At 43.8% G+C, this 144,179-nt stretch overlaps 1 pseudogene; it reads right to left on the reverse strand.

The window, feature by feature from the left end:
• Positions 1–17,042: 17,042 nt before the first annotated feature.
• Positions 17,043–115,314, reverse strand: LOC119970650 (annotated as a pseudogene).
• Positions 115,315–144,179: the final 28,865 nt, after the last annotated feature.

Genomic DNA, 144,179 nt, shown 5'->3' on the forward strand with positions numbered 1-144,179 from the left:
TTAACAGGGAGATTGGCCTATACGGGCCACAGCTCTCCGGATCCTTATCCCTCTTCAATATAAGGGAAATCGATGCCTGCGATAACGTTGGGGGGAGCACTCCCAGCTCCTTTGACTCATTAAAAGCCTTTAATAGGAGCGGTCCCAACAGCCCGGAACACTTTTTATAAAACTCAACTGGGTATCCGTCTGGTCTTCGGGCTTTACCCGATTGCATCGCCCCCCAACCCCTCTATGAACTTCCCAAGCCCAATTGGGGCTCCCAAATCCTCCACCAACTCCTCGTCTATCCTCGGGAACTCCAGCCCTCCCAGAAATCATTTAATGCGCTTCTCCCCGGCTGGGTGTTCCGATTTATACAATTTACTGTAAAACTCCCAAAACACATCATTCACCTCTGTTGGATCCAGAATCACCTCCCCCCCCCCCCCCCCCCCCCGTATCCCTCACTTTCTCTATCTCTCTTGCCATCTCCTGTTACCTCAGCTAGCATCCTGCTCGCTTTTTCCCCATATTTATAAACCCCCCCCTTTACCCTCCTCAGCTGTCCCACTGCCTTACCTGTGGACAGGAGCCCAAATTCAAGCTACAATCCCTGATGCTCCTTCAAAAGCCCATCATCCGATCATCCGGAGACTCCGCGTACCCCCTGTCCACCTGTAAAATTTTGTCTACCAGTCTGTCCAACTCTGTCTGCTCAGCCTTTTCCTTATGGGTCCGAATTGAGATGAATTCCCCCCCGATAACCACATTCAGTGGGCACGATTCTCCGCACCCGCGAAAAATCGCGAAGTTGGCCGTTAAAACGGGCGCGTTTTACGACGGTTGGGAAGGGTCCATTTCCCGACGTATTCACGTCCGGGAAATGGGCTAGGAACGCGGCCGCGTCAATCACGTGCGCGATGATGACGGAACGCGACGACGATACGACCACGCCCACGTGACACCGCCCGACGCCGTAAAAAGGCGCGGGCGAGCACAGAATCTGTCGGCCATGATGTCGGAGCTCAGGAGAGCTGCCCCTCGATTTGTTGAGGCCGATGTCGAGACGCTCCTCGATGCCGTCGAGCAGAGGAGGGGCATCCTCCGCCCGCGGAGAGGGCATCGCCAACCTGCCAGCGCGGTACGCCAGGCCTGGCGTGAGGTGGCTGCTGCCGTCAGGGCTGTGGGGCAGACCCCTCGCTCTGCAGAGCAATGCAGAAAAAAGATGCATGACCTCACCAGGGCTGCCAGGGTAAGTGCCAAGAGGGTGCCCCCTGGTCACAACCATCCCTCCCCCCTTAACTTAATCACCCACCTCTTCCCCTGGCACGGGGGGGTGGAGGGGGATTGGGGCAGAGTTAGTTGAGGGTGGTTCACAATGTTGTCACAGACCCAGCGCTCTGGCCCCGTGGAGAGATGCAATGGTCTCATGACAACTTGACCCCCAAACTGTGCCAGTATCTGAACGGACTGCTGAGACCTGCCGTATTGTAATGATCTACCTATGTACCCTCCCCCAACAGGCCAAGACCGCTCACAACACCCGTGAGCGGCACCAGACTGGAGGGGGTTCGCCCAACCTGCACCCCGTCACCACGTTTGAGCAGCGGGCACTGGACCTTGTTGGGGGGTCTGGCACCCGGGAGATCGTGCTATGCGAGGTTGGCGGAGCTGCAACAAGTGAGACAACCCTCCTTGACAAACACCCCCCCTCCCACATCCTCTGTCCCTTCACACACCCTGCCCACTTGGACACCTCCCCCATCCTCTGTCCCTTCACACACCCTGCCCACTTGGACACCTCCCCCATCCTCTGTCCCTTCACACACCCTGCCCACTTGGACACCTCCCCCATCCTCTGTCCCTTCACACCCTGCCCACTGGGACCGTCCAGCGCCCGGCCGAGCGAATCTAAATAAGCCGTTTCATTCTCTTCCCAAGGACGTGATGCCGAACGACCAGGGCCGTCTGCCTCCAGGCGGAGACACGCATCTGGCCCCACCTCACCCAGGGCTGCACAACATTCGGTGCCCGATCAGCGGGGAGTCCCATCCTCCCCAACAGAATCTGTGGAGCAGGACACCCAGAGGGCAGCGACACAGCAGGAAACAGAAATGGCCCGCCAACGCCCTGCGGCCTCTCACCTGGACGATGACACAGAGGAGGCGTCAACCCAAGACGACCTCGAGCTTGCGGCACTGCTATCTCCCACACCATCCACCATCCCAGAAACACTCACCCCGGCTGGCCTATTTAGTGATGAGGCTCCTGGGTCACAGTCTGGTTCGCACATCACAGCTGAGCAGGTACAGCAGGTGGAGGTCAGAGCAGACAAGGGCCCGGACTGGCGGAGGCCAGGCCAGGCCCAGCATGCAGCTGGCTCCCAGACGTTTTCTGAGTTCCTGGAGTTTCTCAACCCACCCGCACAGCCGATGCCTCAAGAAATGCCCCTGTCCAAGTGGGCAGGGTGTGTGAAGGGACAGAGGATGTGGGAGGGGGGGGTGTTTGTCATGGAAGGTTGTCTCACTTGTTGCAGCTCCGCCAACCTCGCATAGCGCGATCTCCCGGGTGCCAGACCCCCCAACAAGGTCCAGTGCCCGCTGCTGAAACGTGGTGACGGGGTGCAGGTTGGGCGAACCCCCTCCAGTCTGGGGCAGCACGATAGCATTGTGGTTAGCACAATCGCTTCACAGCTCCAGGGTCCCAGGTTCGATTCCGGCTTGGGTCACTGTCTGTGCGGAGTCTGCACATCCTCCCCGTGTTTGCGTGGGTTTCCTCCGGGTGCTCCGGTTTCCTCCCACAGTCCAAAGATGTGCCGGTTAGGTGGATTGGCCGTGATAAATTGCCCTTAGTGTTCCAAATTGCCCTTAGTGTTGGGTGGGGTTGCTGGGTGATGGGGATAGGGTGGAGTTGATAACCTTGGGTAGGGTGCTCTTTCCAGGAGCCGGTGCAGACTCGATGGGCCGAATGGCCTCCTTCTGCACTGTAAATTCTATATGTAATCTATGAAACACAGGGAAACAATGACGGGATGAGGGCTGTCTTCCTAGCTCTGCAGACGCTGTTAGAGGAGTCAAACCGCATCCACGAGCAGGGAGTGGTGCCGCTCATGGCAGCGACCCAGTCCGACACCGCACGGATGGCATCCGCGGTGGTGGCAATGGGTCAGGTTATGCAAGACGTTGGGGTTAATGTGCATGCGTCATCCTCGGCCCTGGACAGGGTTGCCCTCTCACAGGCAGCAATGTGCCAGAGCCAAAACGACATTGCCGGCGCCCTGCGGGCCTTGGCCCAGTCTCACCAGGTCATGGCCCAGTCGCAGCAGTCAGTCGCCGAGAGCATCAACCGCCTGACACATGTGCTGGATGGCGTTGTGCACTCACAGGTTGAGGTCGCACAGTCCCTGGCGGGAATGTCTAACTCCCTGGACTCCGTGTCTGCAAACGTTCGGATCCTGGTGGATACCGTCGCAGGCCTCCAGGACTGGCAGCGCCAGGTGTCGGTGGGGCGACGGGGCACCTCCCCGCTCGCACCTCTGTTCCAAAGTGAGGCCCGGGGGCCACCGGGCTCCCCGAGGGAGGAGGAGGTTTCGGGGCCCGTCCCATTAAGTCCATCGCGGGACGTCCCGGAATTCTCGGCCTCCCCCCGTCCCATCCCTGGTGCATCGGGTGGGCAGCAGGCAGAGCAGGGTGGCACAACGTCACCCGAGACGCCCGCAGAGCAGCCTGGCCCATCAAGGCCGGGTCGCCCCAGGAAACGCTTGGCCAAGGAGAAACGAGTTGAAGGGGGCGATTCGCAGCAGTCCTCCTCCACTCCTGCTGTATCATCTGGGGACTCATGTAGACGTAGTGGTAGGGCCCGTAAGGCAACTAAGATAGACACTGAGCAAGTTGGCATGGGTGAAGGGCACAGTTTAGTTGTAGGGGCTAGGGCACCTGTAAATTATTGTTAATATTAAACGCACTGTTCACCTTACTTGTAAAACCGTGTGATTGTTCCACAGCCACAGGAATTGTGATGGTGACCGAGTGTCGCTGGAGTTGACGAGCGGTGAAACTTCGGTGCCGGGTGTGCAGTCCCTGCCCCTCCCCCCCCCCAACCCCAACCCCTCCCACAGCTAGCCCACGCGGGCACGTGATGGAGTGTCAGTGACGATCTCAGCGGCCACCAAGGTGGATGGTTCAGCTATTGCCATGGGTCAGACTCTCTCTAACGATTCTGAGCTCACAGCTCTTCGCAGAGCGGGCTGTCATCATTCCACATGGCACTGATCACACCCGCTGACACAGCCATCAATGTTTTGCCATACCATCTGGACCCAGTGGTAAGGGTGATGTCGAAGTGGAGCAGGGTACACTGAGAGGGGGGGGGGGGGGGGGGGGGGGGGGGGGGTTGTGGTGGTGGCAGTTGTGTGTTGACCCTATGCACGACTAGCGATGCAGGTGGTGGTTTGCTGTTCAGTGGGGACGTCACATGCGACGCATGAACCGTGCTGCCACCAAGGCATCGCGTGCCCACCGTCCTCGCCGGGTCCGTCGTGCCACCTCCTGGACAACATCACCAGCACCTGGGCCTCCTGGATAACATCACCAGCCTCCTCCTCCTCCCTCTCCTCCCTCTCCTCCTCCTCCTCCTCCTCTGTGCTGGCACCACTGGCACTTGCTTCTCCCTCCGCCTCCTGCAGCAGGTCATCTCCCCTCTGCATCGCGATGTTGTGCAGCGCACAGCCGACCACAACAATGCGAGCGACCCTGTCGGCCTGTTACTGCAGGGCCCCTCCGGAGCGGTCCAGGCACCTGAATCACATCTTCAGGAGGCCGAGGCAGCGCTCCACCACACCCCTGGTTGCTGCATGGGCCTCGTTGTATCGGGTTTCCGCATTGGTCTGAGGCCTCCGTATAGGCATCATCAGCCAAGACCTCAGCGGATAACCCCTGTCGCCTAGCAACCAGCCCCTCAGCCGGGGGGGGGACGTCCCTCAAACATCGCAGGGATGAACGACTGCGCCAGTATGTAGGAGTCATGCACACTCCCTGGGAACCTTGCACAGACATTCATGATCCTCATGTGGGGGTCGCATACCACCTGGATATTCATGGAGTATGTCCCCCTCTTGTTTGTGAACACGTCCCTGTCCCCTGCAGGCGGGCGCATGGGGACGTGAACATAATCGATTGCCCCCTGCACCATCGGTATCCCGGCCACGCTGGCAAATCCACGGGCTCGTGAGTCTTGACTTGCTTGGTCCTTGGGAAAGGTGATGTAGAGGTCCACGATGGCATAGAGGGTGTCGGTCACATCCCGGATGCACCTGTGCACCGATGACTGGGAGATCCCGGAGAGGTCCCCGCTCGGAGACTGGAAGGAGCCGGTAGCATAGAAGTTAAGAGCGACCGGCACCTTGATGGCAACTGGGATCGCGTGTCCTCCCCCCGTTCCACGTGGGGCGAGGTGCGCCACAAGGTGACAGATATGTATCACCGTCCGCCTACTCAGCCGGAGTCTCCTCCTGCAGGTGATGTCAGTCATTGTTAGGAAAGAGACCCGGACACGGTATACCCTCGGCTTTGGTCGTCGCCTCTGGTGCCGTGGCTGCACCCTCACTCTCTCCTCTTCCTCTTCCTCCTCCTCCCCATGCTGCTCGACTACTGGCAACTCCTCGGCCCTTCCCTCTGCTGCTGCAGCTGTCCCTGCATCCACTGCGGGTTGTGGGTGTGGAAGCTGCTGCATCGCCAAATGCAGTGCAGCGGCCCCAACCACTGCGCAGAACATAGGCGTTCTGTTCACAGACATTGTGCTAACCTACAGAAGGGTGGTGGGGGCAGAGAAACGGGACATGTTAGACGGAGGTTAGTCGACAACTCGGCAGCCGCCTGCCACGGGATACCAGTGTGTCCCGGTGGCCTGGACGCGCTGCTGACACGCGGGCAGCCTAACCCCTGGTCACTTTCTGCATCCAACGGCCAGTAAACTATGTCTTCCTCACGGGTGCGTCAGTGGCCTGTGGCCGTAAGCCACAGGGCAACCAGCGGCCGTGTCCTCGTGACCGGCACACCATGGCATGGTGGCAGACATTTTGTTACGGGGTTGGACGGCTCACTCGCTCACTCTCTCCCTAACACCCCCCCCCCACTCCCCCCCTCCATCTCCCCCCTCCGTCTCCCCCACTCCCCCCCTCCGTCTCCCCCACCTCCCCCCTCCGTCTCCCCCACTCCCCCCTCCGTCTCCCCCACTCCCCCCCTCCGTCTCCCCCACTTCCCCCCTCCGTCTCCCCCACTCCCCCCCTCCCCCCCACTCTGGACCCCCCTCCCGTTCTCAGGGATGCCTTCCCCGTTGTGGCCAGACTCCAGCAGTGCACTGAGCGGTGCGCTCACCTACTCGAAGCTCTCGTCAGCCAGCACGACTGGTTGACGAACTTGAAAAGCAGGTGTGTTGGACGCCGTGTAAACAGTGCGTGATGACGTTGGGACTTCGGCCCATCCAGGCCGGAGAATAGCGGGGGGCCAAAAACTAGCGATTCTGGTCGTGTCGGGGGCGCGTTCGAGGCGTTTGACGGGAATGGCGACTTGGAGTTTGTGCGAGGTTCGGAGAATAGCGGGAGGGCGTCGGACCAGCGTCGCCGTGAAAATTTGCGCCGCCCGCTATTCTCTGACCCGTCGTGAGTGTGGAGAATCGCGCCCAGTGCCTCTCAAACACCCCAGCCGAAAATTCACCCGTGTCATTGATCTTTATATATCCCCGAATGGGCTTTCTGTTGCTAACTTGCAAGTCCACCCAGTACGGGGCGTTGTCTGACTCCATTATTGCTGAAAATTCAGCATCTACCACCTCAGCCAGCAGCGTATTGTCCATCACAAAGAAGTCTATCCAGGAATCCACCTTATGCACATGGGAGTAGAATGTAAACTCCGTACTCCTCGGCCTCCCAAATCTCCACGGACCGACCCTCCCCATGCGCTCCATGATTCCCTGAGCTCCCTCGCCATAGTTGATAAATTACCAGACCGAGAACACGACCGGTCCAACATTGGATCAAGGACCGTATTGAAATCTCCCCCCATAAGCTGTCGATGTGAATCTAGGTCCGGGATCTTCCCCCGTACCCGTCTCACAAACTCAATGCCATCCCAGTTCAGGGCATATATATTTACCAATACCATGGCCATTCCCTCCAGTTTCCCACTAACCATCACATATCTACCCCCCCGGGTCCACTTCTATATTCCCCACTTTGAATGTCACCCGTTTGTTAACCAAGATCGCCACCCCCCCTTGTTTTAAAGTCTAACCCTGAATAGAACACCTGTCCTACCCATCCATTCCTTAACCTAATCTGATCTCCCAACTTCAGATGTGTCTCCTGCAACATGACCACGTCCACCTTCAGTTGCCTCAAATGCACGAACACACGAGCCCTTTTGACTGGCCCATTCAGTCCCCGAACATTCCACGTGACCAGTCTGGTCGGGGGGGAGGGGGGGGGGGCACCCCCGGCCCCCTCCCCTGCCGATCAACCATAACCTCTCCTAGGCCAGTCTGCGACCTATGCCACGCACCTCCCCTGGCTCGCCCTCGGGCAACTACCATCATCCACCCTCCTCCTCTTCCACTTTGAAAGTCCCCTCCCCGTCCGCAGCACAATCCCTCCCACGCCCAACATCCCCCCCACTCCCCTTCCGTTGAAGGTGGGTCGGGCACACAATTCACTAATGCGCAAGCCCCAGGGGGGTGAGCCGCCGAGGGCGATGGTGGTACGATTACATTGGTGCCTGGACAAGGAACACATCATGAAGTGGGCCAGGCAGACGAGGCGATGCACTTGAGGAAGACGTTGAGATTCGGGACCCAGAATGGTCCCAGAGGCCTAGAAAGTAGCTAATGTAACACCGCTGTTTAAGGGAGGGCGACAGAAGATGGGAAATTGTTAGGGCAGCATGGTAGCACAGTGGGTAGCACTGTTGCATGGTGGTTAGCATAAATGCTTCACAGCTCCAGGGTCCCAGGTTCGATTCCTGGCTGGGTCACTGTCTGTGCGGAGTCTGCACATCCTCCCAGTGTGTGCTGGGTTTCCTCCAGGTGCTCCGGTTTCCTCCCACAGTCCAAAGATGTGCGGGTTAGGTGGATTGGCCATGCGAAATTGCCCTTAGTGTCCTAAAAAATAAGGTTAATGGGGGGGGTTGTTGGGTTACTGGTATAGGGTTGATACGTTGGCTTGAGTAGGGTGATCATTGCTCGGCACAACATCGAGGGCCGAAGGGCCTGTTCTGTGCTGTACTGTTCTATGTTCTATGTTCTATGTTGCTTCACAGCTCCAGGGTCCCAGGTTAGATTCCCGGCTTGGGTCACTGTCCGTGTGGTGTCTGCACGTTCTCGCCATGTCTGCATGGGTTTCCTCCGGGTGCTCCAGTTTCCTCCCACAAGTCGCCAATGACGTGCTGTTAGGTGAATTGGACATTCTGAATTCTCGCTCTGTTTGTACTCCCTCACAGTGTCTGTGTGGGTTTCCTCCGGGTGCTCCGGTTTCCTCCCACAAGTCACCAAAGATGTGCTGTTAGGTGGATTGGCCTTGCTAAATTGCCCTTAAGTTAAGTTGATAACCTGAAAGAATGGTTATTAGAAAGTTTACTTATTCTACTTAAAAAGCCTGACCCATGAGTAGAGCTATTGAGTGATGGGTAAATTAAATCTTCTAGCAAGATATGGGGCGCAATTCTTCGCTCCCCACGTCGGGTGGGAGAATCGCGGGAGGGCCGGGCGACTCACGACACGCCCCCCTGGCGCCCCTGCGATTCTCCCACCCCCAGCTCGGAAGAATCGCCGCTCACCGTTTTTCACGGCGACCGGCGATTCTCCGACCCGGATGGGCCGAGCGGCCTGCCGTTCACGACCGGTTCACGACGGCGCCAAAAGCTGGTTTGAAACTGTGGGGGGCGGAGAGGGGAGTGAGCACCACGGCCGTGCTCGGGAGAGGTCAGGCCCGCAATCGGTGCCCACCGATCGTCGGGCTGGCGTCTCAAAGGGACGCACTCTTTCCCCTCCGCCGCCTCGCAAGATCAAGCCGCCACGTCTTGCGGGGCAGCGGAGGGGAAGGCGGCAACCGTGCATGCGCGGGTTTGAGCAGTCAAGCGTCAAGCCCCGGCGGCCGAGAGTTATGGTGGGCCTCTCCTAGCCCCCCGGGTGGGGGTGAATAAGGTGAGAGGAGTGGCCTCCGAGGCCGTCGTGAAACTCGGCCGAGTTCACGACGGCCTTCCCGATTTTTCGTGGGAGCGGAGAATTCTGCCCACGGTTTATACTGGTGATTAACTTGAGAAATTAGTTTGATCTGAATAGCACCCACCCAAGTCTGTCTAGGAGTCAGGGAAACAAGGGAATCCTTGTTCACCACTTAGAATTTCTTGACCCATTTTGGTTTATGGGGAGATTTCTTGACCCGTTTTGGTTTTGGGAGAGATTTCTTGGTGACCTCTTGACCCTTTTTGGTTTAGGGGGAGATTTCTTGATCCTTTTCGATTTAGGGGGAGATTTCTTGGTGATTATAACTTGAAATCCTAACCGCCTTGGTCTCGCCTCATATGACAGTCCCACCTTCCCAAGTATCAGCCTGGTAAACCTTCGCTACACACCCTCCACAGCAAGAATGTCCTTCCTCAGGTAAGGACACCAAAACTGCACACAATTCGCCAGGTGTCGTCTCACCAATGCCTCAGACATTTAGCAGGTCTGTTTGAATACACTTGGGCGGCAAGGCTCCGAGCGGAGCGCCAGAACATTAGCAAACAGCTTGACATCGGTATTCAAAAGCAGGATAGGAGGGTATGAACCACACTCTTAAGGAACAAGGAAATGGAGGCTTGAGTGAGGGTTGGAGGCAGAGACCCCTGGGATAGGGAATCATTGAACATGTCCAATAATAAATGTACAAGCTGCTCCGAGAACACCTTGTAAAATTCAATCGGAAAGCCAGGGTCCTTGACAAACGTCATCAGCTCAATACATTTAAAATGTTGTCGGGGAGTAATGGGGAGTCCAACTCACTGCTTTTATCCACCTCGACAGTCGGAATGGGTAGACTGCCCAGAAAGTCTGACATGACTGATTTATCTGCAGTGAGGGATCTCGCGAGAGGCTGCATGACGTTTGAGTTGGTGAGCCAGGAGATGACTGCCCTTTTCCCCGTACTCATAAAAGGTGCCACTGGAACATTGCAGCTGACATGCAACCCTGCTAGTAGATAGTGGCTCGAACTGGGTCTGTAATCGTTTGCTACTTGCCAATAGCTCCGGAGTAGGGTCAAGCAAGTACTGGTGAGCCACCTCCAGAATGGAATCCACTCTGCTGATCCAACTTCATTGTCTCCAATACATATATGCTCTGTAAGTGATAACTTCCCCCCACCTAAGGACTGCCTAAGAATATCCCACAGCGTGGAAGTTGAGATTGAGTCGAACCCGTTATCTGTGGAGGTGGACAAACGCTCACAAAATGTTTTATCCACCAATGTAATCTCCAGGGTGAACGTTGGGTGGGGGAGACTCCAGCAACAAATCAATAAAGGGTGGAGCATGGTGAGAAATAACAATTATTGAGTACTCAGCTGCCACCATTGAAGGGCGGAGAAGCCTAACCAAAAGAAAAATCAATACATGAATACACATGGTGGATCCTGGCCACCCCAGATGGAACACGAGATTTAGGTTTGGAATGGCTCAATCTAGGATCCAAAACGCAGTTCAGGTCACCACCTAAAATAAGCTGATGTGAGTGGAGGTTGGGGAGGAAGGCTAACAGGGAGTTGATAAAATTCATATTGTCCCATTTGGGGGCATAAACATTGACCATAACCACCAGGGCATTCAACAGGGAGCCACAAATAATGACATATGGACCATTGGGGTCAGCAATAATCAGACAGGAGGAAAACTGAACTCTTTTATTAATTAAAATCGCTGTAACCCTGGCCCTGCCATCAAAACTGGAATGAAAAATCTGCCTAACCCACCCTCCACGCAACCTGGTTTGACCCTCAAGTGGGTCTCCAATAAGAAAACAACATCAGAGTTTAAACTAAGATGGTAAATGCCCTTGACTGTTTTACTGGGCACTCAATCCTCAAGCATTCCATGTAACCAAACGAATTGGAGATCTCCCATATACCCTTACTCCAGAGTCAGCCATTCTCACCAAGAGAAATCATCCAAGGGACACTGAAAAGTAACACAATAAAATCCACCCAAGATGGTCACCAAGCCAAGTCAGAAGACTGGGCAAAGCAAAACCCTCAGACACCACCGGCAGACTACTCCCAATCTGCAAACAATTCCTAATTTCTTGATTCAGGGTCATTATTTCAGAAAAAAAAGCCATTGGCCTAAATCAGATACTTAGGGAACACCATTCATCACATCTTGTCCAGGAATGCAGGAATACTTCACCCCAATTCACGGTCTCGTACGTGTATCAGACATAACCTACCCTCCACAAATCTATGCATGCTCTCTGTGATCAACTAATACCTGTCTAAGAGCTCACTCACTATTTGATGATAGATTCCAGTAAGTTCCTGATGATTGGTGTTTAATTACTGATCTATAATGCTTGGTTTCCCTTTCTCTTCCTTCTTAAATAATATTTAATTTATTAAATTCAGATCATCATTCTGGCAATGTTAATCCACTCCATTCAAATTTCAGCAGAATAGGACATGAAAATTCAGCATTCCTAGCGAGGCCAAATACTTTGTGATTGGTTAAAGGTTTCCAAGGGGGGGGGGGGGGGGGGGGGGATCTACATTGCAATGATGATTTCCCAAGAATGTTGTGATTCGGTGCCAATGGTTAATACCAATTGTAGAATTGATTACGCACAGGTTAGGCTTTTGTGCCGATAGATAGTTACTATAATGGGCGTTAGTAAGTTGCTGCTGCATTAAATATTCCTTTGTTATCTCAAATATTGTTAGAGCCCTTTTCATAAATACATAATACATTATACAAACTGCCCATGAACATGTATACATGTTTTAATAGATCCATCCATTGTTGGTTAAAAGGCTCCAAATAGTTTATTGATATAAAAATAAAAGTAGATTGAAAGATAGGGGTGAAGTAACATAGGAGTTACGGCACTGGACGAGCAATACAGATGCTTTGACTAGTGATCTGGAGACACGAGTTCAAATCGCATTACTGCAGTTGTAGAAATTAATTTCAGTTAATTAAATGAGGAAGAATCTAGAATTAAAAGCTAGAATCAGTAATGATGACCATGAAGCTTTAGGATTGTCGTTAAAAACCCATCTGATTCAGTAGTGTCTTTTAGGGAACAAAATCTACTATACTTCCCTGGTCTAGCCTACACGTAACTCCTTCCCTGCAGCAATACGTTTGACTTTTATTTGTCTGCTGAATTGGCCTCGCAAGACGTTCAGTTGTACCAAACTGTTACAAGAAGCAATACAAAATAAAACTGGACGGATCATCCATAGAGTCCAAGTGCAGGAGACCGATAATGGGCCCATTGAGTCTGCACCGACCCTCTAAAGGAGCACCCTACCTAGTTCTAGGCATTGCCTCAGGCACCAGACATAGCAAAACCTAGTCAAGTAACATAGTTACATTTGTCGTTCCAAACAGCACGGTAGCATTATGGATAGCACAATGGCTTCACAGCTCCAGGGTCCCAGGTTCGATTCCGGCTTGGGTCACTGTCTGTGCGGAGTCTGCACATCCTCCCCGTGTGTGCGTGGGTTTCCTCCGGGTGCTCCGGTTTCCTCCCACAGTCCAAAGATGTGCAGGTTAGGTAGATTGGCCATGATAAATTGCCCTTCGTGTCCAAAATTGTCCTTAGTGTTGGGTGGGGTTACTGGGTTATTGGGATAGGGTGGAGGTGTTGAACTTGGGTAGGGTGCTCTTTCCAAGAGCTGGTGCAGACTCGATGGGCCGAATGGCCTCCTTCTGCACTGTAAATTCTATAAATCACTCCACCACCATGCCTATATCTGTCCTGCACCACCAGCAGCACAGTGGTCGTCAGGAGAGAGTGTGAAATCTCATGGCATCAGGTCAAACTGGGCAGAAAAGCTGATCATCTACTGCACTCCGTTAGCTGCTAAGTCACCACTCTTCCATGACAAACACCAACTGCAAGAAGCAGAAGTTAGAAAGGGTAAAGTGTACGGTGGCTGAGAAATAGCAGCTCATTAAAGATTCTTCGCAGCACCACTAGTGGCTGAGCCCTGAAGGACTTTGCTGTCAAACTGGGTTTGTGGCAGTTGGCAAGAAGACATTAGGGAAAACCTACCTTTGTCCTCAGCAATCTATCCCTTGCAAATGAGTATCGGTAAGAGGGACCAGCACACAGTCCTTATGGGATGAAGTTCTGCCTTTACATGGAAGCCACCCACCTTCATTAGCACCTTGTTAAAAGGGGTAGTTTCAGAACAGATCTAGCAGTTCAAAACAGGGCATATTTGGGGTGGTGTAGGCCATCACCTGTAGCAGAATTGTATTTTGCCACAATCTGATGGAATGTACCACCTAATGGCCTGGCATTTCCCTCACTCTACCATTGCATCAAGCCAGGGACAACCTTTGATTCAATTAGGAGTGTAGAAGAGCATGCCAGGACCAACAGCCGGCATCCTTGAAAATGGGGTGTCAACCTGATGAAGCTACACCACATGTCCACATGCATGGTAAATAGTGGGAAGTCCCATGTCATAGATAAGAGCAAGTGATTCCACACTCAATAGATCAGATCAAAGCGTGAAGTCCTGCCACATCCAGTCATGAAAAGTGATGGCTAATTAAATAATAGGAGGATGCTCCATTAATATCTCCATACTCAAGTTGGCAAGAGTGCCCTTTTAAAAAAAAAAAATAATTTTACGGGATGTGGGCATCACTGGTTAGGCGAGCATTTATTGCCCATCCCTAGCTACCTTCTTGAACTGCTCCAGTCTGAGGTGTAGGTACGCCTATAGTGCAGTTAGGAAGAGAGTTCCAGGATTTTGCTCCAGCGACAGTGAAGGAACGGCGATATTTCCAAGTCAGGGCGATGAGTGAATTGGTAGGGAACCTGCAGATGGTGGTTCCCAGGTCTCTGCTACTCTTGTCCTTCAAGATAGCAGTGGTCGTGGGTTTGGAAGGTGCTGTCTAAGGAACCTTGGTGAGTTACTGCAGTACACCTTGTAGATGGTACACATGGCTGCCACTGTTTGTTGGTGATGGAGGGTTTGAATGTTTGTGGAATGGGGAGAAATCCAGTGGGCTACTTTGTCCCGGATGGTACTGAGCTCGAGTGTTGTTGGAGCTGCACTCATCCAGGCAAGTGGCGAGCACTCAATTACACTCCTGACTTATGCCTTGTAGCTGGTTCACAGGTTTTTTTTTGGGGGGGGGGGGGGGGGGGGGGGGGTCAGAAGGTGAATTACTCGCCATAAGATTCTTAGCCTTTGACCGGTCCTGGTAGCCACAGTATTAATATGGGTAGTCCAGTTCAGTTTGATCATTGATAGCCCTCAAGATGTTGATTGTACATATTACATCCTAGCCTAATCAACATCCATGTCATCATAGAAGCCAGTCATTACACACGATAGTGACACTGGAATTGGCAGTGGCTGGGTCTGGACATTCAGGCAAAAGTGCTGAAAACTTATGCCTCTAGTCAAGCAGTTCCAATAGGGCTACAACACTGGCATCTACCCAACAATGTGGAAAATTGCTCGGGAATGTAAAAAGGACAAATCCAACCTAGTCAATTACCTCCCCATCAGCCTACACTGAATCAAAAAGTGACATAATGTGCCACTGAGCATTATTAAGTGGCACCTACTCACCAATAACCTGCTTACTGCTGCTCTGATTGGAGTCGGTCTGCATCACTTGACTCCAAGTTGAAACATGGGCAAATGAGCTGAATTTCAGAGGTGAAGTCATCATCCTTTGACCAAGCATGAAATCAATGAACCCTTATACAAATGAAGCAATTGAAAATCAAGGGGGAAATACTCCATTGGCTAGAATCATATCCAGCACAAGAGATGCTTGCAGTTGTTGAAAGGTCAATAATTTCAGTCGCAGGACATCTGGAGGAGTTCCTCAGGGTATTAGCCAAGGCACGATCATCTGCAGCTGCTATATTAATGACCTTCAGAAGAAAGAATGTTTGCCGATGATTGGAAAGTGTTGTTTATTTTAGTACCCAATTCTTTTTCCAATTAAGGGGTATTCAATGTCCCCACCACCCTCCTTTCCCCCCACCACTCCCTTCCTTTCCTTTCTGTTGGTACAGAGACGAGGGTATCTGGTCTCTCCAGCGCAAAATTGAGTGCTTGTACCTTTTTTTTTGTAGAAATGTGTTGTGAACTGTTTTAATAAGCAGAGTATCCAACCCCCTCCCCGTACGTTGGTACTGAGGAGAGGGTACCCTGTTTCTCCAACACAAAATTAGTGTTATGTACCGTTAGGCCTTGTATTTTTTTTTTACTGTTTTAATAAAAAGATATGGACTCCCTCCCTCCCTACCACCTCCCCCCTTCCTTTCCCTTCTGTTGGTAGAGGCGAGGGTTTCTCAAGTCAAAGTTTAGTGCTTGGACCATTAGTTTTTTTTGTAGAAATGTGTTGGGATCTGTTTTAATAATCAGAGTTGTCCCCCCCCCCCCACACAATAGTTATGAGGGGGGGTTACCCTGTTTCTCAAACACAAAATTAGTGTTTGTACCGTTTGGCCTTGTATATATATTTTTTACTGTTTTAATAAAGAGATATGGCCAGTTCAGCTAGCCTGCCCATCTTTGGGTTGGGGGGGGGGGGGGGGGGGCATGCAGACACGGAGAATGTGTAAACTCCACACGGACAGTGACCCGGGGCTGGGATCGAACCCGGATCCTTGGTGTCATGAGGCAACAGTGCCAACCACTACACCACCGTGCTGCCCCAAGATGGTGTTGGTGCATTTGTAATTTCTGGTGCCCATGTACAGCATTTTGGCACAGGTTTATTATTGGCAAATAACATTCATGCCACACAAGGTGCTAGACAATGACTATCTCCAACAGTCCAACCACATCTCCTTGCAATGGTATTGTCACTGCCAAATCTCCAACATTCTGGGGCCCACCAGTGACTGGAAGGTCAACTGGACCAGCCAAGTAGATACTGTGGCTACTCGAGGTTGGGTATTCTGCTGCGTGCCTCATCACCTAAATCTAAAATGACCTTGCACCATCTACAAGGAGCTAGTCAGGAGTTCGATGGATGATTTATATACCTGGATGAGTGCAGCTCCACACACTTGAGCAGCTCAACACCATCCATGACAAAGCAGCCCACATTCACTCTTGCCACCACTAGGATACTTCTCAGTTCATGCCACATACAAGATGCATTGCAGTAACTCATTATGGCTTCTTCAACAGCACCTTTCAAACTCAGTCTCTACTAGCGCATAGAAAACACCATCACCTGCAAGTTCCTCTCCAAATCACTCAGTTGCCTGAACAGGAAATATAACATTGTTTCTTAATTATTGCTGGGCCAAAATCCTGCAACTCCCTAATAGCACTCTGGAAATACCTTCACCACAGAGATTGCAGCGGTTTGAGGTGGGTTCTTTAGGGATAATCAAGGATGGGAAATAAATGCTGGCCTTGTCAGCAATACTGACAACCCATGAACAAATAAAAGAATTGGGAAAGCGGCTGTTAGCTAAATTTCAAACATGGTCTAAAATGAAAGAAAAGATAATCATAAAACTATGCAGTCCCCGAACAATAGGGCCTTAAAAAAAATTGGACATTTTAGTTCCAATGACATTTGTGTGTTCATGCGTGTGCACTATTACCAAGGATTTTTGCACCCAACAGATTCTGCATGTCAATATCCATGGCAACTCTACACTTCCCTCATTCATGGCAGCTTAAAATAACTATGCAGCTCATTACTAAATTCTGTAAGAATTATGTGCTGTAGTTACATGAAAACCAGCAGCAGTTCAGTGACTGTGTTAGAAATTTCAGATAACTTTGTTTTCACATTTTTCGTCCTCAGTTCCACACATTTTGTTTTCCAAATAAAACTTTATTCCTTATGATAGCCAAATACATGGATTATAGCAACTTCAAACAAGACAACTATATCAAGCCTAGAGCTTAAGCATAGTTTTAAGAGGCTGTACTCAACAGTAATAGCGGTCTTCTCAGACAAGCTATATATCTTTCCTGCTGACCTCTCAATATTAAAAGAAAATAAGCAATAGGCTTTTTAAACAAAGCAATCTTGACTACTTTACAAACATTATTCAACTAATGGAGTTTTTGAATTTCTAAGGATTGAAAAATAGCAGCATATTGGGCAGCAACTGCAGTCTCATGGTGATGAATCATACAATATGAATGACTTTACCAGTGAATGTGCACATCAGGGCTAATTTGTTTAAGTTGGATCTGTGTCTTTTGAAACCAGCAGGCCAAATAGAAGAAAACTGAACAGAATGTTGTCTCACGTGAGAACAACCAAGAGTTTCAGCCAGCACACCCCTTTCCCCTTAGTGAATTTAGCCCAACCAGCACTCAAGGTACAGTCACTCTGGTGAATGTCAAGCTCAGCAACCTGTAGAATGGAGATTTGGTATAGGTTGGTGGAGTTTTTAAAACACCCAACAGCAGCACAAATTCTGCAACTACATTTATTACTTCAAGAAATGAAATGGCTCATGAATAATTACAAGATTAATATCCTATCAGATCAGTCTTGTTAAGATATGCATCTCCACGTGAAAACCCATACGAATAGCCCACAAAAAAGGAACTTCCATAGAAATGCAACACTGAACAAAAATGGCACACAATGCATTTTCTTTTTTAAAAAAAAGCACAACAGCAGTAGTACCATTAAAACAAAGAAGCATTACACACATTTAAAGGAGCAAAGCTTCTTCAAAAACACAGCTACAGCAAAATAGAGAGAACATACACAAGAGACATAGAAACAAATAAATTTCAATACAGAAGAAAATTTCTGTGCGCATAACCAGTTCTCAACATCCAAACATTTAACAGTTGAATTAAATTTATAACGCTCATGGTACCTTTGGAAGAGCTTAAATAAGCGTGCTAGTGGAACCATAATTATCCTGCTGCGGCTTCCTGTATTGCAATTGTTTCACACTACCAAATGCAAAGCATCTGAAGTTAGAAGTGTATGCAAAAAATGCAATAGGGACGGTGGTGTGCACAATAGGACAGTAAAATGAATTATCCGAAACTCTACCTCATCTTTGATTGAAAGTCTAATACATTACATTTAATAGCTTCATTATACTTAAGTATCATGTACTTAAGTAAACAATGATATTTTTCCAAGCATGCTGACAATAGGTGGAATAACATTTTTTTTTTGCATAGAGGATGCATGATACTTAAAACTTGAACTAAAAATGTGCACGTTGTAAGTAAATCCTCATTATTTATGAGTCATCTTAGACCAGCATTAGCATAATTGTTTGATCCGCAGAACAATTAGACAAATATTAAATTTTACTTGATTGTCTTTAGGCAGGGTTGGGTTCATGTCCTCTGTAACAACTCGAGTTGCATAGTTATGGATGCCCATATTTTTAATTAATGTGCAGATGTCATTAGAAGATATATACTTCAAGGTACAGTACTCTATTTTAGCCTCATGAAAGATTAGCTGCAAGATAATTGATTTGAAACTTTTTTTTTTCCTGTGATCATCATTAATTAATTCCTTCTACGCTCCTCCCTCTCCCGAAAAGGTTCTTGCATAAACCACCAAATTCCATTCAATCTCTTTCAGTGGGTTGGCAGTAACGTTATCATGACCTAATTTCATGACAGCAGCCAATATTACCCTGCGGCTAGGTGGTCCAAAGTGTGCTTGTAGGTGGCATGTGGCTTACAGGTACTTACATTTTTGCTGTGGAGGTGAAGTGAAATGAGGTACCCTCTAGCTCATCAGACAAGAATAGCAATAAGTACAAGTAAATAGTAGCTCAACAATATTGACAGTCTAGGGTTTTGAATCCATGGCCATCTGATCCAGAAGGCTGGTATTTTATCCACCTTGTGTTACTGGACCAAATTTTCCAGCTGAAAATTTTGCATGGGTATTTTGACTTATTTTCAGGAGTCTCAAAATGAGCACAAAGTTACAAAACACTTCAGCTTTTGCTTGTGTGAAACAATAAACAGAATTAAAGCAATGCAATGAGCTTTGTAGGATGAAGGATTTTGATATTAAGTATGCATTTTTTTCCACTAGCATGGCCACTAGATGGTTACATCCATTACAAGCCTAATTTTTTTCTTTGTTTACAACTGAGGTACTAAGGGTCCATCAGTACAGGTCAATGGTAAAGTTGAAAATAAAGGTGAGGAAAATTAGAAAACAGCAATTAAATTATACAAAGCTTGGGTTTTAAAAACCTGAGAAGTTTAGGAAGGATGAAATCTGAGGGAGATGAGGAGCTCCAGTTTTCAAGCTTTTGCAAGAAAGTGTAACATACATTAAAATGTTAACTTATGGGAGCCTGACATTTTTAAAAAATATTTTCTTTAGTGTTTTCTGGATACATCATGATAAAAATTGTTGCAATGACTAAAAGCAACATGGATAAAACATATTTTTGAACTAGATGAAAAAAACCATCGGCATTTCATGAAGAATATTTGAAACAAGTTTGAAGTTTAACAAAAAGTCTTTGGCTTAATATAGCCAAATATGCTACTCAAGGTGACATTAAATAAAGCTTCAGATGCACCAGTATCTTCCCCCTCCCAACTTTAGAAGTTGCATTCACAGGCACACTGAGTTTTGAAAACACTTAACAGAAGATTATTATAACAACTGACAACACTTTTAGGCAACAAAACAAAGCTTATATTGTGGGTATTTCTTTCTGAAAATATGCAATATGATATGCAATATGCAGCCCTGCATAGCAATGTCTGAAAAAACACATTAGCTGTAAAATAGGAAAACACAGACCTGCAAAATCTGGTATGGTTAGGTTGATACCATTTTACTGATCGACTCTCCCAGAGTGACATAATCCATACACATATTATTTACAATGCTTTCATATACTGTGTGCCACTTTTTGTTGAAGTCTTTTCCTTCAGGTTTTGAAGGTTATAAAGGCCTGAATGGCCTGAACTCTCCAAATCTGGCACTTTATTGCGAGCGTCCGATTCCTCCCCCTACCAAACAAAGCATTCCCTTCCTCATCTTAATTCTGGTAGATTTTCAAAGTGCCAGTTTGCTACACATGATAAAGTCCCCATTTGTTTCTCAAACATGTCGTTCCATCTTGACATATTTCCTCAGTCAGGATCAAAGAAACACACATCACCACTGGATATAATTAACATTTCAATGTTCGTTCTTCAGTTTTTTTTATATCCTTGGATTTGCAGTATCCGACATTCCAGCTGGTAAATCATTTTGAAGAATGTAACAAGCACCAATAAAATAGGCCCCGACATCCCCAAAAAGGAGATAGCTTAGCAGTCCTCAATAAACTTGTTGCTTTCTTAAAAAAGCACTTTAGGAATTTACATTCACAGCTCCACATGGTTGCCTCTCCCAGTAATTTGTGGAGATCTGAAGTCAACTTTGCACTCTGCCTTCTGAACAGGAGTCAAGCTGAATCAGAGCAAAGGAGTAAGAGCATTTCAATGACCTTGTGTCCAGCAGTCAAAATCAAGTGTTTAGCTTTCATCTTCTCTGATTAGCATATACTGGATGGGATAGTGTGACATTGAGGGAGTCATTATGCTGTACAAGTGATGTGTGCTGATAATGTAGCACCAGTTCTCTAAGTGAGTTGTACAAATTGTATGGCTCTGCAAATCCATATCCTGTGGGGGTTTTATTTATGACACAGTGTTTCACATCACCATCGACCCTACAAAGAAGAAAACAGACATTACCATCATTGAAATGCATTAGAAATAATAACAAGCAAACTTTAAGAGCGTTCTTTGGAAAAATCTACTTCCAATTTTGTTTTTGATAGAAATATCACACTATACCTTTTAGCTTTAGCAACACTGCAGATCATTAACAGTATTTTGCTTTAATATTGGTGTGTACTAAGGGATAAAAAATATTTCCCTCCCCAACAAGGACAAGTGATACTGCTATGAGAAGACTGCAAGTTTGGACCTAAACATTTGACCTTGGTTGGAAAGACTGCCTGAAAGTCAGTTTATGGGTTCACATACATACTTTGGGGAACGTATGATAGAGAGGGGACATATTGATAGGGAAGGAGAGGAGAAAATCGGGGCAGAGATGACAATGGCAAAAGGAAAGAAAGATATGGGGATATTAAAGACAGTGTCAAAACTGTCACAATGGATCTGTTTACATTGTTGGTTGAAAATTGTCATCTTATTTCAGTTGGTAGCTTTCCTCTGAATCACAAAATTGTTGGTTCAGCCGCACTCCAGGCCACAACATAGGCTGACTGTCCAATGTAGCACCAAAAGAGTGCTACAATATCAGATGTTAAATTGAGGTTCCATGTCATCCAACGTCATAATCGCATTGATGTTTAGATAATCTTGCTGTTTAAAAATTGGGAGCATGTTCTTTTACAAAGCGACAGTTTTGAAGGGCCCGAAGAAGTTTATAACTGCTCCTAATTCATTTGTTGATGTAAAAAAATATTATTTGCACGAGAGAAGCACTTTGTTAGAGACCAAATTGGTTTATATATGCACTTCTTTGCTTTCAATTTCTAGTATATCTGCTGCAAAGGATGAATATACATACACAACAGAACAAGCATAACAGCCTGGCTTGCTGCTCTCACGGACTAGGAACTGTTCCATCCCGTTTTCCTCTCAGCAGACTCTCAGCCCGAGTCCTGTTAATATTTCCCTACATTCCAAGTTCGGTCATCGTGATGAGGTAGATCTTCATCATCGTCTACCATAGAGTATTGGCTAAAAAAAAATGGAATGCTTTCAATTAAAAGCAACAAAATGGAACAATATGCGTACGCTTTCAGAAATATGAAAATGAAGTGACTTACTCTTCAGCATTTTCGTTTTTTAATACCAAGCCATTCATTGATCTTCTTTGGTCGAACAACCTTCTGTGTCAACCACCTTGAAAAAAACAAAAGAAGTTACATTACTGAGGGGTTGAGTCTTATTGAACTTAAAGGGATTTTTCTGGTATTAGAATGCTACTCTGAATCTCCTTTCCGACTTTCCATGCCATGTTCCTTTACCCAAATTAGCCATGATTGCAGATATCTCATTAACATATCCCAAAATAATCCCTGTACTAGACACCAAGGATTAAGTAGAGTTAACTTCTTGTTATTTTTCCCTTTCCAGTAAAAGAAAATGCTGTAGTGATACATTCTATTACCAAGTCAATGCAAATGATGCAATTGAGCATAAAGAGTTTGAAAGTTGATGCCAAGTTTTTGACCTAAGCATTATGAATAAGAATCAGATTCTCAACTGTTCTATATAAAACTACCGCACCTTTGTCACCATCATTGATACTGGTTTAAAAGAAGAAAGCCAAAATTTTGCAATTCTGAAATCAAAACAAAAAATGCTAGAAATAGTTAGCGGGTCAGGCAGCATCAGTGGAGAAAGAAGCAAAATTAATGTTTCTGTTAACTGTTTTTTCCCTCACCAGATGCTGCCTGACCTGCTGAGCATTTTCAGGTTTAAACACTTTTTAACCAAGTACTTTGCTTACGTAAGATACTGGTCTCTTGTCTTTCTTAATTGAATCAGGTCAGGTTTAATGCTGTTCATCCTTTTGTCAATTTCCCTATAATCAGTGCTTGTTTCTTCAAGTCTTCTTCTAATCTCGCTTGCTTGTCAACAATTTCACTGATGCGGGACTTCAGCTTTTCATAATTTACCATAATTCTGGAGAGAAATAGGAAAACATGAGCAATGCTGAATTTGAATAAATCAGATACGTTGATATTAAATGGAAAAGACAAATCTGAAGACCATTCAACGTGATAATCACAAAGAAACTGCCCTTTCATCGTACCTTCAAAAACATATTCCACAGAAACGTGAAGAGATGTGTTAAAAAAAATTGAATCCAAAATAAGGCATACCAAAGTACAATAAGTAAAGAAAGGATATCAAGGGAATGTGCTCAGTACACTGGGGCTGCGGCGCTGAGGACCCGGGTTAGAATCCCGGCCCTGCGTCACTGTCATGTGGAGTTTGCACATGTCCCTGCGTTTGTGTGGATTTTCACCCCCACAACCCACCAGATGTGCAGGTTAGCTGGATTGGCTATGCTATATTGCCCTTAATTGGAAAAAATAATTGGGTTAGTTTTTAAAAAAAAAGGATGTGCTTAGAGAAAATACAATTAGGAAAGCAAAACAGAAGTATGAAATTACAGTATTATATCTTAATAGTATTTTAATGCCTGCAAGAACAAAAACACAAAGAGACCAATTAGATCAGTGGTGGGCAGCCTGTAATGCAAGGGCCACATGCGACCTGATCTGGGTTCAGAGTGGGTCCACAAGACATTTTGTTGACTGTTGCCCAATGCTGCACGGTTTCCCATATTCCGCTGATTTACGCCCATGTAGTTTTCCCCTCTCCAGTATGACTGCAGTAATCATACATAAAACAAGGGCATGTGAATTACATGCTGATGCACACAAACCCTGACTGTTTAGAGCCATGTGCTCCCTCCGTGTCCAAAGTATAATTTATTTTGTTTATGCCATTTGAAGTCGATGATAGTTCTATTAATGTATAAATGATTAAGCATTTTCTACAGCTAGTTATGAAATATTCAGCATGTATTAAATGTATTTAATCTTATTCATGGGGGTCACGATTAGTGAACAAGCCTAATTTCAATCTTGCGGACCACTGAGATGAAGGAGGGCACACATGCAGCTCACTCACTAGCCGAGGTAGTCCATTAGTGAGTTGATAAGTACAGAAGCTCATACCGAAATGGGTAAGGATATGAAAAAACACTTTGGCTCAGTTTTCATTTTAAAAAGTAATAAAGAAAGATGATAACTGTAGGAGGAATATTACACAGCGAGAGATTTAAGATAAATTAGCAAAACTGGAGGACATCCAGAAAAACTGTACCCGTGGCTACTCCAAAACTTGGGAATAAATGGAAAGACTTTCTTTGGAAGTCAGGAAACATAAAAGGACAAGAGAAACAAAGATACAGGAAAAATACTGTTTGCAGTTCTGGTCTCCACGATACAGCAAAGACAATGAAGCACTGCAGAAAAAGATTTATAAGGGTATTAACAGAATTCTGACAATGTAATAATCAATAAATATTGCAATGGTTGGGGTTAGTTCTCTTCTGTGGGAGATATGATTTAGGAAATAATGAACAGGTTTCATTAGGTTGAATTATGGGCAAGTCTAGCACAAGGAGGCATAAATATAATAGCTACCAATGGATCAAAGGGAGAATTTAGGAGGAATCTATTTTACCCATATGATCAAGAATGTGCAATTCCCTGTCACATGGGGTGGGTAAATCAGATGTAACTATTTGAGGAGAAGTTTGATGAGCGTATGGGAGAGGATAATGAAGAAGAAATTAAATTAAGAGGCTTGTTTGGCGTACAAATGGTGGCTTTTCACAGTAACTTCATTTGAAGCCTACTTGTGACAATAAGCGATTTTCATTTTTTCAAATGCTGGCATAGATCAAATGGACTGTTTCTGTTGATTGTTACATCAAATCACACAGGACATACAAATAAACACTTTCATTTATAGAGTGTTTTTCACAATCACCAGGCATTTCAAAGTGCATTACAGCAATGAAGTACTTTTGAAATGTAGTCATTGTTGGAGGAAACAGCACAGAAATGGTCCAACTTCCTATCCTAGCATTTATGATTCATTTGAGCCTTCTCCCATCATTCTTCATCTAACTCGATCAGCATATCTTTCTATTCCCCTCTCTATCTTATACTATCTAGCCTTCTCTTTCTTAATCAGTGAGTGGTTATGGTTGAGTCCTAAATTCTATTACTCTCTTAAGAAGTTTTGTTTAAATCCCCTTTTTGATTTATGCAAGTACATTATTTGTCATTTAATTTGCAGTCAGAAATATCCTAAATATTTTACAAGATTTTGGAAATTAACTGAATAACATTAACAGTTTACAATCACTTATCAAATAGAGAATTTTTGATCCATCTACAAAACCAACTATGATTAAACTCAACAAAATACAAACCTTTGGATCTCTTTTTCATTCTTCTCGCCCTGAATTTTTCGATATACTCCTTGCTGTACCTTTCCTGTGTTTGACACTGCTCCTCAAATATTTTGATTGTTTCATTAAATGCTTCAATAGCTGTCCTTTCATCTGAATTTCATAATTGAAATAAAACCCAAGTTAGCATATGATAATTTTGGCAAAGAGCAAAATCTAGTTTGTAATTATGAATTCAACAAAAACACAACCATCCATTCCAATATTTCACACGAGATGCCTTACAGAATTCGCTTGTAGGAAAAAATGCTAAATTTTAAGAGAGGTGGCAAAAAAAAAAACTCACTTGAGATGTTCTCGTACATTCTTCATAAAGCCTGTCATACTCTCTACTCTTTTCCTGGTACTGAGTGTGATACTCGTGCAATTTCTTGCCCACTGCATCAATGTTGTCCTCTTTTACCACCTGATCCTGAAAAGAAATTGCAGGAAATGATGTGATGAAAAATTGTTGGCATTGTGCAACAGTTAAAATCAGGTTGATCCTTAAAGTTATCTGATCTCAAATAGTATTATATCTACCATTTAATATTATACATTTAAGTTTCCGTTATAACTTAAATTTAGGGCGCAATTATCTTGCCACATTGCACTCAAGCGAGAGCACATTGCGGCTGGAGAGGACTCCAGCAGACCTCCCGACAGCCTCCGCGCCTCCCAAGATTCACCAAAGTCCCGTGAGATGGAACTCCGCATAAAATGGGGGGGACCAAATGACGCTCGCGGAAGTAGGTCGTAAACCTACTTACGACTTACCTGCCCAGGATCCACCGGCCTCTCTTGATTCTCTGGCTCCCCAGGGAGGCTGCAGACAGGCGCCAGTAACTGCTGGCCCACACAAATGTGGATCAGGGGGAACAGCACCTGGGGGTCCCCGGGTCATCAGAGACCCCTGGGTGGTTAGGGCAAGTGCAAGGTGGATCCTTGGCCTTCACCCTGGAGCGTGGGCACCTTGGCACTGCCCAGCTGGCAACATGGCACTGCCAAGTTGCCCGGGTAGCACTGCCAAGCTGGCAGGAGCGTGCCTGTGTGTCAGGGAGGCAGTGCACAGGTGCCCAAGTGTCAGGATGGCACTATTGGACCAAGGGGGACCATGCGCATGAAATGAGGGTTGGGGGGGGGGGGTTGGGTTTGAAGGGTGGAGTACAGAGCGAGTGTGCTGTAAGGGGGGTTGAAGGCAGCACGTTGGCACAGTGGGTTAGCCCTGCAGCCTCACGGCGCCGAGGTCCCAGGTTCGATCCCGGCTCTGGGTCACTGTCAGTGTAGAGTTTACACATTCCCCCCGTGTTTGCGTGGGTTTCGCCCCCACAACCCAAAGATGTGCAGGGTAGGTGGATTGGCCATGCTAAATTGTCCCTTAATTGGAAATAATGAATTGGGTACTCTAAATTTATTTTAAAAATAAATAAATAAAAAAGGGTGCTGAAGAGGGGGGACCCCGAGAGACCCCATAGCAGGGTGTCCTCATTTGGGGGAGGGAGGTAGTGTCCATGTGTGCGGGGTGTAACATTGCCTATGGGTGGGTGGGGGGGGAAATGTGGGGGACCCACAAGCTCACATAAGAGATCAGGGCACCTTTTGAAAATGGCGGCCCTATCTCGGTGAGTTCAGCTCTCCACTGCTTAAAAAAAAATTCTAAGTATGGGCTAAACCCGTGAGTCCAAAAAAGCAACCAAGTGTCATTGAATAGCAGTGGGGAACTCGTCAGCAGACCAGACGGGAAATTCCCTGAAAAACCCGCCACAAAGTATTTTCGAAATTTTTGGGGAGAATCAAGGACACAGTAAATGTAGGCAACAAGTTGATTACAAATTTAAAAGAACAGTCTTTTAGAGTACTATTATGTTCAGGACTTTTCAAAAATACACAAGGCTAATGGGCACATTTGCCTTTGACAAAATTGATTCTTCAATTATTTAGATCAAAAAATGGCAAAACATACCTGCTGGAACTTGGAGACGGGGTACAGCAGTTTAACATCTAGCTTTGGGTTGTACTGTGCCAACGATTCATGACGATAGTGATTTATAAGCTCTACAACTGAATTGAAAGTCAGTGGATCTGAAAAGCCGTATTTGCCATCTCGATGAAAAATTTTGATTAATTTATTGTTGCCTCCTTTCCTGAAAACAAGCACATTTTATAGTTTTAGGTGATAAATATCAGCATAATATTTATCAAGATTCTGCAAAAGAATGATTACTTCATAGCAAACGTTTAGGAAATTTACCTCAGGGTAAGAGTATAGTCACCATGCATTTTTGTAGAAGCATCACGGACTAAAAAGGTACCATCAGCAGTGTCTCGCAGTTTTTCATTGACCTCTCTGGAGAAAAGATAGGAAGGTGGTTCAATTAGACTACCATTCTGCACAGTTCACAATTCTGCATGAAGTGGTACCCAGCAAGATTGTTATTTTCTTCTGGGGTTCTCTGCCTGAAGGCAGGTCCTTGGCCATTATTTGTCGCATTTCGGCATAATGCCATTTTTGAAAAAACTACAGATAGGGTGAGGAGCCATGCTGAGCCTATCTCAGCTGGAACAGGGATCAAACCCAGTGTTCTTGCCGTTAATCTGATCCACATGCTTGCCTTCTAGCCAATTGAATCTAGCAAGATACTGGCTATGAATTTAGCTAACAGGGAAATTCCATTTAGCAACATTTACATAAATCCTTTTAGAGAAAAATAAACCAAATGCAAAGTTGCTATTTTGGGAATTCTGCTCGAACTTCCACTCATCTTTCCTCATTTAAATTATCATCGTTGTATCCTCTATTGCCTTCTCCTTCATCTGCATGCCTAGGTGCTCTTTAAAACTACTTGCTTCAACCATCATATGTGGTACTGAGTTCCACATTTTACCACCTTTTTTGAAAGGCATTTCCTCTGAATTCTCTTTTGGATTTCTTAGTGGCCATCTTATACTAATGGCCTCTAGTTATGCTCTTCTCACAAATGGAAACAACTCCTCTGTATCTGCTTGTAAAAAACTTTATATTTTCAAGAGAAAAGAGAATACAGCACAGTAAGTTATTTCCTGACATGTATATCCATGCATCAGTCCAGTACTTTCTTGTTTGCTGTTAGCAGACTTTGTGTTAAATAAATTTCTGCCCTGCAATTCTCTGGAAAACCCAAGGTAATTTTAAGGTATTTATATTTTTATTGATAGACATTAGAATTAAGGTATAGTTCTAAGTGTGTTTATTTAATATTCGTGAGCCTGGAAGTGTAAAACCTATAGTTAGATTCATGTTGGACAGAGGTCTTTGTCTGGGTGGGGGTTAGTCAGGTTCCAACTATGTTCCTAATGGGGGTTAGTCAGGCTCCAACTGTGTTCCTATCGTGCTTAGAGAGGGTGATGGTGTGAAGAATAATTAAAAGGCGTAAGCATGTGAGCATTGCTTAGCAACTGGAACCTGGTAAGGCAGAGAAGCTTTTAAGTTTTAGTTTAGCTAATTTGATTGCAGTTGAAGATTTGCAGTGAGAGAGAAGGCAACTCTCACAGCTCTGCTAAAAGCAGTTGGTTTAGAAGGCTAAAGAGGGAACGTCTCTCTGAGCCTTGTTAGAGGTAAAGCCACACTATGGAGTAATGGTTAGGAAAACAGATGCTGGTAATCTAAAGTTCAGCTAGTTAAGAAAACTAGAGAAATGAAGACAAGTGTCTAAGAAGTCTGGAGTTAAGTGAACAGAGATCAAGGCATGGTTCAGAAAAAAATCAAGAGTAAACAGTGTCCTGAGTTGAAGAGACAATTGCAGTAACCTGATTTAAAGTGGGACAGCGGCCTTCAAAAGTAAATCAAACATCTGATGCCACTTTAATAGTCTGGAAATCGATAGTTAAAGTAATTGTGAGCAGTTTGCACAGCAGTCAAGACAAAGAAATCCTATAGGGGTTGGCGCAAGATCCTGGACTGGATTCACTGTTAAAAGTGGAGGATTATTTAAAAATATCATTTAGAAAACCTGGTCTGGATTATGGTATGCCAGCCCCCAACAGAAGATTTCAAAATGCATTTTTTATGACGGAATTTGGAAATTCTCACGCGACAAATCTGGGGTGGGATTCTGAGAAGACATCCACATTCATTTGGGGTTCAGTGTGGAGCGTGTATTTGCCCACAGTCATCTCATGTGCTTAAAAGGGAATGTATGTTAATGAGACCATTGTAGAGTAAGATGTATTTTATAAACCATGTTGACCTTCAAATCTGTGTGTATTTGTTAGGAGGGGGGGTGGAAGTAAATGAGTTTTGTATTATAATCCAATTTTTCCATGTTCAATAAATTATTTTTTCTTGTTGATAAAATTAATTAGCAGTCCTGTGACTCCGGTTTTTCCATGTTTTATTAAAAAAAAGTAAAAAAGTTAGTCTTTTGAGCCAGGGTTCCATTCTGGGATCTTCCCAACCAGCTGCACAAACTGGGATCGTAACAACAGATGCAAACCATTAACTAGGTATAACTACAAACTATCATGCTTACTGTATTCCCAATACAACAAAATAAGAATGAAACGATCAAATTTACAGACTTACCTTGAAATATCTCCCCAGTACCATTCAGCATCCTGCAGAGACATATTACTGTTTATCCCGTTATTAGTTACAGGTGTAGGTTTTGGTGGCTTTGGAGGCAAAGCTGCATAAATTAAAAATAAAGAACAATTTCAGAAAATATCCAACGTTTTCATGTTTTCTCATGTACAAATCTGCTTTATAATGCTCCAATGACATTGTGTCAAAATGTTCTAAATGAAACATCACGGAATCAAAAGTTTCATCATCCACCTGGGAGCCACAAAGAACACACATACCTTCAACTCATTGCACTCAAATGTCTAATTGCACATGCAGTAGTTAAAATACTTCAGTGCATTACAGTTAGCCCTATTAAAAATCAGATTCTGTTCAACTTATTTCTCATGAAATGTTATATTAACAGTACAAAACTACATATTTTAGCAGCCAGCTAAAAATCTGGTATTCTGGATTCAGTTGGTTAACCTAAGGTACAACATGAATGCAGTAATGGAACGCATTCTTTCTACAAGCATTCAATCTTAAGGAAATGCATCTTCACACAATATGGAGAAATAATCCATCTGCAATGAGGTCAACCATTCCGCTCCTGCTCCCCCTCCCCCACCCTGCTTCCTCAAGTCCTTCAGATCAGAAGAATGCTTTTGCTATCCAAAAACCCTGGACATTGATGAGAGAAAACTGAAACAGTGCAACCCCCAACACAAATATACTTTAAAATGTATGATGCTGTTGGTTGGTAATCAGCAATGCACACCTGGTCGCAATCCAAGCACCAATCTAGCATAATATTGAAATATCCTGGATGAATTTCTATGTGACAAAGTATGACATTACCAATCTAAAGACATTTTCAAGTGATGCACAAACTGTGTCAAACCACAAGCATCTTATTTTTTTTAAAAATTAAGTATTAATAAAGTACAGAGACACCTAGATTGAAGGACCTTGCTCAAGCAAAAAAGCTTACTTTAACATCACCACCTTAACTGGTATTGGAACATCAGCATGATATAACGTCAATCTAAAAAATTGTCAATTAGGTATTCAATTTACTGTTTTCATCAAAAGCAATGAAGCCAGAACACGTTTGACAGATATATATGGATATTTTAAAACCAGAAATTTTCAAAATTTTTCAAATATTCTCATTTATATCTTCAAAAGTCTGCTTCATAATTTAAAATTTACGAAGATAATTTCCAAAAAGCTACTTCAAAATATATTCAGGATCCATTTAAATGCTTTAGTTGTAGGGGAGAAAATGACAATGCAAGGGTTAAGCCACTGCACTGAAACCTTGCTCAAAAAGCTGTTTAAATGAACCATACAGAAACAGATCCTACAGCCAATAAAAACAATACCGCAGGATTTTTTCAGCTTCAGTGGACATTAAACCTTCAAAGATTAGTCATTAATGTAGACACATTACTAAGCATAGCCCAGTTCTTTATAGGATTTTATCTGAAGCTTAAGTATGGTCACTGGGATGTATTTCACACCAACCACAATACCGGTCATTGAGAAAGTGATGGTGATTTCAGCTAATTTTGCTGAATGTGTCGACAAAAATCATCTGCAAGTTTCCATAGATCAACTATTTCCATTCATTTCAACAATTTTATATTATTTAACTAAGATTTGTTTTATAATTTGTATTAGAACAAGAACTTGTACAAGAACAAGTAAAACTAAACACAGAAATATTCGTGCTTAAGTGTTACAATATTTCATCAATGTAGCTTCAGAAATATGCAGACATACTTCCTTGAAATGCACAAGTAATCCTGGATTTAACAACTTTCCTCTTAAAATTCACTTCTACAAACAAACCACAATTTCATAGCACAGGTGAACAGCAGATGCATATTGTTTTAATAGCGTCAATCAAAACCTCCACTTGTATCGATAAAATATCTTTATGATGCTTTATCTACTAAAGTATAATTTTTCTGTGCAATCCCAAGGGTGCCATTAGACTCAATACGAGGGATTAATAAATGTTGACTCATTATACAAATTCTTGAAAAACGCACAATTTTTATGTTGCCATTAGGAAAATGCACTGTGATATATGCCTTCCTGAATACAAGCCGCTTACTGCTAACCCCATAGCAAGATAAAAATATAAAATATTTAAAGGAGCATTTCACTATAAGATTTTGACTTTGTTGCAGATTTCCTTCATCATCCAGCATTGTTTGACAAGGATAAAAAAAGGCTAGTCCCATTTACTGTTAAATGGAGTTACAAGCAATGACTGAAGTACCCCCTACAGCTCTGAAGTTATCGCATCCAGTACAAAGAGGGGAGATGGGGGGGGGGGCATTCCACATCAACAACAAATGTGCTTTGTCTAGTCTGAAAATGTAAACATTTAACAACTCTAACCTTCAGTAATCACTTTAAAAAAAGACAGTTCCGCTATTATCAGATTGCACACACAAATACCTACATTAAAACCAGTGCTGTTTTGGCTTTACTGTAGAATTACCTGGTGGATCCATTTCTATGTAAAACATCAAATCTGTGGCACAGTGAATTTCTGTTCTACGATAGTCTAATTCTAGTTCTTCCATATTCCAAACTGTGATGCACATCAGGATTCAAACATTGCTGTTCAGGGTCAATCATAAGAAGAAATGCAGTCTTTTTATAATGGTGTCTTGGAATTCATTTTAAAACCTATGAAGGGCTGCACTATAACCTCTTACATCATACACTACAGCCAATCCAATCAAGATAATGTCACCAGACCACTCCTGCTCATTTCCTACATCCAGTGGCTTTCAGTATCAATTTATGTATCAGTTCCAAAATTCAGTAAGTGGAATAAAAATTAAATTAAAACAAAAACAGATAAGAGACTAAAATCCTGCAGAATAAGTTAACACTGATAATTTTCTATCTCATATCTCGTGCTTTCAGCTTGGTACTTCCCACTTCTGGCAGCCTGACAAAAGCTCAACTGCAGCACGTAGGCTCCTCAATGCATCTGGCACTACACACGGCTAGTCCATTACAAGAAGTTTTAACATTAGTAAAATTTGCACTATTTTAGGCTTATTTGAATCCTTGTCTATTATGAACAAAATTATAGCACATGTAAACGCATCCACACATTGTTTTAAAGAGAGTTGAAATACAAATTCCTATAAACAAATAAAGATTTAGTCAAACAACGTTTTTAAGTGCATATCCACAATACTTTAAAGCTGCCAATCTATCAGCAATACAGGTGAAACACGTGTCTAAATAGTGTAATGCCCAGCTAGAGTACATTTTTCCAATCAGTAGAAAGTTCTGTACAAAAGTGCTTGGAATAACCAAATATTAGCACTGAATGGGTTGAAACATCATATTTTTCCTAATGTTAAAGAACTTTACACGATCATAGAAAGTTCCAAACTAACGTGAAGCTTAAACAATAATGCACACATTCCTTCATCTAACTCAACTCAGAAATTAGATCATATTTTCACTTCAATACTACTATTTTGTATCTCGTGGATTAAGAGGCAATACACAACAGCCCAATATACTTATAAAGAACTTCAATGCAAAGCCCAAATCATAACTAACCACACAAAATTGTGGACAAGTCCTTTATAGCAATTAACAATAATTCAAATGCTTTTCTCAAAGAATCTTTTATAGATTATTTTCAAATTTGAAAAATTCTGTCACTAACCATATGTCTATTCGCAAAAGAAAACTGAACACCACCTATATACCACAGGGTGTACCTACACCACACAGACTGCAGTGGTTCAAAGTGGCTTCACCACCACTTTCTCAAAGGCAATTAGGAATGCCTTGCAGCGACACCCACATCTCTTGAACAAATAAAAAATTAAATTGGAAAATATTCCAATGGGAGGGAAAGGAGGGCAATCTACTACTGCTCGCACAATATGCAAAACTTAAACAGCCTTTTCACTAAATGCATAACTGAAGCATTTGCTGCTTTCATACAAACATTACTTATTTAAAAAAGTATTTATTTTAGTATTTTAAGTTAAAAAAGCCTATGTGTAACGTGAACTGTTATAAGCTAATTTGAAACGCACATTGAGATAAAATACATATACAAAATAACGTTTCTTTACTTTTTACTGGGCAAATGAAAAAAAGTTTTGAAAACTTGATAACAAAACTAGAGTTCCATAACTAGGGATGCAATGTTATTGTCTTTCGTATTTACCAAAGGACCCCAAACCCTGGATCCAATCACTTGTACAATCAGGTTAACACTCAACTCAAACCAGTCTAGCTTGCTGCAACACCATATGCTAAGCTAGCATAGACAGAACAAGTGACGGACGGGTGATTTTCCACTGCCTCTGCATGATCGGGCCAAATGCCAGATATATGCTAAGCTAGGCACTGGGGAGACAGGATCCGTGGGACAAAGAAAAATCAAAATCAAAACTCATCTAAAAATCATACTATAATTCTAGAGGATAAGTTTAAAAAAGTTTTTTAAAGTACATATACATAGGCAAGCTTACATCTTGTAGCACGCATCACCAATGTGGCTTTTCTGCTTCATTAGGTAGCTTGATCATCTGTTCTTAAGCCGATACCTCACGCTAGCTTGTGTAACTACGTAGCCCTGAACAGCTTGATAAAACTGCAAGTTGATGGCCTTTTTTCCTTCCCCAAGTGGCTTCAAGGTACGGTTTAGCGCAGAAGTACCATACTTTCAAACACAAAGGCCTGTACTCTGAACATCGGGTTCATGAGATTAGCTAGTCACGAAATGCATGTGATTAATAATGAACTCTTTGAAAGGAGTGTGCAGATACCTTTGCAGAGCACAAAGTTAATAATTAAAATTGAACCCAAGTTCTGTACTCGCAGCAGTCAGTGGTCTGCATTTAACTAATGATAAAGATCTCTCTTTAAACATTACCCGGGCAAGCTCAATATTTGCTGAGTTAGGGATTTCTACATGGTGGTGGTGGGGTGGGTTGCTGGAAGAAGAGAAAAAATGGAGAAGAGGAAGAGAAGAGGCTACATTAGAAATGTGGCTAACTCTCATTTATAAAAATCCAGCTTTTATTTAAGGGGGAATTTCTAATACAGAAAATGTCTATGCCTATTTGAGACCACTATAAATTTTCTTACAACAATCGCTGTATTGAACATAACATTATCGACAGCAAACTATTTCAAGTTGCCACATGTAGGAAGCAGCTAAGCTGGTTCAGCGAAAATAGAATCAAAGCTTTCCTTGAGCTGCTTTCCTCCACTAGCAATCCAACTCAGAACCCTGACTCCCATCTGTCCCCTCAGGTCCAGACTACAGGTGCAGAACAAAGGCGACTCTGCATTACATTAGACAGCTCATATTTCAGCCTGTGTATTTCAATAATAAAAATGCCCACGTGGCAGGCAACCTAAAATGCACAGACTGAAGAATACTTGCCAATCATAAAATGAACGGGTCTAAGCACTTTAACCTGCCACCACCAGGAAGGTTTTTTTTAAAAATTGCAGTCTTTAGTACAAATCTTCTTAATCTATTTTACAGACAAAACAAATAGCCTGAGCATTTTACTTCCAAACAACAACACAAGTTTCAATTCAGGTCTCAGAAAAGTTTAGTTGGGAAGATGGAGAATTAAATTGAATTTCTTAGGCCGGCTGACAGTGAACTCATCAGCTTTAGCAAAGTTTAGGATAAGTAACAGACCAGTGTTCATGATTAATTTTTTACATTAAAATGTAACTATTGGAAACCAGTGTAAAAGGTTTATAGGTTCATACTCAATATGCACCGTTATAATTTAATTGGATTCCCACAACTGAATTAATGGAATATTCATCTTCATTTACTAGCAAAAGGTATGTCCTTTTATTCCACACAACACCACAACTAAATGATTTTTTTTAACTCAAAAAGCACTACACTGTTTTTCACACACAATCGAGGCTCATTCACACAGGCAACCTCAAATTCAACCTGAGTTTGTTGGGGTTCTTTATGTAGCGAGTTCATGACTTCACAAAGCACGGAAATAAAAGTTTGCTCATTTAAAAAAACAAATGTACACTAATTATTCGAAGTACCAGTAATCAATTAAGTAGCCAGTTAAGTAACCAGCTCATGAAGAAAAATAAATTGGACTTTTTCTCTTTAGGAAAGCAGAAATGTTGAAGTGACATACTTAGCGATTTAAGAAAATGGCAAATTTTACTGAAAGGAACGGTCAACTCCAATGAATGGCTTAAACAGAGCTTTCAGGAGTCAAGTTCAAGGAGTCCAAAGATGTGCGGGTTAGGTGGATTGGCCATGCTAAATTGCCCGTAGTGTAAGGTTAATGGGGGGATTGTTGGGTTACGGGTATACGGGTTACGTGGGTTTAAGTAGGGTGATCATTGCTCGGCACAACATCGAGGGCCGAAGGGCCTGTTCTGTGCTGTACTGTTCTATGTTCTAAGTTAAAAGGTTTGGAAGAAGGGGCCTTCAAGCATCATATTGCAGCAAAAATCAGTCTGCTTTTTCCTCATCTTTATTCTAAGACACCAAAGTAAATTCTAGCATTCTATTTCAATTAAAAAAAAAAAAAATTTATGGGATTGTGGGGACTGTTTTGGCCAGCATTTAATGCCTATCCCTAGTTGCTCTTCAGAAGGTGGTGGTGAGCTGCTGCCTTGAACCGCTGCACTCCCCGAGGTGTAGGGTCACAACCAAGTCAGGGTTATGAGTAATTTGGGAGGGGAACTACCAGGTAGTGAGGTCCTAGCTATCTGCTACTCTTGTCCTTCTAGATGGTAGTGGTCAAGGGTTAGGAAGGTGCTGTCTAAGAAAACCTTGGTGAGTTACTGCAGTGCACCTTGTAGATGGTACACATGGCTGCCACAGTTCGTCAGTGGTGGAGGGTTTGAATGTTTTGTGGAAGGGGGAACAATGAAACTGGCTTCTTGTCCTGGATGGTGGTCGAGCTTCTCGAGTGTTGTTGGAGCTGCACTCATCCAGGCAAGTGGAGGGATTCATTACACTCCTGACTTGTGCCTTGGAGGGCAGGATTTGGGGGGGGGGGGGGGGTCAGGTGGTGAGTAATCGCTGTAAGATACCTAGCCTTTGACCTGCCCTGGTAGCCACAGTATTAATATGGCTAGTCCAGTTCAGTTTCTGATCAATGGCAATGCCATTGAATGTCAAGGGGAGGTGGTTAGATCCTCTCTTGTAGGAGATATTCATTGCCTGGCATTTGTGTGGCACAAATGTAACTTGTCACTTATCAGCCCAAGCTTGGAGATTTGCCCAGGTCTTGCTGCATTTGGACATGGACTGCTTCATTATCTGAGGAGTCATGAATGGTGAATTCTGAACATTGTGCAGTCATCTGCAAACATCACCACTTCTGACCTTATGTTGGAAAGAAGATCATTGATGAAGCAGCTGAAGATGAAATGAAATGAAATGAAAATCGCTTATTGTCACGAGTAGGCTTCAATGAAGTTACTGTGAAAAGCCCCTAGTCGCCACATTCCGGCGCCTGTCCGGGGAGGCTGGTACGGGAATCGAACCGTGCTGCTGGCCTGCTTTAAAGGCCAGTGATTTAGCCCAGTGAGCTAAACCAGCCCCTAATGGTTGAGCCTAGGACACTACCCTGAGGAATACCTGCAGTGATATCCTGCAATTGAAATGATCGTCTCCAACCACACAACCATCTTCCTTTGTGCCAAGCATGACTTCCTCCCGATTTCCATCCGATTCCTGTTTAGCTAGGACTCCTTGACGCCATACTCGGTCAAATGCTGCCTTGATGTCAAGGGCAATCATTCTCGCCTTACCTCTGGCATTCAGCTCTTTTATCCCTGTTTAAACCAGCTATACAGCTACTTTGGTAGGCGAGGGATCAAACCAGGAATAATTAGAGAGCTAGGGCACGTTCTAATGGCCGCAATTCACATGACTCGAGTCATGACCGGTAAAGATTTACCCAGCTCGTTACACCTCTGGAGATCTCGCCACAATAAGGAGGGAGGGGTCTCCCATGTGACCGAAGGCCAGCAGGTAGTTGGCCTCGAGCAGGTTGATGCCCTGGCACTGCCGATGTCACCTGGGCATTGCCAGCCTGGGTGTCACCTTGGCACTGCCATAGTGCCCAGGTGGCACCTTGCCCATAACAGGGATCAGGCCCGGGGATGTCCTTCCCTTGTGAGGGGGGGGGGGGGGGGGGGGGGGGGGGGGGGGGGGGCGGCTCGATGACCCAAATTGGTAAGTTGTGGGGGGGGGGGGGTCTGGGAGATGAGGCGCCCCTAATCACTTCCTGCACTGACGAACGGAGCCTCGTGCTGGTCTCTGTGGGAATGAAGTTAAGTCTGGCCCTTCCTCGCCCGAGGCCGAAAAAAAGGAGTCCTGATTAATAGGGGTTTGCTCTCGCGCTGCAAGGAGGCCGGGAAACACACCACTAAATGCGCTCAACACGGGATTCTTTTTTTCCCCCCCGTTGAATCATGGCCCTAATTATGATTATGTTTATTTAGAAACATATGCGTTTAACTGGAGTACATCCATAACTCTTTATATCACTTCCATTTCACTTTAGTATTACCACTAGAAGCTTTAGAAAATAATTTTATATGACTTATAAATGCCTTAAAGATAAATTAGTCCCCTCAGTATTCAAGAACTTAGGTATGATGACGCACAAATAACAGTAGAAATATAAATATCGTATCTGGGGAAGAGGTTAGAAAAATAGGCCATTCGGCCTTTCGCGCCTGCTCTGCGGTTGAAGAAATAGAATTAGAATCCAAGATAGTGAAAAAAATAAACATGATAGAGACAATTGCGTTCAAAGCGCTAAGAGCAACATTGCAGTTATGCAGTTCAGAAATTATTTATTCAGTATAAATGGCCCTTAGAATGTTTCAATGTGATAATTTAACAATTCTCTGTATCCCCACCCCAAGTTTGTGGGGCTCAGACCGAACCCTACTCAGAGCTATATAAAAGTCCTGAAGACATCGCGCAGTCACTTGAACAACATAGCAAGGGGCATATACATCTAGACACCATAACAAAAGTTCCTGATCATTTTCCCACCATAAAACAAATGCATATGTCTGGTGAGAAATTTAATGTGCGAGCGTGATGCCCTTTAAAGTTGAATAGCTGTTGAAAGGCCACTTCTAGGATCAGACATGAAAACGTCTGGACGGGCAAGATTTTTCGATAGGCTGTTCACGGAGGCTGTTTGCGGAATTGCAGCCATTACAAATCAGCACTTCATGAGTGACGAGAAAAATCCGAAGAGCAAAAAAACTACATGCACATATTACTTTCAAAGTCAGCACATTTTCCTGCTTTAATATTCGGAGGCCCTCTTCAGGATAAATATAAAACTTCATGTAAAATACAACACGGTTAAAGCTCGTGTTTGTGCCCATAGATGTTGCTCTGACTAGCGTTTCCCATTTTCATTTCTGGTTGCTGCATCAAGGTTATTAATTTTGCTCTAGATTTGTCTAGAAGTTTTGGTTTTAAAGTTAAAGCTACAGGCCATTCTTGAACTTCTTTTGCATTTGCATCCGACTATCTCAGCCACTTCTACAATAATCAGTTGTAGGCACCATGATAGCCATGCGTTTATTTTATCATTCCTTCCCCAAGATTTTAACTGTATCTTAGAATACAATACTAGTTAACCAGGGGCACAGTTGCAGTCACTGTACTATCACAATACTTTCAAATAGATTCAACAGTTACTGCGCCAAGCTCTGCACACATCGGAAACTACATTAGCATTACATGTAAAGAGCATGATATTTCCTCTCAGTGTTTTTTTGCTGATACATATTAAATAGGACATAGAAGTTCACGCTTAGAAATCTAAAGACAACCTTTGCAAGAACCCAACCTTGTTATATATCCTTTGGAATTCACTCAAATACACGTTACAAGCTAAGATGTAAGTGTTTAAGAGACGGCACACTAAAATCCTACAATATTGAATATACTTGGACGGGTTTGTAGTAGTTGACCAAGATGATTTTCTATATTCCACAAATAACATTTGATGTACAAATGATCCCATTTCCTTAGTACTCCCGCAAGTGCTTTACAGCCAATAGATTATTTTTTGAAGTATATTATTGTTACAAAGCAGCCAAGTTAAATACAACAGTCATGCAGTGAATGAAACTAAAAAAAGGTCAAATTTGAATACTAATGATAAAATATGTTACTAATACCGAACACGTCGCTGGATAAATAAGATTAATACATGAAATTGCTTGAAAGCCTAGGTCTTATTGAGCCCAACTATATGATCTTCAGAGCAGTGAAGGCGGGCACAGAAAATCGTTTCACCGTTTTAAAAACTCCATATCTGCTTGGGCATCATTCTGACCAACCAATTTAGTACTGATACTTACTCTAGAAAATCTTCCTTTTTCTCCACTTAGCGAAGGAGATTTCCCATGCAACACATAAAATCAAACTGTCAAAATGAATGAGCTCCAATTATTTAGCTAAATAATGTACCATTGTTTAATGTACTGTATTAGATATCATCTCAGGAGCATGACATATCATTAAATGTTATGACTTAGCATTAAATTGACCATTGCATATCCTCATCCTACAGAACCGATTAATAGGGATTCCTGCTGTTCTATTCAAGAAATCGATTAAGATCTTAAAGCATCTATAATACAAACAATGGAAGAAGAAACATATGTTGGAACCTAAACTGAGTATATCTGATGGCTCGGATCCTGGGAAGGAATCTGACCACAATTTGTACTCTTAAAATCAGCAAGTATTACCTGTGTAGGACTCTACAGTTACTAATTTAGTAATTAGGAATTTCAAACAATTATTAACGAGGGCTTTAAGGAGCCACAGTTACTACAAATCAACTTTCAAGCACTATACTGACACAAACATTTATTTTTTAATGTGCTCTTTATTGCGATGACTTTAGAAGAAGACTGGGTAAATTGTAGGTTAGCACACTAGTACTGTACACCATTTTTATTTTGGATGAGAGCGTCACTTACACGGCAATCATTTGTCACTATCCTTAATTTGTCTCAAGAGGACAGTGGTGAACAACCTTCTGAACCGCTGAAGTCCATATGCTGCAGGTACACCCACGGTGCTAGGGAGTTCAGCATGTTGACCCAGCAACAGTGAAGGAATTATGGCTCCAAATGAGGATGGAGAATGGCTTGGAGGGGAGCCTGCATGTGGTTGTGTTTCCATGCAATGGCTGCCCTTGTTATTCTAAGTGGGAGTGGTTTGGAAGACGTTGTTGAAAGGAACCTCGGTGAGTTGCTAAAATGTATCCTGTAGATAGTACACATTGCTAACACTGTGCGTCAGTGGTGGAGGGAGTGGAGAGAGTGAATATATTAAGGTGGTGGATGGAATGCCAATCAAGCAGGTGGTTTGTCCTGGTTGGTGTCGAGCTTTGAGTGTTGTTGGAGCTGCAATCTTCCAGGCAAGTGCAGTATATTTCTATCACATCCCTAACTTGTGCCTTGTAGATGGTGGACAAGTTTTGGGGAATCAGAAAGTGAGTAACTCGCCTCGAATTCACAGCCACTAATCTGCTGTTGTAGCCACAGCATTTGGATGTGGCAGAAGGACCTTAAATTAAATTACTTAAGACGTATTGCCTAGTTCAGCATCTCAGGCCTAAAGGATAACTAATATGGGAAACATGAAAGGGAACAAAATACATCAATGTAGTGGCAAATGTTTTCCTGAGTGCTAAGAACCTAAGACATAAGAAATAGGAGCAGCAGCAGCAGCACAGTGTTGGCCTCTCGAGCCTGTTTCAACTATTCAATAGGATCATGGCCATAGCTCCACTCCCCTGCCATCTCCCACATAATCCTGGACTCCCTTATAGATCAGTTATCGGAGTGATTTCTTAGCATATCCTCACCATCTGTGGCCCTGGCCTCAACAAGAAAAATATCAAATTCATAGGTACCTTCCCACCCAGGTCAAAGATCAATATAAACAGTTGAACCTGGAACTCTCATGACTCCATGTGTTTGAATTCGGATCATGATGCACAAACTTTATTCCTCATCCAAAATTTAAAACTTAAGAGGTCAAAGACTTCTCCTCTTACATGCCTCCAACAAAAAAGGGTGGAGAAAAATAAGGAATGGTAAAGTCCTGTAACGATTGTCTATCAGAGACAAGTTGAAAAGGATTAAGCTGCATGACTGAGATTAGAATTCAACACACCAGTTAATTAAAACATCCTGATGGGAGTCTCCTCACCGAAGTAATAATTTTTCCCTCACTGTCCAAGTTAACAATGTTGATTAATTGATAATAAAAGTACAAAAAGAATGTGGCATTGATATTTAGGGACTTTTGGATCTTCAAGAATTAAAACAAAGATTAAGAATGCAATATCCCATATTTTGTGCATAGGAAACTGAGTTTTTTTTTAAAAAGCTACATGTTGTACTGCATTTTTTACTTTATTAACATCCCATAACTGAAGAACCAGAAGGCAAAAAATGGCAGTGAGCAAATAAGTTCTGCCGGACTTGCTACTTACAAGACTGAATCTAAATAGGAAAGCAAGGGAGAGATCTAATCTTGGCGAGTCATACTGATCAATTTCACATTCAAGCCTTTATTCAAGAATACATATAAAAGTTACCTAAAACTTAATCTTACATTTAGCTTTTCGACAAAGGCATGAATAGAATGTTAGACAGCACATGGGCATTAGGGTGCTGCTGCAAGACTGACTGAATCCAGTACAGCAACGCTAAATTTGTCCAGTATCAGTTCAATGTTACTGCATATGCTTGAATATAAAACTTTTATTTTACAAAATACACCTAAACTTCCATCAGTTATCTCTCATTTAAATGATAGTTTCGAACTAAATAATTGCTTACTTTAAAATTAAAAACATCTCGCTAGTACAAATAAAAGATAATTGTTCAACGTAAAAACAATACAAGGAGGGAAACCATTTTAGCTTGCATAAACAGTCTATTTTCTATCAGAACTGAATGGTTTACGTTTTCTACCTCCGTTTGCTCTTATACAAAAGGGGAGAGTAATCCTGTCTAGAGTTTGAACACCGCTCAATCCTACATAAGCTGCAAGTTATTTTTAATATTCAGCCAAGATACATAGTTAGATCTGATCTTACCTGGTGCTGGTGCTTGTGTGGGTTGCGTTTCCTGGCATTCACTGGCTACAAGTACTTCTATAATTTTAATGTGGTATTCGGGATTTGTATCCGAGCTAGATAACCAAAAGGTAAAAATTAACCCAAAATCGAAATTATAAAGTTCAACAATGCAAATCCGAACCAAAAACAAACATCTATTTTAAAATGTGAATTTTTTTATTTATGCTACGATATTTAAAGCACATTTTCCAATGTTTTACAAGGTACTTGAGAAAACTGGTTGCATACATACCTTGCTGCTGGTTGTCTGAAAAACAAAGGACTGAAAATTTCTGCCAATGTTCTTGCACTCAGGTTGTTCTTTCCAGAGTTTTGGCAAAGTTTGCAGAAATGCTTGATCAAATAATGAAGTGTAAGCCAATACTGGTGAGGCACATTATGGGACCGTATAGCTCTCCTCAGCAACTGTGCACACTCTTCTGTATTGAGTACCTCTGCATTTGAAGAAATTAAAAATCATGGCTCAAGAGCGTGGCATTAGAAATACCAACATTCAGTACTCCATCAAAATCCAGTGCAGCTCAACATGTTATTTTTAAAGAAACATTTAGACTACTGACAGTTAGCGATCGGTGTCCAACACAAGAAAACCCTTAAAAACCTATTATGGGCAGCTAGTGGAAAACTGTATGCATTGTGATGTAGACCACAAATACTGAGCATTTACTATACTATAGGTCTGCTATTCTTCTGATGCAGATGATTGGGCAATTTATTGCTGAAGCAGATAAGAAAAACCACATCCTCTGTCTGCATAATACATTCATATAAAAGGTTAATACTTTGTGCAGGTTAATAGCCCTGTAGACTGTGCAACAAGAAGTTGCCTGCGTTTTGCAAGTTAATCACACCCAAAATTTAAAAACCACATAGTATAAATGATGGTTATGTCTCAGGACTCTGTGTGCCACATCAAGATCATGTCAGAGGTTTATACTGTTAACTGAGGATTGTTGCTGGTTATCAAATGCAATTGTGACAGCTGCAGACAACCTATTGCCATCATAGAATACAGCTTTTATTCCAATTTGCACGCTTAATGATTTTAACTTGAAATTTTTGCATACACGGGCTATAAGTACTTCTATCATTTTAATGTGCGGAGTTCAAAACATAAAGCAAAAATCACAAATTCTAGCCTTAACGTGTGATGTCACTTGGACTATCTCAATATTTAAACAAAAATATTTAGTCAGAGAATAAACAAACATTAAAAGCAGATATGAAACAAACTATTTGAGTTGATGGACTGAGTGGGTGTGGTGGTGTGCGAGAGAATGGAATACAAAAAAACTATCAGAACTTTTCAAAATATCCATCAATCAATCCTAGCATTAAATAAGACACTGGCACTTCCTTCACATCATATCCATCAAGTTTGAGGTCACGCACCGACCGACTCAAGAACAGCTTCTTCCCTACTGCCATCAGACTTTTGAATGGACCTACCTCGTATCAAGTTGATCTTTTCTCTACACCTTGCTATAACTGTCACATTATATTCTGCAGTCTCTCCTTCCTTCCATGTATGGTATGCACAGTTTGTACAGCATGCAAGAAACAATACTTTTCACTGTATACTAATACATTGACAATAATAAATCAAATCAAATCTTTTGCTTGAACGTTCTGGTGGGTATATTCTAAGATCATAAGAAATAGGAACAGGAGTAGGCCGTTTGGCCCCTCGAGGCAGCTCTGCCCTTTCGACAGAATAAAGGCTCATCCTACATTCTCCACTTTCCTGCCCCTTCTCTATAATGCTGGATTCCCTTACTGATCAGGAATCTACCTCAGCCTTAAATATACACAAGGACTCTGCTCCACAGCTCTCTGTGGCAAGGAGTTCCAAAGATACTCAATCGTCTGAGAGAAGAAATCCTCCTCATCTCAGTCTTAAAATTGGCACCCCTTTATTCTGAGACTATGCCCTCTGGTCCTACACTCTCCCACGAGAGGAAACATCCATTCAACAGTTACCCTGTCAAGCCCCTTGAGAATCCTATAAGTTTCAATGAGATCATCTCTCATTCTTCGAAATTCCAATCAGTAGAGTCTCAACCTGTTTAACCTTTGCTCATAAGACAATCCTTTCATACTGGGGACTATCCTAATGAACCTCCTCAGAATTGCCACCAATTAAATAATGGGCGTGATTTAATGGCCTTGTTATGCCCGACTTGGTGATGCGACGATGCCGATGAATCCCGTGAGAAGCCTCTCTCAAGATTCGCAGCAATTGAAACTCCTCACGAATTTGATGAAATCTCACGAGACGTTGCAATCTGGATCTCGCCCCTTAGGCCCATTTAAATGTGTCTGAGTCGTATTCCTCTGGATTGTGGGGACTAATGCACACATCTGGGAGACCTCGCCATGGCACCATTGAGCACTGGCTTCCACAAACATGAACTAGGTGTAACGGAAATGGGAGGAGGGAGGGGGTGTGTGGTGATCTCTCAGGTCATTAGAGACCCCTGCGCAGTCGGGTTCTGGGCAGGGTGGTATCCTCACTGCTACTGATACCCAGGCACCTTGGCATGGGCAGACTGGCACCTTGAAAGAACATAGAACATAGAACATAGAACAGTACAGCACAGAACAGGCCCTGCGGCCCTCGGTGTTGTGCCGAGCAATGATCACCCTACTTAAACCCACGTAACCCGTATACCCGTAACCCAACAATCCCCCCATTAACCTTACACTACGGGCAATTTAGCATGGCCAATCCACCTAACCCGCACATCTTTGGACTGTGGGAGGAAACCGGAGCACCCGGAGGAAACCCACGCACACACAGGGAGGACGTGCAGACTCCACACAGACAGTGACCCAGCCGGGAATCGAACCTGGGACCCTGGAGCTGTGAAGCATTGATGCTAACCACCATGCTACAGTGAGGCCCCTAGAATAAAAGACATTCCTATTATTGTTTGTGGGACCTTGAGACACACAAATTGGCTTTGTGGGCTCCCTACGTTACAATAAATTATACTACCAAAGTATTTTATTAGCTTCATGAGGTTGTGAAAAGTGCTATGTAAATGAAAATTCTCTTTCTTACCTTGAGCTATATAACCAGATCACTGTGGATTGATGCTGGAATGACAGGATTCGGTAGTTCCTGGAGGTATTGCCTTAACACGTCAGCCAATGACTGCAGGTCCAATTGCTCAATGTCCATTGGAGTTGCATCTAGTAAATTGAAAAATGCACCTGACTACAGAAATATTTTCAAAACAATCTGTTGTGAGTTTGACTGCATTCTGATCTTTATAAAGAAGGCACAGAGTTACAAGAATGCAGAATTTTGTTTACAAAAGCAGCGGCATTGTTATGGGATATACTTTCAGAAGAGCGATAGACAGAATTTCAAAACATCTCAAGAAGCACATCTCAACAATAAAAAACACTTCAGGGCACCCCACGGTTTGGAGCCAGGTTCAATCTCTCACCCATTCTGAGATTACCAATCTCAACTCCGGTTTCCTCCCACAGTCCAAAGATGTGCAGGTTAGGTGGATTGGCCATGATAAATTGCCCTTAGTGTCCAAAATTGCCCTTAGTGTTGGGTGGGGTTACTGGGTTATGGGGATAGGGTGGAAGTGTTGATCTTGGGTAGGATGCTCTTTCCAAGAGCCGGTGCAGACTCGATGGGCCGAATGGCCTCCTTCTGCACTGTAATTCTGATATCTATATAATAGGGCTATTAATAATACTGCCCTGCCTATAAGCTGGGAAGGGAAACAGCCAGTGATCCTATTTCCCTGGATGTTCACTTCTGTGTTTTTTTTAATGAAGAAAGGCAAAATTGCGGTAGCCATACTGGTTTACCAATGTCTAGATCAGTAGAGATGGGTCATTTCAACTCAAAACTAGAAAGCACCTGTGATACCAAAGCCAAGATAAGCAGCTCCAGAAAAGGGGAGAAATTTGCAGTGGAAAGCGAGCTGCATAGGAATTTCTTCTATCAAACTTTGAATATGAGCTGAATTTTATTAAAAATCATAGGGGCAGCACGGTGGCACAGTGGTAGCACTGCAGTCTCACGCCGCTGAGGTCCCAGGTTCGATCCCGGCTCTGGGTCACTGTGTGTGGAGTTTGCACATTCTCCCAGTGTTTGCGTGGGTTTCGCCCCCACAACCCAAAGATGTGCAAGGTAGTGGATTGAACATGCTAAATTTCCCCTTAATTGGAAAAAATGAATCAGGTACTCTAAATTTATTTTTAAAAAGATCATTGATATAATGACTTATAAGGACTACCTTTGCCTTGTAGCAAAATGTACAAATTTACACTATACAGTGCACATGTACAGTTCATACTAATTTACAAAGTACTGAGCAGAACTAAAATTGGGTGCAAAAAATATTAGAGCAGAACAGGTATTTTGATAGTGTTTCCTAGCGGGTATATTAGCTGTGAAAAAGATCAGGTGATTCTACTTAGTTGCCTATGCCAATTTTTGTAATACTATCAACACAATATGCAGCACTAAGAAGCCCCCTAGTGGTAATGTAGCATTCATACAAAGAATTCCTGCACTGAAAACAAACCGGATGGTACCTCGATCAATGTTTCAGAAACTATACACTGAGACTGTGCAAAAGTCAGGAATTTACAACCTGAAAATGACCAAACCACTCACCCCCCCCCCCCCACCCAAAAAATAAAAATATTGTAATGAGGGGAGATGTGTAAACAGGGAAAGGAGTAAAAGTTAATTGAAGTAGCAATGCACTTCAACCACAAATAGAAAAGAACTGTATACATTGTACCAAGCAACTTGGAAAGTATCCAAATGCAGTTTATATTTACCATAATCCAACAGCTGTTTTAATTCAGTACTACCATATGAACCAGACGTTCGGTATAAATTGGTATTCTCGATGCCTGTAAAATAGAAATCAAAATTCTTACATAAGGTGAACTACAATTTCCACATACAAAAAACAAAGTTAGAAACTATGAAGATGCAGTCTCCATAAGTTGATCAGCTAGATCATTTAGAGAACTAGAAAATGTCAAACACCACCCTTCTTTGTATTCGGTAAATGCAGTTAAGATCAAAGGTACAGTAACTTCATGAGACATGATATTTTGATTATAATATAATGAAGATTAACTCGCATTACAAACGAATCAGCATTATCAAAGGAATGCAGCTAAAAGATGGACATCGTAGAATTAAACCTGATGTACAGTTTCAAAGTCACTGTGGCTTAATGTTTAAATTTGAAAACCTGTTTTAAAGTGCGCTATCTTGCCTGATAAAAGGGGGTAGAGACAGAAACATAAAACTGTTGTTGTTTTCTTGTTGCCAGTAACTCTTGCATTGAAAATTGTAATCCAGAAATACAAATATTTGAAAGAGTAAAAAAGTAGAACCAGAAAAATAATCAGAAACATTTGCCATTTGAGACAATGATCTCCAAATCGGTTGCATAATGGCTAACCATTGAGTGCTTGCAATAAGAGCATCTATTTGACCAAATGCCATACATTTATTTCAGTACAAATTAACATTTACCAGTTTCCAGACCCGAATTATATCATTACTTGCAACTAAACAAAATTAACACTGTTACAAAAACTGTAGTCAGAAGATAAGCAATTTTAGCCATACTATGGTTATGATTGCTTTGGCAATCTTTTAAAGACAAACTCAAATGCCAACACATATCAGGACCACAAGTACCATTTCGAAACTCATGTTATAAATTCATATGATTCACCTCACCTGTTTTTCAATCGCCTCTACTAACTTCACTAGGAGTGTTGGCGCAATGTCCGGGGGTGAGAATTGCTCTGTTAAATCTGGTAGAACAGAAGCTGCAGAAGCAAAATGAAAATGAATTAAGTTAATGTGCTAACAGTCTAAAATAAAAGCATGACTGCTTAAACTTTAAATCCTAAATAAATGTTCTTATTGACTCTGTCAATATTGCAGACACATCCCGTTTACAGGTTTGTACTCACAAGCTACCTTTATTTTGATTACCAAAACATCACGAGAAACTTTCTGGCTTAATGTTTGACTTAGTTGTAAAAGATATGGGGCTTGAAGTAATTTATTACCATATATATCGAAGACCTTCAAAGGCTATTCTGATTTGTTGAACTGGTTATTCCTCCCAATTTCTACTTTAAATAACTTGCAACTTGTAGTTTAACAAGTTTAAAAAATGTTCTTGGTATCCGTTTTCTTTGAGCCCAAAATATTATTGCAAAATTAATAGTTGAACGTAGTTCTAGAGAGTTCTTTGCTGCCCAATTAGCAACACCAGAATCTCCAAGTGATAGATTACAATTATCGCAGATTACAATTAGATACTGATTTTCAGACCCAATCCACCTTATACACATTTGAAAATATTAAAGGAATTGCAAATACTAACTTGGATTAGGTCTGCAATTGTGTGGCAGGGTGAAAACCCACTCACAAATTAAAATGTTTTACTTGATTTCTCCTTTGCATTTCAATCCAATTTGCTAAAATTCCATGATTTTTTAAAAACTGTGCTGGTCTATTGTCACCAAACGAGGGTGCTGCTGGCATACTCCTGCTCTCAGAGCAGCGGGCAATGCTGTAGCACAGCACGGAGCAAAACTGACACTTTGCAGGTCCTCCAACTTCCGCTTAAACTGACATTTTGAACCGAGTTAAAATGAAGCCAAATTTCAGTGCATCATGTTCAGGAGGTTACAGAATTCATACCTTTAGACCTGCATATAATAATAAAATTTAGGAACATTGGAAAATACAGGACAAGAGGTGATGTACTCCATCTGGTAGATCCCAAAATGTAATGCTGTAGTTGCTCAATTCTTCACATAACTAGGCTATGTTCCTTAAAGTTTTTTCACCCATTCTCAAGCAGTTTATTCCACATGTTCACTACTTTCAGTATAAAGTAATTAAATCAAAACTGCATGCACCAGATAAATACGGGATACAATTTAGTGGACTACAATTTTAATATTGCAGTTAGGCCTTTAACTCTTCGGAGTAAATTAGCCCAAGAAAACTTCTCCATTACTGCAAGCCCTAGAACAGAGTCTGAAATTGATGCGTTGCTCTACACCTACTTCTTGTAAAAGATTTCCCTCCCAAAAATAACCAAAGAATGTGAAGGTGACATGCCCCATATTTTATAGGATTGCACTTTGCATATCTGCTGACTAAAGTTTACAAGTAATAAACTTTAAAAATACAAACATTTCCAAAGTTAAATCAGAAATGCCAGTGGGAAACAAGGGATGGGATTCTCTGGTTCCGACGCCAAATCGCGTTTGGCGATCGGCTGGAAAATCCATGTTGGCACCAAAATCTGGGGCAGCACCACTTTTGCGATGCTCCACCCCTCCAAAATGACATACTCGCAGAGTACGCCACACGGCATATGAACGGCCTCGGGACGTTACCCGAGGTCCTCCCCCGCAATGGTCCGCCCCCGATGGGCTGAGTTCCCGACAGCGTCGGTCGCGTGTGGTATTTATTTTCAGGAACTCGGCATGGCGGCTGCAGACTTAGTCCAGTGCAGTCAGTCAGGGGAGAGCCTGGTCAAAGGGGGGGCAGTTTTTGGCAGACCCGGTCCGTGCACGGCAGAAACCACGTTGCACGGCGCAACCACGGACTCGGCAATTCTCCGGCCATATCTGCAGCTGGAGCCGGGGGCTCTACGGCGCGCACCTGCTAGCTCCCCACCAGACTAACGGTCGGTAGCCATTTTGCACCATTTTTTGGTTGTAAAATGTCACTGTTCCCACGCCGGCGTCAGCACTTAGTTTCAGAATCAGAGAATCCAGCCCAAGAAATGTCAAATATCTCGCCCAAAAAAAGGAAACTCTCCACCATTGCAATTATTTTCACTCAGTCCTCAATATAGCAGGGGGAGGGGTAAAAGATGGGAAAAGCACAACGGATGGTAGTCTTTCAGTAAGTTTCCTTTCCAGTTCTGAAAGTGCAAAGTTTCCTGTATATACAAGTCATTCAAATCTGAACCCTAACATAATGGCAGTAGCTCTACATTGTTAAGTAAGCTAGCTATGCACTTTAGTTTCAGGAAGAAAACTCCACTCTTTGGAGGTGATGCACTCTGAAGGCTGTGGGATGAAGCCCTAGTCCGAGACCTGAACATAACATGTCAGTGCTGTACTGAGGGCATGTTGAAATGTCAGAGTTGTTGCTCTTTAGATGAGATATTGAACCAAGGTGCTGCCATCCCCCTTCAATTGAACATAAAAGGATACCATTACACTACTTGAATAAGAAGAGCAGAGATTCTCCCGCTTCCTAGTTCTTCTCAAACATAATTGAACCATGATGTGCAGATGCCAGCGCTGGACTGGGGTGGGCACAGTAAAAAGTTTCACAACACAGGTTAAAGTCCAACATGGTAGCAGGGCAGCAGGGTAGCATGGTGGTTAGCATAAATGCTTCACAGCTCCAGGGTCCCAGGTTCGATTCCCGGCTGGGTCACTGTCTGTGTGGAGTCTGCACGTCCTCCCCCTGTGTGCGTGGGTTTCCTCCGGGTGCTCCGGTTTCCTCCCACAGTCCAAAGATGTGCGGGTTAGGTAGATTGGCCATGCTAAATTGCCCGTAGTGTCCTAATAAAAGTAGGGTTAAGGGGGAGGTTTGTTGGGTTACGGGTATAGGGTGGATACGTGGGTTTGAGTAGGGTGATCATGGCTCGGCACAACATTGAGGGCCGAAGGGCCTGTTCTGTGCTGTACCGTTCTATGTTTATTTGAAATCACAAGCTTCTGGAGCACTGCTCCTTCAACAGGTGAAGTGACCATTGATGAAGGAGCAGTGCTCCCAAAGCTAGTGATTTAAAATAATCTTGGACTTGAACCTGGTGTTTTGAGACTTCTTACTATAATTGAATCAGATTGGTCTAATTGCTACTTATGGGACATTACTGCATGCAAACTGGTTGCTGCATTTTCTTGCATTACAACAGTAACTACAATGCAAAACACTCCTAATTGGCTATGACACATACTGGGATGTCACATTCATTAATTTTTTTTGCTTCAAATGTCTTAATTATAACACTCTTGTCCTCGTGCTAACAGGATATTTACAGAGCCTGCAGAGGGAAGGAAAGCGGTACGGAAAAGGTCAACTTTATTAGGCCATCTCTCAATGCAGCTTCACCTTGCTGAGAGATCAAGATCATGTGGCATTGCATCATTTCCTGTGATATATACATGCCTCATCAGCATCACAGTTAGAATTAACCCCTTTATACCATACTATTAACTTTTAGTATTCAACTGTTCTCAGAAACTAAACTTTGTTTCTATATTAAACATTCAACATTTTTTGTTGTATGAGAATGGTGGAGCACAACCATTTTTCATTCTTTTAAAACTTATATAAGCTTGCAGTATTCAAATTCCATGTACTTTTCCAGCAAATACCAGATTGAAGGCTTGTACCACGAAACATTTAAATTCAAATCATTCAGAAAGATTGCCTAGATAGAGAGTGTTGTCCATACAGATGACACTAAAATCATAATAAAAATAAATATAGATTTGAACTTTATTCGATCTCTTGAATGCACCACTAGTACAACTATCCCGATTTTAACAGTTAAATGTGGACACCATATTTTGTTCCAGACTTGGATTGACATTTACGCCCACCATTCAAAAACAGCTTCTTCCCCACTGTTACCAGACTCTCTTATGGACTCTTAAGCACAGATGCACTATAGAAAGCATCCTATCGGGCTGCATCACAGCCTGGTATGGCAACTGCTCGGCCCAGGACCGCAAGGAACTTTAGAGAGTCGGGAATACCGCCCAGTCCATCACACAAACCTGCCTCCCATCCATGGACTCCATCTACACCTCCCGCTGCCGGGGGAAAGCGGGCAGCATAATCAAGGATCCCTCCCACCCGGCCTACTCACTTTTCCAACTTCTTCCATCGGGCAAGAGATACAGATGTCTGAGAACACGCACGAACAGACTCAAAAACAGCTTCTTCCCCACTGTCACCAGATTCCTAAATGACCCTCTTATTGACTGACCTCATTTACACTACACCCTATATGCTTCATCCGATGCCAATGCTTATGTAGTTAAATTGTATATCTTGTGTTGTCCTATTCTGTATTCTCATGTATTTTCTTGAATTTTGTTTAATTCCCTTTTCTTCCATGTATGGAATGATCTGTTGAGCTGCTTGCAGAAAAATACTTTTCACTGTACCTCGGTACACGTGACAATAAACAAATCCAATCCAATCCAATCTCTTCACACATCTTCTCTACTGAGTAGTACGATTCTCCTGTATGCTTCACCCGCGCCCGTGTCTTTTATGTTTGCCCAATGTATTTTCTTTTCATGTGAATGGATCTCTGAACTGTACGCAGAACAATACTTTTCACTATATTTGGTACACGTGATAATAAACAAATCCAATCTCTCCACCTACCCAGGTCCATTAATCATTTTCTGTATCTAATGAAAACACTTTCAAAACAGACTATGGCAAGAGAGGGCACTTAATGCAAAACTGCAGATTGGTGAAAACTTGGTTTCACTTTACGTCAACATTGCAGTATTTGCTTCTGGCTGAAAATGATTGCAAATGCTTCAGCCTTGTCTTTTGCACTGTCCCCCATCATTGAGGATTGGGATATTTGTGGAGCCTTTCCTCCAGTTTGGTGTTTAATTGACCACTGCCATTCACAATTGGATATGGAAGGACTGCAGAGCTTAGATCTGATTCATTGGCTGTGGGATCACTTACCTCTGTCTATTGTTGACTGCTTCTGATGTTTAGCATGCAAGTAGTCCTGCACCGTAGCTTCATTGGTTGACAGCGTTAGATAAGTCTGGTGCTGCTCCAGGTATTTCCTCCTCCATTCTTCATTGAACCAGGGTTGATCCTCCAGCTTGATGGCAATGGTGAAGGGGGAAGCAGGCGGATATGCTTGGCCACGAAGTTACTGATTGTGGCCGAGAAGATTTCTACCTCATCTATGCCCAGTTTTAAGGTGCTAGCTCCATTCAAAATCAATCCCATTTAGCACTGTGGAAGTGCCACACACCATGATGGTGGGTATCCTCAATGTGAAGACGGGACTTTGTCTCTGCAAGACTGTGTGGTGGTCACTTCTACCGATCCGGTCATGGACAGATGCACCTGTGACTGGTAGATTGGTGAGAATACAGTCAAGTAGGTTTATTCCTCTTCTTGGTTCTCTCACCACCTGCCAAAGACCCAGTCTAACAGGCATGCTTTTTAGGACTTGGTCCGTAGAGGTGATACCAAGACACTCTTGGTTATGGATGTTAAAGGCCTCAACCTACCGTACTTTGTGTATTTGCCATTCTCAATGTTTGCTTTCAAATGTCAGTTGAAAGGAATTCAGGACCGGCATGTTCCTGTGAGGAAGAAGGATAAATATGGCAAATTTTGCGATCCTTGGATAACAAGGGATATTGTCGGCCTCCTCAAAAAGACAAAGGAGGCATTTGTCAGGGCTAGAAGGCTGGGAACAGACAACGCCTGTGTCGAATATAAGGAAAGTAGGAAGGAACTTAAGCAAGGAGTCAGGAGGGCTAAAAGGGGTCACGAAAAGTAATTGGCAAATAAGGTTAAGGAAAATCCCACGGCTTTTTACACGTACATAAAAAGCAAGAGGGAAGCCAGGGAAAGGGTTGGCCCACTGAAGGACAGGGGAGGGAATCTGTGTGTGGAGCCAGAGGAAATGGGTGAGGTACTAAATGAATACTTTGCATCAGTATTCACCAAAGAGAAGGAATTGGTGGATGTTGAGTCTGGAGAAGGGGGTGTAGATAACCTGGGTCATATTGAGATCCAAAAAGACGAGGTGTTGGGCATCTTGAAAAATATTAAAGTGGATGAGTCCCCAGGGCCTGATGGGATCAACCCCAGAATACTGAAGGAGGCAAGAGAGGAAATTGCTGAGGCCTTAACAGAAATCTTTGGATCCTCTTCAGGTGAGGCCCCAGAGGACTGGAGAATAGCCAATGCTGTTCCTTTGTTTAAGAAGAGTAGCAAGGATAATCCAGAGAACTACAGGCCGGTGAGCCATACGTCAGTGGTAGGGAAATTACTGGAGAGAATTCTTCGAGGCAGGATCTACTCCCATTTGGAAGCAAGTGGATGTATTAGCGAGAGGCAGCATGGTTTTGTGAAGGGAAGGTCGTGTCTCACTAACTTGACAGAGTTTTTCGATGGGTTGATGCAGGTAGGGCAGTCGATATGGACTTCGGCCTTTGACAAGGTCCCTCATGGTAGACTGGTACAAAAAGGTGAAATCACATGTAATCAGAGGTGAGCTGGCAAGATGGATACAGAACTGGCTAGGTCATAGAAGGCACAGAGTAGCAATGGAAGGATGCTTTTTTGATTGAAGGGCTGTGACTAGTGGTGTTCCGCAGGGATCACTGCTGGGACCTTTGCTGTTCGTAGTATATATAAAAATGATTTGGAGGAGAATGTAACTGGTGTGATTAGTAAGTTTGCGGACGACACAAAGGTTGGTGGAATTGCGGATTGCGATGAGGACTGTCAGAGGATACAGCAGAATTTAGATTGTTTGGAGACTTGGGCGGAGAGATGGCAGATGGATTTAATCTGGACAAATATGAGGTAATGCATTTTGGAAGGTCGAAACAGGTGCTGAAATTTACAGTGAATGGTAGGACCCTGAAGAGTATTGACAGGCAGAGGGATCTGGGTGTAGAGGTCCACAGGTCACTGAAAGGGGCAACACAGGTGGAGAAGGTAGTCAAGAAGGCATATGCTTGCCTTCATTGGCCGGGGCACTGAGTATAAAATTGGCAAGTCATGTTGCAGCTGTATAGAATCTTAGTTAGGCCACACTTGGAGTATAGTGTTCAATTCTGGTCGCCAGACTACCAGATGGATGTGGAGGCTTTAGAGAGGGTGCAAAAGAGATTTACCAGGATGTTGCCTGGTATGGAGGAATTAGCTATGAGGAGCGGTTGAATAAACTCGGTTTGTTCTCACTGGAACGACGGGGGTTGAGGGGCGACCTGATAGAGGCCTACAAAATTATGAGGGGAATAGACAGAGTGGATAGTCAGAGACTTAATCCAAGGGTAATGGGGTCAATTATTAGGGGGCATAGGTTTAAGGTGCGAGGCGCAAGGTTTAGAGGAGATGTACGAGGCAAGTTTTTATTTTTTACACAGAGGGTAGTGGGTGCCTGGAACTCACTGCCGGAGATGGTGGAAGCAGGGATGAGTGACATTTAAGGGGCATCTTGACAAATACATGAATAGGATGGGAATAGAGGGATACGGACCCCGGAAGTGTAGAAGATTTTAGTTTAGATGAGCAACATGGTCGGTGCAGGCTTGGAGGGCCGAAGGGCCTGTTCCTTTGCTGTACTTTTCTTTGTTCTTTGCTCCAAGTGGCGTTCAACACAGAGGAGTACTGATTCAACAACTGGATCCCAGAAGCAGTAGGTGGTAATCAGATTATTTCCTTGCCCATGGTTGACCTGATACCCTGAGATTTCACAATGCCTGGAGTCAGGACAATCCCCTTTGCACCGCTGTTTGTCATTGAAACAATCTTTGGGAAATGAAGTTGAATTTTGCTCCCCATATCAGTTTTTACATACAATTTATGGCAATGCAGAGAAAATAGGAACCTTTTTTCCCCAACTACATTTCAATCACAAATGAATCAATGATACAAAATTATTTTCTGTTTATTTTTGGTAACCAACTTAAAATCAATGATGCAATGGTATCATGATGCAAATGTGTAGAAATGGTTTCATGCATCAATGTTCATCTAAGCACACCAGACGCAGATTGTTTGTCACAGGTGCTGCTTCTAATAAATTTAACTACAACAATACCAGGATATCCTAGTTAATGCAACTGGTGCACAGTATGCAATACTTCCTTTCGAACATTCAAGTTTTTTTTTATAAAAAGTACCACAGTGAAACAAAATTCAATTACAAAAGTTTAACCCCTTGCTTCAAATATGAAAAGTTAAAATAGTTTTAACACACCTGGATATTTTAATTTGTATTCATTAGCACAAGACTACGCAAACTTGAAAACCAATTATTCTAAACTAGTCAAGCTCTGTACATGTCCAGCTAAATTTTCAAGATTAAAAAAATAATATTAATTGCATTTGATGACGATTTGATGCAGATAATGCTTTTAAAGTTATACACGAATCTACGTAACAAACTAAGTGCACAATTCCTACAAGTGTTATATTTTGCCACCATTCTCTTTTATGATGTATAGCTAACTTTTTAAGTATATATAACCCCAAAAAGGCTTTCCCTGTTCTCGTTACACAGCTGGTGCATGTCAGTCAGTCTCAAGAAGATTGAAGTTAAGGCAGAAATCCACCAAGCTAACCTTACTTCATGTCTCCTCTTCTAGTGTGTGGCCCTTCCTGCTCCCTGCCTCAACACCATTCACAGAATTGTTACGGGGCACAAGGCGGTAATTTGGCCTGTTGTGCCTGCACTGGCTTTCCAAACGAGTATCATTTTCAACATAACAATGCGAAAGCCATATTCTTACATGAGAGAGAACAGGCCTCAAACATTTGCATTTTCCTCACAGTTAAAGCACAGACAATACTTCCACAACTTAAAACCTGTCCTAACTTGTTTACTTATGGTGACTGACTTCCCGAAAGGCTTTGCCACCATTGCAGTGAAAAAACCTATACAAACAGTGCTTTTGCTGTAATCTACTGAAACAGAAGGCCGTGGGTCCATTCCACAACTCGAGTATACATTCTCTGGACACTTCAGTGAAGTATTAAGGAAGTGTCTTTTGGGCAAAACATTAAATCTGCCTGTCCAGGTGGATGTAAAAGATCTCATGGTTTTCTATCAAAGAAAAGCATATGTTTAACATACCGTGCCCAACATTGATCTCAAATGCAGCAGTCTGGCATTCCTAAATTACCACAGTAGCCATCATAATTGCTTAAATGTAAATAATTCAATGCTGTATACTAATGTTTACTAGGAACCATGCTGACACTGGCAGAATGTCTTTCACTTTTTGATCTTAATAACCACTGGAAGCTAAAGGATCTACATAACCATCAGTCTGTTCTGGACCATAACCACCATTTTTAAATTCAAAACTCTCCAATAACACAGCTTTGAATAGATCTAAATAAACTAGCGTGGTTGCTTGTAGTTTTTATTACTGTATCACACAGATTGTGCATACTGCAGCTGCATACTGCAGTTCATTAACTATTTGACTGTGACAGTGCAAACCAACTGCCCTGAACTAATTTTTGTGCACAATTAGTTCAGGCCATCATCTATTGCAGTAGAGAAAATGTTTCCATTTATTAAATAGTTTAAGTATTTCACATTTCAATTTCTTTTCAATGAATGCTTAGTTTCTAACCTTATAATATAGAACTCAATTATTATAGGGATTTTCTCATCCAATCACGGGTCAACAGACCTTTTAATGACGGCACAGACAAGCCAGGTCAATAAGTTCCCTCTTTCAACTAATGATACTGAGCATACAGGATAAATATGATTGCTTTCAAATCTGTCAGTATCCAATTATTTATCGCCAAAAGATTGCAACTAACTGATGAAAAGGTCCACTTATGTTATCAAATTCTCCTCATGGCTTCATCCTATTTCTATTATCTTTTCTCATTTACAACCTCTATCTTGATTCAGACAAATCTTTTCTCTCTGCTCCATCATTAGCTAGCTTTTGCTCTTACAGCCTCCTAACCATGCAACTTAAAACACACACACTTGGAAGACAAACATGAAAAGGGTGAAAGAGACAAAGAAAGCCACTAAATAGGTAGAGTTCCAGGTAGAGAGCAAAAGCATGCAAGAACTGCCTGCAAAAGCTTTGTCCATAAGCACTACAATGGAAAAATCAACCAGTGCTATAATACAAAAAAACCTGTAAAATCTTTCAGCAGTACTTCTCCAACTAAATAATTGTGGGATGTTGCAGTTTGAAAATGTATTTCCCAACTTTGTAAACTGTCAACATCTACAAGGAATAAAATTGCAACTGATCACGGTGACTTTTCATTCAAATTATTAACAAATTAGTAACAGAATTAGAATAATCACATTCACAGCTTTTATGACCCACACACTATTACAAGGAAGTCATTCACAACTATTTTCAGCCAAGGATGATTTTAAAAGACATCAATTCCCAAACTTTTCCCCAATTCCACAGACATCTTTTATGTTATTAGCTTGTAACTTCAGTAATACAAGCAGGAAATTATTTAGACAATGAGGCTTGCAGGCGACATAAACTAGATGGTAATTTTAAACTTTTTCAGCCCAGTTGGAAAATGCACAAGTATTTTGTTGCAACATTCTCCGTTTTCACGCTTTTGACAAATAATCAAAACCACTTGACAGCATAACTCAGACAAGTATTTCAATTATGAACAATTTAAGCAGTCAAATCTAAATAACTACTGTATACCATATCTTGCTTACAATTAAGACGTTGCTTTCGTGAATATAGCAATGATGCACAAGAATAATGCGAAACAAATATGTCCTTCAAGATTCGTGTAACTTTGTAGTTTTCTTTACTGCTGTTTTCAACCAACTTCTCACTTAAAGTCATCATCTTTGTTGAATGCAGACAGAACTCACCAACTACAGGATGTCAAAACACTTGTACTTATCGTGCAAAGAAATTGGTAGCCCAACTAAACGTAGTGCACATATTTATAAAACTATTCAGCTGCCTGCACTCTGGATCATGAAGTTTGCTTTGGATTTAAGTGTCAGTCACATCAGTGCTAGACTTCTGATGACACACTACAGTCAGATTCCATGTGTTCTATTTTTTACTAGGCTGAGCAACAACCAATCATATAAATCCATCCCAAGAAAACCTTCCTATCCACAGTTCTTGGCAACAAACTTTAATCTAAGCAGAAACATGCAATACTGCCTTGCGTGACAACACACTCAGATAGAGTAATAGTTTCCAAATCATCTAGAGTTTCAAAGGGCATTCTCAGATGGCAGCTTTTAGTAATTCCCATAATAATCCACAATACACATAATTCTGAGTCGGCTGAAGAAAATTGTATGATGTACGGTTAATTTTGAAGTCAGATTTAGATTACAATTGATATATATCAGCTGTACTTAACATAGCACCCGTGCACAGGTCCAGCATTATTCCATCAACCATATTTCATATAGTTCTTCTAAATTATTTAAATTATCCTGCCAAATAATCAGTTTAAGCATATTATAGAAAGGCTACTTTCCAGCAAAGTTTTGAAAGACTAACCTATAGAGAGCTTTTCATGGGGCTAATTATTGTTATGGTGCTGGAAAACACAAGTAAAAATAAAATGGTCATTAATCGTAGTTACTTAGGTCAGACGCAAGACAAATAAGTTAGTTTTCTTCATAAATTCTGCAACTCTGTGGCAAGTCCACAAGAGCACAAACGGTCCTTTATTTGACCATCTCCATTACACATCCAACTATTCTATCTATGGAGTCGGGCAGGAGATACAACTATTAAAGCCGTATATTTGACAGTAATGCTCAGCAGACTGCAGCATATCTGCACATACCCCGAGAGACCAACATCCACACTACACAGAATTCTTTTGTCCATAACTGTAATTTTATATTTCTTCAGTGATGCTATAACTTGAATAGCCCTCAAATGTAAATTCCCACGTAGAATTCTAGGCTTCTTTCATTACTCACAAGTTAGTTTTTTTGAGAACAAAAAGAGCAAATCAAACAATGAGAGAGAAACTGAAAGAAACTGACCCCTTGTTCTCAGATTTCAGAAGCAGAATTGGAAATGGCACCCAACATAAACCACTTCTAAATAATAAATCTTATTAAATAGAACTATTTTCCCAGACTTCTCATGTGAGGCAATCTTCAAAAGAGCCACAGATGCGGACACAAAAACATGCAAGAAACTAATTAAAGTGCAGACAACCTATTCCAATTGTTCAACTTACCTTTTATATTGGAATAGTTAAGTCAAAACCTGGAAGAAAAAAAATCACTCATCACCCATCCTAAAGAAGGACGAACTAATTGGCTACAAAATAAAGACAACACTTGCAGGTATATACGAATGCACATTGTTCAAATAGATTTACCTCCTTGACTAAAGTCCAATATCAGTTGAAGGAATTGCTTTAAGAAACAAAACTTAAACTAGTGAGGGTACAATTCTCAAAATCAGCAAAACCACATCTTGCAAGTTCATCCAAATGGGATTTTTAAAAAGTGAAATGGAGATTCTGGGGTTTTATGGGTTAATGAACCGTGAATCACACTGTGAATTTATTTTGAGCTCCCAGTAATCCATCCAATTCCTACAGCATATATTCTAAGAAACGTATGCTATAAATAATGACAGATGGTTTTTGTGTCTATTAGTACTTACTGCAACTCTCTATTGCAAGCCAAAGGTTCATCAGTATGAAAGAATTAGGCTTCCACAACAGCCAGTTCATTTTGTAGCTCCTTGATAATAATAATATATTCTTTATTATCGTCACAAGTAGGCATACATTAACACTGCAATGAAGTTACTGTGCAAATCCCTGAGTTGCCACACTCCGGCTCCTGTTCCGTACACTAAGGGAGAATTCAAAATGCCCATTTTACCTCACAAGCACATCTTTTGGGACTTGTGGGAGAAAGAACGGAGCACCCGGAGGAAACCCATGCAGACACGGGGAGAACGTGCAGACTCCGTCAGACAGTGTCCCAAGCTGGAATTGAACCTGGGACCCTGGCACAGTGCTAACCACTGTGCTACCGTGCCACCCTTGAACCATACATTATTCACAAGTAACCTGGCTTTTGATAATTTCACAGCATTAATGACATAGGAACATAGGAATTAGGAGAAGTAGGCAATACAGCCTTTCGAGCCTGCTCCGCCATTCAGTCAGATCATGGCTGATTTTTCCTGGTCTCAAAACCACCTGTTCCCCATATCCCTTTGACCCATTTTTAAAATCAGAAATATATATATCAGCAGCATGGTGGCGCAGTGGTTAGCATTGCTGTCTCACAGCGCTGAGGTCCCAGGTTCGATCCTGGCTCAAGGTTACTGTCCGTGTGGTGTTTGCACATTCTCCCTGTGTTTGCGTCGATATCGCCTCCACAACCCAAAGATGTGCAGGCTAGGTGAATTGGCCACGCTAAATTGCCCCTTAATTGTAAAAAATAAATTGGGTACTCTAAATTTATTTTTAAAAATATATCTATCTCCCTCTTGAAACCATTTGATGACTCAGACTCCCCCGCACTATGGGGCAGCGAGTTCCACAAATTCACCACCATCTGCGAGAAGTGGTGCCTCCTCATCTCAGTTTTAAATCTACCGCCTCTCATCTTATATCTGTGACCTCTTGTTCTGGATTGCCCCACAAGGGGGAGCATTTGGTCTACATTTGCTTTATCAATCCCTTTTAGTATTTTATATTCCTCTATCAGTTCCCCCCTCATCTTTCCAAACTCCAGCGAGCACAAACCCAAACTGTTTAATCTCTCCTCATGTCAACCCCTTCATCCCCAGAATCAATCTGGTGAACCTCCTCTGAACAACTTTCAATGCCACCAAATCCTTCCTCAAATAAGGAGACCAAAACTGGACACAATACTACAGATGTGGTCTCACCAATACCCTATACAATTACAATAATACTTCTCTACTTTTATACTCCAGTCCTTTTGCAATAAACACTAACATTCCATTTGCCTTTCTTATTATATTTTGTACCTGTATACAGACATTCTGCGATTCAGGAAACAAAGACCACCAGATCCCTCTGCCCAGATGCATTTTGAATCTGCATTTCCATTTAGATACTAATTTGCCTGACTATTTTTTTTTTGCAAAATTGGACAACTCATAAATTATCCACATAAACTCCATCTGCCAAATTTTGGCCCAATTCCTAGCCTATGAAAATGAAATGAAATGAAAATCGCTTTTGTCACGAGTAGTGCTTAATGAACGTTACTGTGAAAAGCCCCTAGTCGCCACATTCACGGCGCCTGTCCGGGGAGGCTGGTACGGGAATTGAACCGTGCTGCTGGCCTGCTTTAAAAAGCCAGCGATTTTAGCCCAGTGAGCTAAACCAGCCCCTATACTGTCTATATCTATATTGGTCTGTAAAATCTGTATCTCCTCTTCACTGCCTGCTTTCCCACCTATTCAAGTATCATCCGCAAATTTTACGATGTTACACTCTGCCCTGCTTGCAGATCATTTTGTGTTTCTGATAGCTGCAGAATTCTTTGACTGTTAGACAATTTGTACCAGCACCTAATCCATTAATAGTAATAAACAAGTGCTTTGTGGAGGTAATTCTTAAGTATAAACATGACATTAGATTCTACATGTGCCCTTAGCACTGTGATGTGTCTACATGCTGTAAAATGCCCCAAGAGCATTTCTCTAATGGCAGTGAAGATTAACTGGTCCATAATTACCCAATTCATATCTTCCTTTGAATAGTTAGGAATAACATTCACCTTTGTATTCTACTCCTATTGAAGCTTCCATAAAAGTAATTACAAGCCTGCCCATTTAGCTCTATGCTGAGCTGTAGGAGACAGAAGGTGATGACAGATTGTGTGACTGGAAGCTAGGGTCCAGTGGAGTACATAGGGATCTGTGCTGGGTCCCTTATATTATCATTCACATAAGCGACATAGATGACTGTGTGGGGTGTAGGACCACTATGTTTGCGGATGACACAAAGATCGGCTGGGTGGTTAACAGTGAGGTTGATTGTCTTGGGTTACAGGAAGATATGGATGGGATGGTCAAATGGGCAGAAGTGGCAGATGGACTTTAACCCTGAAATGTGTGAGGTGATACACTTTGGAAGGAGTAAAGTGACAAGGAAGTATTCAATGAATGGCCTGACACCTGGGAAGTTCTGAGGAACAAAGGGACCTTGGGAGTGTTTGTCTATAGATCTCTGAAGACTGGAGAGCAGGCATATGGGATACTTGCCTTTATCAATCGAGGTATAGATTACAAAAGCAGGGAGGTAATGTTGGAACTGTATGGAGCTTTGTTGAGGCTACAGCTGGAGTACTGCATGCAATTCTGGTCATATTATAGGATTGTACTGGAGGGGATTGTACTGGAGAGATTCACCAGGATGTTGCCTGGGATGGAAGTTCTGAAGTGAGGTTGGATAGGCCTGGTTTGTTTTCGCTGGGGCAGAGGACACTGAGGGACGACCTGATTGAGGTGTACAAGATTGAGGGGCATGGACCGGGTGGATAGGGAGCAGCTGTTCCCCTTAGTTGAAGGGTTAGTTATGAAGGGACACAAGTTCAAGGTGAGTGGTAATTTGAGAAAAACCTTTATCCTGAGGGTCATGGCAGTCTGGAATGCATCTCCTGGGGACTGGTCGAGGCAGGTTGCCTCACATCCTTTAAAAAGTACCTGGACCATCAGGCGCCTGTTGAACGTGATAATGACCCCCTCCGGGGAGAGAACACCAGAGGTGATTGTCTCCCTGGACGCAGAAAAGGCCTTCGACAGAGTCGAATGGAAATACCTCAGAGGTACTGGAGCGGTTCAGTCTTGGAACAGAGTTCACCTCCTGGGTAAAGTTCCTATACAATGCTCCCATGGCGAGCATTCGACAACACACACCAACTCCCGATACTTCCAGCTACACAAGGACACCGGACAAGGGTGCCACTGTTCCCGCTGCTGGTTCGCTCTAGTGATCGAACCACTAGCAATCGTGCTCAGAGCAGCACAAAGCTGGAGGGGGATCCAAAGGGGCGGCAGAGAGCACAGAGTCTCACTCTATGCAGATGACCTGCTCTCTACCTTTCGGACTCACAAAGCAGCATGGACGGAATCATCGCGGCTCCTGAAAAGAGTTTGGCACCTTCTCGGCTACAAACTCAACATGAGCAAAAGTGAGATCTTCCCGGTACAACCACAAGGGGTGGGGGGGTGGGGGGGCGGTGGGGCTCTCATCTGCAACAACCATAGGTTCACACCAGCACTGACTGACGCCACTTTCAAAAGGTTGGGGACAGGACGGAGGGACACTGACATCAGGGACCTATACACGGACGGCAGGATTGCAACACTGGACGAACTGACAGAGAAATTCCAGCTAGCCAGGGGAAACGAGCTAGGGTATCGACAAGCTCAAAAACATCCTACGAAAAGGAGACAAGGACGTACCTCACAACCCCATTACAGACATTACTGGAAGTTACTGGACACGAGCATACTACAAGGAAACGTAGCGACATGCATGACCGACTGAGAGAGAGGGCTGACACCGTACTGGGCCCAACAGAAAGAAATGGGAGGACCACCTGGGATTGAAATAGGGTGGGACTCTGGAGTGAAGCACTGGACAGGGTCCAACACCACCTCCAGGGACAGGGAACAAGAGAGGAGAACCAGGGAGGTGGGAGGGGAAGGGGGTTGGGACGGGGAAGGAGGCAGGGAAATGACAGTCGGAAGTAGGGCACGGGATACGATAACAAAATTGGCATCTCCAGGAACAGAGAACAAGGAAAATACAGGCGAAAGACGGGAGAAACGGCCTGAAGCGGAGGTGAGCACGAGAACGAAACGGCAGCGAGAGCCCGTCCAGGAGAAGCAAGTGACAACACCAAACCCATTCGAGTACTGCCCACTGTAATTGTTTCTCCGGCACCCAAATGTATATTCATCTCCCCAGTCTCCACCCCACCCCACCCCTCCCTCCCCTCCCACCCCCTGCAAAACAGTCGCCTACTTGTGCGTTGTAAATAATTTTGCCAGTTGTACAAAAGTTGCTGCTGTTGAGCTGGTGCACAATACCCTACCAGTTATTTATTTTATTTTTTATTATAACTTTTTTGGGGTATGTTTGGGTATGCCCTGCGCTTAAAATTATACATATTTCTTATTCTATGTACATAACAGTAAAATATACTTTGTTCAAAAATCCAATAAAAACATTTATTAAAAAAAGTTGCTGGACAAGCACTTGGCCCGTCATAACATTCAGGTTATTGGCTGTGCTACCAATGTGATTAGGTAGGCATGCCAGGTGTTGGTACAGACCCGATGGGCTGAAGAGCCACTTCTGCATTATACTTATTCAGTGATTTTCTCAAAGATTATTCAACACAAGTCATCTGGTCACAAGGCCTCGGGTGCACGTAACTGGCAGATATTAAATGGTGTAATGCATTTTACATGTTTTTCCACTCGAGCGTTCATGAATTTTGATACAGGATTTGCTCCGAGCTTTCATTAAGAGAAGTAACATGAAGAAGCATTTAATGCATTGACCATTTCCTGATTCCTCCAATGTTTCAACCTATCTCTTAAAGAATCCTGATATTCCATCTACTTTGAACAGTTACATAAACACTTTTTGGATCACTCTTGGTACTTCCTCGAATCTGCTTTTCATTTCCTCATTCCTTCCAATATTTACACAAGCCAAATACTCCTTCAAGTATTTAATTTTTTTTTAACCTTCAATTGACTTAAACATCTCCAAACATGTAAAAACATTGTTTCCTACAGAATAAAAACAAATGCCGGAAATACTCAGCAGGTCAGGCGATTTCTGTGGAGAGAAACAGTTAAGTATCAGGTCAAGGACCTTGCACCAGTACTGAGATAGAAAGAAATGAAGGAGTTCTTAAGTCAGGAGAAGGATGCAGGGAGTGGGGTGGTGGGAACAAAATGGAAGGTTTGTGATAGGGGAGATTAACTAACAATATATTTCATATGAAAAGCCAAAAGTAATAATTTGCATAGCAAAGGGAAAGAGTTTTTTGTCCAGATGAGCAGACAATGTCTATATAGCAGCTATCTGAATTCAACATGAACAACTAAAGAATCAAGCCAGCAAAAAAAAAAGAATAATTTGGAGGCAGGGATTATGATCTCAAGTTTGTTCACATCAATATTTAGTTGGAAATGCAAAGATGAACGATGCTGTTCCTGAGTTTGCGTTGACCTTCTTTGGAACTAACAAGTCATGGACAAAAAGGTCAGGGTGGAAGACCAAATGACAAGCAAACAGGAGTTTCTAGATAATACTTGTAGACTGAACAGAGGTGTCCGTAAAACAGTCACACAATCTATGTTTCTCGACAAGGTAGAGGAAATCAAATCATGAACATCAAATACAGTAAATTTTAGGATGTACAAGCAATCCACTTCACTTGTACAGAGCATTTGATCTTTTGGATGGTGAGAAGGGAGGAGGTGAAAGGACAGGTGTTGCATCTCCAGTGCTGGCACAGAAAGGTGCCGTAGGGAATGTAGGCGGTGTTAGGGGCGACTGAGGAGTGGACCAGCGTGTCATGGAGAAAACAGTCCTTTCGGAAAGTTTGAAGGGGAAGGCAGGAGAAGATATGTTTGGCAGTGGCATCACACTGGAGCGGGCAAAATGGCAAGAAGACAATCCGTTGAATACAGAGGCCGGTGGGATGGAAGACAAGTACGAGGGGGATCGTATCATGATTCTGGGAGGGAGAGAAAGGGGTGAAAGCGTAAGTGTGTTAAATGGATCTGACTTGGTGGATGCCCCTGTTAACCACATTGGGCAACAGTCTTTGAGGAAAAAGGAGACAAAACAGAAGTTCTGGTGTGGGAGGTTGCATCGTCAGAACAGATGCAACAGAGATGGAGAAACTAGGAGAATGGGATGGAATCCTTACAAGGAGGAGGGTGTAAGGAAGTGTAGTGGAGATCGCTATGGGAGTCGGAGGGGATGATAGCTACGGGAGTCAGAGGGGTTGGTAGCCTATCTACAGCAGTTTTTATTGCAGATTTCCAGTACTCGTACTGTACTGTACTCGTTGGAATTTAGAAGGATGAGGGGGGGATCTTATAGAAACATTTAAAATTATGAAGGGAATAGATAGGATAGATGCGTAAGTGTGTTAAATGGATCTAACTTGGTGGATGCCCCTGTTAACCACATTGGGCAACAGTCGTTGAGGAAAAAGGAGACAAAACAGAAGTTCTGGTGTGGGAGGTTGCATCGTCAGAAACAGATGCAACAGAGATGGAGAAACTAGGAGAATGGGATGGAATCCTTACAAGGAGGAGGGTGTAAGGAAGTGTAGTGGAGATCGCTATGGGAGTCGGAGGGGTTGATAGCTACGGGAGTCAGAGGGGTTGGTAGCCTATCTACAGCAGTTTTTATTGCAGATTTCCAGTACTCGTACTGTACTGTACTCGTTGGAATTTAGAAGGATGAGGGGGGGATCTTATAGAAACATTTAAAATTATGAAGGGAATAGATAGGATAGATGCGGGCAGGTTGTTTCCACTGGCGGGTGAAAGCAGAACTAGGGGACATAGCTTCAAAATAAGGGGAAGTAGATTTAGGACTGAGTTTAGGAGGAACTTCTTCACCCAAAGGGTTGTGCATCTATGGAATTCCTTGCCCAGTGAAGCAGTTGAGGCTCCTTCATTACATGTTTTTAAGGTAAAGATAGAAAGTTTTTTGAAGAATAAAGGGATTAAGGGTTATGGTGTTCGGGCCGGAAAGTGGAGCCGAGTCCACAAAAGATCAGCCAGGATCTCATTGAATGGCAGAGCAGGCTCGAGGGGCCAGATGGCCTACTCCTGCTCCTAGTTCTTATGTCCTCGGTTTTGTTTTTGCATTATTGTTTCCTATGTCTAAGTCTTCAACTTTCTTCTTTATTCTGCCATGTGATCTTGGCTCTTTTATTGTTCCACAAAGATTTATATCGGTCTCTGAAAGATAGCCTTAAGGATTACTATTTACAGCTTGTGTAACTTGTACAGATGCAATAACAAGTTTAAAGAAGTATAAAAATATACATGCAGTAATTTTTGCTGTTTTTCTCTTACCTGGAGCAAGAAATTTAAGCAGCTGCCAATGTACAATATTTCTTCAACAATGGACTATCTACAGTAATTAGAGTTTGTAGCCTTCAAAAAAAGACTACTTAAACATATCTCCATAAAACTGAGCACCAATTGTATGCCATGTTGCAGAATGCATCAATCAAATTACCACGAGCAACAAATGTCATCAGAGATAAAGGAAAACAGCACATAAATACTGTCAATCATCTGAATTTTGCATTCTGCATGTTGCAGCATTTACCCCCCCCCCCCCTTTCAAATTAATTAGGTACAAATATTCAAAGACAATAACTCTTCTTGAGCTGAACAATTCCACTGGAATTGTTATGGGAACAAAGACTTTAATTATATTTTTGCAGTATTATTTTCTTACTACTAGGTGGCACTGTGTAGAAACCAAGAGCTTGATGCAACAGTCAGCTTCCACACAGCACCATCTGGCCAGAGTAGAAAAAAACCCACAGCAAATACACATCTTTAATTAATGCTAGAAATACACAAAAAGATTTGTCAGCATCCAAAAAGGAAACAAGTCCACATAAATGGCTGGTATGGGGCTGGTTTAGCTCACTGGGCTAAATCGCTGGCTTTTAAAGCAGACCAAGCAGGCTAGCAGCATGGTTCGATTCCCGTACCAGCCTCCCCGGACAGGCGCCGGAATGTGGCGACTAGGGGCTTTTCACAGTAACTTCATTGAAGCCTACTCGTGACAATAAGCGATTTTCATTTCATTTCATAAATGTTAACCTATCCTTTCTCATTTCAGATTCTGGCACAATTCGGCTTTTTCCAGTTTTTAAAAAAGTAATGCCCGGCAAGAATCAACTCCTGCAGCAATTATCAGCCTGTTAATCATTAAACAGGAAGAACTGATCAAAAGCAGCAAAACAAAATGGGACTTAAATACAAAAGTGGAATAGAAATAAAAGTTATACATTTATGGAGTTAACTCGTTTTTGTACCAATAGCCATAGATGGATCACAAGCAGAGGAGGAAAACAGCCTTTTTGCTGTAATTTAGCATCAAAAGTTCACAATTTTCTCAAAACAATACCAATCAACCCCCCCAAAAAGTTTAAAATATTAACGTTGCATTGCTTTAGGCTAAATTGCTTAACCCATTAAATTTGAAAGTAAAATCTTTGAGGTTACTCTAAAAGTCCTCGTTAAAAGGTTGTAGTATTGCATTGATTTATCTCTGTGAGCACGCTTAAACTAATTGTCTGCACTAGGGAACAAGCCAAACTTTTTGGCACTGAGAATTTGACTTAATACAAGTTTAAAGGCTGACTAAGTGACAGTCAGACTGAGGCTATGTCAAACACCAACATTCTGCAAAGTGAAATTACTGGTTATAATGCTACTTTTGCCAGGTCGAATATTCCAAATACTTGGTAATTTGCAGGAAAATTTAATCATATGTCCATTTTCAACCGCAAATGAACAATTCTGATGTTAGAAGACTTTTTAATAATCACTTCTGTAGTCACTGAAATTCAAAGAATGACTGATGACAGGTTACAGGTTGAACCAACTACACCCACCTCTGCAGCCTACACCAAGCAGCTTTTTTGGACCTGTTCGACAAGTGTTCACCACAGGATCAATAGTACTGAAGGTAATTCAAGAAGACAGGTCAAAGTGTTGAAATTGATTTTTTTCTAAACTAGCAAGATTAATTAAAAAAAGGTTTCTGGGGCCAAACGTATTTTTCCATTTAAAAAAAACCACTTTCCTGTGGACATTATAATTACTGAAATTGTTAATAAATGAAAACCAACATACTTAGGAATGGGGTTTCCAGACCAATTTAATACTTTTATCTTTTTAACAAGCATGAAGTTTCCTCCATAATGGAAACTCAAATACACAAAGGAGGAAACAAAAATGCTCGCAATACCATATTTTAAAAGAAAGGAAGTCATATTGCCAGGCTCACAAATATCATACCCCAGGTTTCCTGAAGCTCCCTGACAACATCAAGCCTTCACTTCACAAACTTCAATGGTTCAAGGTGGTTCACAATCAAGTGTAGGTCTGCATGGACCAAGTATGATGGAAAGAAAAAGATTCTGCTGCTGGTGGAATTTTCTGAAATAAAAATGTCTAAACTTGACTGCAAGTATTTCATTTTAAAATCCTGGCATGTTTGCAGCTTGTCACTTCCTGCGCTAATTTCCACAGTAACTGATGCCGTTGAGATGGAGGTATTAGAGATCAAGTCCAGTAGTTCCTCAAACAAACTCAGACCAAAATAAAAATAAAAACATGCACATTGATCTTCTGGCCCTTCTAGTTTATTTGACTTGGCGCTCACCACTTGCATAAATGAAATGAAAAAAATGAAAAAATGAAATACAATTTCTTTACAATTGCACAAGGGATCTATAAGTACCCACTCACATCATAAGTTTTTGTATAATAAAGTTTATTTGCTTACTTCAATGGTAATTGCTTCAGTCAAGAATATCAAAATATTTTTGTAGTCTCAAGTGAATTATTGCAAAATTAAAATCAGCTTTGCACTATTTTTAATTGACTGCATCCATCATTTACTTTCCCAAAATTGTATAACAATTGGAACTAATTGAAGACACTTTTATCGGAAATTCTGTAGACATTGATATTTCAACTAACCACTCGAAGCAGTGTCTTCTCAATTAGATTTCACCCTACCTGCTACTGCAATTAAATCCTTAGGACATGTTCCAAGCTATTTTTAGCAGATCAGCTGCAATCATAGATCAAGCTAACATCAAAACAGGACAACGTGAAACCTCATGCTTTAGCGTGTTGCCTGGCACCCCATTCCATTTTATGAGGGATGGGGGGGAACTGGATAAAGCCAGACATAAGTTTTCACTGCAAGCTACAACTGGAGGCTTACCATTTACAAACCTGAGAATTCTATCCTTCTCCTCTCCTTTTCCGTCTCCCTGGGCCATGTAACAAGCCTTCCAAATATGCTGCTGTGAACCAATTTTTAGGTTGTGTGCACGGACAATCTAGGCTGACTCACTCTCTAGTTTTCCTCCCTCTTCTTTGGATTATGCTTGGCTGCAAGTTGTGATTTCTCCGGGGTTTCTCGACAAACGTATGATATTTTGGGTAGATACTCACGGCTTGGTCCATACAAATTAAACAATACCCTGTCATCTAAGGTTACTGGGAACTAGATTCAGGCAATGTCTATCAAGTAGTAAAACACAGTCGCATTATTTATAAAAAGTAGAATGATCTACATAAATAATCCAAGTAAAATGGTTTCTTTAAACTGAACGTGTGACTCACCACCAGCAGAATTTTAGCTGCAACTAAAAACATAAAATGAAATGCACTGAGATCTGCTCACCTCGGCCCTCTGTGAAGATTTACCTAGGACCAAGAGGATCTAAAGCTTGAAGAGATTCAAACAAAAAAGAGTAGCTTTGCTTAAAATTAATTACAAAACACCCAAGGTGCCAACTGCAGAAAGCAAATTCAATTTCAGCCACCCTCAGTAAATCAATTTAAAAAGTACTGAGAGAAAGTAAATACAGGCAAAGGCTGTTAAATGTGCTGTCGGGCAAAAATTCAGAGATGTGAAATATATTTGATCAAAATACATTTTGGCCTGAGAACGTGTAGTACAGGAACTGACAAGTTCAGATGCAAGAATGTTATCAAGGGAACGTCCTACTCAATATGCCACAGGTTCATTAAATTATTGGCATACCATATGTGTTAACCATCAGGGATCAGTGGTGGGGAATGGTACAACCAGGATCAGAGACGCTGTGAACAGTTGTGCATTTGGGTACGCAAATACTTAAAATTTGCAAGTTCAAGCTAAACAGATGTGTTTCTATGTGGACGGTTAAACATACTGAAAATTAAAGGTGGGGGAAACAACCTTCTGCAAACGAAAGGAGATGGTGTTCACTTGGAGAAATAGAAGGACGTGCACAACATAACAATAGGGTGCTTGGATAGGCTGAGGGAACCAAAGAAAAGAACTATTGCTAAAGCATAAATTAATTCCTTTCCATTAATTTTTATCACAGCACACTGAAGAAACGAGGCAAAAACCTGAGATGCAAAAGAGCTGAAATGGGGATGAATGCAAGAAATTACATATATTCTAATTAACTGCTTACTACAGTAGTCCCCCTTTATAATGCGGGTGTTGGGGTCCAAGACAGCCACCCGCGTTGCATCCGAGCCGCGGATATCCACGATGGGGGTTTTTAATTTATTTAAAAATCTATGCATGCGCTTCCCATTGTGAGTCTACGGGGGGCGGGGGGAAGAGGTCAGACCCCCGTAGACTCACAATGGGAAGCGCATGCATAGATTTTTAAATAAATTTAAAACCCCCATCGTGGATCTAATTAAAACAACCCACAGAAACTTACCAAGAACTTACAAGGTCTTGCTGTCTGCACCCCATCTGCCGCACGCGCTTGCACCCTGCGCTGCATGTCAGTTTCAAAGGCAAGGCTGGGATTCAGTTTTAGGTGTCAGGACTGTCAACTTGGTGGTTTGGGAACAAGTGGCAGGGGGGTGTCGCATCTCTCCTCTCGGTCCCAAACCCCTGCAGTTCAGGCCTTTCTCAACACCGCCACCCCCCCCCCCCCCCCCCCCCCCACCTCAACCACTATGGAGGTACCAGCTGTAGCGCTGCACTATCCACTTCCGGACGCTGTGTGAGCTGCTCCTCTCTCACTGAATCTCAGTGAGAGAGGAGCAGCCGGCAGTGTCAATTTCAGCGGTCCACTCACTTTGAGAGGGAAGCTGACAGTTGGGGTCCATAAGCCCCCCCGCCGTATATCGTGAACCGCGGTATAACGGGGGACTACTGTAGTAATCATATGAACATGCTTTCCCCAAAGCTAACGCAGTCAAAATTAATTACTTTAATATGAAATTTGGGCAGCATGACGGCACAGTGGTTAGCACTGCTGCCTCACAGCACCAGGTTCAATTCCAACCTCGGGTGACTGTCTGTGTGGAGTTTGCACTTTCGCCCAGCATCTGCGCGGGTTTCAACCAGTAACTCCGGTTTCCTCCCACAGTCCAAAGATGTGGTTAGGTGGATTAGACGTGGTAAATTGCCCCTTAGTGTCCAGGGATGTACAGGGTAGGTTACGGGGATAGGGCCTAGGTAGGATGCGCTTATATACATTTTATTCGTTCATGGGATGTGGGCGTCGCTGGCTGGGCCGCATTCATTGCCCATCCCTGAAGATATTTAAGAGTCAACCACATTGCTGTGGGTCTGGAGTCACATGTAGTTCAGACCAGGTAAAGGCGACAGATTTTTATTGAATTCAAATTTCACAATCTGCCGTGGCGGGATTCAAACCCGGGTTCCCAAAGCATGACTCTGGATGACAATACCACTACACCACTGCTTCCCCTACATTTACAGTGCCAAAGGAGACTAGGGAAATTTGTCATGCAATATCACAAGAGAGTCAATGGGTGCTGGAAGGCACCAGTTGCCCAAAAACAGTAAAAGTGATGGCTGTTTAGCACAGGGCTAAATCGCTGGCTTTGAAAGCAGACCAAGCAGGCCAGCAGCACGGTTCGATTCCCGTAACAGCCTCCCCGAACAGGCGCCGGAATGTGGCGACTAGGGGCTTTTCATTTGAAGCCTACTCGTGACAATAAGCGATTTTCATTTCATTTCATATTTGACATGAATAAAATGAGTAACTAATCAGATCACAGCCTTGTGACATCATAATTAACAACAATCATAAAAAAGCTAAAAGAAAGTAATGCTATAAAGCCAATATAGCAGAATACAAGGCAGAAAGGTGGTTATTAAACTATATAATGCTTCGGTCAAACAACACCTTGAATACACCAAGACACAAGACTGACATTCATGTCCTGTAAAGGAAAGCAGTCTTGCAAAACATGAGCTCAAAGGTCTGAAAAAGAGGTGGGCTTAAAGGTATACAAGATTATAAATTGTGTAGAAATGGTAGTGCTGGAAAATTACTTCACCCCACAAAAGGCTACTTAATGAGACAAGAGTCCATGGTGTTGGGGGAGTATGTTAGCATGGATAGATAATTGGCTAACGTATAGAAGACAGAGTTGCGATAATCTTTATACAATAATCTTTATTATCACAAGTAGGCTTACATTAACACTGCAATGAAGTAGGGCAGCACGATGGCCTAGTGGTTAGCACAACCGCCTCACGGCGCTGAGGTCCCAGATTCGATCCCGGCTCTGGGTCACTGTCCGTGTGGAGTTTGCACATTCTCCCCGTGTCTGCGTGGGTTTCGCCCCCACAACCCAAAAATGTGCAGAGTAGGTGGATTGGCCACGCTAAATTGCCCCTTAATTGGAAAAAATAATTGGGTAATCTAAATTTATAAAAAAAAACACTGCAATGAAGTTATTATGAAAAGCCCCTAGTCGCCACATTCCGGCACCTGTTTGGGTACACAGCGGGAGAATTCAGAATGTCCAATTCACTTAACAAGCACATCTTTAAGAACTTGTGGGAGGAAACCGGAGCACGCAGACAAGGGGAGAACGGCAGATTAAGCACAGACAGTGACCCAAGCTGGGAATCAAACCTGGGAAGCAACAGTACTAACTACTGGGCATTTTCAGGACGGCACCCTGTGAAGTGCCACAGGGATCAGAGCTGGGGCCACAATTATTTACAATATATATTAATGACTTGCACGAGGGAAGTGAATGTACTATTGCAAAGTTTGTTAATGACACAAAAATACATGGGAAGGCAAGCGGTGAGGACGATACAAGAGTGCAATCCTCCCAAAATTGCAATCCTGCCAAAAGTGTTGGAACAGGTGAGAAAAGCTGTGTAAAACTCGCCTGTTTTACAGCCACCTTCTCTCGACTGATTAAACAGCACTCTGTAATTTCAGAGTGCTGGCGAGGCTTTCACAGCCAACTGGCAGGCCCTGAACACAATAGCAAGTTAAAAATGGTGCCCCAATCTCAAAGTTAAATTTAAGGATACCCCCCCAAAGATAAGGGGAACCCTCCTCGTCTCTCTTTCTTCCCCCCCCCCAACCACCACCACGTGCAAAAGAGGAATCCCTCCTCCCCCATACACAGAAGGGGAAACCCTTCTCCCCCACGCACAGAAGGGGAACCCTCTCTTCCCTTCCATCCCCCCCCCCCCCCCCCCCCCCGCCCAGCAAGAGAATGTTATTTCAATGCAGAAAGACTACAAAAAAACTGCAGCACAGAGGGTTTAGGGCATAAATCACAAAAAGCTAGCATGCACATTCAGCAGGTAATAGGGAAAGCAAATGACATGTAGACCTAAGTTATATGAGCAGAATTAGGCCATTTGGCCCATTGAGTCTGCTCTGCCATTCGGGCATGGCTGGTGTTGCTCATCCCCGTTCTCCTACCTTCTCCCTGCAACCCCTGATCCCCCAATCAAGAATCTATCTCTCTCAAAGACACTCAGTGACTTGGCCTCCTCCACAGCCTTCTTTGGCAATAGGTTCCACAGATTCACCAGCCTTTTGAATAAATTCCTACTCATCTCAGTTTTAAAGCATCGTTCCTTCAGTCTGAGGCTATGCCCTCGGGTTCTAGTCTCTCCTACCAGTGGAAACATCTTCGCCACGTCCACTCTATCTAGGCCTCGCAGTATTCTGTAAGTTCCAATGAGATCCCCCCTCATCCTTTTAAATTCTTATTGCAAACAGACCCAGAGTCCTCAACCATTCCTCATACAAGTCCATTATCCCCACGGTCATTCTTGTGAACCTCCTCTAAACCCCCTCCAAGGCCAGCACATCCTTCCTTAGATACGGGGCCCAAAACTGCTCACAATATTCAAAATGGAGTTTGACCAGAGCCTTATAAAGCCTTAGCGGTACACCCTGATCTTGTATTCTAGCCCTCTCGAAATGAATGCGAGCATTGCATTTGCCTTCCTAACTACAAAGTGAACCTGCATGTTAATCTTAAGTGAATTCTGAACCAAGACTCCCAAGTCCCTTTGTGATTCAGATTTCTGAAGCCTTTTCCCATTTAGAAAAGAGCCTGTGCCTCTATTCTTCCTACCAAAGTGCATGACCTCACTTTTCCACATTGTCTGCCATTTCTTTGCCCACTATCCTAGCCTGTCGAAGTCCTTCTGCAAGTTCCCCCCCCACCTTCTTCAACACTACTTGTCCCTCCACATATCTTTAGATCATCTTTAAAAACTTAGCAACAATGCCCTCAGCCCCTTCTTCCAGATCATTAATGTACATTGTGAATAGTTGTGGTCCCAACACTGACCCCTGCGGAACCCACATCGTACCTGCCAATTTCAATATGCGCTGCAAACTCATTTTGTATACTCCGCGCATTTAGGCACAACATCCTCAGTCCTGCGTTGACCCCCCCCCCCCCCGGTCTCAGAGTGTCCCCTTACCTGCTGTGCCTGAAGTTAGAGCCCTTATTTCCAAGGGACTGGAGTATTAAAAATAGGCAAGTCTTGCTAATACTATACACGGTACTAGTTAGACCACACCTTTAATACTGTGGTCAGTTTCAAGAGAAGATTCATTAGGTTGATGCCCGGTACGGAAGGATTTTCTTATCAAGAGAGATATCAGTTAGGCCTGTATCCATTGGAGTTTACAAGAATGAGGTACAGTTATTGACTCATATAGGATTCTCAGGTGGCTTAACAGCTCAGGTGTTGTTGGCTGTAAAACCTCAAGACACTTTGACTAGTTTATTACTCAAATGTTTTACCCAGGTGTCCTTTCTTATGAAATAACAAAGGACAAATGCAAGTTTTTGATTCAACAACGTTTATTATTAAACACTGTAAAACAGTAACCCACCTCCCTTAAATTATCTCAAACAATAATAATCCCAAGATTCTTAATGCTCGGAGCGAGCCTCAGTTGCCTCAGGGCCTTCGTCCGCAAAATGGGTCTTGCACGTAGCTCCCTTCTCGTCTCTGGTTGGTTCTCCAATCTTCTCTGTTACCTCTGCGCCGAGTTTTTTTTGCTGGGGATGGTCGAGCTTTATACCTCTCCTCGTGCTTTTCCAGAATGTTCACTGGCCCTCAGCCAATGAGGTCGTGAGGCGGAATCGCAAGCCCCAATAGCTGCCGATTGCAACAATGCAGGACAGCAGGGGGCCATCTTCTAGGTGTAATGTTTACACGTAACCGTACTCCATATATGGTAACTGAGCGCCAGAAAATCTAGCTTTATCTGGGCAATCCAAAACAATCGATCCATATGAACAGGATCGATTATCTCCTGATGTGTTGTTGACAAGGCAGACCCAGGCATGTCCTGGCAGTCTGCCTGTGTTCAGTGTTTTCGAACTTGGCCAAATTCAAATTCCCATCAGTCCTGCCTGCAGCTGGTTGCGGTATAGTTTAAAATGTCCAATTCATAATTCAAAATGTCCAATTTTATATCGGGCCTAAAATTCACAATGCTGAGTGGTTGTATTCCAGTCTGTGGACCTGGGTTTGAATCCAACCACAGCAGATTTGTTAAAATCTGGATTATAACCATGAAACCATTGTTGATTGTCATTAAAATACATCTGCTGTCTTTACCTGATCTGGTCTATATGTGAAACAAGATCCACAACAATGTGGCTGACTCTAGCAAGTCAACTCAGTTCAAGGGCAAGGAAATGCTGACCTAGCCAGCGACGCCTGCATCCCAGGAATCAATTTTTAAAAATTGAGTGTTGAGCAGATAGCTGTTAGAATTTAAGAACTGTAAATTCACACATATCAAAGCTGTAGATTACAATAAAGATACTGCTACACATTGAAAGAAGGAGTACTTCATAATTTAAACACATTGGCAATTTTATTCACAAGATTTGCAATGTAAAAAGTAGCAAATGCTCAAAACTAAAGAATAAATAGTCTACATCACTAAGTCTACACATTTATTTGGGGTAACGTACTCATAAGAACTAGGAGCAGGAGTAGGCCATCTGGCCCTTTGAGCCTGCTCCGCCATTGAATAAGGTCATGGCTGATCTTTTGTGGACTCAGCTCCACTTTCCCGCCCGATCACCTCAACCCTCGTTTCCTTTATTCTTCAAAAAACTCTGTCTTTATCTTGAAAACATTTAATGAAGGAGCCTCAACAGCTTCACTGAGCAGGGAATTCCATAGATTCACAACCCATTGGGTGAAGAAGTTCCTCCTAAGCTCAGTTCTAAATGTACTTCCCCTTAGTTTGCTGCTAAGCCCCCTAGTTCTGATTCCACCCGCCAGTGGAAACAACCTGCCCGCATCTATCCAATCAATTCCCTTCATAATTCTATATGTTTCTATAAGATCCCCTTGCATCTTTCTAAATTCCAACATGTACAGTCCCAGTCTACTCAACCTCTCCTCATAATCCAACCCCTTCAGCTCTGGGATTAACCTAGTGAATCTCCTCTGCCCACCCTCCAGCGCCGGTATGTCCTTTCTCAGGTAAGGAGAACAAAACTGAACACAATACTCCAGGTGCAGCCTCACTAACACCTTATACAGTTGCAGCATAACTTCCATAGTCTTAAACTCCATCCCTCTAGCAATGAAGGACAAAACTCCATTTGGCTTCTTAATCACCTGCTGCACCTGTTAACCAACTTTTTTGCGACTCATGCACTAGCACACCCAGGTCTCTCTGCACAGCAGCATGTTTTAATATTTTACCATTTAAATAATAATCCCTTTTACTGTTATTCCTAGCAAAATGGATAACCTCACATTTGTCAACATTGTATCCCATCTGCCAGACCCTAGCCCATTCACTTAAACTATCCAAATCCCTCTGCAGACTTCCGGTGTCCTCTGCACTTTTTGCTTTACCACTCATCTTAGTCTCGTCTGCAAACTTGGGACACATTGCACTTCGTCCCCAACTCCAAATCATCTATGTAAATTGTGAACAATTATATCCCCAACACTGATCCCCAAGGAACACCACTAGCTACTGATTGCCAGCCAGAGAAACACCCAATAATCCCCACTCTTTGCTTTCTATTAATTAACTAATCCTCTATCCATGCTACTACTTTACCCTTAACGCTATGCATCTTTACGTTATGCAGAAACCTTTTGTATGGCACCTTGTCAAAAGCTTTCTGGAAATCCAGATATACCACATCGATTGGCTCCGCGTTGTCTACTGCACTGGTATTGTCCTCAAAAAATTCCACTAAACTAGTTAGGTACGACCTGCCCTTTATGAACCAATTGGTCTGTCCAATTGGACAATTTCCATCCAGATGCCTCGCTATTTCTTCCTTGGTGATAGATTCCAGTATCTTCCCGCATCTTCCCTACTACCGAAGTTAAGCTAACTGTCCTATAATTACCCGCTTTCTGCCTACCTCCTTTTTAAACAGTGGTGTCACGCTTGCTAATTTCTAATCCGTCGGGACCACCCCAGAGTCTAGTGAATTTTGGTAAATTATCACTAGTGCATTTGAAATTTCTCTAGCCATCTCTTTTAGTACTCTGGGATGCATTCCATCACGACCAGGAGACTTGTCTACCTTTATCCCCCATTAGCAACCCATCACTACCTCCTTAGTGATAACAATAGTCTCAAGGTCCTCACCTGAAATAGCCTCATTTCAGTTACATTGCAAATGTGTCTTCCACTGTGAAGCTGACCCAAAAAACCTGTTCAGTTCCTCAGCCATTTCCTCATCTCCCATTATTAATTCTCCTTTCTCATCCTCTAAAGGACCCATATTTACCTGAGCCGCTCTTTTTTGTTTTATATATTTGTAGAAACTTTTACTATTTGTTTTTATATTCTGAGCACATTTACTCTCATAATTTATCTGAATCTTCCTTATAGCTTTTTCAGTAGCTTTCTGTTGCCCCCCAAATTTTCCCAATCCTCTAGTCTCCCACTAATCTTTGCCACTTTGTATGCTTTTTCCTTCAGTTTGATATTCTCCCTTATTTCCTTAGATATCCAAGGTTGATTATTCCCTCTTTCTTGCATCCTTCCTTTTTGTTGGTATAAACCTTTGCTGAGCACTGAAAAAAAAAAAAAAAAGAAAAAAAAAAAAAAAAAAAAAAATCGCTTGGAAAGCTATCCACTGTTCCTCAACTGCTTCACCATAAAGTCTTTGCTTCCAGTCTACATTAGCTAGCTCTTCTCTCATCCAATTGTAATCTCCTTTGTTTAAGCACTAAACACTAGTGTTTGATTTTACCTTCTCACCCTCAATCTGTATTTTAAATTCCACCATATTGTGATCGCTCCTTCTGAGAGGATTCCCAACTATGAGATCATTAATCAATCCTGTCTCATTACACAGGACCAGATCTAGGACCACTTGTTCCCTCGTAGGTTCCATTATATACTGTTCTAGAAAACTATCGCAGATACATTCTATAAACTCATCCTCAAGGCTGCCTTGACTGACCTGGTTAAACCAATCAACACGTAGATTAAAACCCCCCCATGATAATTGTTGTACCATTTCTACATGCATCAGTTATTTATTTGTTTATTGCCCACCCCACCGTAATGTTACTATTTGGTCGCCTATAGACTACTCCTATCAATGACTTTTTCGCCTTACTATTCCCAATTTCCACCCAAATGGATTCAACCTTATCCTCCCTGGCACCGATGTTATTCCTCACTACTGCCCAGATGTCATCCTTAAATAACAGAACTACACCACCTCTCTTACCATCCACTCTGTCCTTCCGAATAGTTTGATATCCTCGGATATTTAACTCCCAGTCGTGACCATCCTTTAACCATGTTTCAGTAATGGCACTAAATCAGTCATTTACGATGATTCGCGCCATAAACTCAGTTACCTCATTCCGAACACCACGAGCATTCAGGTAAAGTACACTTATGTTGGCTTTTATACCTCCATTTTGGATCTTAACACCTCTTTATCAGTAACCTCTCCCAAGTTATTTTTCCTTTTAACTTTTCTCCTAATTTTCCTTATCGTAGAACCCATATCTTCATGTAGTAACCTGCTGCATCGCTTTTCATTTATGTTTTACTTCCTGTTTTATTCCTTTTAGTATTACTGGGCCTATTCACTGAGCTCCCCTCAGTCACTGTACCCTGTACTGTGGCCCTTTTTGATTTTTGACTATGGCTTCTCTGCCTTACACTTACTGCCTTTTTTGTTTCTGTCCCTGTTTTACTTCCCTCCAACTTCTTGCATCGGTTCCCACCCCCCTGCCACATTAGTTTAAACCCTCCCCAACAGCACGAGCAAACACCCCCCCCCCCCCACCTGTTCCAGGCCCAGGTGCAGACCGCCCTGTTTGTACTGGTCCCACCTCCCCCAGAACCAGTTCCACTGCCCCAGGAATTTGAATCCCTCCCTCTTGCACCATCTCTCGAGCCATGCATTCATCCTATCTATCCTGGCATTCCTACTCTGACTAGCTCGTGGCACTGGTAGCAATCCTGAGATTACTACTTTTTCGTTTAACTCCTAACTCCCTGAAGTCAGCTTGTAGGACCTCATCCTGTTTTTTTACCTATATCGTTGGTGTCTATGTGCACCATGACGTGTCCCTGAGTTGCCACATAGCACACGAGGAGCACGGCACGGGTTTGGGATCTCCTGCCATGTCTTAAACCTTAGGTTAACTTCTACAACTCCAATGCCAAAAAACAAAACACAGAAAAAGAAAAAAATAGATTAACGAAAAGCAAAACCAATTACCAGTCACTTCCCAGGGATAAAAAGCACCTCCTCTCCACACAGCTTCCGGAGTTACAAGTTGCTCTTTTAAATTGGCCTGAGATGTCTCCCCCCATCTGCTAAAGTTAGATCAAAGTAGCCTTTACGTGACTGGCAGTTAACTGCCAATCAGTTATTTGAGTGGGCGGGGCAGCCCCTTATTAACCTTCACTGCACAATTTCTAGATTAAATTTAATTAAATTCTTGAAATTTAAAAAGGAACAGTCTTAACAGTTCAATTCTCACCTAGCTTCAAATTCCCAAACTCACTCTTCGATATGCCTCACTCTGGCTGTGCCTTCTCTGGCTCACTGGGAGAACTCATAATCACATAATTTATATCTTATCAATGATATGTAAAGTCTTTTCAAATAAAAATAATCAGAATTTCCCCTGTTGCACATGGCCTTTTTCCCCTGGCATGCAGTTAATCCTGCCAGAAGATTAACTATGCTTCCACAATCTAACTTTGCCAATTTAAACAAAAGCCTTCTCGAGCAAACAAGTAGTGAAACACACATGTGCACACTTGCACGCACTGGAGAAACGCGAGCCTAAAAGTTTACAAATTAACTTTGAACCTTAACTTGTTACAACTAAAGAGAAATTTTAAAAAATCACTAGCTTACATTTCTAGCTTATGAGCAAACTGGAGAGCAGTTAATACCTCAGGGATGGGCAATAAATTCTGGCCTAACCAGCAATGCCCACATCCCATAAATAAATATTTTAAAAATGCATTTCTGACATATGAATAAAGACACGATGTGAAAAGCAGTGCCCCCGCCCTCCCAAAGAGCCTGGAGGTCGTATCAACGAAGGGGAGACAGTGGCATTGTGGTATTGTCACTGCATTAGTAATGCAGAGACCAGGGTAATACTCTGGGAATCCAGGTTCGAGTCCATCACAGCAGATGTGAAATTTGAATTCAATAAAAATCTTGAATTAAAGTCTAATGAAACTATTGTTGATTTGTTGATTAACGTACAAAAACTATCCTCATCTTGCATCCTGACCCCAGATCCAAAGCAATGTGATTGACTCTTAAATGCTCGCTAAAATGGCTGAACAAGTTACTCAATTCAAGGGCAATTAGGGATGATCAATAAATGCTAGCCCAACCAGCAACACCCATGTCTGATGACTAAAGAGTGATCTGGGATCCAGTAAAACCATTGACATGATAAGCAAGCTAAAGTTAACAGTAACAGAGTTAAAATAACACCCAAAATAAACATGTCAAGGAATAGAGTAGGTTATTCAACAACCTTTGGTCTAAGTGCACAATCAGGAACCTTAATCCCAGAGCTGAAGGGGTTGGATTATGAGGAGAGGTTGAGTAGACTGGGACTGTACTCATTGGAATTTAGAAGGATGAGGGGGGATCTTATAGAAACATTTAAAATTATGAAGGGAATAGATAGGATAGATGCGGGCAGGTTGTTTCCACTGGCGGGTGAAAGCAGAACTAGGGGACATAGCTTCAAAATAAGGGGAAGTAGATTTAGGACTGAGTTTAGGAGGAACTTCTTCACCCAAAGGGTTGTGAATCTATGGAATTCCTTGCCCAATGAAGCAGTTGAGGCTCCTTCATTACATGTTTTTAAGGTAAAGATAGATAGTTTTTTGAAGAATAAAGGGATTAAGGGTTATGGTGTTCGGGCCGGAAAGTGGAGCTGAGTCCACAAAAGATCAGCCATGATCTCATTGAATGGCGGAGCAGGCTCGAGGGGCCAGATGGCCTACTCCTGCTCCTAGTTCTTATGTTCTTAATACTTCCAAATACAGATTCCTAGATTTATTTCACTTGTTAGTTTCACAATGTTGTTGATTGTATTTTTTAACAACAAAAAACTTTTCAAACAAAAAAAAACAAGCATAAACCAACATGTGATTAATGAGTGCTGGTGCAGAGAGGCCCTTGGGATCAGTTACCCCTTCTTTCTCCAAGGAGATGAAAGACTAAAAAAACATTAGTACATACAAACACTTCTAAACCTGAGCTTATTGCAGCACTGCCCAGCGGTTTTCCAAAATGGGTTCCATGGGACTCATTCAGGGGTTCCGCAGTCGGTCTAACAGTTTTAAATTTGGGGGGAAAAAGCTGTACTTCCAGCTTTCCCAATTAAGAGATGGCTTTCACACTGCACTGGCTTCGAATAGGCACTCTAGTCAGCCCATCAATAGTCAATGCACTGAGAAGCCAGGCTTGGGCTTTGTCGGCATCACCAGCTCGCCCAGTCAATTTAAACTCTTCAGCAAGACAGAGGGTGCAGGTGATGGGCAAGTGGGTGGGTGCGTGAGTGAGTGCGAGAGAGAGACAGACAGACCAGAGAGAGGGAGAGGCGAGCGCGTGTGAGGGGGCTGAGTGCACGCGAGGGGGAGGGGTGGGTGGGAGCTGAGTGCGTGCAAACAGGGTGGGGGTGAGTGGACGCATGAGAGAGAGTCACCAGTGTGCGCATGGGAGGGATGAGCGTGCTTGTTCTTTTGGGTGAGTCGGTGTGAACATGTCTGAAATGAAAATCCAGCTCTCCAGCAGCACTCTCGGTATTAAATGAATTTGTGAGCAAAAGACCAGCATCTCTCTTCCCATTAAAAATGGTAAAAAAAAACAAGGTACAGTTTCTAATTCTTTGTTGAATAAGAGAACTTTTTAATTCTAATAAATATATACATATAAAAATAGAAACGGCCTCTTCAAATTTGTTTTTGTATGTTTGCACCTATTGCGTGAAAATAATCTTTTTCTGGTTTAACTCATCAATATAAAAATCTTTCTCAGAGGTTCAGACAGTATTGTTGGGAGGTCAAAAGGGTCTGGCAAACCCCGATCCAATAGCAAGTAATAGGTACAGTGATAAAGTATGTGCACTTTAACTTTGTGTGTTGGCTGGCAAAATTGTGGAATGAAAAGCAGAGAAAGCGAGTGTTGAGATTTGAAGTTTAAGTCAATACATACGTAAAGAACACTTTCCTGTATTCTGTGAACGTATGGAAGATGTTTTCTGCCGAGATTAATGCAGATGGCTAAAATGGTATTTCCACAGAAACAGCTGTGGCCAGTCAGCATTTTTATTGGACAACACTGGCATTGTGACTCCCTGTCCAAAATGTTCATGCCACTGCTATATTGGTATTGCTCAACCCTTAATTACAATCTTCACTAGTTTACAGGAGCAAACAGATTACTAAAAATCCCCAATCAAGTGAACTAGTACAAACTGAAAAATATACCAAAATCGAATACAATGCTGGAATTAATATAAAATTAGCATCTATAAAGAAAAAATACAGGTTGATGTTGGATGTGCATCCTTCACCAGAACTGAAAAATAAAAGATAACCAAGTTTTATACTAAAAGGTGCAAGAGAGAATAACAAAAGGGAAGAACAGGCTTTCCAATGACACAGGGAGTTAAGGGGTTGAATTATTTCAAAATTGTTTTAAGAGACACGAGAATACAAAAGATCACCTCCATAAAGTGCAATTAGTTAAAATGACTTTTTCATGCTCTTAATTACTTATATTTTTTTTAAAAAACTGAATAGTGGGGGGATTTTCCATCTAGTTCCTTTTCTTTTGCTATTGTTATTAATCCTGTCAGCAGAATGTCATAGAATTTACAGTGCAGGAGGCCATTTGGCCCATCGAGTCTGCATCGGCCCTTGGAAAGAGCACCATGCCTCCACCCTATTCCCATAACCCACCCAAACGTTTGGACACCAAGGGCAATTTAGCATGGCCAATCCACCCAACCAGCACATCTTTGGACTGTGGGAGGAAACCGGAGTACCCGGAGGAAACCTCGCAGACATGGGGAGAGGGTGCAGGCTTCACACAGTCACCCGAGACCGGAATTGAACCCGGGTCCCTGGAGCCGAGGCGTCAGTGCTAACCACTGTGCCCCCAATTTGATAAGAGATTATTGTGCAAAATTAAAGCATAGGGATTGGTTGAAGTGTATTGAGGTGGATAGAAAACTGGTTGGCAGGAAAAAAAAAGTAGGAATTAATGGGTCCTTTTCAAATTGGCAAGCAGTAGCTCGTGGGGTGCCACAGGGATCGGTGCTGGGACCCCAGCTATTCACTATATATTAATGATTTGGATGAGGGAACAAAATGTAACATCTCAAAGTGTGCAGATGATACCAAGTTGGGTGGGAGGGTGAACTGTGACGAGGATGCAGGGATCCTACAGCATGATCTGGACAGGTTGGGCGAGTGGGCAAATCAATGGCAGATGCAGTATAATTTGGATAAGTGTGAGGATGTTCAGTTTGGAAGCAAAAACAGGAAGACAGATTACTACATTTAATGGTTGTAAATTGGAAGAGCGAGTGTGCAGCAGGACCAGAGTGTCTTTGTGCACCAGTTGCTGAAGGTTGGAGCTCAGAAGAATTGGGGATCTCAGAGACTTATAAAATTTTAACGGGACTAGACAGGGTAGATGCAGGGAAGATGTTCCCAATGGTAGGTGTGTCCAGAACCAGGAGTCAGTCTTGAGGATTCATGGTAAACCATTTCGGACAGAGATGAGGAGACATTTCTTCATCCAAAGAGTGGTGAGCCTGTGGAATTCATTACCACAGGAAGTAGTTGATGCTAAAGCATTGAATATACTCAAGAGGCGGCTAGATCTAGCACTTGGGCGAATGGGATCAAAGACTATGGGGAGAAAACGGGATTAAGCTATTGAGTTGGATGATCAGCCATGATCATGCTAAATGGCGGAGCAGGCTCGAAGAGCTAAAATGCTTCCTCCTGCTCCGGGGGGGGGGGGGGGGGGGGGGGGGGGGGGGGGGGGGGGGGGAGGAGGGGAGGGGAGGGGAGGGGGGAGGGGAGGGGGGAGAGGAGGGGAGGGGAGGGAGGGGAGGGAGGGGAGGGAGGAGGAGGGGGAGGGGGAGAGGGGAAGGGAGGGGGAGAGGGGAAAGGGAGGGGGGGAGGGGGGAGGGGGGAGGGGAAGGGGGGGAGGGGAGGAGAGGGGGAGGGGAGGGGAGGGGAGGGGAGGGGAGGGGAGGGGAGGGGGAGGGGGAGGGGGAGGGGAGGGGGAGGGGGAGGGGGAGGGGAGGGGGAGGGGAGGGAGGGAGGGAGGGAGGGAGGGAGGGAGGGAGGGAGGGAGGGAGGGAGGGAGGGAGGGAGGGAGGGAGGGAGAGAGAGGGGAGGGAGGGAGGAGGGGAGGGGAGGGGGGGGATGGGGGGGGGGGGGGGGGGGGGGACTGTAAGTGACTTCACTGTAAAGCTGTGACCTGATTGGCTGGTTGGGAATCTGTTCAATTTGATAAAAAAATAATAAGATTGCAAAAAAATCGAATTGATTAACTACATAGTGAAGATCGGTATTTAGCATTTAATTTTACAGTAAAAATCATCTAGCGCCAGGGAAATATAGTTAACTGTAACTCAATCTAACAATAATTCAAGTGTTTATTTTGAATTAGTTAATTAGTGCTTAAATGTCACTCAGCGGGGTGCAGTGCTCCAACTGTGAGATGTGGCAGATCCGTGAGGCTTCTAGCGTTCCTGTCAACTACATCTGCAGCAAGTGTAACCAATGGCAGCTCCTCACAAGAACGGGTAGCAGGCATTCTGAAGGGGGAGGGCAAATAGGCAGAGGTTGTTGTACATATTGGTACTACGACACAGGCAGGAAGGGGCAAGAGGTCCTGCAGCAGGAGTTCAGGCAGAAAGTTAAAAGGCAGGACCTCTAGGGTTGTAATCTCGGGATTACTCCCTGTGCCACGTGCCAGTGAGGCTAGAAATAGGAAGACAGAGCAGCTAAACACGTGGCTAAACAGCTGGTGTAGGAGGGAAGGTTTCCGTTATTTGGACCACTGGCAGCTCCTCTGGGGCAGGTGTGACCTGTATGAGAAGGACGGGATGCACCTAAACTGGAGAGGCATAAATATCCTGGCCGCGAGGTGTGCTAGTGTCACACGGGAGTGCTTAAACTAGTATGGCGGGGGGTGGGTACCGGAGCAGAGGTGATAAAATTGAGGGAGAACTAGGGAATAGGGCCAGTATGGCTCTGGGGAAGAGCAGACAGGGAAATATTGCTGAAAACAGTGGGACTGGTGGCCTGAAGTGCATATGCTTTAATGCAAGAAGTAAAAGAAGTATAACAGGCAAGGCAGATGAATTTAGAGCTTGGATTAGTACTTGGAACTATGATGTTGCCATTACAGAGACATAGTTGAGGGAAGGACAGGATTCGCTGCTAAACGTTCCAGGATTTAGATGTTTCAGGCTGGATAGAGGGGGATGTAAAAGGGGTGGAGGAGTTGCGCAACTGGTTAGAGAGAATATCACAGCTGTACTGCGGGAGGACACCTCAGTGGGCAGCGAGGCTATATGGGTAGAGATCAGGAATAAGAAGGTGCAGTCACAATGTTGTGGGTTTACTACAGGCCAGCCAACAGCCAGCGGAAGATAGAGGAGCAGATAGGTAGGCAGATTTTGGAAAGGAGTAAAAGCAACAAGATTGTTGTGATGGGAGACGTTAACTTCCCCAATATTGACTGGGACTCACTTAGTGCTGGGGGCTTGGACGGGGCAGAGTTTGGAAGGAACATCAAAGAGGGCTTCTTAAAAACAATATGTAGATAGTCCAACTAGGGAAAGGGCTATACTGGACCTGGCATTGGGGAATGAGCCCAGCCAGGTGGTAGAAGTTTCAGTAGAGGAACATTTCAGGAACAGTGACTACAATTCAGTAAGTTTTAAAGTGCTGGTGGACAAGGATAAGAGTGGTCCAAGAGTGAATGCGCTAAATTTGGGGGGGGGGGGGGGGGTTGACTAAATAAATATTTTGCATCAGTATTCACCAAAGAGAAGGAATTGGTGGATGTTGAGTCTAGAGAAGGGTGTGTAGATAGCCTGGGTCACATTGAGATCCAAAAAGACAAGGTGTTGGGCATCTTGAAAAATATTAAAGTGGATGAGTCCCCAGGGCCTGATGGGATCAACCCCAGAATACTGAAGGAGGCAAGAGAGGAAATTGCTGAGGCCTTGACAGAAATCTTTGCATCCTCACTGTCTCCAGGTGATGTCCCGGAGAACTGGAGAATAGCCAATGTTGTTCCTTTGTTTCAGAAGGGTAGCAAGGATAATTCAGGGAACTGTAGTCCGGTGAGCCTTACGTCAGTGGTAGTGAAATTACTGGAGAGAATTCTTCGAGACAGGATCTACTCCCATTTGGAAGCAACTGGTTGTATTAGCGAGAAGCAGCATGGTTTTGTGAAGGGGAGGTCGTGTCTCACTAACTTGATAAGAGTTTTTCGAGGAGGTCACAAAGATGATTGATGCAGGCCTTTGACAAGGTCCCTCATGGCAGACTGGTTAAATCAGAGGTGAGCTGACAAGATGGATACAGAACTGGTTAGGTCATAGGAGGCAGAGAGCTGGTTTAGCACAGGGCTAAATCGCTAGCTTTCAAAGCAGACCAAGGCAGGCTAGCAGCACGGTTCAATTCCCATACCAGCCTCCCCGAACAGGCGCCGGAATGTGGTGACTAGGGGCTTTTCACAGTAACTTCATTTGAAGCCTACTTGTGACAATAAGCGATTTTCATTTCATTTTGAGTAGCAATGGAAGGGTTGCTTTTATGATTGGAGGGCTGTGACTAGTGGTGTTCCGCAGGGATCAGTGCTGAGACCTCTGCTGTTCGTAGTATGATTTGGAGGAAAATGTAACTGGTCTGATTAGTAAGTTTGCGGACGACACAAAAGGTTGGTGGAATTGCGGATAGCGATGAGGACTGTCAGAGGATACAGCAGAATTTAGATTGTTTGGAGAATTTGGCAGAGAGATGGCAGATGGAGTTTAATCCGGACAAATGTGAGGTAATGCATTTTGGAAGGTCTAATGCAGGTAGGGAATATACAGCGAATGGTAGAACCCTCAAGAGTATTCACAGTCAGAGATCTAGGTGTAGAGGTCCACAGGTCACTGAAAGGGGCAACACAGGTGGAGAAGGTAGTCAAGATGGCAGAGGGCATGCTTGCCTTCATGGCCGGGGCATTGAGTTTAAGAATTGGCAAGTCATGTTGCATCTGTATAGAACCTTAGTTAGGCCACACTTGGAGTGTCATGTTCAATTCTGGTCGACGCACTACCAGAAAGATGTGGAGGCTTTAGAGAGGGTGCAGAAGAGATTTACCAGGATGTTGCCTGGTATGGAGGGCATTAACTATGAGGAGAGGTTGAATAAACTCGGTTTGTTCTCACTGGAACGATGGAGGTTGAGGGGGAGACCTGATAGAGGTCTACAAGGTTATGAGGGCATAGACAGAGTGGATAGTCAGAAGCTTTTTCCCCAGGGTAGAGGGGTCAATTAATAGGAGGCATAGGTTTAGAGGAGATGTACAAGTTAAGTTGTTTTTTTTTTACACAGAGGGTAGTGGGTGCCTGGAACGCGCTGCCGGAGATGGTGGCGGAAGCAGGGAAGATAGTGACATTTAAGGGGCATCTTGACAAATACATGAATAGTATGGGAATAGAGGGGTACGGATCCCGGAAGTGCCGAAGATTTTAGTTTAGACGGGCAGCATGGTCGGCACAGGCTTGGAGGGCCGAAGGGCCTGCTCCTATGCTGTACTTTTGGTCTTTGTTTTTGTTGTATGGTATAAAAGGTCAAACGGCCATGTTTCGAAAGCTGGCAAAAGCCCACTTGCTCCTTAGTACGTGAACTGTGAATATGGAAATAAAATCCTCTTGAGTTATCTAGATTTTCATTCGTGATGCACAAAGAAATTATGAGGATTAACAAAGGGAAGTATTTAAAAATCTACCAGGCAAAAATCAAATTATCTTATGCAAACTGCCCACAGCATAAATTAAACTCCTCATTCCGAAATACAACTGCGACACACATTTCAGAAATTCCTTGTGTAAGCAGGGAATGAGCCACATCATCTTATTTAGTGGCTGCACGCCAGTTTGCTTTATTTTATTTCAACAGCCATTAGTTGGGACCAAATATTTCTCCATGTTCCTCTGTCTCGAATTAGTCACCAAAAAATAAAAATGTGAAGTCACACCGGATTGGGGTGAGCTGGCAAGGTGGATACAGAACTGGCTAGGTCATAGAAGGCAGAGAGTAGCAATGGAAGAGTGCTTTTCTAATTGGAGGGCTGTGACTAATGGTGTTCCGCAGGGATCAGTGCTGGGTCCTTTGCTGTTCATAGTATATATAAATGATTTGGAGGAAAATGGAATTGGTCTGATTAATAAGTTTGCAGACGGACACTCAGGTTGGTGGAATTGTGGATAGCAATGAGACTGTCAGAGGATACAGCAGGATTTCGATCGTTTGGAGACTTGGGCGGAGAGATGGCAGATGGAGTTTAATCCAGACAATGTGAGGTTTACATTTTGGAAGGTCTAATACAGGTACTGAAATTTACAGTGAATGGTAGAACCCTGAAGAATATTGACAGGCAGAGGGATCTAAGTGTACAGGTCCACAGGTCACTGAAAGGGGCAACACAGGTGGAGAAGGTAGTCAAAAAGGCATACAGCATGCTTGTCTTCATTGGTCGGGGCATTGAGTATAATAATTGGCAAGTCATGTTGCAGCTGTATAGAACCTTAGTTAGGCCACACTTGGAGTATAGTGTTCAATTCTGGTCGCCACACTACGAGAAGGATGTGGAGGCTTCAGAGGGTGCAGAAGAGATTTACCAGGATGTGCCTGGCATGGAGGGCATTAGCTATGAGGAGCTGTTGAATAAACTCGGTTGTCCTCACTGGAACGACGGAGGTTGAGGGGAGACCTGATAGAGATCTACAAAGTTATGAGGGGCATAGACTTTTCCTGTGTTGTACTTTTCTTTGTTCTTTGTGTGTTTGATGCAGTAAAAATTTCAATTTCTGATACCTACATGACCTCAGTAGCTTTTCAAATACATCTCTCAATATTTTACCAAGCAGATTGATAAACTTCTGTAAAGCTATGATGGTTTTGGACATTTTAATCATTGTAAATTTACATCTAATGTTATAGAATAGAACCATAATATTGACAACAGAGGAGATGGCCCATTTCACCCAACCTATCAGTGTTAGATTCTTTCTTACCCTATTCCACTGATGCTTTCTCCAAATCTTTTCATATTTTTCCTTTTCAAACAGTTATCCACATTCCTTTAAGTGGGATGAGTCTCTGCCTCAAAGTCAATCCTGGCAGTTTGCTACAATGTACAAAAATGTTTTTCAAATTTCTCCCTATATTCTTTCAGCAATAATAACAAGGACAAACCAGCTCTTTTCCATTTTTCTATCCAGCAGAAACAATTTTTTACTATTTACCTTCTCAAAATGTTTCATAGTTTTGATCACTTCTCCGCTTGACTTTTTATTTAGTGAAAATGCTACAACTCTGAGCAGAACTTCATATTCTCACACTTTGGTACCACTCAAATTAATCTTTGCTGTAACTTTTCTATGGTTTAAAATTAATTTTTTTACATTTAATTCAATGTATAAAATCTAGAATCTTGTGGCATTTTTACCCATACATATACAGCTGCACACCTAGATATCTTTTTCTCCATGCTACAATACATTTGTTTTCACTTTACTTCACCCCCCAAAATGTTCTATTTCACATTTTCCTGTAATGAGCTGCATCTGATATCCCCTGATATCATGCCCTTTATTAGGTAACAGCAAATTGCCATTATCATTTAACTTGTACCTGCACAAATAACTTTTTTAAATAAATGGAAACCAAAGAAAACAGCAGTTCAACGGATACCATTAATCTGGAATACACCCATGTAATGTAACTCTTATTCTCTGCTTTCTGTCTATGATCCATATCTATACCCACGATCACAGAATCGTTACAAAGACCATTTGGAGCATCCGGCTTGCACCAGCTCCCCTATTGCGCAACTCATCTAGTTCCATTTCCCGGTTTTCTTTCCATGCAATTTTTGGAACTAATCTCAGTGCCATCTTATCAAAGGGTTTATGAAAACCCATATTAAAGTTTAATTAGACCATAATTTCTCATCTTATCCATTTGTCTATTTTGAGCAATGGCGCAGCTATCAAACCTTTAACACAATTCTAATTTCCAAGCATTTACAGAAATGTATTGTTAATACATCTATTGTTTCCTTCTCAACCTCATTATTCTGGGATACATTCATTAGGGTCTACTAACTTTGTTTCTGCTTTTTGTCCCATTACTTTCTAAATACTTACCTCTTTCATATCCTCTACAGTCCTACATTCTTGAATGGATCCACCTTGCTCTGTAAAAACTGCTGCAGGTGTTGCTAGCAAATGCTGGCTTTGATAAATACAGAGTGGTCAAAACTGAAGTACAAATTTTCTTAAATACTAATGATCTTTAGTGGTCAAAAAGGAAAGGAGCTACTGCATTTTGCAATAAATGTTAGAAGATGTTTGCTACACAGAATTATGACAGAATCAAGTACTGCAGCATAGATGACAATTTCATAGAATCATAGAATTAACAGCGCAGAAGGAGGCCATTCGGCCCATCGAGTCTGCACCGGCTCTTGGAAAGGGCACCCTACCCAAGGTCAACACCTCCACCCTATCCCCATAACCCAGTAACCCCACCCAACACTAAGGGCAATTTTGGACACTTAAGACAATTTATCATGGCCAATCAACCTAACCTGCACATCTTTGGAATGTGGGAGGAAAGCGGAGCACCCGGAGGAAACCCATACACACAAGGGGAGGATGTGCAGACTCCGCACAGACAGTGACCCAAGCCAGAATCGAACCTGGGACCCTGGAGCTATGAAGCAATTGTGCTATCCACAGTGCTACCGTGCTTCCCAAAATTTGGTCAATCAAATCTACTTCTGCTCATTTGAAGAATGATCAAGTTCTAATCCGTTTGCTCTTTCCCTCTAATGCTACAACCTTTCTCAGGTATTCATCTAATTTTGCTTTTGAAGAGTTTTGAATCTGTACCCATCATGCCATCAGGCAGAGCATTCCACATCCTAAGCACTTGCTGCATGAAAAAGATTTGCCTCATATTGCCTCTGGTTCTTCTGCTTGCGTCTGTGCATTCTAGTTGTCTATCCTTCAAACATTGGGAAACAGTTGGATTCAGCGGACAGACGCCCGCCTTTGGTGGTGGCACAGTGGTTAGCATTGTTGCCAGAGGACCCGGGTTTGAACCCAACCCTGGGTCACAGTCTGTGTGGAGTTTGCACATTCTTCCCATATCTGCGTGGGTCTCACCCCGACAACCCAAAGATGCCCAGGGTAAATGGATTGGCCATGCTAAATTGCCCCTTAATTAGAAAAAAAAAGGATTGGGTACTTTAAATTTATAAAACAAAACAAAAGAAGTCCGCCTTTGGGCATATTTGGCAGCTGCGCCAAGAATCATGCCGCGTTTCAAAATCTTTTTGCAGATTTTTTTTGGTCTCAGAGTTTCTCCCCACCGAGGCCACACTTCATTTGCTGCTGGCGAGCCGATCTTGCCAGCAGGAACAGCTGCTCGCAGATTGGGACACCATTTTGATCAGCTGTCCAAATCTCTCTTTCTCAACCCCCCCCCATCCCACAACCTTTTTGACCCCCTCCTAATAATAATAATCGTTATTGTCACAAAAGGCTTACATTAACACTACAATAAAGTTATTGTGAAAATCCCCTAGTCGCCACACTCTGGCTCCTGTTCGGGTACAATTTGGACATCCTGAATTCAGATAGAATTCAGGATGTCCAAGTTACCCAACAGCATGTCTTTCGTGACTCATGGGAGGAAACCGGAGCACTCGGACGAAACCCACGCAGACACAGGGAGAATGTGCAGACTCCGCACAGACAGTGAACCAAGACAAGAATCAAACCTGGGACCCCGGCGCTGTGAAACAACAGTGCTAATCACTGTGTTCCCGTGCCACCCTCATGTCATAAAGCATGTCGCAGCGTCACTGAATTTCCTGAATATTCCACTGAAATTCAGCTGTGTTCAAGTTAAGAAATATGATCTGCTCTGGAAGAACATCACGTATTAGCCTTCTCGCTCAATTTTTCCTTGGACTTTATGTCCCTCACACTCTCGAGGGGAAGGCAGTTCATAAATAAAATATTTACAGCAGTAATACATGCAATGCCAGTTCAGCCTACACTTGGAAGATTTAACAGCAACGTAATGGAATCATAGAATTTACAGCACAGGAGGCCGCCATTCGGCCCATCGAGTCTGCACCGGCCCTTGGAAAGAGCACCCCACTTTAGCCCATGCGTCCTCATTATCCCGATAACCCTGTATCCCAACCTAACCTTTTTGGACACTACGGGCAATTTTGCATGGCCAATCCACCTAACCTGCACATCTTTGGGCTGTGGGAGGAAAGCGGAGCACCCGGAGGAAACCCAGGCAGACACAGGGAGAATGTGCAGACTCCGCACAGACAGTGACCCAAGCCAGGGATCGAACCTGGGACCCTGGAGATATGAAGCAACTTTGCTAACCACTGTGCTGCCATGCTGCCCCAAAAGAGACAATAGAAAAGATTTAAAATTAACAATGCATAAAAATTTACAGAAATCAAAAGTAAATATTTACTCCATGAAAAAGTGTTAATTTACAAGCACCCTCCAAACCGAGATCTTATAACACCATTCCTTAATTGTCACTGGGCCAAAATCCTGGAACGCCCTTCATAACAGCACTATGGGTGCACTGTCACTACATCAACTGCAGCAGAGGTTCACCACTACCTTCAATGGAATCGGCAGTAAATGCTGTCCTTGCCAGTAACGCCCAGATCCCATGAATGGAAAAATTCATGCCAATTCACAAATTGTGTTGATTGTTTCAGTGAAGACTGTAGCTGCGCATAGAATTCATAGATCATAGAATTTACAGTGCAGAAGGAGGCCATTCAGCCCATCGAGTCTGCACCGGCTCTTGGAAAGAGCACCCTAACCGAGGTCAACACCTCCACCCTATCCCCATAACCCAGTAACCCCACCCAACACTAAGTGTGTGTTTTGGACACTAAGGGCAATTTATCATGGCCAATCCACCTAACCTGCACATCTTTGGACTGTGGGAGGAAACCGGAGCACCCGGAGGAAACCCACGCACACACGGGGAGGATGTGCAGACTCCGCACAGACAGTGACCCAAGCCAGAATCGAACCTGGGACCCTGGCATCCTGTGGAGCAGCAAGCAGTTGACAGCAATTTACAAATATCTGCAAATAACTGTGCATGTATGGACACTAGATGTGACTGTCAGTTTTACAGTACTGACAGCAAGTGCTAATGGTTCTGCCATTATTACAACTGTAAATTCTGGGCAAAAAGAGACAATAGAAAAAAAGTGAAAGCTTGCTTATTTTTGGATTCCCTTTCTCCCAAAACAAGGTTTGACATACCTGAATTATTGTTATGAAAATATTTAAAATGTACAAAAATATATATATCGTGACTCACTGGAATCTTTTTATTTCAATTTCCACCGGATGACTTATTTTTGCAGCTTAAAGGGATAGGAAGACAACTTATCTAAATGGAGTGAAACTTCAAAATGCTTTGATGCCGAGGGATTTGGGTGCATGAATCACAGAAAGTTAGTATGCAGGTGCAGCAGATAAGGAAGGCAAATGGAATTTTGGCATTCATTGTTAATGGAATGAAGCATAAAGTAGGGAAGTGCTGTTGCACTTGTAGGTCATTGATGAGACCACATCTGGAGTACTGCGCAGTTTTAGTCCCCTTTGAGGACACAAATACATGTCCACTAGCAAGGTTCACTAGATTCCAGGGATGAAGGACTTGTCTTATGAAGAGAGATTGAACAGTTGATGCCTATACTCACTGGATTAAAGTCCAACAGGTTTGTTTCAAACACTATCTTTCGGAGCACTGCTCCTTCCTCAGGAGTCACCCGAGGAAGGAGCAGTGCTCCGAATGCTAGTGTTTGAAACAAACCTGTTGGACTTTAACCTGGTGTTGTAAGACTTACTGTGCTCACCCCAGTCCAACGCCGGCATCTCCACATCATATACTCACTGGAGTTTAGAAGAATGAGAGGAGAGGGAATTGACAGTTAACGTAGAGCGAATGTTTCCCTTTTGCTGGACATTCTAGAATGAGAGGCCATAGTTTTAGGCTAAGGGGTAGCAGATTTAAAACAGAAATGAGGAGGAATTACTTCACTCAAAGGGTCATGAATTTGTGAAATTCTCTACCCCAGAGTGCAGTGGACACCAGAACATTAAACAAATTTGAGGAGCTACAAAGGTTTTAAAATTAGTAGCGGGATAAAAGGTTATGGGGAGTGGGCAGGAAGGTGGAGATGAGGCCAAGGTGAGATCAGCTATGAGCATACCGAAAGGCGGAACAGGCTTGAAGGGCTGAAATGCCTACTCCTCCCCCTAGTTCTTCTGTTATAGTGCAAACACACAAGAGTTAGTTTTAACCACAATCAAGGCAAAGGTGTCAATAAATTATGTAATTATTCCTCAATATAAGTTGCGTCCTTTAATGTTCGGTCAATGATTATGCACTTTCTTAAAGATACTAAATTTGGGTACAGACTTTTCTAGAGAATACAATTTGTACCATCGGAAGCAGCAGACTGAAACTGAACTGTTTTTCACCATAAATTTTCATTAAAATTGAAGTCAGTCATTGTTATCTATGACTGTCTCCTGTAGAGTCATAGAATCATAGAATTTACAGTGCTGAAAGAGGCCATTCGGCCCATCAAGTCTGCAGCCCTTGGAAAGAGCACCCCACTTAAGCCCACGACTCCACCCTATCCCCATAACCCACTAACCCCACCCAACCTTTCTGGACACCAAGGGAAATTTAGCATGGCCAATCAACCTAACCTGCACATCTTTGGACTGTGGGAGGAAACCGGAGCACCCGGAGGAAGCCCACACAGACACAAGGAGAACGTGCAGACTCCACACAGACAGTGACCCAAGCCAGAAATCGAACCTGGAGCTATGAAGCAACTGCGCTAGTCATTGTGCTGCAGTGCTCTCCCAATGAAATCAAAGACTCACCATTAGATGCGTTACAATCCCACGTTTTCATTGAAATTAAGGGAATCAACTGCATAATTACAGACTGCATGAAGCAAGGTATAATTTCTAAACTATTGCCATTCCCCTTTTGGGTCTGTTTCTCTCCACCCCAAAGTTGCCCAAGTGCAGAAAAAATTGCCTACTTTACAAGGTCACTTGTCCTACTTTCATGACAGTATTAAGTACTAAATGCATGTAAATGAGCATCTATTAATGTAACTTGTGAGAATCATGATTAGATCAAATGATCTCAATTACATCCAGTAAAACACAAACAATTTAAAAGTGTTTCTGTAATTGCTGCAGTATAAGTACAGGGCAGCAATTCTGCCATTCTTGGTGATATCCAACAATGCAAGTATGTGAAAATAACACTTGTTATAATATATGGAATAACTTAATTATTTTCATTTGGAAACAAGTCAATACAATAATGGGAGCAATTAAATTTGAACAGCTGCACAAGTCAATTTTTTTTTTTAAAACGCACTATTGGCTGTTACTGAAAATCTCTCACCAATGGCACACTACTTTTACAGCTAGTATCATTGTGCGAAAGTACGCCAGATGTTTACCATGGCAGTATGAAGTGCTGAAATCGGCATTATCTCAAACTATAAATATGCAGTGTAACCCAACAATACAGCTCAGATTTATCAAGGCAAACAAACTCCACACAGTAGAGCACTTGAGGCACTCGTCAGCACTTGCAAATCTATATGTTGCACATTAAATATAGAAGTCCATTTTATAAAGGTGGAAAAATTCCATAAATTGTACATTTAATAGGTGTGTAAAAGAGAAAACTGGGCTATCCAATCTCTTGGTCTCATCCACCACGTTACTCTGTTGAAGGTTCCAGTATAAATTCAACTGCAGTTTGGTACTGAACAGTACTTTCATAGGGAGAACTGTCATGGAAATGGGCACTAAGAATTTGCATTGATGCAACAGAATGCCATCCTCCGAGATCAAGGCAGAGGCAGTTTGTTGAGCTAAAGCAGCGAGTGCTTTATTTTGAATATGATCAAAATAAAGATCATATTCAGTTTTATAACTGACCACGGATTGGTTGATAGAAACTGCTGACGTTTTCTGATGCTATCACCCATCTTAAGCAAAAGGTCCAAAGTGTAGAAAAAACTAGGTTTTGATTTTGCAGACCTGTTGTTCAAAGGAACGACTTAATCACATGATTTTTATTTATAGGAAACAGTCTAAATTGTGCAAGTCATCCCACTTGGCACTTATGGCTGATGGTTGTTACAAATGCTTCTTCAGCCTTATATTTTACACTGGGCCTTCCCCATCATTAAGGAAGGGGGTATTTGAGGAGCCTTCTACTCCAGCTAGTTGGTTTAATTGTCCACCACCATTTACGGCTGGATGTGACACGACTACAAAGCTCTGATCTGATCAGTTGTATATGGAATCATTCAGCTCTGTTCATCACTTGCCGCTTGTGCTGTTTGGCACGCAAGTGGTCCTGATCAAAGAACACTGGAAGGCTCACAGGACTGTGGCAGGGAGAAAGGAGCCTGCTAAGAAGTTGCGTGGAATGTGGGGCTTTATCTACAAGACTATATGTTTGCCATAATATACAAAAGTTACAAAGTATGGGAAAATAGCTTTTCTGTAGTTTGGTACGTTAGTTGCGTATTAATTACTGGTTAATCTATGTTGATTTTAGTTTGCTGGTTACAGCAAAAGTCTTCAAACTTGAAATCTTGTGCAATCTTCTGTCTGTTAGTGGGAAATTTTAAAGAATTATTGGTTTCTATAGGGGGTATGATTGAGAAGTTTGCGGATGATACAGAAAATGGTCACGTGGTTGATAATAAGGAAGAAAGCTATCAGGAAGTTTGCCTCCACCACACTCCTCTAATCCTTCTGACAATTCTGCCTGTACCAGTCTCCCCGAACAGGCGCCAGAATGTGGCGACTAGAGGCTTTCACAGTAACTTAATTGAAGCCTACTTGTGACAATAAGTATTATAAATATTATATTATTATTAGTTTGAATCAATGCTTTCTGGTTATTGGCTTCTCTGCGAAGGGAAGTTCTTCCTCCACACTTTTGGTCTGGGCCCCTCAATTTTACACGCACTAATAAAATCTGCCTGCCGCCCCCCCCCCCCCCCCCCCAAGATGATAGCCTCAGCCTAACCAACTCTCCTGTAAATCTCCTCCGTGCCCCCTCCAGTGCAAACACATTTTAATTCAGGAATGTCTTGGTCAGGCAAGTAGAATTTTTCAGTGTTGGCACTGTATCCCGTTTCTGTGGCCGAATACATGTGCGAGTGTATCCTTCCAATTGACGGTGCGTGTTTGTTGCACTGAAAGAGTTAAACCTGGTACCCGACTCTCTGTCGGAGGGAAGCAGCGTACCCTGCACAGCACTGATCAGCAACTTCGAGGAGTGTCCGAGGGTGTTTGCAGATTGGTTATTCCAAAATTCCAGAATCCGAGACACTCTCGGCCCCAAGTATTTTGAATAAGGGATATTCAACCTACAATGCATTTGGGGAGGGCAAGGAGTACACAATAAATGGTAGGATACTGAGAAGCACGGAGGAATAGTGGAACCTTGAAGTGCATCTTCACAGATCCCTATAACTGGACAAGTAAACATGGTGATTCAGGTAGCATAGGGTGGCGATCAGAATTGTGCGCAATATTCCAAGTGCGGCCTTACCAAGGTTCTATACAACTGCAGCATGACTTGCCAGGTTTTATACTCTAAGCCCCGTGCAATGAAAGCAAGCATTCCGTATGGTTTCTTGACTACCTTGCCCACTTGTGTTGCCACTTTCAAAGATTTGTCAACCTGCATGCCCAGCTCTTGACTTTCTATATTCCTAAGAGTTTTTCCATTTACAGTATATTTCTCCTCAATGTTAGATCTACCAAAATACATTACCTCACATTTGTCTGGATTAAACACCATTTGCCATTCCTTTGACCATGTCTTCAACCTATCTATGTCCTGCTGTATCCTCTGACAATCCTCAACACTATCTGCAACTCCACCAAACTTGGTGTCATCCGCGAGGAGTCATCAAGAACATCAACTCCATGCAGTCGGGGAAGGTACCAGATCCAGACAGATTTCCGGCGGACCTCTATAAAAAAATTTGCGGCACCACTGGCCCCTTACCTGCAGGAGATGTTCGATGACTCACTATCACAAAGGGCCTCCACCATGTTGGCACAGGCCTCAATATCACTGATCCCGAAAATAGACAAAGATCTGACGGAAAGAGGATCAGACAGTCCCATCTCACTCCTAAACACCGACACCAAGTCCTGGCAGGCGACTGGAGAGTTGCGTGTCAGAGGTAGTCCTTTAGCTATAAATGCCAAAATTCCATTTGCCTTCCTTATTACCTGCTGTACCTGCATACTAGTTTTCTGAGAGGACACCCAGATCCCTCTGCACTGAAGCACTTAAGTTTTCTTTCCATTTAGATAAGTTCCTTTTCATTTTCCCCCTCATAATGGATAACCTCTCACATATCCATCTTAAACTCTCATCTACCAACTCACCAAACCGCTCTATATCCATTTGTAAATTTCTTATTTCCACATTGCAACTTACTATCCCATCCATTTTAGTGTCTCTGATTTTTTTTGAAATAATGAAAATGAAATGAAATGAAAATCACCTATTGTCACAAGTAGACTTCAAATGAAGTTACTGTGAAAAGTCCCTAGTCGCCACATTCGGGCGCCTGTTCGGGGAGGCCGGGACGGGAATTGATCCGTGCTGCTAGTCTGCCTTGGTCTGCTTAAAAACCCAGCTCTTTAGCCCTGTGCTAAACCAGCCCCTAAATAAATAATCTTTATTTTCACAAGTAGGCTTACATTAACATTGCAATGAAGTTACTGTGAAAAGCCCCTAGTCATCATATACGGCACCTGTTCGGGTACACGGAGGGAGAATTCAGAATGTCCAAATTACTTACTGCACATCTTTTGGCACTTGTGGAAGGAAACCGTAGCACCCGGAGGAAAACCACGCAGACACGGGGAGAACGTGCAGACTTCGCACAGACAGTGACCCAAGCCGGGAATCAAACCTGGGACCCTGGCGCTGTGAAGCAACAATGCTAACCACCGTGCTACCATGCTGTGCCTTTAGTTATATTTGGTTGCATATTTAGTTATAGTACCTTCTATCCCTGCATCCAAGTCATTAATATATATTGTAAACAGTTAGGATGCTGAGGATCGAACCCTGTGGCACTTCACTAGCTACATCTTGCCAACCAGAAAAGGACCCATTTTTGCCAACTCTCTACCTTAAGCCAGTCTTCTATCCAAACTAATAAATTACCTCTAATCCCATGTGATCTTACCTTGTGTATTAAACTTTAATGCAGTACCTTATCAAATACCTTCTTGAAATCCAGATATACTACATCTACAGGGTCCCCATTATCCACTGAGCTTTGTTACATCTCCGAAGAACTCTAGCAAATTAGTCAAACACAATTTACCATTCCTGGGCAATTTGAGAAGGAAATGGTCTACTTATTTAGGTTTAGTTAAGACACACAATTTACCATTCCTGGACAACTTCAGAGGGCAGTTAAGAATTAACTACATTGTTGGATATCTGGAGTCACATGTAGGCCAGGCCAGATAAGGATTGCAGATTTCCTTCCCTAAAGGCCATTAGTGAACCAGATGGGTTTTACGAAAATCGATGATAGCTTCTTCACGGTCACCATCAGCAAGACTTTATTATTGAACCGGTGTGCCCTGAGCTTCTGGATTACTAGTCCAGTGACATTACCACTACGCCATTGCCTCCCCATGTTACTAAATCCTTTTGAATTTTATTCCAAATCAACAAGACATTAACATAAAGCCACACCTCAAAGGGGTTTAGCAACTTTTCAATAATTTGTGATGCTCAAAGACAAATCATTTTCATTTTTTATAATCTAGCCTCCAAAATAGTGATATCTGCCATGAGTGACATTTTCAGCCGAAGTTTTGCGATTCCAACATTCTGCAAAAAAAACGTGATTAAGAATATAGTTCAAACAGTGTGAAATGATAGGCTGAAAAATCAGCATTTCAGTAATATTTGAACTGAACAAGGCCACTATGAGAATCTTAGAAATCATGAAACCCATTGGTAGTCTCCCAATCTAAAACAGTACAATAGCAGACATACCAGTTTCAAATAGAAATTAAACAGCATTCTACATGCATGCAAATGCTGTTGGAAAGTACATCAACAATTCAGAATTGCATGTATGGACTAATTTACCACCAAATGACAGCTGCAATACCTATGTGCTAGCATTTTTATTGCATCTGGGAAGACTAAACTTGTCTATGCCTGAAGCTGCTCATGGAAGAATTTTGCTTCCAGGCACAGGTTCTTTAGACAAAGAATGTGAAATCAGTCAGTCAAAAAGCAGCATATCACTTTACTACATCATGAATTCTTTCTCAAATTGGAGGAATATAATTTATTACCATAGAACACAATGTGTGTCTCAACTAAAGCTAGATAAGTACACCATTGGGCAAAGGATCAAAACCCATGAAGTGCAGAGACAAATTGATTGGTGGTAGCTTAATCCACACAAGTAATTCTGAGTTAATCATGTACTCCTCAATGGTATTAGCATACTTTGCATATTTTGTTTATAATAATCTTTGTCACAAGTAGGCTTACATTAACTCTGCAATGAAGTAACTGTGAAAAGCCCCGAGTCGCCACATTCCGGCACCTGTTCGGGTACACAGAGGGAGATTTCAGAATGTCCAAATTACCCAACAGCACGTCTTTCCGGACTTGTGGGAGGAAACTGGAGCACCCGGAGGAAACCCACGCAGACAGGGGGAGAACATGCAGACTCCACACAGACAGTGTGACAAATACTATTCAAGGATCAATGCGGGGCCCACTGTTGTTCATCATTTACATAACGATTTAGATTCTGGGATTGTATTTACAATTCAAAAATATGAAGGCAATAGCAAACTGGGGATAAATTAATACAGGCGGATTGCAACAAAATACAGGAAGACATTAATAAACTAATAGGTATGGAATTGGGAAAAGAGCTTGGATTAAGTGTGATGTAGTACATTTCGGCATGAAATACAAGATCACATATTCCTTGGAAAATAAGTGTCTATATGGAGTAGAGAATAGAAGGATCTCAAGGTACAGATACACAAATCACTTAAAGTTGCAAGGGGGAAGTCGAGGGAAGTAAAAGAAAAGCAGCAAACCAAACACTAACAGTTCTGTCTTCAGCAATGAACTGCAAAGTACAGAATTATGTTAAACTTGGTTAAATCATGTGTGTCGATTAAATCGCTTTAGTATAAACAAAATAATTCAATTACTTCCCACTGTTTATTCGAAATTATTTAATTTTATTAAAGTATTCGCTGATAAACTCACCTAAAAAAGGCTGATTAGAGGACTCTGCAGACAGACACCTAGTCTCCTTAACATGTTCAGAAACATAGGGCTGTATTTTATGCTAAGTCAGCAGGGACACATAAAATCCAGTGATCACTATGCCTGCTACCTGCCTACACATCCTTGCGCCCTCTGCAAATGTACATGCATTGCCCTTGGACCAACTAAGGTCCTTAAAGAGCCAATGCTATTCATATGCTTTACCAAACTCTTCTGGCTAATTAATATCAGGGTATCGATAACATTTTGAATAGTCGACATATTTAAAACACAAAATTCTGGAAATACTCAGCAGGTGAGGTGGCATCTTGTGGAAACAAACTTCAAGTATAGACCCATGGTAATTCAAAATACAATTAGCTCAAAAGACTTTTTAAATGAACTTGCTGGATGGGTTAATGTAGCGAAAAAATCCAAGGACAGATATTTTGGATTTGTCCCTAATTAACAGTATTTCTGGCCATCTATATTGTGACTTGCAATGAACATTTGTATATTATTGTTCATCTAAAAGGAAAACGTAGGTTAACTCAGCAATTAGTAGATATCTAGCATTTTGACTACCGTTTTTTTTCCCCATAAGATGAAATGAAAATCGCTTATTGTCACAAGTAGGCTTCAAATGAAGTTACTGTGAAATGCCCCTATTCGCCACATTCCGGCGCCTGTTCGGGGAGGCTGGTACGGGAATCGAACAGTGCTGCTGGCCTGCCTTGGTCTGCTTTCAAAGCCAGCGATTTAGCCCTGTGCTAAACAGCCCTATGCCACCTCGCATGCTGAGTATTTTCAGAATTGTCTTTTAAATATGTCAATTTTCAAAATGAATATTGATACTTGCAAAGTTACCCTGATATTAATTTGCCAGAGGAGGTAGGTAAAGCAGATGAAGAATCACTGGCTATTTAAACCAAGAGTTAACAAGGTAATCAAATTAAAAAAATTGACCTGTACAAACCTAGGGCTAATTACTACGTCTCAATATAATTTCAAACACAAAAATTACAGACATCCTATTTCATGTGATCATCGGACTCTGATATACAAGCTGGTTCAAAGATGCTGTTGATGCACTGAGGAGTTAATCTATTCAAAGTAGCAACCCAAGCATGCGGGAAGGAATGTCAGCCATTATGCCTTTCAGATAACCTGATCAAAACAGGGCAAACTAGTTTTGGAAGAAACTGTTTCAGCTGGAGATCCAATATTCTAATGTTGTGGTTAATTCCGGCCTCAAGTTTAAACAATTCCATCTCTTTGCTACCTTTTCTGCCCATCTAGCAAAAGGCCTCCTTCTGCACTGTAAATTCTATGAGTCTATGGTCATAATATTGGTGTTTTACTTCCTCAAGATGAGCTCTGAAAAAAAAAATCACTTATACCCACCGTTAATATCACCCAACTGTGCCCTGCCCAATTGAGCATCCCCAATTTTACTGCCCCATAATTGGTGGCCATTTCTTCAGCTGCTAAAGCCCCAAAGATCTGAAATTCCCTATCTAAATCTCTTTCCTCCTGTAAGCCTTGCGCTAAAACCTACCTCAGACCACACATTTGATCATTTTTGTGGCTTGTTGTCAAATTTTGCTTTTTATGTTCCTGCAAAATGCATGAGGATGTTTAGGTGGGAAAGGTGCCATATAAAGGCACACCATTGTAATATGACCTCACTTTTCATCTTTATACAATTGTGCCTCATTTAGCATTCCTGATCAAACGGTGTGCTAAATGAAACTCACTTACCTGTAAGAAAACAAGTACATTCCTGGCCTGTAATTTTACATTAAAAATTTATTGGTAGCCTTGAATCTAACTGGCCCAAAAATACTGCTCCTTTAGTTACTACATACTGCTTACCTCCCAGTTGCTTTTCCTGCTTTCAGTCCCTTCCTCCTGCCGCTTCCCCTTTCCGATCCTTCACTTCCTGAAATTTTCCAACCTTCTTGTTCCCTCCTGTTTGCCACTTCCTCTCCTGAACCCCTCACTCCCTTTTGTTTGCTACTTCTCTCACCACCTCACCACTCCTTCCCCGCTTCTTTCTCACTGTCACCTTTCCCAGCCCTTGCTCACAATGTAGGAGCCAACCATTGGGGGAGAAATTTAGCTAATAATCCATCGGAAAGATACAAGGAAAGTCCATGAATTGCACCCAAAATAAATGCTCAATTTATTTTTTAAAAAGTACAGCAACTTCCTATTAGTGTGAAGAGGATAGAAACACAGAAGAGGAAAGGTCAAAAATAGAGTACACCTGGGCACCTTGGATATAGGGCACCGTTAGTCCAAAACCTAGCTCTCAAGAGCCAATTTTGTACGTGTTTAAACAAGAAAAATGCCCCAAAACTTCAAGGAGTCAAGATTGAGTTTTTAAAAAAATAGAGTACTTTTGTAATAGAAGTGTTCTTCCAGTTATAACTATAATAAAACCAAAAAGCCTAATGTTTTGCCAATTATTCAAACTTGGCTGCATATTATAACTTAACATATAGATAATAAAATATTAAATCCAACACACACCCTACCCACATTATAAAGCTTTCATTTTGAACAGCACTCCCTAACCTTAGCTTCAGAACTTTTGAAAAGGCATGAATCATGCAGTGATGCATTTTATTGCAATATACAAAAATCTCTGGGTCTCAGGGACCACGTTACAAAGAGAATAAATTTAACACAAAAAAAACCCCACTAGATCCAAGTTTCAGGGTGAAGACTGGAGAACATTTTTATCAATGTATATAACTTCCACCGACCCAAGCAATGCATTCATCACTAGGCGAAACAGATCTCCCCCCCCCCCCCCCATTTTTCCCCCCCAATTAAGGGGCAATTTAGAATGACCTATCCACCTATCCAGCACATCTTGGGTTGTGGGGGTGAGACCCACGCAGACACGGGGAGAATGTGTAAACTCCACATGGACAGTGACCAGAGGCCGGGCACTGTGAGGCAGTGCTAACCACAGCACCACCGAGCCACCCCTTTTACTCCCTTTCTACTGCCTATTCTCACCACTCTCTCCTTCACCAATTCAGTATGTATATAGTCTGTACAAATTAGACTGTAGAAAGGAAGAGGTTTGTGAATTCCCAAAGGAATGCTCTGCATCCAGGACTTACTGACACTCTTCTGTAGTGTATAACCATGGCTAGAATTTTAAGCAGTTGATGTAAAACCGCTTCATCGTACAAAAGCTGATCACCATGGTTTGTTTAATATCAACAGCAAAGCACAGTTCCAAACAAACTTAAGAATAATGTACTGAGCCTCGCAATTACCTTATTCGGACAATTTATTGAGCTTCATCTAAATATTGGGAAGATTGAACACACTGTCTTTAGTCCCGACTCCAAACTCCGTTCCCTAGCTACCATGTCATTTCTCTCACCAGGAACCATCAAAGATGAAGAAAGTTTGTTCATAAGCTTGGTCACTCAGTTGATCTTGAGATAGGCTTTCAACCTCATATTTGTACCATTACTAAGACCACCTGTTCCCACCTCCATGACACTGCTGACTTTGCCCATCACAACTCATCTGCTGCTGAAATCCACATCCATGCCTTTGTTATCCCTAAACTGGCCTACTCCTGTGCTCTTGGCTAGTCTCCCACATTTGACTTTCTGTAAATTGGAGGTCATCCAAATCTTTGCTGTGCGTGTCTTAACGCGCAGCAAGTCCTGTTCCCCTGTCACTCTTGTGCTCACTGACCTACATTACTGGCTGCTGGTCAAACCCAGTCTTGATTTTAACATTTGTGTTTGTGTTTTCAAATCCCTCCATGGTCTTGCCTCTCCCCATCTCTGTAATCTCCTCCAACGCCACAACTCTTGGGGAATCTGCACTCTTCTAATTCTAGCCACTTCAACACCCCCAATTTTAATTGCTGTATCCATGATAACCGTGCCTACAGTTGCCTAGACCCCAAGCTCTGGAACACCCGCCCTGCAGTTCGGCATCTCTACTTCACTTTGCTCCTTGAAGGCACTCGTTAAGCCTACTTCTTTGACCAAATCTTTGGTTATCTGACCTCATTTCCATTAGTGGCTCAGTGTCATGTGTTTATTTCATAATGCACCTGTGAAGTGCCTTGACACATTGCATTATGTTAAAGGCACTATATTTACAATTTAAGTTCTTATCGCTAATTAACTGCCAGAATGCCACCAGTTTGATTTTATTTAATGTCTCAATAACATTTGAACCTCTAGCATCCTAATGCCCATCAGTCTGGATTCCACAGCCACACAACTTTCCAATTACTTTTAAAAATGCCTCTGAAGGGCACTTTCCCAAATTAACTAGTAGATTGAACATTAATATTTGACCCAGATGCAGCGCTATGATCATGTCAAAAATCATATGCTCACAAAATTGGTCACCAGTAGGCTGAAGAGAGGTAATAATGAATTATAACACTGACGGCAAGATAAATGTGAACTTCTGTTAAAAGTTAAAACATTTCAAAGCGAGTTCCTCGCATACTTCACTATTAAAGCAAAGTAGGGAAGTTATGCTCAACCTCTATACTATGTGCATTTCTGGTCACCATATTATAAAAAGGTCATGATGTGGATTCTTGTTGCATTCTTTGGACACACTCGTCTCCATCAAGGACGGTCACCTCAGCACTTTGCTTTACCGCAAGCCCACGGATAACCTCACGATGCTCCACCTCTCCAGCTTCTACCCTAAACACATTAAAGAAGCCATCCCCTATGGACAAGCCCTCCGTATACACAGGATCTGCTCAGACGAGGAGCAGCGTAACAGACATCTACAGACGCTGAAAGATGCCCTCGTACGAACGGGATATGGCGCTCGACTCATCGATCGACAGTTCCAACGCGCCACAGCAAAAAAACCGCACCGACCTCCTCAGAAGACAAACACAGGACACAACCGACAGAGTACCCTTCATCGTCCAGTACTTTCCTGGGGCGGAGAAACTAAGACATCTTCTTCGCAGCCTCCAACACGTCATCAATGAAGATGAACATCTTGCCACGGTCATCCCCACACCCCCACCACTTGCCTTCAAACAACCGCGCAACCTCAAACAAACCATTGTTTGCAGCAAACCACCAGCTTTCAGAACAGCAACCAAGACACCACACAGCCCTGCCATGGCAAACTCTGCAAGACGTGCCAGATCATCGACATGGATACCACCATTACACGTGAGAACACCACCCACCAGGTACACGATACATACTCATGCGACTCGGCCAACATTGTCTACCTCATACGCTGCAGGAAAGGATGTCCCGAAGCGTGGTACATTGGCGAGACCATGCAGATGCTGCGACAACGAATGAACGAACATCGCGCGACAATCACCAGGCGGGGAACACTTCAGCAGTCAAGGGCATTCAGCCTCTGATCTCCAGGTAAGTGGTCTTCAAGGTGGCCTTCAAGACACGCAACAACGCAGAATCACCGATCAGAAACTTGTAGCCAAATTCCGCACACATGAGTATGGCCTCAACCAGGACCTGGGATTCATGTCGCATTACATTCATCCCCCACCATCTGGCCTGGGCTTGCGAAATCCTACCAACTGCCCTGGCTTGAGACAATTCATACCTCTTTAACCTGGGGTTACCCCTATCTCTGGATCTGTAAAGATTCAATTACCTGCAAATGCTCGCATTCTAAGCATTGTCTGGCATCTTCGAATTTGTCTATATATATGTTTCTGGAACATACCTCTTCATTCACCTGAGGACGGAGCAGTGCTCCAAAAGCTAGTGTTTGAAACAAACATGTTGGACTTTAACCTGGTGTTGTAAGACTTCTTACTGTTATAAAAAGGTGATAGAGGCACTGGAGACGGTGCAGAGAAGTATGTCAGAAATGGATGGGTATACATATCAGGAAAGGATTGACCATCCCGTTCTCTTCTTTCTCAAAAAAAGGCTAGAGGGGAGCTTAGAAATTATGAAAAGTTTGATAGAATGGATAGAAATAATATTTCCTCTTGTAAGGAGGAACATAACTCGAGGTCATGAATAGAAGATAGTCACCACTGAAATCCAAAAGGGAATTCACCCAAAAAGAAGAAAACAGAACTCACTATGACATGGAGAGGTTTAAGCACATGTATTTAAGGGGCAGCTATACAGGGGTGAGGGAGATGGGGGACAGATCATTATGATGGCAGACTGAGATGAGGAATGGAGGAAAATTGGGAGGAGGATCAAATGGAGCATGGACTGACTGGGCTAAATGGCCCATCTCTGTGCCATATATCATATGTAATGAAATTGAATAGCTATTCTGAATCAAATTTGTATCTCTATTTTCTTCCATCTTCGTATCTTAAGAACTGTCTTAATGAATGTATTGCCATTTTTATGAAACTAGGAGTACGCAAGAATAAAATCGCAATTATAGTATATAATCACCTCAGGACACTCCATGTCTATGGCAATTGATTAATTGGTTTTGAAGTGCAGGATCACCTTGTTATGCAAGTAAAATAAGTCAAATGGCTGAAGTATGCGAAATACAAAAAGTGGAAGGAATGTGGATGTAATGAAACTATTACAAGTATTTTTCTGCTGGTGCAATTCGCTCTATTTACGCAAATACCTATTGTGTGGAATTATATTTCTCAATTCTGTACGTCCACTAAGTCAACCTATTCAATGACGTAGCTAGCTGATCTCAACCATTGCATTAATTGATTTTACTGCTGGATTGATAAAAGATGGAAAAGACAAAAATAATCAATGTATCTGCTCCAGTTTTCTATTTGGTGAGATCTTCCTCCAAGTCTTCATATATGCATGGTTGTCAATAAAGTTAAAATTCAGAAACGACACCCATGACTATAAAACTTGTCATATCAGTAGCATTTTTGGACCTAACTTATGTAACTGCACCATGGCAGTACTCACCACCTGCAGGTAAGGGGCATCAAAAACATTGAAAACTAAATCTACACAATCAATTTTGTGTTCACTGACTTTTTTTGCAGTCCAGTTCTATAAATAGCAACAATCTGGTCACTTTTCATGAATCAGTGATTAATACTTTGCAAGCAAAAATAGCGTTCAAAAATATATGAATCAGCTTTTATAACTCAGTAATATCTGAAGCAAATTCTAATTACAATTTCTTCAGTTCTTTTTATTCAACAAGTACAAGAAATTAAGCAATTGTTACTTCTAAAAACATTGTCGTTCTTAACTTATGCATGCTATACTAGCCAATTGCTCCATTATTCCTGGAATCTCATCCTGAGTGTAACTGAAAGAACTGACCTTGCAGGTCGGAATCTTCTGGCCTTGATGGATTTGGAGCCACAGGCAATGGACGAGGAGGTCTAGGCTTGGGTGTCGGTGGTGAAATTTTCCTGAAACCATGAAACTCGACATAAGTTCCTGGGAAGTCTCCCCTTTCCTGTGTTGTTTCGTTTAAGCCAGTGAGCCAGCCAATTTCATTTGGTCTTGCCTCAGCTCCCTCGCTGAAACCCAGGGCTAACAGGGTATTTTTAGTGACAATCAGTATATCACCAGTATGTAAATCAATGTCTTCTTCACGCTCCTTTTTGTACTCGTATAGAGCTCTATATTGATATCCATCAGCACTCATTTTCCCTAGAATAGATGCAAAACATACAAGCAGAAGAACTTTTGTCACTTATATGCTCAGCAGGCGAGAAATTTTTCAAACTTCTGATGAGCTTTTCGCACAATAAAGCACTTGCCAATTGTGGATAGTCCTTGCTTAGTCAAAGAACTTTTGAATAGCTTTGTACCGTTTCCTTCAAAATATGCAGTGTCACTCTTCAAAAATAAAAAAGTACTCCTGCGTTCTTCTAGATTGTGTCAGCACATTCTAAAAAGTTAGATTCCACAGCTGAGCAGTCTGTCGTATTGTTCTCGTGCTTCAGCCACAAAATATCCATCAGTCAACAACAAACTATTATTGGCCTAAGAGCAGTCCCAACCTAAAAAAAAAGAGAAAAATGTTTTTTATTTAAGCAATTAAAACCAACATTTCTAACAATAGTCAATTTGGCAATAACTTCTGTGCATGCCCCATATGCAGATGGCAGCTCTAAATCCACATGTTTGTATAGTTAATGAAATATGTTCCAAAAATATTACAATTCATAACTTCACAAATCAGTCTATTGCCAAAAATCAACTTTCTACAAATGAAACTTCAAAGGTTGACCACTTATACAAAAAAGGGAACAAAGTGGCATGCAGTTATAGGAAAGCATATAAAGTACATTGCAACAGGAACCAGCTGAAACCATTGCAAAACTACTTGGTGTTGGCCTCATATTACCACCATGTTTGAAGTAACTCTAAATATTATATTTTAAGACATTGTGTAAAATCTTGGTGCAATAACTGCCCACAAAGTACTATTTTGCAAGGGGGATTACTCCACCTAAAAGCTGCAAGCGTTGCACCTTTTGATACACAGAATTAAAATAACATAGAAAAAAAAAGTCAGATCGGAAATCTGCACTATTCCTGACCTGCCAGAGAGAAATTTGAGATTACCCCCAAAAAAAACTAAGTTTAAAAGAAATTTTGGTAGAGTAGCATGCTGTGATGGTCCATGCAAACAAGAAACAAGCGAGAACACGGTCAGTGTGCAAATGAAGAGAATAATGGCTCAGTTACGACAATCCACGAGTTAAAGAAAAAATAATGCCAATCCAATACGACAACTGGAGCTGGAGTATCCACCAATGTCAGATCAGGATGATGAAATCAAATTCAAACTATTGATCTTTGTCTACTAGGATGAATGATAAACTACTGCAAATATCCATCTTACAATGAAAATATAAAGGTTACCACTGTCAAGTCCTTTTGAAAAGGACCAAGAGAGTAACTGCAACCTGGAAACAGAAGTCTAGCAAGAAAGACAAATGTCTCCAAGAGAGCTAAAGCATGTGGATTTGATTATTCACTCATACTGAAGCTCAAAAATTCAGTGCATTATATATTTCGGGTGGGAAAAGAGAGGGACTCTTGAAATCTGGCTAAAACACTTCTCTCTCGCCACCCCCCACCCCAAAAAATATTTTCCCCCGAGAATAAAAAGTAAATAATTTTAATGGAGTTTGATTATTTAGCAAATTAGTACACAAGGGCAATGAAGTGGCATTGGGGACATGCAAACCAAAGTCAATTGCAGTCAAAGTTTTAAAAAGGAAATTCCAAATTCAAGTCCTCATGCTCATAACTCCGCGATCAAAGGTCCTCCCCCCAACCAAACCCCTGGGTGTACACTGCACTGCGTCCATGTTACTTTGGAAAAATATAAAGTTTGTCCAAAATAAGCAGCAAAAGCGATTTTCAGGTCAAAAGCGTACAGTAATTTGAAGCGCCGCAGAACAATCCATATGGACTGCATTAATGTCAATACGTGGTCAGCATATGTTCGCGGAAAGAGGCTTTCAGGTTCTCTTTTCCGTTATAATTTTCTCCCAAATAAAAATCAAATCTTTAAAAAAAAACGCTAGTCGCATCAGAACGAATGTCGAAGCGAAGATGTAAACGCTAATCGAAGACGGTCTTCGCTGTTTAATCCTGGACAATAAAACACTGAATGGTTTTTAAGAACCCGATAAATCAGGGGAATAAATGCGCGGCGTGGGGCTTTTTATTTTTATAAACTGCATAACTTTCTGCTCGCTTTGAATTCTCAAGAATGTGGTGTCCGTCCCCCCTCCCCCCAAATCAAGAAGTTGCCCCCTTCCTCCGTAGTAATTGAGAGGAGGAGGAGCAGCTCTGGCTCCGGTCACGGAAAGCCCAGCCCTTTAAAGCAGGCCGGGGTCTTGACAAGAAGAGGAGACGGATCCAGGCCAGGCCGCGTTTCGAGCCCGCCGCACTGAAGCGGGCTGGCTGAAGGGGAAGAAGAGATGCCGTGAATGGGGTGCAGGGGCTTCGGGCCGTGGCCGCCCTCCCCGCTTTCTGGACGTGACCGCCTCGAGCCCCACTCTGCCCCTATTATTTGAACCAACCGCCGTTTACCTGATGCCAACGCTCACGGTGCCAGCTCGCGCTCTCCCGCGTCAGTCAGTCAGCCAGCCGGCCGGCTCGCGCCCCGCACTCCACACTCGCTAATGGCCTCGCGCCGCTCCTCCCCAGCCTCAAGATCCAGTATTGTTCCGAGCGACACGCCCCCCCTTCCGCTTTGCCGCCCGCCCATTGGCCCGCTCGCTCGCGGTGGCGGCTCTCGTGCCTGTCAATCACCGACTCCCCGAAGCGGAGTCGAACATGGCAGGGTGCTGCTCTCCCCCCTCGCGCTGCCCCTCCCCCATCCACACCCCGCCTCAGCGAACCATCTCGCATTGTGCCAGCCCTTAATACACAGTTACGGTTAATGGCTCTGTGCAGTTAGTTTCCCCACACACACATACTTTCTTTTATGACACTTGATGGAGAGCTCGCCAAGCCTCTGCGGTTCTGCCCTTTGACAGCCACATTACAGATTTCCACAGCGCCTTTACGGCAGCAAAACATCCCAAAGCGCTTCAGGGAGAAGGTGCCACCCCAGGGACTGAGTTGGGAAGAATATTAAGGGAAGCGCTGAAGGGTTGTGCTTTGGGGAAGTTTTGTTTTCAAAGTGAAAAGCGGAATGAGACCGTTCGGCCCCTCGTGGACATGCTGGCTCTCTGTAACAGCTGGACAGCGAGTCCCACTCCCCTGCCCTCTCTCCCCGGTAGCCCTTCGTGTTTTTCTTCTTCTTCAGGTAATTATCCAATTCCCTTTGAAAGGTACCATTGAACCTGCCTCCACCACACTCTCAGGCAGCGCATTCTGCATAGGTCCTAACCACTGGCTGCATAATAAAGATTCTTTCCCATGTTGCCTTTGGTTCTTCTGCCATTCAGCTTAAATCAGTGTCCACTGGTTCTCAAACCTTCCACGATAGAATCCTGGAATGGGCACAGCTCAGATGACTATTTGGCCTGTCATATCTATGTCATGATGTGGAGATGCCGGTGTTGGACTGCGGTGAGCACAGTAAGAAGTCTTACAACACCAGGTTAAAGTCCAACAGGTTTGTTTCAAACACGAGCTTTCGGAGCACTGCTCCTTCCTCAGGTGAATGCCACGTATCTATGTCAGCTCTCTGCAAGAGGGGCCCAGTCCCCTGCCTTTTCCCTGGAGCCCTGCATCTTTTTTTCTCTTCAGATTATTATCCATTCCTTTTTGAATCTGTCTTCACCACATTTTCACACAGTGCATTCCACATCCTAACCACTCTCTCCGTACAAAAGGTTATCCTCATGTCGCCTCTGGTTCTTTTGTCAATCACTTTAAATTAGCGTCCTCTGGTTTTCAACCCCTTCCACCAACATTGGCACAACATCGAGGGCCGAAAGGCCTGTACTGCGCTGTAATGTTCTAATTTTAAAAAATAGGAATTTTCGCTCTACTCTGTCTGACCCCCTCATGATCTTGAACACCTCTATCAAATCTCCTCTCAAAATTATTTTCTGGAATGAGAAAAGACCCAGATTCATTGAACTGTCCAAGTAAATGAAGCCCCTCATCTCTAAAATCATTCCTGTAAACCTTTTTTGCACCCTCTCTTTTGATTTCACATCTTCCTAAAGTGTAGTCTCCAGAATTCGGCACGATACACCAGTTGAGACTGAACTAGTGTTTTATAAAGGTTCACCTTAACTTTTTTGTTTTTATACTCTATGCCTCCATGTATAAAGCCCAGGATTCCGTAAGTTTTAATAACCACTTTCTCCACCTGTCCTGCCACTTTCAATGATTTGTGCACATATACCCTAAGACCCATTGCTCCTACACACCTTTTATAATTGTATCTTTCCTTCTCTATGCCCTATATTTTGTTTATTAAACAGTCATAGAAAAGAGAAAACGATGAAACCATACAATCTACACAACACGAGAATTAATAATCAACAGAAATACAAGTGCCACACCAGGCACAAAACGCAACATGACAAAAATTACAATATTTACATCCAATTGCTCAGTTGGGTGAAACCACCACATAGGCCCCCCCCCCCCCCCCCCCCCCCCCCCCCCCCCCCCCCCCCCCCCCCCCCGCCCAACCACCCTCTGCAGTCTGCAGCAACAAAGTCCCAACAGTGGAAAGTTGCATTGATGCACAGCACATCACAGGAACAAGAAAGTCCTCCTTCCTCTACTCCTGCACTGGCTTCCAGACACCATCCAACCGCTCTGTCGGCACTCCAGACCGCAGAGTCAGGGGAGGTGGCAACAGGTCGACCACGACCTCCTGGCTGTGGAATTTAACCAGCCCAATGGGTAACAAAGTCACCAGCAGTCCAGCAAAAATGTTCCTCCAATGCCACCGACAAACTGCACCATCAAGCCGGTCCATACCCAGCACTGGCAGCTGGTTGGCTCCCATTCTCTGGTACAAATGTTGAACTTGTGCCTTGTTCACCCAAGTCTAGGCCATTAATATAGTTCAAGAAAAGCAGTAGTCCTAGTACTGACCCCTCGGGGGTGTGGGGGGGGTGGTGGGGGGGCTGCTTTCTGGGATACCACTTCAGACATTCTTTTTTTAGGGTTACTTCACAATCTTTTTCTGAGCAACTGCACTTCAAAGTATTGTGTTTCATGTTAGTAGATCGGTGCATAAAACTGCCTTTAATTCTATTTATTGGGTACAAGCGGCACACCGGATGTATTAACTGCAGAAAAAATGATTGAGAACAGTCCGCCTGGCTCATCAAAACTCATTGTGTAGTACATTCCAAGGCCTCCTCTGCTAATTTCAGTGGATGTCCAAAAATTCAGCGTCACCATTGCAAAATATTCCCTTACTGCCCTGATCAACATTTTTCCATCAACCGATCCTACCTGCCAGAAACAAAATTATCTGGTAATTCATTCATTCGCTGCCTGAGGGACTTTTTGTATGTAAATGACTTGCGTAACAATGATGACTCCCCTCCAAAAGTAAACAATTGACTGCGAGACATCCTGAGGAAGTAATAAGCCACCGTTTAAATACAATTACTTGCTTACATTCATTCTTCTGCCGTGGCATCAAATTTGCACTTTAAGCAATCTGAATCTTTTGCTTCAATTACATAGTCCAATTGGTTTTTACTGTTTGGAAGAGGGGCCCAATGGCTGGGGCTCAGTCACCATTTAAAAAAATAATATTTTATTAAAGATTTCATAAATAACACACGTGATCTGAGAATGTCAACACAGCTCTGAAACTGGCTCACACATGGTCCATTAGTCATGCTAATAACCACAAAAAAAAAACCAGGGGAAAAAAAACAACAAAAGCCACATCCAACCTTCCCTGTAACCACCCCCCCCCCCCCCACCCCCCCCAGTCCCACAACCAAACCCTATCTACCCCCCTAACAGCCGATGGTAATTAACTCTTTGATGTTTGAGATAAATGGCTGCCACCTAAGGTATAACTCCTCCACCGCCTCCCTAATGGTGTACTTCTTTTTTATTAAATATTTTTATTGAATTTTACATTTATGCACTATACAGCAGGTGATTGAGACGGTTATTATGCACAATTTACATGTTTTTCTTTCATCGGCTGGAAGGGAACAGTGGGGACATTTACTGACGACTTTTAGAAAGGGCGAGAAGGCCACTAGATGGAACAAGGCAGAAATGGGAGGATGAACTCGGGATGGAAGTATGGTGGGGACTCTGCAGCGAAACACTAAGTAGGGACAACTCCACCTCCTCCTGTGCAAGGCTAAGCCTCATGCAGTTCAAAGTGGAGCACAGAGCGCACCAAACAGAATCCGGATGAGCAAGTTTTCCCTGGAGGTGGCGGACAAGTGTGAACGTTGCCAGGGTGTCTCCGCCAACCTCGTCCACATGTTCTGGGCCTGCCGCAGACTTGTCGAGTTCTGGACAGCCTTCTTCGAGGCGTTGTCCAAGGTTGTGGGGGCAAGGGTGGAGCCGTGCCTGAGAGTGGCAGTCTTCAGGATATCGGACCAGCAAGAACTACATATAGGGAAGAGGGCCGATGCCCTTGCTTTTGTTTCCTTAATCGCACACCAGAGAATCCTGCTTGGCTGGCGCCCAGCAGCACCACCCGAATAGTGTACTTGACCTTCTCCAGATATAAAAACTCCATAAGGTCACCTAACCAGGCCAAGGCACTAGGCGGAGCGGACGCTCTCCATCCCAGGAGAACCCACCTCTGGGCTATCAGCGAGGTAAAGGCAAGAGCATCTGCCCTCACCCCTGTCCGTGCTCCCGGCGAGGCCGATACACCGGAAATCACGGGCGCACGGTAGCATTGTGGATAGCACAAATGCTTCACAGCTCCAGGTCCCAGGTTCGATTCCGGCTTGGGTCACTGTCTGTGCGGAGTCTGCACATCCTCCCCGTGTGTGCATGGGTTTCCTCCGGGTGCTCCGGTTTCCTCCCACAGTCCAAAGATGTGCAGGTTAGGTGGATTGGCCATGATAAAAATTGCCCATAGTGTCCAAAATTGCCCTTGGTGTTGGGTGGGGTTACTGGGTTATGGGGATAGGGTGGAGGTGTTGATCTTGGGTAGGGTGCTCTTTCCAAGAGCCAGTGCAGACTCGATGGGCCGAATGGCCTCCTTCTGCACTGTAAATTCTATGAACTCTTCTCCACATTGGCCGCCCAGTTATACAGGAGGAAATTGGTTAGGTCCAAGTGCCCTGACTGCCAATCTCTCAGAAAGTACACCCTGCAAGTTCTTGGGGCCTTACCCACCCATATGAAGGAATTCACTAGCCTTTTCACCTTCGCAACAATGATTTAGCAAGAAAAATAGGGAGCTATCGAAGCAAAAATAGGAACCTCGGCAGAATATTCATCTTGATCGTCTAGACTCTACCCGCCAAGGACAATGGGAAGTACCCCACCTCTGCAAATCGGACCTCACCAATCCCAACAAACTTGTAAAGTTTAACTTGTGAAGCTCAGGCCAATCATGTGCCACTTGGATACCCAGATAGCAGAAGCTACCTCTGGCCTGGCGGAAAGGTAACAGATTGGCTCCCCTCCCTGAGGGATTAACCGGAAAATATTCCCTCTTTCCCAGGTTTAACTTATAGCCCGAAAAAGGAGCCAAAGCTCCTCAGCAGCTTTATAATCTTGTCTGTAGAGAAGACTGGATCCATGACATATAAGAGCAGGTCATCAGCACATAGAGACACCATATGCTCCTTTCCTCCCTAATTTATTCCTCCTCCACCCGGAAGATCTCAGCGCTATCTCCAGGTGTTCTATCACCTGGGCAAAAAGGAGCAGCGACATGAGCACACCAGTCTTACACCCCATTCAGTGGGAAATATCCCGAGCTTGTCGCATTAGTGTGAACAGTAGCCGTGAGAGCCTTATACAGAAGGCGCACCCATGACCCAAACCTCCCAAGAACCTCAATGAGGTGCTCCCACCCCACCCTGTTAAATATTTACTCTGCATCCATAGACATAATCACCTCCGGATTAGGGGCCGAAGAAGGGAAGAGAAATCGTATCGGTCAAAGGCTCTCCCAAGATGGCCGCCGACCCCACCTTCACAGAAACACAAAGTTCTAGATTAACCATCAGCCAACTAACCCTTCCCCCCTTCCCCATCCCTTATTCCCCCCCAAATCCACAAACTGGAACCAGACCAAAGCTTCAGACCCGTCCCCAATGTAAACACTAAGCACACCAAACCAGACAAAACCGGTTTAACGTTGTAGCTCCTCCATCCACTCACTCCCAAGCAGACACGGGAGAATGTGCAAACTCCACATGGACAGTGCCCCGGGGAAGGAGAACCATTGCACCACCATGTCGCCATTATTATACATTGCTAGCAAGGTAGTTCCCATCAGAACAAAGAAAAGGAACGCCTCATTTCCCAACATAAGGATCAACCATTCGTCAGAGCCCTGTTCTTCCCCCAACCACATTTCCATCAGGAGCCCTAAGTCAACCAGCCCCTCTCCCAGCACCAGCTCACTCCCAGAAAAAAACAGGACCCATGAAACATACATCATAGGGAATTCTCCATCTTCCCCACAAAACTTTATCAACAGAATATCAACAGATATGTACAGAATATCCCCACTATCCCCTTCAGACTGCAGCACTCAAAGAAACTGGGAAGGGGGTGGTGGGGGCAGAAGAAGAGGCACTATCGCCTGCCATCTTCCAAAACATTCAGTGGGATTCAGGACCCCCACCCCCTCCAGCAACCCCACAACCCGGAGGTTCTGCTTCTTTGACTGATTTTCCAGGTCGTTGACTATCGCCTTCAACCTTTTACTTGAACCGGCCATCACTGCTATGTCAGCCTCGAACGACACACGCTGCTTATCATGCCTCATGATAGCCTCCTTCACACCTTCCAGAATCTCACCATGTTTCTTCACTGTCTCGACGGCTTTATCAAGCTCCATCCTTACTCGGGCCCAGCGCTTCGTCAATTGACATATAATGTCTCTCCGAGACAAACTTCCACTGCCTCTCGAAGTGTACTGTAACTCCCTTAGCCAGCACATCCGAGAGCATGTCCATCGTAATCGGGGTTGCCGATAATTGTAACTCTGCCGTCGCCACCTCTCCTGTCGAGGAGTTCCACGAGGCTCCTGAGTCAATCGAAGGAACATCTACATCAGTTTTCATGGTTCCTTTTTGAATTTCTTTTGGGCATGAATTAGGTGTCGTACCTGTCGTACCAATCCAAAATGCATTCTAATGCAAATATCCTGAATAAACAGGCAAAAAGGCCTAAAAAATGCGGATCACGGCCGGGGCTACCAAATGTGCAACATCCCTCTCAGATGTTGCAATTGGTAGTCCTCAGTCACCTTCTTGAGATTAATAGTTGGCAGGTTTTCAAACGGGAACACTGGCTTTAAAAGGAGGAGCACTTGAAGGTTGCTGCCTAGTTCCGAAACTGGTGTGTCCCAACTGGGTCAGCAAAACCACACACGATTGCACTGCTTCCCTCATCCTGATCTACTCAACAACAGAGTACTGCAGCTCAACCTGACTCAGGAACCACCATACAAATACGATAGACACCCAGCTCTAGGAAGTCATGTCTGGGACATTGACGCCAATTACACAGTTCGAGTGGCTTCCTGTGCTAGCACACAATGAGCGTCCTGCTGTCTGCAGAGAAGGCATCCTCCTCAAATAGCACCATTGGTTGACAACTAACGAAGCGCCCCCACTGACACGGGACCGCAAAAGAAGAACCCACGCACCCATCTGAAATCCCACAGCCCCAACATACTCAACAGCCTACAAACTGATGACTGCCGCAGTTCGAGATGGCACACTTCCTGATAGGTTGCAAACATCACCGACTCCAACCCACACAGGAACTTTGCATTCCTGCCAGCAGTGGGAATGGTGGCGGGTTGGGGGGAGCAAGATTTGATGGCAGGGCAAAAAAATCAGTTTCTGGACGTTGGGAAATTTATTTGGATTTCCCGTTCTCCCGCCTTTTATGGCAGGTTAAAGTCGGGTTGAGTTTCCCACTGAGTTATGTCTTGGAATGTGGGTGCCGCTGGCTAGGCCAGCACTCATTGCCCTTCCCTAATTGACCTTGGGAATGCTCATGAAAAGCCCGACACACCCAAATCCTGGCCCCCTCCAAATTTAGCACCCTGCCAGCAGGAATTTAAAATGCTTTGTTTCACGACTGTACATAAGTACAGGGAGTTGCACGGTGGCACAGTAGTTAGCACTGCTGCCCCACAACGCCAGGGACCTGGGTTCGATTCCAACGTCAGGTTACTTTGTGGAGTTTGTACTTTCTCCTAGTGGCTGCGTGGGTTTCCTCCAGGTGCTCCGGTTCCCTCCCAAAGTCCAACGATGTGCAGGTTAGGTGGATTGGCCATGATAAAATTGCCCCTTAGTGTCCAGGGATGTGCAGGTTCAGTGGGGTCATGGGAATAGGGTGGGGGAGTGGCCTAGGTAGGGTGCTTTTTCAGAGTGTTGGTGCAGACCTGAGGGGCTGAATGGCTGTCTTCTGCACTTTAGGGATTCTATTGATTCTGATGCTTTGGGAACAAATATTATGACTATTATTCTGTGCAACTATAAATAAGTGTTTTATAAATATAAAGAATTTTATACTCCCTTATCCGTGTTTTTAATTTAAATTTTTTACCAGATTTAAAACTGAGAATATGCTGCAAGATGGGGTAACAATCTTTACATATGGTGAGGCGGTGATGTAGCGGTATTGTCACTGAATTAATAAACAACAGACCCAGAGTTCTACTCTGGGTACCCAGGTTCAAATCCCACCAGATGGTGAATTTTGAATTCAATAAAAATCTGGAATCAAAAGTCTAATGATGATCATAAAACTATTGGCAATTGTCGTAAAACCCATCAGGTTCACTAATGTCCTTTAGGGAAGAAAATCGCCCATTCTTACCTGGTCTGGCCTACATGTGTCTCCAGACCCACAGCGTTGTGGTTGACTCATAACTGCCCCCTCAAGAGCAATTAGGGATGGGCACTAAATGCTGGCACAGCCAGCGTTGCACACGTCCCATGAAAGAATTGAAGGAGGAGGATGGACTGGGGAAATCCTGTGCTTTGGTTTCGCTGCTGCATGATCAGCGTTGATGATCCTCGAGTTTGATAACACTGCAATGGGACTGTTGGGTTTTGGCTGCAGGGGTGGGATCCTTTAGTTTGTCACCTGTGTGGGGTGTGGCAGAGTTATGTCGGTGGAGACTTGCATTGTGCAAATCTGGCAGGTGCAATGTGGCAGGTTTGACATGTTTGAAATACAGGGAGTGGTTAGGCAACCATGATCCAGCAACACTGGTTTTTAACTTTCTAATAAATTTCTGAAAATATAGCAGATCATAGAATGCCTGCAGTGCAGAAGGGGCCATCAAGTCTACACTGACCCTCCAAAAGAGCACTCACTCCAGCCCACTCCCTGTAACCCCATCTAACCTTTGGTCACGAAGGGCAATTTATCATGGCCAGTCCACCTAACCTGCAAATTTTTGGACTGTGGGAGGAAACCGGAGCACCTGGAGGAAACCCATGCAGACACGAGGAGAATGCATAAACTCCATACAGACAGTCATCCAAGGTCAGAATCGAACCCGGGTGCCTGCCACTCTAAGGCAGCAGGGCTAACCACTGTGCCACCATGTGTTGGAAGTCTAAAATAAAATGAGAAAATGTTGGAAAAACCCAGCAGATCTGGCAGCATCTGTGGAGAGAAAAAGAAGAAGAAACAGTCCATATGACGAGAGATTTTCCAGGATTTTCTGTTCTTATTTCTGAAAATACTGAAGTTGGTTCATTGTGACACATTCCAGGGAATGGAATCCTATATCTGTGTATGTGTCTCTTGCCATGTCTGTCTCACTTGTGTCAGTAATTAGAATGTTTATATTTTATACCTATTAGCAAAGCACAGGTTATAAGTAGAGCTTTTTGCTTGCTTACATTTAAATTCTAAAAAAAAAATTCACCAGAAAATAAGTAAAGGCGTTTTGTATGTGAACAATTCTTTTTCAAAAAGCATTTTGAACGATTTGATTGACCAATAAACAGGATGGCAAAATGCTTACACATGTTTTTCCAATTACAGCAGTTCTTTAAGTGTTTACATGCAGCGATCCCATTATAAATGTCAACATGTAACGTTTCCATCTTAAAGGCTGAGCACAAAGTAATGAAATAACATTTATGGACCAAAAAATTTACATCATACTCGCGACTGTTAATAAATATATGGATACATTTCCTTATTTAATCATTGTTTCTAGACCATATAATTTAAATCTCTCCAATCTTGCTCATGGCCTATGTTGTCACCCTTGGAGACAACCTTGCTTTTCCTCTGGGCATTGAAGTCAACTGAATTGATTAATTCGCAGATAACGCACCTTCTGACTCCCCAAAGTCTGCCCACGATCGACAAAGCGGAAGTCAGGAGTCTGAGTCTGATCGAATACTCTCCACTTGCCTGGATGAGTGCGCCTCAAACAAGACTCCAGAGGCTTGACACAATTCAGGGCAATGCTACTTATTTTATAATAATAATCTTTATTATTGCCACAAGTAGGCTTACATTAACACTGCAATGAAGTTGCTGTGAAAATCCCCTCGTCGCCACACCCTGGGGCCTGTTCGGGTACACTGAGGGAGAATTCAGAATGTCCAATTCACCTAACAGCTGTTGCACGTTTTACTTGAGTGTATTACGCGTTTATTGGAGTGTATTAACACGCCTCCGTTTAAAGGCCGTGTGCTTAACACTACTACAGCTCTGTGTATGTAATTCTGCTCGGAGTCGCCAGGTGCCGTATTTAGACACCTCACAAGTATATCAAGGTCAGGTTCAAAGTAATAAAACTGTACACCGATTAGTAAGTTCAAACGATTGATATTTATTATAACCAATAAAATAAATACGCATGCTTACGCTAAAGACTAATACTTATTTCTACTATTAAACGACTAAAAACTTATCTAAGTAGGAACCAGCAAGGTCAGGGGACAAGGCCTTTGTTCCTTTCTGGACTGCACCTTCTGTTCACTAATAGTCGGCTAGAGTATAAGTAATGCCTGGGTCACGTAGCGAGCGTTGTTTTGGCACTTACTGAACGATGGCTGGTGCTCAACGGCTGGTGATGGAACTGGAGTCAGGATGCGATGTATCAGCAAAGCGATGAAGACAGCAGAGAGTCGGAGCCAAACAACAGAGCCGGAGCAAAACAGAACGGACCATGTGCGGGGTCTACTTTTATAGGTCCCCCCAAAGTCCGTGCCTCTTCGGGGCGGTCTCTACCTGCTGTATATCGATTGGGTCTTCTCCCAATCGATATTTTCCAAACCCCCCAATCTGAGGGTCTCTTCTCGATGGGTGGGGCGGTCTCTAGGGTCCTTTGTGATGGATACTTCTGGTGCCGTTTCGTCTGGGCGTCCACTCAAAGTATCCATTCAAACCCAAATGTTTCTATTGTGTGGGCCTAGATCTGGATCACCTCATTACTATGCAAATCGTTGTTGCCATTTACACCTTAAGCTGAGATCCTGCACCTGGCCATAAACTGGTTTTTGTACGTGCAGAATGCTAATTAGCCTTCTGCAAACTGCTTGTCCTTGCTAAGACTGTTTTCTCCCTGCAGCCTTAGCAGTTCTCCATTTTGGTAGCCCAGTGTCCATCTTAGGTGGCTACACAGCATGTCTTTCGGGACTTGTGGGAGGAAACCGGAGCACCCGGAGGAAGCCCACGCAGACACAGGGAGAACGTGCAGGCTGCGCAGATAGTGACCCAAGCCGGGAATCGAACCTGGGGCCCTGGCGCTGTGAAGCAACAGTGCTAACCACTGTGCTCCCGTGCTGCCCAAATAGGCCCCACCTTAAAAATTCTGAAGCACAGTGGCAACAGCGTGTATCTCTTGCAAGGTGCACTTTATCAATTCGTGAAGGCTCCTTCAACAGCATCTTCCAAGCCCGTGAATTCTACCATCGAGAAGTTGAAAGCAGCCGACGCATGGGAACACCGTGACCTTCAAGTTCCCTTCTAAGTCACACACCACTCTAATTGGAACTGTATTGCTGTTCCTTCACTGCCGCTGGGTCAAAATCTTGGAGCTTTCTTCCTAACAGCACTGTAGGTGTACCTGCACCAGATAGAACAACATAGAACATACAGTGAAGGAGGCCATTCGACCCATCGCGTCTGCACCAACCCACTTAAGCTCTCACTTCTACCCTATCCCCGTAACCCAATAACCCCTCCTAACCTTTTTGGTCACTAAGGGCAATTTATCATGGCCAATCCACCTAACCTGCATGGCTTTGGACTGTGGGAGGAAACTAGAGCACCCGAAGGAAACCCACGCAGACACGGGGAGAATGTGCAGACTCTGCACAGACAGTGACCCAAGCCGGGAATCGAACTTGGGGCCCAGGCGCTATGAAGCAACAGTGCTAACCATTGGATCAAGAAAGTGGCTCATCACCACTGTTACAACACCCTTGGCTAGCACGCGGTCAATTCCAGCCCAACCTGACCCACAGTCTCAACACAAGTGAATTAACCAATAATTCTTCGAAAAAATGCCCGGCCTTTGGCCCTTGGCTGCCCAATAATTACAGTCACCAGGTTTGTAAATGTAAATACAATTTCTGTTTATGTATAACAAGAACATACAAATATGCAGCATATACAAGTGGTTAACTAATATCTAACTCCTAACTCCCCACTTTCCCCACGTGCTCTACACTCACACAAAACAGGCAAATGCAGAGGGGTGGAAAGGGGTAAAAATAATAGGTAAAAGACAAAAGCGTCTTTGTTTCAGATTTTAAAAATAAATAAATTTAAAGTGCCCAATTATTTTTCCAATTAAGGGGCAATTTAGCATGGCCAATCCGCCTACCCTGCATATCTCTGCTTTTCAATTCAGTAAACACAATCTAGAATTACAAGTCTAATGATGACTACAAAACTATTGTTGATTGTCATTCAGTTCAAGGACAATTAGGGATGGACATTAAATGCTGGCCCAGCCAGCAATGCCCACATCCCACGAATGAATAAAAAAAGTTGTCATGTATTCTGTTAATATTTTACTTGCGAGATTAGCAAAGGCAGAGTAATTTCTAAGTTATCGTACAAAGAGAAAACCATGACTACGATTCTATAAATTGAGCTGGTAAGATTCTTTGGCTAAATGGAGCAATTTTATGACTTGGTACTTCCACAACTTTACCTCTGATTTTGGTGGCACAGTGGTTAACACTGCTGTCTCAGAGCACCAGGAATGGGTGACTGTCTGTGTGGAATTCTCCTTGTGCCTGCGTGGGATCCCTCCAGATGCTGCAAAGATATGCCAGTTAGGTGGATTGGCCGCGATCAATGCACGAGGTTACAGGAATAGGGCTGGGGAGTGGGCATAGGGAAATTGCTCTTTCGGAGGGTTGGTCGAGACACAATGGGCCGAATGGCCTCCTTCTGCACTGTAGGGATTCGATGGACTTGCAAAACAATACTGTGTGCTCAGGTCTTTAAAATATGCAGGGATTATCTTGGCATAATACCCTTATACATTGTTTTATCTTTTTCAGTTTGCACTATAGAACATGTTTCTGTTGAGTCAGCAATACATACCGCCATTGGAATCACTTCTCATTCTGGCTGTTGTAACCTTACCTATGACATAAGTTTAAATAAATCAAGCTAAGTAAGCAACTTGTTATTATTGTCTAACATCATGCGATAGCTTGGTAATCTCTCATATTCATTTTGCCCTGCTGCATTATTGTCCAGTTTATTTACAAAGCAGGCAAATATTTGCTGAATTTTAAATAAATACTTTTTAAATCACAGCAACATCATAGTCTCATAATGGATTACTACAGTGTTTCTCAAACCTTTTTTCCGGGGACCCATTTTTACCAACCGGCCAACCTTCGGGTCTTGCACCGGCCGACCTTCGCGGCCCACATCGGCCGACCTTCGGGACCCACGCTGGCCGACCTTCGCGGCCCACACCGGCCGCCCTTCATGACCCATATTTCCTCTTACCTTGTTTGCTGCTGATAAAATGGAGGAATCACAATTGCGCCCAAAGCCCATGATGTCAATGTTTGGAGGGGGGGGGGGGGGGGGGGGGGGGCGTGGCCTGCTCTCTGCCTCCCTTCAGGCTGGAAGATTGCATTTTTAAAAAAATCTTCTCCTGCTTCCTCGATTGCACAAACCCACCTTGGCTAATACATGGAAAGGTTCCAGATGCCTTCTTAACCACCTTAGCAACCTATCCTGCTACCTTCAGGGATCTGTGGACATTCACTCCAAGGTCCCTCCCTTCCTCTACATTTCTCAGTATCCTCCCATTTATTGTGTAATTCTTTGCTTTGTTTGACTTCCCCAAATGCATAACTCACACTTCCCTGGGTTGTATTCCATTTGCTGCATTCTATCCACCTGGCCAGACCAGTAGCTGCTTCATATCTTGAAACACATGAGGGATAAAGTATTTGTTCCTGTATCAATTTGCATTTCATTCAATTCCGAGGTGTGGGCTGGTTGGCTGGCCAGAATGTTCTTTTGTTTCTCCACTTGTTTTCTCTCATGTATGAATAGTGCCTTATTCTCAATTGTGTTCCAAATGAAGCAAAAATGTGGACATGGGCTGGTTGGCTGAATGTGTGGTATATTCAATGTAAATTCAGTGTAACACAGGCTTTGACTACTTAAGTGCTGGTAGCTCAGTCATAGAACAGCACAGCACAGAACAGGCCCTTCGGCCCTCGATGTTGTGCCGAGCAATGATCACCCTACTCAAACCCACGTATCCACCCTATACCCGTTACCCAACAACCCCCCCCCCCTTAACCTTACTTTTAGGACACTACGGGCAATTTAGCATGGCCAATCCACCTAACCCGTACATCTTTGGACTGTGGGAGGAAACCGGAGCACCCGGAGGAAACCCACGCACACACGGGGAGGACGTGCAGACTCCGCACAGAGAGTGACCCATGACCCAGCCGGGAACCGAACCTGGGACCCTGGAGCTGTGAAGCATTTATACTAACCACCATGCTACCGTGCTGCCCACTAAGTCAGTTTTGGGATCAGAAATAGAAAAGAAGTTCAGAACAGGATTAGAAAAAAAGTACCTTCACATTTTGGGTGAAATCTTACCTTTACATTCCAGCTGATCAGTTTTCCTTCTTGGAGCTTAGGGAACCACACAGTTCTGCGCACGCGCACCGATGAGTGGGCAGGCATGCGCAGTGTGCCTGCATTTTCTTATAGGTCACGGCCGTCATTTTGGAGGCTGCTCGCAGCCGGCATTGTTAAAAATCGGCTGCTGCGGCTGTTGCCCGTGAAATTGCGCAATCAGGAGCGCCGCAACGGATGGCTCCGCGTCCCTCCCGGCACCCGCCCACGACCCACCTGCAGGTTGCGACCCCGACTTTGAAAATGCTTGGAATAGTAGGTTATGTGCAAATTACAGAACTTGGTGGAAGATTTTTTTCTCATTGATCTTTCTCCATCACATTTTCTCCCATTCCCAACTCTCTGCTGTTCTACATGGTCAACACTTCCCAGACTTGGCGCAGCCAAGTGCGATCATGCCACCAATTTTCTTCCCATTACAGTTTGCCTGAATTATTGCCTGGAGCATTTCCATGAGAATTAGTGTCCTATGGTACATTCCTGCTGCCATTATGTGAATCTTGACAGTGAGTTTCCCAATCATAAACTCACCCAAAACCAAAATGTGTTCTGACTGATGATCTAGAGGACATAAATGTTTAGAACATGACCTGGTCATCACAAACACCCTGTTTCACCAGAGGGACTAGCGGAAGTCCTCATGGCAACATTCTCGCTTCAAGCACTGGCACCTAATAGACTATATCATCATCCGAGCAAGGGACCGCAAAGACGTACACATCACCCGCGCCACGACTGGAGCCGACGACTGCTGCATTGACCACCGACTAATCCGCTCTACCACCTCCATCATCCTGGCTCCAAACCAGCTCAGGCAGAAAAACTGTGTCGCAGGAGACTCAATGTTGCTGGACTCAAAGACCAGAGGAGAAAGAGCTACTCAGTCGGTGCCTCACAGCTAACCTGCCAATGACCAATGAGCCAGAGCCACAGACTTCCCACAGCACCTCGTCCGCCTTAATAGCCACCATCGTCAACACCTGCGAGGAGACACTTGGGCTCTCGACCAGGAAACACCAAGACTGGTTCGATGAGAACGATCAGGAGATCTAAGATCTCTCTAATTGCAAACGTAAGGCGTTTCTGAATTGTCAGCTCGACCAAAATCTGACTGAGAGGAAACATGCCTCCAGGCAACTGAAGGCCGAGGTGCAACAAATAACTCGCAACCTAAATAACAGATGGTGGGTGGAAAGAGCGCAGGAGACTCAGCAACTCATCGACAACCACGATGTGTGCAGCGTCTTCAGTGCAACTAAAACCAAGACAGCACGGTAGCATTGTGGGTAGCACAAATGCTTCACAGCTCCAGGGTCCCAGGTTCGATTCCGGCTTGGGTCACTGTCTGTGCGGAGTCTGCACATCCTCCCCGTGTGTGTGTGGGTTTCCTCCGGGTACTCCGGTTTCCTCCCACAGTCCAAAGATGTGCAGGTTAGGTGGATTGGCCATGATAAATTGCCCTTAGTGTCCAAAATTGCCCTTAGTGTTGGGTGGGGTTACTGGGTTATGGGGATAGGGTGGAGGTGTTGACCTTGGGTAGGGTGCTCTTTCCAAGAGCCGGTGCAGACTAGATGGGCCGAATGGCCTCCTTCTGCATTGTAAATTCTATGAAACATCTATGGGACCCACCCCACTGAGAGCCAAAACAGCCAAAACTCATCAAAGACAGAGAGGTAGTCAACACCCACTGGGGACAGCACTTTGAGGACATCCTCTACCAAGACACAGCCTTTGATGCAAGTGCCCTCAACACTATCCCGCAACACGTTTCTCACCAACATCTCAACGCAACCCCAGTTTGCCGTGAGGTCAGAAAGGCCATCTGACAGCTGAAAAACAACCAGGCCTCTGGCACAGATGGAATCCCGCAGAAGTATTAAAATGCAGCAGAGAGGCACTCTTGACAAGAATCAACAACCTCATCATCCTTTTCTGGAAGGAAAAGAGCATGCCGGACAATCTGAGAGGTGGCTTAATTGTGACCATCTTGAAGAAAGGAGGCAGGTCCGACAGTGGAAATTACAGAGGGATTTCCCTACTCTCCACCACAGGAAAGGTCATCACAAGAATCCTCCTCAATTGCCTCTTCCCAGTGACTGAAGAGTTCCTCCCTGAGTCTCAATGCGGCTGCCAGAGGTACAATGGACATGATCTTCAGCATGTGACTAATCCAGGTGAACCCTCTCTGAATCGCCTCCAATGAAATAATGGGTGGGATTCTCCATCCCGGACACCCGGAATGCGTTCCCCGATGGGACAGAGAATCGGGCATCGGGTGAAAATTGGGATCGGAGCTGGAAGCCAACATGAAGGCGATGGTCCGCCCCCCCCCACCCCACCTCTGGCTGAGTGAACGATACCCACGATGTGAACCGGCGAGGGGATGTAAATAAATGCAAATGGTCTTAATGACCCATTAGTGTCTATATAGCAGTCCCGGCACCCTATGCTCTGACCTTCCGCGATTCTCGGGGCCCCGCGGCCTGGAATCACGAGGCGCGGTTCACTTCTGGTTCTTACCAGCCTGGCCCTGACGTGACCATTGCCCCCTTGGTCCACTGTGAGGTCCACTGCGCTGGTAGAGACCATCTGAGCCCAGCCGAGGGCCCACCAATGCATTGCCTGCCCATGCCTGCTCTAGTAGACCACCCTCATGTCCCCCCCCCCAAGGCCCCACACAGAGACCCCTGGAATAGGGGGACACCCCCATGCGACCCTGTAATATGGGGACCCACAGGGACCCCCGTAATAGGAGACCCCTGTAATAAGGGGAACCCCCCCGAGACTCCTGTAGACAGGGAGCCCCCCAGAGCCCCCCGTAATAGAGGGGTGCCCACAGGAACCCCTGTAATAGGGAAGTCCCCCCATAAGGACCTCTGTAAAAGGGGAAACCCCCACATGACCCCAGAGACCTCTGCAACAGGGGGACCCCATAGGGACCCCAATAATCGAGGGGTGCCCACAGAGATCCCTATAATTGGGGACTCCAAAGGGACCCATGTATTAGGGGACCTCCACATGGACCCCTGTATTGGTGCCCCCCCCCCCCTCCCCACAGGGACCCCAGTAATAGGTGGACTCCCCAGGGACTCCTGTAATAGGGGGACATTCCACTGGAATCTGTAATAGAGGACCACCCACAGGGACCCTTGTAATAGGGGGACCCTCCCACAGGGACCCCTGTAATAGGGTGACCCTCCCACAGGGACCCCTGTAATAGGGGGACCCCCCACAGGGACCCCTGTAATAGGGGGACCCCCCACAGGGCTCCCTGCCTAAAGAGACCCCCCCCCCCCCCCAGAAAAGAGACCCTTGCTTGGAAGTTAGTGCATATTCCAGACAGGGGCAGTGGGAAGTATTATAGCTGAAATACTTACCTTGCAGCTCCATGTGTCCATTCTCGAGGGGAGCAGCTGTGCCTGTGTCTGGTTCCCACAGATTCATTATCTGCAATCCATCATGGGCGGCACAATGGCATAGTGGTTAGCACTGCTGCCTCACAACATCAAGGACCCGGGATCAATTACAGCCTTGGGTGACTATCTGTCTGGTGTTTTCATGTTCTCCCGTTGTCTGTGTGTGATTCCTCCTGGTGCTCCAGTTTCCTCCCACAGTCCAAAGATATGCAGGTTAGGTGGATTGGCCATGATAAATTGCCCCTTAGTGTCCAAGGATATGCAAATTAGTTGGGGTTATGGGATTTACCAGGGATAGGGCGTTGGAGTTTCCCTAGGTTGGGTGCTCTTTCAGAGGGTTGGAGCAGACTCGATAGGCCAAATGGCCTCCTGTACTGCAGGTATTATATGATTCATTCATAGCTTTAGAGTAGTAGTCTGTCATTGACAGCTTGTAAAAACCAGCTGTGATCCATTCGTATCCCTTCATGCTGCAGTGGTCTCAATGGTAACACCCAAATGTTTGTATTACAAGCACTAAGTGTATTCTAATCACTCAAGTATGGGATTTAACTGCACTTACCTGGCTGGAGGACATCAGTACCAGTCCTGCCTAGGTGTAATTTATCCAGTTTATACTGGTCCCACCTCACTTGGAACCGGTTTCAATGTTTGAGGAATCTGAAATCCTCCTCCTTCCGAACGGTCAAATATCCCTGAAAGTTCCCAGTTATGACCTCCTTGTACCCATAGCTCTGTAATTACTATGAGATCATATCCATTTTCCTTGATTTGTGCCATCAGTTCATCTTTCTTATTCCAAATGTTTCTTGCATTTAGGCACAAGGCTTGTCTTTTTGCCATTTTTAATCATTTTAATTTTTCTTTGTACTGTGGCTCTATTTGTCTACCCTTTTTGCATTTTAATGTTCTTTCTTTTATTACTGTCCTTGTTTCTCTTTCCCTTGCCACCCTGCTTAGGTTCCCATTCCCTGCTATTCTTGTTAAATTCTCCCAACCTTTCCAGCAAACAGGAATCTGAAACCCTCCTTCTTGCACCATCTTTCCGACCACATATTCATCTGATATAACCTGTTATTTCTATTCTGATTAGCATGTGGCACTGGTAGTAATCCTGAGGTCCTACTTTTCAACTTACTTCCTAACTCCTTATATTCAGCTTTTAGGACCTCATCCCTTTTTCACCCATGTATTTGGTACTAGCGTCTATCATGACCACAGACTGTTCACCCTCCCCCTCCAGAATATCCTGTAGCTGCTCTGAGACATCCTTTACCCAAGCACCAAGGAGGCAATATACCATCCTAGAGTCTTGTTTGTGGCCACAGAAATGCTTATCTAAACCTGGGGCAGCACGGTAGCATGGTGGTTAGCATAAATGCTTCACAGCTCCAGGGTCCCAGGTTCGATTCCCGGCTGGGTCACTGTCTGTGCGGAGTCTGCACGTCCTCCCGGTGTGTGCGTGGGTTTCCTCCGGGTGCTCCGGTTTCCTCCCACAGTCCAAAGATGTGCGGGTTAGGTGGATTGGCCATGCTAAATTGCCCGTAGTGTCCTAAAAAGTAAGGTTCGGGGAGGGGGGGTGGTTGTTGGGTTACGGGTATAGGGTGGATACGTGGGTTTGAGTAGGGTGATCATTGCTCGGCACAACATCGAGGGCCGAAAGGCCTGTTCTGTGCTGTACTGTTCTATGTTCCCCCTACAATTGAATCCCCTATAAACTATTGCATTCCCATACTTTTTGCTCCTCCCCTATGCAGCAGAGCTAACTGTGGTGCAATGAAATTGGCTGTTGCTGCTTTCCCCTGACAGTCCATTTCTCTCAACAGTCTCCAAAGCATTTTATCTGATTTGCAGAAGAATAACCATATGAAATTCTTGCACTGCCTGCCTTGTCCTCTTGCTCTGCTTGGTTGTCACCTATTCCTTTCCTGCCTGTGGACCCTTAGCCTGCGGGGTGACCACCTCTCTGTATGTGCTATCCATAGCTGCCTCACAGATGTTCCACGGTGTCCCCAGCCGCCGTTCCAGCTCTGAAACCTGGGCTTCCAGGAGCTGCCGCTGGAGAAACTTCCTGCATACATGCTGGCCCCAACTTCCCACACGGAGCACACAACGGCTTGGAGCTCTCCTGCCATAATGTACCACTTTAAATTGAACCTTTGGAAGGTGATAAATTTCAGATTATATCCAGTTCTCTAGAGCCCTTCTTCTTCCCGGTCCTTGCTACTACACAATATAGCTCTTACAAACTATAAACCACAAACGACCTTACAGACTATAAGTGGTAAAAGTAGTAAATACTTACCCGAACTTACACTCTACTTACCAGTCAGCCCTCTGCCTTGTAGCCTCTACTGCTCCAGCAAGGCAAGACCACTCTTTGAAGATTTGAAAAGTTAGAAAGCAAAAAAAAAAGGCACCAGATTCCCCTTTGTCCCGAATTCCCACTGTGCTCCAAATTCCCGATTTCCCACTCACTCTGGCTGTGTCTCACTCAGGAAGAGCTCTCTCACACTGCCCGTGCACAACACTCAGTGGAGCCCCATGGCTCCAGCCCATCCAGAGGTGAAATTCAGCCCCTATAATGAAGTGGTTCTCAAGTGGGTATTTGTCGAGCAAAATAATGTGAAAGTACTTACCAGGCAGTGGCAGCCTTGGGCAATAAGGTTGCTCAGGTCAGGAGGGGGAGAGGGTGAGTGCTGCGGTCAGGAGTATGTGAATGGATTGCAGTCGGAGGTGGGCCTGGTGCGAGGCGGGAGGCAGCAACAGATCGCAGCCGCCACATGCGCAGCACTGAGTGAGATGGCTGTCTTAGCTGGAGGGCAGCTTGCAGGGAGAAGTGTTGAGAGCAACATGAAAATTGGCAATTAGCTAGGCGGCTGCGGGCTCCAGGTGAGTTCAGACTTGTTCAAGAGGAGGGTGTTTTTAGAAAAATATTTAAGTATTACATACCTGAAAGAAAGGGCCTCAGAATCCAAGATGCCTAAGGTTCCTCTGGATGTGGAGGATGATTTATGAGTGGCATTGTCAAACATCACACTAAGAATAGACAGACTGTGGTGAGAAGTAGGAACAATCATCTCACTGATGTCTATTAGTTTGCTTCGAAGCATTATTAAAACACTCTTGATATACAGTACTTTCATATTCTGGGTATTATAAATCGAACCTGGGACTCCGGAGCTGTGAAGCAACAGTGCTTCACATGCCGCCCTTCATTGGCTATGGTGTGAGTAGGTGCCTTCGTGAGCAGCTGTAGGTGGCTCAACGCATCGGCGTGGGGTATGTGGGCCCAGAGCGGTGTTCCAATACGTAGTAATATGCTGCCAGTAATAGCGCCCAGCGCTGTACGTGGAAGAAGGCTATGGAAGAATTTGCACGGTCCTCCTTGAAGAGCCACAGAAGGGGCTTGTGCTCCGTCAGGACAGTGGTTATCTACAGGTTCCTGTCGATGTAATGGTGGAATTTCTTTACGCCCAATACCACGGCTAGTCCTCCTTTCTCCACTTGCGCATACATGTTTTTCCACATCAGCCAATGTCCTAGATGCAATTGTAATAGATTGCTCCTTGGAACCATCTTCCATTACGTGGGCTAGCATGGCCCCGACGCTGTAAGGGGATGCGTCGCAGGTCAGTAAGAGTGGCGTGGAAGGGTCAAAATGAGTAAATAGTCTTGAAGAGGAAAGCTGCTGTTTTACTCTGGAAAATGCTGCTTGTTGCTTGGTACCCCACGCCAGAGTGTTCTTTCTTTAGTAGTTTATGGAGGGGAGCCAATGTCGTGGCTAATCCCGGGAGGAACTTTCCATAATAACTGACCAACCTCAGGAAAGCCCAAGTTCTGATGGCTGCCCTGGCACTGGGGCTTGGCGGATGGCCTGGACCTTCTCCCCCATGGGGTGCAGATCGTGGCAGCCCATGCGGTACCCAAGGTACCCCACCTCGGCTGATTGAAGATGCGCTTCTCGTGTCGGAGGCGGACGCCAGCCGCCTCAAAGCGTTGTAGCACTTCCACCAGGTTAAGGAGATGCTCCTGGACGAACCGGTTATCAATACAATTGTCTAAGTCGACTGCCAAGTGTGGTAACCCTCGCAATATGTTCTCCATGATCCTCTGAAATATTGCGCACGCCGAGGAGACCCTGAATGGTAGCCAGGTATACTCAGAGAGTCCCCAGAGCGCATTGGTCATGAGGAATCCTCTTTACTCAGGGGCCAGGACCAACTGGAAATATGCATGGCTCATATCTAGCTTGGGATACAGATCCTCGATCCTGGGGACTGGATAACGGTCTAAGCGTTACTGTCATGTTATAATCCCCGCAAGATGCACCGACCTGTCAGGCTTCATTACCAACACAACTGGCACTGCCCAGGTGGAAAATTGTACAGGTCTTATGATCCCCAGGTTCTCCATGCGGTCCAACTTCGTATTCACCTTTGGACGCAAGGTGTATGGCATGGGGGGGGATAGCAGGGCTCGGCCATGGGGTCCATGCTTATTCAGGCTTATGCCCCCACCTGATGGTACCCAAACCTTCCTGGAATACTGTCGAAAATCTGACCAATGTGCATGTGGGTACATTTGGCAAACCCTCTGTCAGTCTAAGTAAGGTGCCGGAACAAGTTGCGCCCCAACAGGCTTGGGCCTCTCCCATGTACAACAACAGTGGTAACTTTGCTGACTGGCTGCCATATTCAACGGGGACGGTGGTCGTGCCCGTAATCATGAGAAGCTCCCCCATGTGGGTCGTTAACCTTGTGTGCATCCCTGATCGTATGTGGCTTAAGCAGTGTCAACTAATGACAGACATGGCAGTCAGCCCCATGAGGGTCGTGTGGTTGTTCTCCTGGAGCGAGATTTGGTTCCTATCCTGTGACCTCCGCTGAGGTTATAGCAGCATTGGAGCTAGGCCCCTGAAAGCACAGGTACAAATGGCGCAGTGATAATAATTGGGGATGTGCAAGAGTTGAAAATTGGAGGAGTGCAGAGATCCTGGAGAGTTGTAGGACTGGAAGACGTTACAGAGATAGGGAGTGGTGAGGCCATGAACAGATATGATAACATGAATGAGAACCTTAAGATTGAGGCACTGTCTGACTGATAGGCAATATGGGTCAGTGAGCACAGGAGATTGGTGAACTGAACCTGTGTTTAGTTAGGGCGCAGGCAGCAGAGTTTTGAAAGAGTTCAAGTTGACAGAGGGTGCAAGGTGGGAGACCAATTGGGTGACAGGTGAGTCCAGAGATAACAGATGCATGGTTAAGGCTTCCAGCAACAGATAACCTGAGGCAGGGATAGAGATGGACAATGTTACGGAGATGTGTGTAGGTGGGTTTTGCTATAACTTACTTTGCATGATTGGTAAGATAATGCTGGTAGCTAAAGAGTTTTGGTGCTAAAACAGGGAGCAGACACCATAAGGAGACAGCTGAATGCTTCAAATAGCCTAAGGCTCTTTGATGTAAGGCAGAACCTTCCTGTCTTCAAATATATATAGATTTCTGTGACATTATTTGAGGGTGTGTAATAAGTATTATTGGCCCAGTCAGAGGGGCATCTATTCTCCCAGTTCTCCCAGTGAGCCGGAGAAGACACAGCCAGAGTGAGACACAGCAAAGAGTGAGTTTGGGAATTTGAAGCTAGATGGGAATTCGAAGCTGGGTTGGGAGGAGGTGCTTTTTATCCTTGGTGGGTGACTGGTAAGTAGTTTTTCTGTTTTCTTTTTCTTTTCATTGGTATATTTATTATTTATTTGTTTTCTTTTGGAATTGTAGTTGTATAAGTTAACTGAAGGTTTAAGACATGGCAGGAGTCCCAGACCTGTGTCATGCTCCTCGTGTGCGATGTGGGAGCTCAGGGACACGTCCACTGTCCCTGGCTCTTTCAGGTGCAAGAAGGGATGACATCGGTGCTATGGAGGATGAGGTTGAATCCATTTGGGTGGAAATCAGGAACAGTAAGGCAATAAAGTCACTGATAGGAGTAGTCTATAGGCCACCAAATAGTCACATTATGGTGGGGCAGGCAATAACCAAAGAAATAACTGATGCATGTAGAAATGGTACAACAGTTATCATGGGGGATTTTAATCTACATGTCGATTGGTTTAACCAGGTCGGTCAAGGCAGCCTCGAGGAGGAGTTTATAGAATGTATCCGCGATAATTTCCTGGAACAGTATGTAATGGAATCTACAAGGGAACAAGTGGTCCTAGATCTGGTCCTATGTAATGAGACAGGATTGATTAATGATCTCATAGTTAGGGATCCTCTCGGAAGGAGCAATCACAATATGGTGGAATTTAAGGTACAGATGGAGGGTGAGAAGGTAAAATCAAATACTAGTGTTTTGTGTTTAAACAAAGGAGATTAGAATGAGATGAGAGAAGAACTAGCTAAGGTAGACTGGGAGCAAAGACTTTATGGTGAAACAGTTGAGGAACAGTGGAGAACCTTCCAAGCGATTTTTCACAGTGCTCAGCAAAGGTTTATACCAACAAAAAGGAAGGACGGTAGAAAGAGGGAAAATCGACCGTGGATATCTAAGGAAATAAGGAAGAGTATCAAATTGAAGGAAAAAGCATACAAATTGGCAAAGATTAGTGGGAGACAAGAGGACTGGGAAATCTTTAGGGGGCAACAGAAAGCTACTTAAAAAAGCTATAAAGAAGAGTAAGATAGATTATGAGAGTAAACTTGCTCAGAGTATAAAAACAGATAGTAAAAGTTTCTACAAATATATAAAACAAGAAAGAGTGGCTGAGGTAAATATTGGCCATTTAGAGGATGAGAAGGGAGATTTAATAATGGGAGATAAGGAAATGGCTGAGGGACTGAACAGGTTTTTTGGGTTGGTTTTCACAGTGGAAGACACAAATAACATGCCAGTGACTGATAGAAATGAGGCTATGACAGATGAGGACCTTGAGATGATTGTTATCACTAAGGAGGTAGTGATGGGCAAGCTAATGGGGCTAAAGGTAGACAAGTCCAGGTGCAGACCGTCCAGTTTGTACTGGTCCCACCTCCCCCAGAACCAGTTCCAATGCCCCAGGAATTTGAATCCCTCCCTCTGGCACCATCTCTCAAACCACGCATTCATCCTATCTATCCTATCTATCCTGACATTCCTACTCTGACTAGCTCGTGGCACAGGTAGCAATCCTGAGATTACTACCTTTGAGGTCCTACTTTTTAGTTTAACTCCTAACACCCTGAATTCAGCTTGTAGGATCTCATCCCATTTTTTACCTATATCGTTGGTGCCTATGTGCACCATGACAGCTGGCTGTCCCCCCCCCCCTCCCCAGAATGTCCTGCAGGCGCTCCGAGACATCCTTGACCCTTGCACCAGGGAGGCAACATACCATCCTGGAGTCTCGATTGCGTCCGCAGAACCGCCTGTCTATTCCCCTTATGATTGCGTCCCCTATCATTGGTTCCCATCCCCCTGCCACATTATTTTAAACCCTCCCTAACAGCTCTCGCAACCCCCCCCCCCCCCCCCCAGGACATCGGTTCCAGCCCTGCCCAGTCTCCTGGCCCTGATGGAATGCATCCCAGTGCTAAAAGAGATGTTAATGTAAGCCTACTTGTGTCACTAATAATAAAGAAGAAGATTATATTTTCCAGTCAATTTATTAGAGTTTTTCAAAGTGCAGGTCTCAACCCGCAGATGGGTCGTGAGCAGGTTTTGGGAGGGTTGCAGAGCGATCGGTCACACAATTCCCACAATGGTCCCGATCGCAGGAAAAGCGGCCAATGGCCGAAACTGCCTTTTTCATTGAGAATGGTGGCCGCTGCCACCTTTTAAATGAAAATAATTTAGGCTGTGGGGAGTCTTCCAGCCAGATGCGGCAGTAGAGAGCAGGTCATGCACCCAGCACATATACCTGACGTCAAGTGCCCTCCATATACCTGCTTTCCCTCATTGCAGAGCAGAGTTGCTTCCATTTTCCAGCTGCTGGCAAGATGTGAAATGGGTCGCTTTCTGAAAAGTAAGAGAAGGCCAGAGACACAAATAGGCAGTGTACCTATTGGACAGGATTTCACAATAGAATCTGTGGAGAGAGCTGCACAGGAGAGTCCAGGGCAGGGCAGAGCAGTGGTAGTGTGAACTGTGTACTGATCTCTAGTTAGCTATAAAGAAGAAACTTAACTCAGGGATAAAGCAGTATAAAGATGATTTCTTAAGGAATGGTTTTCAATTGTGCCAATGCAAATAAGGATGCAAAGCCCATGCGTGTTATTTGCAAAGAAGTATTGGCAAATGAGAGGAGAAGTAGGGGCAGCAGGGTAGCATGGTGGTTAGCATAAATGCTTCACAGCTCCAGGGTCCCAGGTTCGATTCCCGGCTGGGTCACTGTCTGTGTGGAGTCTGCACGTCCTCCCCCTGTGTGCGTGGGTTTGCTCCGGGTGCTCCGGTTTCCTCCCACAGTCCAAAGATGTGCGGGTTAGGTGGATTGGCCATGCTAAATTGCCCGTAGTGTCCTAAAAAAAGTAAGGTTAATGGGGGGGGGGGGGTTGTTGGGTTACGGGTATAGGGTGGATACGTGGGTTTGAGTAGGGTGATCATGGCTCGGCACAACATTGAGGGCCGAAGGGCCTGTTCTGTGCTGTACTGTTCTATGAAAAGTTTCAGATTTTGAAAGAGAAGTGGTGGATGATGACAAATTCCTATTGAGGTTGAGACCCCAGAGTCAGTTATTAACTTAGAGCTGACTCCAAATTAAAAGAATACACTGCTGTAGCTGACCTGTGATACCACATTAAAAACACGCCAAAAGCCCACGAGGCTGTCAGCATTCTGGTGTAGTATCTCCCAGGAGTATCCAGTGCTGAGTCAAGCACACATTTTGTTGCTATTGCCCTTCACAACGACTACATGTGCAAGGTTGGATCTTCCTTTTTCACATAGGTGAAGACGGCACAAAGGAACTGGCTAAACTCTGCACCTGGTATATGCAATGCCCTCTGCTCCTTTGAACCTGATTGGATGAGATTGTGACGACTAAGCAGGGTCCTCTTTCGTGTTAAAGGTAAGCAAACATGGCCTGTTTCACAAAGGTTGGCATCGGTTGCGTAGGTCAGCCCGTTGACAAAAATGGATCCTGGGAAAAGAAGTTTGAAAAACACTGATTTAATAGATTTAGTTTGTATGTTCAATTAAGTAAGTTATCTAGTAACAATGGTGTCCATAAACCTTGAAGTCGACAAATTATTCGAAGCAACAACCAAAATAAATTACCTGGGCAATCATTCCTGAACTGCTGATCATTTTAACAGATCAGACTCCAATCTGTTAAAGCAGAATATAACAGTAACCTCTAAAAGAGCACTCAACTGTAGAAAAGCTCAATCACATTCCCTTTTATCTCTCACTCTGCTTCCTTTGTGTATTTCATGACAGCTCCTTGAAGCATTTGTTTATAAAGGATTAATTTTTTGATTCGACACTTGAGATATTGGCTGGAAGTGAGGCACTTACTGAAAGATGAGAGTGGCTGTGAATGAGCCACTAAAATATGCAAACTTATTATAACATCCAATTATCAGTGACAGGCTGAATTTTATTATGAGGTTTTAATGATCCATTTTGATTCATCTTAAATCACCAGCATGACAAAAATTTAAAAAGCAAAATTGGAATGTTCAGTTGTTTTTATAATAAAACTTTTGAAGACCCAAAGATATATGTACTTAAATGTTGGCCGCCCTGGTTAGATTGGGCAGTCGATTATTGAATAATAAATATCCAGATTACCTCGGTGTACCCTTTGCTTGACACAATGTTCATCAATTAATTTATAAAGAATGCCACTTTGGGCACGATTCAGTCACCACATTGCAGCCTGCACGGATCCGGGCATGCCACGTGAATACCAAGAGAGGGTAAAATCAAGATTTGTGCTGGGCGCGAACCATTTTGCAATTTACCTGGCCCGCTCCCAATGGCAAGTTCCAGATCTCACCCAAAGATGGCGAGAATATCACTAACTCTCATTTGCATTCGTTTCAATCTCATTGATGAGATTGCAGCGGCCTCCAGGGAATTACCTGACTCCCAAGCAGGAAGATACGCGGGCGTTGCTTCGTACGTCTTTTCACAAAAGGTGAAGCTGGCGCAAAGGGTCATCTGGACTCGAAACGTTAACTCTTTTCTCGCCCTGCAGATGCTGAGATTTTCCAGCATTTTCTCTTTCGGTGAGGAAAACTCTGGTGCACCTCAGTTTATGCCAAAGTATGACTCCTGTCTGTCTGTTGATAGCACACTCACACCCATCCTCTGAATGGGGTCTTCATTGGGGGCATTTGATTTTGGACCACTGTGCCCAGGGGACAGTGGATAGGGGGGAGCAGAGGGCAACAGGGGGTGCGGGTGTGGACAGGCCACAATCAAGATTAACGTGACAGAGGCGTCACATGTATGAGGTGTGGCATGTTTTAATCATGAATATTTTACTGAGACAGATGTCCATTCTTCCTAGTTACAGATAGCGAACCCCCACCCCACCCCCGCCCCAAGTTCCCGCTAAAATGCTTCTCACTCTTTTTGATCTTTCGCGGTTTAGTTCTATGTCTAGCTGTATCCCCAGGATGCACATCTGAGGTGGAGGCAGCCTGCTGCTTTCCATGCCCTGTGGCATTGATGCCCTTGGTGGATGTCCTCAGGAGGGGGCTGCAAGTCCTGCTAAACCGGCGGGCCCTGGACGACTTACAGATATCACTGGTCCTGCTGTGCCACCCTGTTGTGCCTTCTGCCCTTGTGATGCGCCAGTGTCAGGAGAGGGGCATTCGGAAGAACTGGAGATTGCCCTTGTCTCCTTGCTGGCAGACCCTAGATTGCCCTCCAGCTCTTCCTCCTCCCAATGGTGCCCGTGGGGCCTTGGGAGACTCCATGGCATCT

This window comes from Scyliorhinus canicula, chromosome 8 (genome assembly GCF_902713615.1).
Source record: "Scyliorhinus canicula chromosome 8, sScyCan1.1, whole genome shotgun sequence".
NCBI classification, from domain to species: domain Eukaryota; kingdom Metazoa; phylum Chordata; class Chondrichthyes; order Carcharhiniformes; family Scyliorhinidae; genus Scyliorhinus; species Scyliorhinus canicula.